The 140,794-nt window shown below is 33.5% G+C and overlaps 16 protein-coding genes, 2 long non-coding RNA genes, 2 other non-coding genes and 1 pseudogene across 25 annotated transcripts in view; 9 read left to right on the top strand and 12 right to left on the bottom strand.

Annotated features, from left to right (window-relative positions):
• The first annotated feature begins 3,054 nt into the window (after positions 1-3,054).
• On the top strand, positions 3,055-5,350 carry LOC7462848 (transcription factor bHLH76). Its single transcript, XM_002302375.3, has 4 exons — positions 3,055-4,343; positions 4,437-4,676; positions 4,793-4,924; positions 5,019-5,350. Exons 1-4 carry the CDS (start codon positions 3,720-3,722, stop codon positions 5,109-5,111), a joined length of 1,089 nt encoding a protein of 362 aa, XP_002302411.3. The 5' UTR covers positions 3,055-3,719; the 3' UTR covers positions 5,112-5,350.
• Positions 5,351-11,302: 5,952 nt separating this feature from the next.
• On the bottom strand, positions 11,303-15,822 carry LOC7472662 (uncharacterized). 3 transcript variants are annotated; one of them, XM_024596262.2, is made up of 13 exons: positions 15,414-15,822; positions 15,124-15,295; positions 14,941-15,021; positions 14,658-14,740; positions 14,458-14,573; positions 14,244-14,354; positions 13,964-14,073; positions 12,948-13,260; positions 12,796-12,873; positions 12,653-12,703; positions 12,456-12,545; positions 11,826-11,903; positions 11,303-11,570 (listed from the first exon to the last, which is right to left on the bottom strand). In XM_024596262.2, the coding sequence occupies exons 1-13, from the start codon at positions 15,421-15,423 to the stop codon at positions 11,520-11,522; spliced, it is 1,344 nt and encodes a 447-aa protein (XP_024452030.2). In that variant the 5' UTR covers positions 15,424-15,822; the 3' UTR covers positions 11,303-11,519. The 3 variants fall into 3 exon arrangements, with proteins under 3 accessions (XP_024452030.2, XP_024452031.2, XP_024452032.2); XM_024596263.2 differs by lacking the exon at positions 14,941-15,021 and having other exon boundaries at positions 15,414-15,800; XM_024596264.2 differs by lacking the exons at positions 11,303-11,570; positions 11,826-11,903 and adding an exon at positions 11,932-12,128 and having other exon boundaries at positions 15,414-15,801.
• Positions 15,823-30,223: 14,401 nt separating this feature from the next.
• Positions 30,224-32,553, top strand: LOC7472661 (cyclin-D5-2). Its single transcript, XM_002302374.4, has 6 exons — positions 30,224-30,695; positions 30,800-30,886; positions 30,971-31,265; positions 31,374-31,507; positions 31,619-31,687; positions 32,331-32,553. The coding sequence occupies exons 1-6, from the start codon at positions 30,438-30,440 to the stop codon at positions 32,466-32,468; spliced, it is 981 nt and encodes a 326-aa protein (XP_002302410.3). The 5' UTR covers positions 30,224-30,437; the 3' UTR covers positions 32,469-32,553.
• Positions 32,554-50,888: 18,335 nt separating this feature from the next.
• LOC7462847 (probable strigolactone esterase DAD2) lies at positions 50,889-52,334 on the top strand. The gene is made up of 2 exons (XM_002302373.4): positions 50,889-51,447; positions 51,611-52,334. Exons 1-2 carry the CDS (start codon positions 51,077-51,079, stop codon positions 52,038-52,040), a joined length of 801 nt encoding a protein of 266 aa, XP_002302409.1. The 5' UTR covers positions 50,889-51,076; the 3' UTR covers positions 52,041-52,334.
• A 3,505-nt stretch (positions 52,335-55,839) lies between these two features.
• Positions 55,840-55,910, bottom strand: TRNAG-GCC (transfer RNA glycine (anticodon GCC)). The gene has a single exon. It is a non-coding gene; the product is annotated as a tRNA-Gly (tRNA).
• Positions 55,911-59,432: 3,522 nt separating this feature from the next.
• On the bottom strand, positions 59,433-61,308 carry LOC7472660 (U-box domain-containing protein 4). Its single transcript, XM_002301114.4, has 2 exons — positions 60,170-61,308; positions 59,433-59,669 (listed from the first exon to the last, which is right to left on the bottom strand). The coding sequence occupies exons 1-2, from the start codon at positions 61,154-61,156 to the stop codon at positions 59,592-59,594; spliced, it is 1,065 nt and encodes a 354-aa protein (XP_002301150.2). The 5' UTR covers positions 61,157-61,308; the 3' UTR covers positions 59,433-59,591.
• LOC112326686 (uncharacterized) lies at positions 61,282-66,805 on the top strand. The gene is made up of 3 exons (XR_002980616.2): positions 61,282-61,425; positions 64,878-65,046; positions 65,839-66,805. It is a non-coding gene; the product is annotated as an uncharacterized LOC112326686 (long non-coding RNA).
• A 4,687-nt stretch (positions 66,806-71,492) lies between these two features.
• On the bottom strand, positions 71,493-73,000 carry LOC7472659 (F-box/kelch-repeat protein At5g43190). The gene has a single exon (XM_024594924.2). The coding sequence runs from the start codon at positions 72,751-72,753 to the stop codon at positions 71,629-71,631; it is 1,125 nt and encodes a 374-aa protein (XP_024450692.2). The 5' UTR covers positions 72,754-73,000; the 3' UTR covers positions 71,493-71,628.
• A 7,659-nt stretch (positions 73,001-80,659) lies between these two features.
• On the top strand, positions 80,660-84,629 carry LOC7462845 (protein NPGR1). 3 transcript variants are annotated; one of them, XM_024594821.2, is made up of 6 exons: positions 80,660-80,980; positions 81,390-81,617; positions 81,704-81,962; positions 82,317-83,530; positions 83,803-83,950; positions 84,070-84,629. In XM_024594821.2, exons 2-6 carry the CDS (start codon positions 81,423-81,425, stop codon positions 84,378-84,380), a joined length of 2,127 nt encoding a protein of 708 aa, XP_024450589.2. In that variant the 5' UTR covers positions 80,660-80,980; positions 81,390-81,422; the 3' UTR covers positions 84,381-84,629. The 3 variants fall into 3 exon arrangements, with proteins under 3 accessions (XP_024450589.2, XP_024450588.2, XP_002302407.3); XM_024594820.2 differs by having other exon boundaries at positions 80,660-81,004; XM_002302371.4 differs by having other exon boundaries at positions 80,661-80,980; positions 81,387-81,617.
• Positions 84,630-86,267: 1,638 nt separating this feature from the next.
• LOC7472657 (uncharacterized) lies at positions 86,268-88,083 on the bottom strand. Its single transcript, XM_024594824.2, has 3 exons — positions 87,834-88,083; positions 87,100-87,205; positions 86,268-86,627 (listed from the first exon to the last, which is right to left on the bottom strand). Exons 1-3 carry the CDS (start codon positions 87,947-87,949, stop codon positions 86,613-86,615), a joined length of 237 nt encoding a protein of 78 aa, XP_024450592.2. The 5' UTR covers positions 87,950-88,083; the 3' UTR covers positions 86,268-86,612.
• Positions 88,084-88,271: 188 nt separating this feature from the next.
• Positions 88,272-92,343, top strand: LOC7462844 (uncharacterized). The gene is made up of 5 exons (XM_024594823.2): positions 88,272-88,882; positions 89,021-89,162; positions 90,300-90,459; positions 91,644-91,841; positions 92,054-92,343. The coding sequence occupies exons 1-5, from the start codon at positions 88,360-88,362 to the stop codon at positions 92,057-92,059; spliced, it is 1,029 nt and encodes a 342-aa protein (XP_024450591.2). The 5' UTR covers positions 88,272-88,359; the 3' UTR covers positions 92,060-92,343.
• A 3,344-nt stretch (positions 92,344-95,687) lies between these two features.
• LOC7462843 (uncharacterized) lies at positions 95,688-96,792 on the bottom strand. Its single transcript, XM_002301111.4, has one exon. The coding sequence runs from the start codon at positions 96,684-96,686 to the stop codon at positions 95,877-95,879; it is 810 nt and encodes a 269-aa protein (XP_002301147.2). The 5' UTR covers positions 96,687-96,792; the 3' UTR covers positions 95,688-95,876.
• Positions 96,793-101,530: 4,738 nt separating this feature from the next.
• Positions 101,531-104,500, bottom strand: LOC18096277 (GPN-loop GTPase QQT1-like; annotated as a pseudogene).
• A 1,580-nt stretch (positions 104,501-106,080) lies between these two features.
• On the top strand, positions 106,081-108,333 carry LOC7462842 (LIM domain-containing protein WLIM1). The gene is made up of 5 exons (XM_002302369.4): positions 106,081-106,499; positions 107,202-107,298; positions 107,399-107,442; positions 107,553-107,642; positions 107,816-108,333. Exons 1-5 carry the CDS (start codon positions 106,365-106,367, stop codon positions 108,041-108,043), a joined length of 594 nt encoding a protein of 197 aa, XP_002302405.4. The 5' UTR covers positions 106,081-106,364; the 3' UTR covers positions 108,044-108,333.
• Positions 108,334-109,960: 1,627 nt separating this feature from the next.
• Positions 109,961-112,279, bottom strand: LOC7472655 (F-box protein At3g12350). Its single transcript, XM_002301110.4, has 2 exons — positions 111,237-112,279; positions 109,961-110,541 (listed from the first exon to the last, which is right to left on the bottom strand). Exons 1-2 carry the CDS (start codon positions 112,095-112,097, stop codon positions 110,083-110,085), a joined length of 1,320 nt encoding a protein of 439 aa, XP_002301146.1. The 5' UTR covers positions 112,098-112,279; the 3' UTR covers positions 109,961-110,082.
• Positions 112,280-118,450: 6,171 nt separating this feature from the next.
• LOC7493604 (NADH dehydrogenase [ubiquinone] iron-sulfur protein 4, mitochondrial) lies at positions 118,451-121,021 on the top strand. 2 transcript variants are annotated; one of them, XM_002302368.4, is made up of 5 exons: positions 118,451-118,697; positions 119,395-119,483; positions 119,831-119,960; positions 120,201-120,230; positions 120,759-121,021. In XM_002302368.4, the coding sequence occupies exons 1-5, from the start codon at positions 118,545-118,547 to the stop codon at positions 120,804-120,806; spliced, it is 450 nt and encodes a 149-aa protein (XP_002302404.2). In that variant the 5' UTR covers positions 118,451-118,544; the 3' UTR covers positions 120,807-121,021. The 2 variants fall into 2 exon arrangements, with proteins under 2 accessions (XP_002302404.2, XP_024450526.1); XM_024594758.2 differs by lacking the exon at positions 118,451-118,697 and adding an exon at positions 118,961-119,260.
• A 65-nt stretch (positions 121,022-121,086) lies between these two features.
• LOC7467251 (uncharacterized) lies at positions 121,087-122,671 on the bottom strand. Its single transcript, XM_002301109.4, has one exon. The coding sequence runs from the start codon at positions 122,273-122,275 to the stop codon at positions 121,184-121,186; it is 1,092 nt and encodes a 363-aa protein (XP_002301145.1). The 5' UTR covers positions 122,276-122,671; the 3' UTR covers positions 121,087-121,183.
• A 4,027-nt stretch (positions 122,672-126,698) lies between these two features.
• On the bottom strand, positions 126,699-126,772 carry TRNAT-AGU (transfer RNA threonine (anticodon AGU)). The gene has a single exon. It is a non-coding gene; the product is annotated as a tRNA-Thr (tRNA).
• Positions 126,773-133,184: 6,412 nt separating this feature from the next.
• On the top strand, positions 133,185-134,632 carry LOC18096276 (protein SOB FIVE-LIKE 5). The gene is made up of 4 exons (XM_006386415.3): positions 133,185-133,816; positions 133,916-133,987; positions 134,177-134,252; positions 134,355-134,632. Exons 1-4 carry the CDS (start codon positions 133,487-133,489, stop codon positions 134,381-134,383), a joined length of 507 nt encoding a protein of 168 aa, XP_006386477.2. The 5' UTR covers positions 133,185-133,486; the 3' UTR covers positions 134,384-134,632.
• Positions 134,633-134,813: 181 nt separating this feature from the next.
• On the bottom strand, positions 134,814-136,749 carry LOC112326574 (uncharacterized). The gene is made up of 2 exons (XR_002980286.2): positions 136,026-136,749; positions 134,814-135,438 (listed from the first exon to the last, which is right to left on the bottom strand). It is a non-coding gene; the product is annotated as an uncharacterized LOC112326574 (long non-coding RNA).
• Positions 136,750-138,534: 1,785 nt separating this feature from the next.
• Positions 138,535-140,794, bottom strand: part of LOC7472654 (WD repeat-containing protein PCN) — a 5,577-nt gene continuing 3,317 nt past the window's right edge. Inside the window, exons 9-11 of the mRNA XM_002301108.4 lie at positions 140,295-140,476; positions 139,728-139,988; positions 138,535-139,196 (exon numbers count right to left, since the gene is read on the bottom strand). Coding sequence (XP_002301144.1) covers positions 138,887-139,196; positions 139,728-139,988; positions 140,295-140,476 — 753 coding nt within the window. The 3' untranslated portion in view covers positions 138,535-138,886. The remainder of the gene's footprint in view (positions 139,197-139,727; positions 139,989-140,294; positions 140,477-140,794) is intronic.

Below are 140,794 nucleotides of genomic sequence, written 5' to 3'. Positions count from 1 at the left end.
TTCTGAATTTTTCCTTGTGTTTTTTCATGAAAAAAATATATACAATTTTAGTATTCATAATAGTATTTTTTTTTTCTGGCAATCAAGTTCATATATAATTTACTTTTAATGAAGTAATAGTTCATTATATAGCTTTTTTTTTTCTTTTGTAAATAAAACTCATTATCACTCGTAATATGATTAGTCATTTCATTTGTAATTATCCATTCCATTACAATTAAAAAATTAAAAAAATTAAATATATGGATGTAATTAATGAATCATTATATTACACAATCTATTTCATCTTATATGATCCATTATATATTGTATCAAATTAACATGTTGGTGTTGATGCATTTACATGGAATAAAACTAGGTTCGGATCCAAAAGCGAACAAGCTTGAACTCCAAATTGCACGTGTAAATTTATGTAACAACCTACTTCATGAGAATGATCCTTCTAAAACAGATGGAAGGATTGATTAGTTTGACATGCAAAAGCTAGCCAAATAAAATATACAAGTATACATAAAGACCAGATTAAGAGAGAGACGTGAGGCTCTCTAAGATCTTAACGGTAATCAAAGACAAAATAATATTGCGTAAGTGATGAAGTTGTAAAAACTTTAGATTGATTTGGGCTTTTTCATGGTTTCGTCTTAAGTTAAGGTATTCAAATCGATCGTTCCTTATTCTTGTGTAAAAATAGCTTTTCAATACTTAAGTCAGTTAATTAAATAAGAGAAGGAGAGTATGACAAAGATATCGAGAGATGCTTAAGTCAGTTAACTAAATGAGGGAAGGAGAGTATAATGAAGAGATCGAGAGTTTAAAAAAATGAATATTATAAACTCATAATATTATAAACTTGTGTTATATGACCTTTTGTGTTTATCTAATGACCTAAGGTATATATATACCTTGGTCACATGAGCTTACCATAGAGAGTGTATACTTGTAGAGGGTAATAATAGAAAATAATTATTTTTTCTCATATGTAAAATGAGTTATTGGTGTTGTGTCTTATTATGCCAATGGTGGTGATGGTTGGCACTCGCAAGTGATTGGTGAGGAATGTTGGTGCTCATTAAGGAGACAAGTTCACATAAAATAGCAATTAACAAGAGAGGTGCAAGTAAGCACAAGAGATTGCAACGTTGTATTGACTTCATGAAGGTTGTAATACTGCATTGTGGTATGAGCTAGTCGTTGAAAATTCATGTGGAGCTGGTTGAGGCAATGAATTGGAGCGAGTGTTTGGGTTGGAGAGCAATCTCTTGGGCTACAAAGCATGGGGATTTGAGAGTTAAATGGCTGTAAGCATTCATCTCACAATTTTATTTATTTATTTATTTTCTATGCATTGCATTCTATCTGTCAAACAAATTTAAGGAATGATATGTAGAGTTTTAAAAGAAATTAGAGACTGAAAGAGAATAAAAAAGAAATTGGTAGTGCATGTAACAACACACGTCAACATGTAAGTCATGCCTATTCACCTTTTAGAGGCGCATCGGGCTTACCCCCAGCTTCAATGATGGCTTTCCTTAGTTTAGTTGAATTTATCTTGATAAGCCCCAGCTTCAATGATGGCTTTCCTTAGTTTAGTTGAATTTGTCTTGATAAAATCTTTTTAACAATACAACACATATGCTGATTAGAGCTTTGATGTCTCTTAGGTGTCTATTTATTTTTTTTCATTGCCTCGATTTCCATGCTATATTTTCATTCTCCCTTCCTCTCCTCTCTTTTCTCTCTATTGTTTTTGTTTGGTTGGTGTTATTTGGGTCTAGGCCCAAACAGAAGGGTCATCTTCTGAACCCTATCGATTTGGGTTGGCCCAAATGACATGGGTATTCATTTTGTTTTCGGTAACCCATCAGGTAGTAGTTTGATCTGATGAACACAGAAATAGCTGTCCTTCTAGCCAGCAAATTGTTAATTAATGGGTGGCAACTTAATATTGATAAGGCATGAGCAGAAATGAAAGAAGAAGAAAAACACCTAATATATCGTGCAAGCCGGCTATACAGCATTAAACAGAACTTTAATGAACGAACGAAACAAGATCAGATCTCTATGGTTTTTATTCCTCCACGATGTGCTGTTATTTGTAGATTTTATTCTCTCCATCGCTGTCTCTTTAAAATTCCAATTTCTTGGGATTTTTAGGGTTTTAGTTCTTGCAAGGTTGGTGCAATGGCGGTGCTGATTTTGAAAAGCACAGCCAATACCTTTGGAATATATACATGGAACGTCTTTAGTTTAACGTAAGCACAATAAATAAAGCAACGTACATAGGAGAAACCGTCCCTGTCTGACAAGTGGAAATCATGCGTATCAATTGCCGGCATTAAGGGTGTGCTCATGGCTCTGTTAAGGTAATCTAAAGGGATTGGTATGAGGGGCAAATCTGGGGCTTCAGTTATATTTAAGGAGGTGGTGAAGGTGTGATAGCTGTTGTTTTTGGGTTTTCATAGAGATACTGTTCTTGTCCAGAATATATACAGGTGTAGAACTTTTGTTTATTTGGAGACATTGCATTGTAATCTGCTTAATTTTCTTCACTAAGCTAAAAGATATGTTGATTATTCTCATTTTCTTTTGTTTTCTTTTGGAGACGATTCTGATCATCTATTTTATTTCGTCATGATTCTCATCTATGTATTGTCAAATGCACGAGAAGAGCACTAGCACAGTAAATGTTGCATTTTAAATCAATCGTACCCATTGTTAATAATATAAACAATCTGCAGTGCAGTGAGAATAAGAAGAAAACCATGGACAAAGACAGTTGTTAAGTTGAGGTGGAACGAAAACCACGGACAACAAGGCTGAAGCCACTCATCACCCATTGTTTGGTGGTTTTGCGATTTATGGCGGTGAAAGCTGCTAGCCTGCTAAGATTTGTAAGTGTGGCACTATTCCCATTAATGTACGTCTTTCGTAAATAGCGTTATTAACTTACAAGATAGTAACTAAATTGTGTATTGAGTGGAGTTGTAAACTGATAAATTGCCATATATATATATATATATAAAACTGAGCTGATCAGGAACATTGATTAGGTTCAAGCAGCAATTGAGGAGACAAAGAACGAGTTCGACGGTTAACGTGTCGGGTTTTGCGTTTTTTTTTAGCAATGTCGCAGTCATCTCCACGATCAGGCCGTCCTTTGGCCGCGTTTTGTTTATTCTCCAACAGAATTCTTCCTCTTTATTATATTCAAGATGATAGAAGACAGCCCCACGTTCTGACATTTTCAAGTACTCAAAACGCATGCTCTCATTCTCTGTCTAACTACATTTGTTATTAGAGAGTAATTAATGACAGTTTAGTCATCTCTCAGTGATTGTCCTTAGGCCCCTTTGTCATCTTAATTTCAGTTTATCAGAAATAAGATGCTTTGAATTGCTGTTCTGATATTTTAATCTATCATTGCATGAACTTGGTCCCGTCTTAGTTGTACTTTGCCTGGTATTGGCCCCACAATGGACTCCTGAGTTCAGTTACAGAGAATTAGGACCTGCACCCAGGTAATCATTAGAAATTTAGAATTTTTATATACAAGATGAAGTCAATCCTTGCTAGTGACATTGTTTTATGGTGCATGGGTATAAATCTGTCCCTAGTTTTTTGGTTCTCTCAAGCGAAATCGAGCTTCAATTAACTAGTAGGCATCACCATAGAAACATAAGAGCCTCTTTCTTGATTTCTCCACAGCTTCCAAGTGCAAAATGAATACGCAGGCTATGGAAGCCTTTCGTGATGGAGAATTATGGAACTTCAGCAGAATGTTCTCCATGGAAGAGCCTGATTGCACCCCAGAATTACTTGGTCAGTGCTCTTTTCTTCAGGATACTGATGAAGGATTGCATTTTACAATCCCATCAGCTTTCTTCCCTGCTCCTGAATCCGACGCGAGCATGGCTGAGGACGAGAGTTTGTTTTATTCTTGGCATACTCCCAACCCCAATTTGCATTTTGATTCTCAAGAAAGTAGTAATAACAGTAATTCTAGCAGTAGTGTATTTCTTCCCTATTCCAGCCATGAATCCTACTTCTTCAATGATTCTAATCCCATTCAAGCTACGAACAATAACTCTATGTCCATGGATATTATGGATGAGGAAAATATTGGCTTGTTTATGCCACTTTTTCCTGAAATTGCAATGGCAGAAACTGCCTGTATGAATGGAGATATGAGCGGTGACAAAACAGGAGATTTAGATGATAATCTGAAGCCAGCAGCTAATGATGTTCTGGCCAAGGGATTGCAGCTCAAAAGGAAGCTTGATGTTCCAGAACCAATAGCCAACACATTGGACGACATGAAGAAAAAAGCCCGGGTTACAAGAAATGTGAGTACATGGATTCAAGGCTACAGTAATTCTTTTTATGGTGGATTTTGTCTTGCTGTACTAGTTTCTAAATTATTATGATTTATAATGCAGGTGCAAAAGACTAGGAAGGTTGGACAGTCAAAAAAAAATCAGAAGAACGCACCAGATATTAGCCATGATGAAGAAGAGAGTAATGCTGGACCAGACGGACAAAGTTCCAGCAGTTGTAGTTCAGAAGAGGACAATGCCTCTCAGGATTCTGATTCCAAGGTTTCTGGAGTTCTCAATTCCAATGGAAAAACAAGAGCTACTAGGGGAGCTGCCACAGACCCCCAGAGCCTTTATGCAAGGGTAAGATACTAATTATTCCTTTCATATATATATATATATAGACACACACACTTATACTAGCACACAAGGAGCAATCTTTTGAGCATTTTATTCATGATTTTTTAACAATCCTGCAGAAAAGAAGGGAGAGGATAAACGAGAGACTGAAAATCTTGCAGAATCTTGTCCCTAACGGAACCAAGGTTGATATCAGCACGATGCTAGAAGAGGCAGTCCATTACGTAAACTTTTTGCAGCTTCAAATCAAGGTAAAGGCTCGTATAGTCCCTTACTGCTGCCAAATAAATCATCAATCTCTATCTGAATACACATGTTAAACTCAATCTTATTAATTATTTGCAGCTTTTGAGCTCGGATGATCTATGGATGTATGCACCTCTGGCTTACAATGGAATAGATATTGGACTCAACCAGAAGCTCTCTATGTTTCTATGAGCGTGGAAGGAGCTGCTGGAAACTTTTCTTAACGTTAATTTATCAACATTATAGAAATGAGAAAAGAATATATATATCTACTATATAATAAATAAATTCCTGCTTTCAATATATCACGCGGAGTAAAAACAATCAGCGTGTTTCTATATTATAACAATCCAGCCCGATCTGCTTCTTGCGTTTGTTACTTTATTATACCAATGGCTTTCCCCGTCACATGTTTGTAGAAGCAGGCGACAGCTTTTGCTTATGGTCATTGATGGGTAATGATTCAGCTCCCATCATACAGTAGAATAGAATACCTCGTTCAAGATGAAGACTTTTCTTCTTCTTCTTTTTTATTGAAACATTGATACAGCCCATCAGAATGCATGCCTTTTTATTTTTTTACTTTTACCCGAAACAGTTCTGATAAAGTCTGAGGACATTTCTTTCTCTCCAATTTCTTTAGAGGAAATTGTGTGAACATTTCAGATTAAAATAACCTTACTGGCATTGATATCAAATGGATTGTTTCAGAAAAGAAGAAGGATTGCTTCAAGTTTGCTGTCATGGTAAATTTACACGTTATATTACATGAGATTTGGCATGATCCAAAGACTTGGGAAAGATATGTTAGCAGAGGTGGGAAGCATGGATTTAGAAACTTGACCGCTTGGAATGTATATATATTTTGTTAAAACTCTTCAACTCTCTCGTAAGTTTTCGAAAATGAAACTCATATATGGAAGTGGTTTTTAATTTTGTTTCTACAAAAATCTAATTTCTTCGTTAAAATGTTTTTGTTCTTGCTTAAACATTCCCCTGGATGGATTGTCGACGTGCTGACTCATCACACCAAATGTCAATCCAAGTCATGCAGATTGCTGACAAGTCAGATTCATCCCAGTTAACTGGTAGCATCCCATGTCGCAAGTCAGCAACCAGTGCCGAGGGGGTCAACATTTAGCTTCGATAACATGAGCATTTAATTTGTTTTTTGTTCTTCGTGAGCATTTTATTTTAGTTATGTCACTAATATTTTATATAAAAAAACGCAAGACAATAAACCTGCATAAAACAAGTGATAAACTAAGAAATATGTCAAGTCGCAAGTTAATAACCAATAATTTATAATGACAATTTAACTCAAATTTGATAGATACCACCTTGAATGAGTAGATTTCTTTTTAGATAGTTATCTTTACTTGATAAATTGCGGAAAGATACAAACACCTTACAATACGAAGGTATTTTGTAAAAGTGAAAATATTTCATTTCAGAAAAATAAACATAAGAATTAAAACTTTGAATTTTGTATTTGTCGAATATGCTTACAATAATAGTGCATATTGATTTCTTGTACACAAATAAAATATTGAGGATATTCGTTTTAATGTTATAACAAAATCAAGAAATGCTATATTATTTGAAAATATATTCCATTTACTGACATGCTTGTTAAAAAATAAATCTCAGAATACTTTAAGGCAAAACTTTCTATTAGTAGGAGACAATCAATAGTGAAATTAAATTCATTATGAATAAACATAGATATTGAAACTAGTGGATTTTTCACTCGAAAGTAAACCATTAAACCATAAGTAGATCTTTAAAAGAAAGATGAAATCAGATGAAACTATTGACAAAAAAAAGCAAGATTTGTTGTTAAATTATTCAAACAACAAGAAAGCGTGGACTATTCTAACACATATTCGTTTGTGCCAAAAATAGTTTCTATATGAACATTAATAGTCATCACAACTATTAACAAACTTGAAATATGTCAAACAGGTGTAAAAACAATTTTATTAAATTGTGACTTTGGTTAAGAAGTTTACATATGGTAACTTTAATTAAGAAGTTTACATGGAACAACACGAGGGATTTCTTGTTGATGGCCAAGAAAAGAAAGTTTGTAAACTTGTTAAATCATTATATGATTTGAAACGAGCACCTAAACAATGACGTTAAAATTTTGACAATGTTATTCTGTCAAATGAGTTAAAAATCAACGAATTTGATAAATATATTTATATGAAAAACACATATAAAAGGTATGTCATTGTATATCTATATGTAGAAGACATTCTTATTTTAGACATTAATGATTATATGATCTAAGTCTACTATGAAAATATTAACTAATAAGTTTGACATGAAATATTCGGGTGTTGCAAATGTAATAATAGAAATAAAAATTGCTAGGAAATCTGATGAATTAACATTGTCCCAATCTTATTATACTGAGAAGATTCTCGATAAATTTTCTAAAGGTGACAATAGAATTGTCGAAACACTAATGAACATAAGTGTCTATCTATCCAAAAATAAAGGTAAGGTAATAGACTAATTGAAATATTCTTGATGTATGTTATGATTTGCTCAAAACCTGATATTGCATACTTGGTTAGCAATTTGAGTATATTTGTCAATAATTTAATTTTAGATAATTGAAAAGCAATTAAAAGTGTACTCAAATATTTAAAGTGCATCTTGGACTATGGCCTACACTATACTGGTTATCCGACAACATTTGAAAGGCAGAGTGATACCAATTAGATATTTGACACCAAGGATTCGAAATTAGCGGATATGTCTTCAAATTTGATGGAGTTGTTATGTCATGGAAATCCTCTAAACAAGCATGTATTGTAAGATCCACGATGGGATCAGAGTTTATTGCTTTTGATAAAGTTGGAAAGGAAGTCAAATGATTTTGGAATTTCTTAAAGGATATTCCATATTGATCAAAATCAGTCTTAACAATTTGTGTCCTTTGCAACAATTAGTCTATAATTGAAAAGGCACAAAGTAGTATCTATAACGGTAAGTCTATACATATACATCTTAAAAATAATACCATTAAACATTTGCTCTAAAATAAAATTATTTTCATTGACTGTGTAAAGCAAAAAACATATTGTGGATCCGCTAATCAAAGATTTATTTATAGAGTTTGTACATAGTTTATCGGTTGGGGGGGGTGACCTTTAAGCCTTTAAAAATAAAATGATTTAATAATGGTAATTATGTCTAGTTGACTGGACATCCCAAGATCTAGGTTCAAATAAAAAATTAAGTCATAAAACATTCTCAATAACTGAAGATTTTTATTTCCTTCCTATTCCTATGATAAAAGTGGTGCTAGCTGCAGCGTGATAAATTGTGAATTATGCTTTTAATGGTTTTTATTGCTTGAGATACCAAGTGATGCATATCAAAATAATCTTAATGAAATATCACTTATATAAGTGAGAAATGTGGTTATTTATTTGAGAATTTTAAAAAAGAATGACCTCTCTAAAGCACTCATTAATTCAAGACTTATTCAGGGCTAAAGTGAACACAACAGTGAGAACCAAAAGAAATTTTTAGGTAGAGAACTATATAAATATTATTGTCTTAGTTTATATAAAAGGTTGAATACCTCAAGACATTTTGTTCACTAGTTAGTCGAGTAAATCTGATAATATTTAACTAAGAAAGGTTCAAAGCCAAAAGTTATTTATCTTGATATAGTAATCCACCAAATCAATATCTCTTTATGAATCTTCAAGTAGTTTTTACTCTGGTCAAATAATTTCCACGCATACAAAGAATTGTTGGAAAATTTGTTTTAAACATGGTTAATGGACACGTTTGAGATCTAATTAAAAGTCGGTTCTATTTTTTTTTTTGAAACTTTATTGAAATTTAATCTCCTCCAACATGATCTCTTTAATGTGAAGCATTAATATGATTTAAGTAAATTATGGATAGATAAATTAACCGATCTCAAAGAATCATTGGTTGACATGTTTTGGAGAAACTCAAAACCTTTTAAAAAACTCATATTCCATGTAGGAAAAAAACAAGCTTTACTAATTGTTTATATAGTGGAAATGTGGAAAGTTAAAATTGTGCTCAAATAACACCCAAACATTTAGAGAAGAGAGGTCCTAAGCAAAGTGAGTTTAGAGATTAAACCTGCATATGCATGGCCTAGCTCGGCCCATGCTCGGGCTAGATAACTTGGTCTTGAGTTTGCATTTACTGTAAAATAATTTTATAGGCTATAAAAGATTATTTTCCCCATCTTAGTTTTGGGTTTGGGTCTATTCCAATTAGAGTTATTATTTCTTGTCTATTATCTTATCCGGCTAATGAATTATGTCCCATCAATTTCTTCAGCCTTTTCTAGAATTGACTCTTCATACCTTGTACAATTTTTTAGAAAAATTTTCTAGCTCGTTAAAACCAAAATTATTGGGTTTAATTCAGGTTTTATGGTAGGTAATCAAATCTGATAATAAAAAAAAGATTACTCTCATATTTATTAGAATTAATTCTTATTAGTTTTGGTTTCAAAAATTGATTATAAAAAGGAGCTACATAAAAAGTTTTCTACACTATTTTTTATTTATTTTATACACCCTCTCTCACTTTAGTTTTTAGTCTTCTCTCCTCAGTTTTGTGCTTTATTTTTCCTCCTAATATAGAGCTTAGGTTTGATTTTGTTGAGAGATATTTGATCCTCAACAAAATCAAACCTAAGCTTATTATCTTTGATTTATTGATTTTATTTAGAAACATATTTAAACAAGATGGTGTTGTTAGAATCTTACGAAACTTATTGCAAACACCCTAATTGCACTAAATAAAGAGAAATTAAGCATGTTGTTGTCAATGATTTATCCTTGACTACAACAAAAGTTTTATTATTTTAAAATGTCTTAACAAGTAAATATTCTTCTTTGTTTTAGTTTAAACATAGATATTTTATATGATTAGTATGCATGGTAGGATTGTGATTAAATCTTATGCATGCTAATATTTTATATGTTTATAGTTTTTGATTGCCTGTTTTCCATAATATATATTATTTATAAGCTTATAATCTAAATTTATAAATTTGTATGTTCTCAAGAATTTCTTTTACTTGGACATGTAATTTAATTTAATTTAATTAGAATGCTCATGTTGTGAGAAACTAATCAATCCAGGCAGACTAATATTTTTTTGACAACAATCTTCAGGGACCAAAACTGAAACCTCTGCTCATACCGCTCCTAATACTAAAAGGGGCTCCAGGAAAAAGCCACAATATTATGTGATGGACGGAAAGAACTATAGTTACAAGGTTGCAGGTTCGGTCGGGGTGGCAAATGCCAACGAAGCTTCTTTAATTAATTAAGTGTAGGAAGAACTAATTTATGGTCTTGGACGCGGTGGTAATGTTCCCCTAGGTGCATCTTAGAAGTTGATTGAGTATCATGAACAAGATCGGGATAAGTCTGATGAACCTGAGACAGAAGGAAGAGGGAATACTGGGAATTCCAGGGGAAGTAAGAGAGGAGGAAGGCTGAGGGAGTCAAATGAAAACCAAGACAACCAGTTTGATGGCTCTGAGATTCAAGGGAGAGAAAAGGCATGAAATCCTAGAGGTAGAGGGTGGGGGAAGAGGGAGTAATCATTACAGGAAGAAGAGGGCAATGAATAAGCGCTTCTCTGGATTGTCCGGTTTCTAGGTGCTCGTGAGATGCTCTTTGCTTATACAAGTAGTAATATACAGTTTTTTTTTTTATTATTATTATTATTTTGAATCTATGGTGTGAGACTGTGAGGTATAGAATGTTTGAGAGCTTCATAGAGCTGCATAGTCTGGCTGCTGTTTACGTGGGCCTGGAACAGACACTTCCTTTTCCTTTTGGGAAGGAATTCCGTCTGGTCAACATTTTGCGGCATTTTATAGTTTGGACACTCTTTCCTCCCGGTGCCTTTTTTCTATGGTATTTGTTTAGCACAAATGGCATTTGTGTTCTCCCTCTACTTTACCTTAGTTTGTGACCAAATTGAAAAATAAACCCAACCAGGCTAACCAGGAACTATCCCTAGACAACCTAGCTAGGTCGATAGCAATCTTTTAGCAACACTTGCTTTAGCGAGGCACTCGCTATTCAATACTCAGCTTTATAATTCATGATCATTAGTAAAAGTGGACATAGAAAATCGAACTGAAAACCATGTAAAACACATTCCTCTCAATCCCCAAAAAAGAAAAACATACCTCTTAAACCCCATCCTAACCACCCACTATCTCACGTAATACGTAACTTACGGTCCATCCCGACAACTAGATGCCAAATGTTTCATGCTTGCCATTTGCAAACAAGGAATACGAGCAGGAAATGGTTCAATCTAATCAAACCATTTGCAAACAATAAAATGAATGATGGTAATCAACGGAATCACATTCAGCAGTAATTGCAAGCAAGGACTACACAGTACAATTAAAATGAATGATCTGATCTTTCAACTTGGGATAACAATAATCTGTGTATATCAATCAACAACATAGCCTTCCCCAAAATCCACTCCTTTCGTTCGTAAAAATGTCGATAACATTAACCCTACAGTCTGATTAATGATTCCAGTGGAAGCTTTTTCTCACATATCTTCATCGCCCATACCAACAGCAAAATGCCCAACGTTTCTATCCTGCGGAATCCAGGAAAGTGTACGGGTCAACAGAGAAGCAATTAATAAAGTCAAGGAAAAAAAAACATTTTTTAAAATACTTCTTGCACCCAAAAAAGAAGTGTAACCAGTAAAAGTAAAATGACAAGAAAATAAACAATTATATAGAATAAAGCGCATTGGTGCTTCAGTTTTTGAAATGTTTCTCACACCAAAAGGAGCAATCGTGACCAGAAAAGCCAGTGCAATAACTATACTGAATGTAGAAGAACCAACCTTAGATAGCATCCGCTGCTTGTTCAGAAACTGGGTCCTGGCTTTATTGAGGACTGAGTTTGGAGACCGGAACATCCTCTGTAGCAAGGAATGCAATGTATCAATATCTTGAAAGAAAAAACAGGCACAAAGAATGAGGTCATCAGCAAAAGTAAATGTTTGTCTATTTTCCAGCCATCATTTTTACACCATGATTTCCTAGGAATGCTTTGCATTTTGGACCTGCTGATCAGTGCCTCAATTCAAGAGATTTGTAAGGGGGGAATTATTTCAAGGCTCTGGAGGTGGAGATTGCTATATTTGCTGTGATAAGAAAGAGTTTAGACTTGAATATGAACAAAAAAAATACACAAATGGATTAACAACCAAACATTATTATAAAAAGGAAGTATGGTTTAAAGAATGTTCAAGTTTTAGCACAATACTAATCACATTGAAATTTCCATCTAAACAAGTTTACCTAGGCAAATATCCCAAATATAAGAAAAACAAATACTGTATTGACACTCAAGAAGATGAATAGTTTAGATGGTGTAGACATAAGACAGTCTCACATCTTTAGGACAGATAAAAAATTTCCAGATTGAAGACTGTCATAGACAGCCAAGTTGAAAAGGAGAGTTAACTGACCTTTTCACCACTTGACATTTGATGTTCAACACCAAGGATATGCTTTCTCTTTGGCGTGAACCCAAAGACATCATGAAGGAATTCATTATCCTATTTAAATAAAATTACTTGTTAACAGTGTATAAAAGCAACACTGAGAAGGAAAATATGAAAGCAAAACATCACATCAGACGTGAGGACAGGTCAAGAAAACCAACCTGCATGTGCTTAACAAACCCACCACCAAGAAAATGCTTCAAGAAGTTCAACTGTTAAAAAAACAGACACAGAGCTTGAAAATCATAAACACAAACCAAGACCATGAATAGAAAATAAAACAAATGATCAAATAGAAAGAAACCTGTATAAGCTCAGACCATGTTGATGTTTGTAGTGAATCTCCACCAATCTTCATTGAGATTTCAGGAGTGTTGCCATCCTGACAACATAAAAACTTATCAGTACAAAAGCACACAAACAGTAAGACTCGAGAGGAAAGGAACAAATTAGTACCTCCAGAAACTCCAAAACATCCTTGAACAAGTTCCTCTGGCTGTTAAGATCCTTCTTAGTGGAACCTTTTCCGCCAGCCTCGGCAGAAAGACTTCTCACTTGATTTAGGATTTTTGATTTCAGACCTAGTATACGTGTATATCCTTCACAAGACTTATTTCCTTCTAAAACTGAGCCATCAGGGGGTGTTTTATTTTCAGCAGCAAACTTTTCTATACTTCCGGTCTCAAAAATTAAAGCTAGTGCTTCACCAGCAGAGATGCGTACAGATCTATCATCCTTATCTAGCAGGGTAGAGAGATAAGAAATGGACCTGCATCAAATGCAATAAATGAAAAGTTGATTTCTTTATTGAAGTTTAGGTTCCTCGTCCTAGAAACCATGACATGGGTACAGCCAACTATCTTGACAAAACTAACTATTCACCAACTTTTTCATTATGGACTATGCAAATGTTGTGGGGATGGATAGCTTAAATGACTGTCAAATCAATTTCATTAAATGCAAGAAACCATATTAGGTTGCATTTGGCATGGGGTTAAAAATTTGGAAGGAAAATGTTACAGGAGTACGCTTTAAAGGTGAAGTGTAAAGGATTGAAAGGTTAACATGTTTGGTACGAGATGGAAACTTAAGGGATAAAAGTGGATCCCAATATAAATCAAATCAATATTTAATTTATAGAAAATTATACTTGTTGCCCAAAATGAGAAGTGTATGAGAAGAAAGGATAAATTAATATTAGATGTTAAAAAATCGAGGGAAAAACATAAAACTTTCTCCTTTCAACTTCATTTACCCCTCCTCTTATAAGGTTAACATTTAACCTCCTTTTGGGGTTAAATTTTACCCTCTTTGAATATTTCCCCTCCAACACAAATTGTGCCAAACACATGTGAAGGGGGTGAAAAGTTACCCTCGTAATCCGCCCCCCCATCATCATACCAAATGATTGCCATATAAAAGAAAACAAGTACACAAAACAAAGTGGAAAATCAAATTTATAGTTTACTTACTCTTGCCAATCTTTGGAGTTAAGGGAGCATCCATCCATGGTTGTCAAGAGAAATGCCCAAGCAGACACAACTGCTGTTACTACAACGGCAGGAGTTTTTACAGCAACTACCTAAAAGTGAAATAGGAAAATTGATTTGTAGATGAAACATAACCAATAACTACAGCATTGTACTGTTTACTTCATGGGTTGTGGTTTTCAAATCAAGTAATTAAAGGATAGAAGACGCATCATTAATATCACCGATTAGAGAAAGCAAAGAATAAGAACTGATACATTACATTAGAACCTAGTTTAGGATGAAGCAATTGCCACATGATTTGCATTGATCGTTCTGTTTCCTCAGTTTCCTTTGCACCAACAAATGTCACAACAGCCAAACACTCCAGTAACTGAAATCACAACCCCACAAAAAACAACAGAGATTCAACATCACAGCAATTAATGAAAACTGTAGAACAATTAAAATCCCAAAGATTTGCAAATAATGCATACCGATTCAGTCTTCAAGGAATCAGACTGAGATTTAAGAGCTTGGGAAATAGGAGCTACTGATTCTTCCAAAATTTCACGTGCATTATCCCCAGAACCAACAGTCAGAGCCAACAATCCTACAGCGACGACATGGTAGATCGGTAAGAATTGTAAATACAGAGAAAGGGTAAAAGACGTGACGAGATAGGTTCAAGGCTAACCAATGGCATGGCATGCCAGAGCAATCTCTTTGCTAGACCCCTTTTTAATGGAATTAAGACATTGATGCAATAAAGTAGCAAATCTGAAGAAACAAACAAAACAAAATACATGTAAGAAACTAGGAAATAATAAGTATGACTGCTAACTGCACATTACCAAAAAAAGAAGAAGAAGAAACAGAACTAGCTACAACACAAACAAACCAATCAAAATATATAATTTGAGCAGATAATTAGTAACAGTAGATCATAATTAGTTCTTCCGACAAATACAAGTGGTTACTTTTTCTCAACAAATTGGAGCTGCAAATTGGTATTGAAAGCCTCAATAATCGCTGCCAAAGCTTTCTCTCTTGTCGAACCCCTTTATACACACACAAAAAAAAAACAACAACAAAACCACCAATTTAACATACATTGATCACAAACATGAGCATAAAAAATAAAATAAAAACCCGACACTAACCTCTTCTCATACAAAGCATCTAGAGCTTGTTCTAGTAAACTATCTTTATCAACTTGAACATCGTCGCTCCCAGACACCGACATAAGATCAGAACGGCCAGTTGATGATGAACTCACGCTACTATTATCATCACTACTATCCAACATCGCAACATTTTTACGCTGATTATTACCTGCACAACACGCAATTTTAATTATTCTTCGAAATGACCAAGTTTTTTTTTAAAAAAATAAACCTAATTTGACAAATTCAACAAATATAGAAGAGCGAGAAAGAAAGATAGAACATACGCTTCCCCATCTCCGGCGGCTGTGAGGATTATTAATATTGCTAATTGAGAAAGCGTTAATAAACGAAACAAGGTATACTATGAATCTGAAAAATAATATGGGATTTTTTGTGAAAATAAAAGCTGCACATATATAATAAATTGAAACAAACTCATAAAGCCATTTGGATTTGAACTGAATAAGGATTTTGCCATTAAATTACTTGAGCTGATTATAATAAAAGAGCAAAAAAATAAATTCAGAGTATAATTATATTTTTTAAGCGGACAAGGAAAAAACAGAGGCTTCAGAAAAATTGAGAGACAGAGAGAGCGTTGAGCCAATAGAAAATCTCTCTCCACTTGAGGAGGAGGCTTTCAGGGTTCACATCGAGTGGTATGGAATATTCGTGGAGCCTGTTGTCGGTACAGCCAGTGAATTTTGTCAACTACTACACCTCTCATTGTTTCTAGTTTCTACCGTTGGATTATGATTATGTGGATCCACGTGGGGCTAGAGTGATTAAGCACGTGGTTTTGTGTGAGACAAGCGAAACTGATCCGTTTTGTATTTTTCATTTTTCTTTTCTACTTGTGGTGCCGTAATGAGTTTGAAGTGTACAGTATCGTGGGTGACTCTTTTTTTTTTCATTAGTTAGTTAACTGCTCAAGGGCTTTGTGGGGAACGTTACGATGATGTTGTTATTAGGAGACTCTTTGTTTTCGTTGATGAAAATGTGTATTGTAATTTTTTTTTAATATTTTTTTTAATATTTTTTATTATTTTTTATTATTTTAATATGATGATGTAAAAAATTTTAAAAATATTATTTTTATATATTTTTAAATAAAAATACTTTGAAAAACAACTTTTATCATACTCTTAACACACTACCTAAATCTTGTTTTTTATATGGCTCAACTTGGTGATTTATTTAGCTGCTCTCTAGTTCTAGTTAGGTTTTAAATTAAATTGCATAAAAGTTGATTCTTATAATATAAATATCTTAGTAGATTAATTTATGATTCCATTGATCTGATTAAAATTTGATTTAACTTTTCATTAATAATTTTTTTTGTAAAATAATGTCATCTTAATTTATTTTTAAAAAATATTGAAATGATATTATCTTGGATTGACATGAGTCAATATGGATTAATTTGCCTAATTCGTGATCTAGATTATGAAACTAGTCAGATCTAATGATTTTATTTTTTAAAATATTTTTTATTTAATTATAAAATAATAAAAATAGATATTCGTATAAAAAACATTAAAAAACATTAAAAAAAATGTTATTTCATTGCCAAACTTGTATTTTTATTGAATAATGCATTTAAAAAAAATACAATTTTTTTGTCAGCATTGCGGTTCATTAAGTAAAATATAGTAGCAATAAAATAATAATTGCAAAAACTATAATGACTTGAACTAAAAAAGTAAATCATGTATATTTTTAATTAAAAATCCAATCTTATTTTTTTCATTTTGATGATAAAATTTTATGAGAAGTATTGTTTTTCAAACAAAAACTTATTCAGATTGTTTTTTTTTTTTTGTGACTATAGAGCTCTTAAAATTTAGGGACTAAAATATAAAATAAATAAAGTTCAGTGTTAAAAAGTAAAACCAGTAAAAGAAAAGTGCTAAAATGAAAAAAGTAAAAACTACAGGGATCAAATTGTAGTTTTCTACATAAAAGAGAAAAAAGTGTATGGTTTTCTTCTTTGTTAAAGTTCATCCGAATCATCCCTATTGTTTTATGTTCTTTAATTGGTAAAATCAGAGGATAAAATTAAAAGAAAGATTTTAGTGAATGAAATGAAAATGTTTTTGAGGACTGAAACAAAAAAATGGCTAGAAGAAGGCCCACCGTAGCAATTCACGGTATGGATAAAACACACCGTAGCAGGAAAACATGTTCTATATTAAGAAATTAAAAAAACCATTTTATATAATAAAAAATTAGTTTTTCACAGGAAACTTGAAAAAAAATATAACCAAAATTAATTTTTTTATTCCAAAAATCAAAAAGCTAAATTACATTTCGATTTTGATTATTGAAGTTTCAATCAACTGAAAAAATGAATCGAATTTAATTTTTTGAAATAAAAAATAAGAAGAAACTGAAGCATAACAGGCTTTTCATTTGACGGTGGCATTAGACATATTATAAATTTTTTTCACATGCAAACTTACATAACTGTTTCCCATAATTTCAAAGATAAGTAAAAAAAAAAAGGAAATTGGAGATTGATTATAAATATTAATTAATCTTAACAGGTGTTCTAAAGACGAGTTTGGCTACCCTCTAATTTCTTCAACTCCACTTTTAAATTTGAGAGATAGTAATTAAAAAATTAATTATTGTTTTACATTTATATTTTTTCCCACTCTTTCTGTGATTTTTTTTAATTAACATGGATGTTCAAGTTAACTTACACGCACCTCAACTAGTCTCATGGATTCTAAAATTAACAACTATGTAAATCTCAAGTAACCGTCATATTAGCAACAACATATTCTGTAATCTTAAAATGATAAATTTGGAATCAATATCCAATTAATATACGAACATGTGTCAGATAAATATGCATGCAATTGTGAATTTTGGATAGCTGGATTAAATTAGATACGTTTTAATTAATCAATTGAAAATTTTAAATTGAAACCATAGAACCACCACCTTCTTCTCTTTGCACATCACTTTCTTTCCTGATCTCTCTTAAACCAAGTGCAAAACATGAAAAAGACGCACGAAGAAAAAGAAACGATGTTTTTCATGGTCAAAACTAGCAGCATCTCTTTCATTGTCGTTAACAGAGAGGCAAACTCATTTGCTCCTCTTTAAACCATGGCGTTAGGTGTCGAGTGATCGTCTTTAATAAAAGTATTTTTATTTTGAATTGCTTGGCAAGATTATCACAGAACTGTTTGTTTTTTATTTTAAAATTATTTTTAAAAAATTATTTTTTTTCTTACTTCAAATTAAAGTTTTTTATATTTTTCAGATTATTTTAATATATTGATGTTAAAATAATTTTTAATAAATAAAAAATATAATTTTAATATAATTTTAAATAAAAAATATTTTAAAAATCAATTCATACACTCTCAAATCTTACATGAATGCTCCCTATTCCTCTAATTTTCTTCTTTCTTGTGTTTTCTTGGAAACTTGATAGGTGGCTTGTGTTTCTACGTGGACTTGGCCTATTTTTTTGATGTAAAAAAGAAACAATGTTCAAACATTACTAGTGTGTTTTAAAAAAAATAAATCAATGACTTAAATTATAAACACAATTAGGTCCAACAAAATAATTTTATTTAATTATATAATATAATAAGTAATGGTAGTAAATGGATTAAATTTTAAATAAAAAGGTGCTAATGATAATCAGAAGATAAAAAAACATGAAAAAATTACAAAGTTGAATTCCATGACAACACACAGATATACATACATACATATATATTAGGTGTTGTGTATTTTGTTATAGTTGTATTTTCTTAAGGAAAAATAACAAAAAATAAATCTTGGTTACCAATTCAAAAATCTAATGAAATATAATTTTTAAAAATTCTTTTAAACTTCATCAACATTGTATTTTCATATTTTTTCTTATACATGATTTTTTTTAATGAAAATATCCCTTGAATTGCCGGAAGAAAATTTTATTTTTTGAAAAAAAAACAAAAAAAAAATTATAGAAACTTGAAAACCTTAAAAAAAACAAAAAAAATCAAACAAAAAAAAATTCAATGTATAAAAAAAGAAAATCAAAGAGAAAAAAAAAAAACCAAACATGTGGGCCTAGCTTGGATGATTGAGTATGCTTGAGCCTTTAAAAAACCCCAAGAGCTAGGCCTTCTAGTCTAAGCTTGCATACATAGGTTTTTTTTTTAAAAAAATAAAAATAAATGACTTATTGTCAACACCTTTATTTTTTAAAAAAAAAAATACCACACAACACGTTATTTATTAAGTTATAGCTAGCATAATAGTGTTTAAAAAATCAAGAGGAGAGGTTTTGAGGTTACAAATCTATTTTTCAACCCAACCCATTTCACCTAAACATTATAAAAACTTTTTTAAATTGCCTCAAAACACCTAAAAAAACAAATTTTGAATTGATCGCTAGGTTTGCGTATCAAGAAGCATAATTTTTTTTTTTTTTGTAGAACTTAAGACGCAACACATAAGCCCAAAATGTACTGAAGGATAAAGTTAAGACTTAAGAGATCATAGCAGGCCCATTTCCAAGAAAAAACAAACAAGAATAGACCCAACCACCCCCAAATCCTCCGAAAGCCAGCCCTCAAACTACTCCAAGCTCATAAAAAATCTTAAGCCCATCGTGCAAGTAGAAATACAGCCTTTATCTTCTCAATTCTTCACGGCAGTTTCAAGGTGCGTTGTGACTTATTATTGTTATTTGCTTAATATAAAGTCCACATGGTTTCGCGTAACACAGTATGGGATTGGTTTTCTACGTTGATAATTCGGCTTCAGTTTCAAATTAAAATCGAAAATGAGACTTAATTTGATACAATCGGTTTCTGATAACTTGACTGATCACGTTAAACTTAGCTTAGATTGAATTAATATTATCTTTTTTTTTAAAAAAAAATATATAATATTAATAAAAATAATTGACTCAAGTTGTATTACAATAATATAGATCTCTTTTAGGTCAATCCATCAACCAATTTTAACCACTATGATTATCTCCTAATTCTTAAGTTATCATCCGTACAGCTTCTATGCTATCAAATTCATTACTTGTTACCCAAAATGTAATTATATACTGCATGATATTTAAACTTTGTTTGGCTTTGTTAATTTTTAAGATTTTATCTTGTTGATTAATAGGTAGATATCACATCTTAATTTACCCAAATATATATATATATATATATATATATATATTATTTTGATTGCTTACACTATTGATTGCTTCCAATTAAAATTAAGAAGTAAATTAAATTAATATGATTTTAGTAATGCGGTGCATAATATTTTTTAAAAGATTTTTTCAATTGATTTTTTTTATATTAGCATATAAAACCATTAAAAAATAACCTGAATAAGCATTAATTTAATATTAAAAAGAACAATTAAAAAAAAAACTTAAAAAAAAGAGGTTCAATTATATAAAAAACCACTTTTGCAACTTGATGTCTAGAGACACACTTCCGGAATATATATATATTACGAATAAGAGACTTGTAATACCATTGAAATGGAAGTCGTATACATGGATCAAGAACTTGTTTGTAAGGACAACGTGTTGTTGTTAGTAGCCACTTGTCTAGTCCTCGAAAGAGGAAAGTATGAGAGAGCTTACCTTGCAGTCAAAAGCACACTTAAAAGATGGATGTATATTTCTTGATACATGTGGCAGTACAATTCACATGTCCAGTAAAAAACAAGGAATTATGATTGAATTATTTTATATTCATATCTACTCATAGTTCTATATTCATATCTACATTTTATATTCACATGTCCAGTAAAAAACAAGGATTTATGTCCAGTAAAAAGCACGGGAATTTATCTCTACTCATCAAGATCTCGTGGTTATAATCTATCTTCTTGTCAAAAGCTTCTTGTTGCTACATGGTGTGTCACCAAAACGCCAGAACTTGTTTAATCTCAGAGGCCCAGTGCTGGAAAAACTCGACATGGAGGTTGAGAGCCCATGGTTGATCATAATAAACCCTTTTACAGTTCTTGGGGTGCCATGATCAGAAGCCATTACTTAGAAGCACCCATGTGAGCACACTGCCCCTGTGGGGCTTTTCGAAGCAGAGGAGTTTGTTTCAAAGGGGATGGGGTCAAGGCAGCCAAGACATCGGGAATGAAACTCCTATCCCCTGCCTTTGCTTGTGAAATCCAAGGTATGATCAACAGGCACAGTCTTGTTGAATGAGATGGCATGGGAGTTACAGTCGAGATTATTGTCTGTGGGGTCGAACTCTACTTATGTGTCAGAAATTTTAAGAGAACTGCCACAATCATGCAGGGATTGCTGATCACCATTCTGTTCTTTTCCAGACAGCACCAGCACTTCCCGTTTCTCAAAAACTCCATAATTTGTTGACCAACCTTTGTTTTTGGTGACCAACCTTAGTTTTTGCGTCTCAGCTTTTCACCTTTCAGTATATGTTTCTTGTTTTGGAGCCAGATGTTGCAATACATGCTAATATGTCACGCGCCAATGTCTAATTGCTTTGGAGCTCCCTTAATTACTAAAGCCAGAGTCAGCATTTCGATTTTATACATGCAAAATTGCGTTCTACTCATCCCCCAAAAGGAATATCCAAGTTAAAGTTAAGAAGAATTGAGATAATAACTGTAGATGTGATATCTTAAAAAGACGAAATGATCAATATTTAGAAACGAAAGAGTAATCTCTCAAGAACATACCACAAACTCATTTGGCTCTTCATATTATACTATATTCTAAAAGACATGGAAAAGGAAAAAATATTATACATGTATTGTAGACATAAATTTATTATAATATGGATGTGTCATGAGGATGTTGTTTTTGTTGTTTTTTAGTTAAAAAAATACTACTGGAAGGTGTTGTTTTTTCTTTTTTTTATTCCAAAAGCTGACCAAATTCAAATCGCTTTCAAAAGGTTTTGGATCTAGCTTTCAGTCAAGCCCACCGATCTTGGATCTGGCTGGACAGCCGGACTTAACGCTATTGGGTCTGGTTGAGTCACCATATATTTTTAATTTTATTTTTTTACTTCTTAAAATTTTTTTGTTCTTTTATTGAATTTTTTTCATATGGTAAAAAGAAAATAAATTGACGAGACTTTTTTATATTGTATAAAAATTGGGTGATGATTTTTTTTTTCATTTGAGGTTGAGTTGGGTTACATTGCTTTTCTCTTGGTGTTGGGTCCTAAAAGTTGAGCCGTACTACCTCCAGCAGGACTCAATAGCGTTAAGGTTCGGTTGTCCATCCAAATCCAGCAGCTTTTGAACTTCTTGACTGCCAGACCCAATGTTATTGGGTTTGTCTTTGCAGTCAGACCCAATATTATTTTGGGTCTAGTTTAGCTGCTAGACTCAAAACACTTAATATATTTTCTATAGTCATCATATTATTTTTACATTAAAAAAAAATATTATTGACCTGCTATGAAGCACAGGATAATATGGTAGTTCATATATATATATAAAGAGGTTGTTTTCTACTAAACTTTCATTTGTAAACTTTTTATAAGAAACGGATGTTGTTTGTTTTGATGATGGGAGGTAAAGTGAAAAACAAATTTGTTAGCTACTTCGTATAGATTAGTAGCACCGAGTTGAAACATCTCTTAAAACTATAGGACTTTAAGCCTTTGGGCTGGGCTCCTTGTATGGTATATTAATTGGTGCCGACTTGAGTGCCTTTCGGTTCAACCCAAAGACAATGACTTTGCCATTATCATAATTAATAGCAACGAGAGAGGAAGTGGTGAGGAGAGCGGAAGTGGTGTTTCGTAATTGGATTTCAATTTGATATTTTTTTGTTTTCAAGTGGCCTAATTTTATTGTTAACTTACAAATTCATGTACATGAGTTTATGATTGATCTTGCAAATAAAAAAAAATAGTATTTGCTTGTTGTTATTATTTTGCTGGACCTTATTTTACGTTTGCTTGGGTCCTTCTCCTCTCAGGCCATGGATATCGAGTTTGAAAAACAAAGGGGCTGGTGGGGGCGATGGTTTAATCATACACACACAGACATATATCTTTCCACAGGTGACCGTCCATACCCATTGTTAACTCACCTTAGCCATATTGGTACTCACAGGGAGACCCCGCCCCTCCCTTTATGCTCGCAATCACCCAAAATTATATGGAGAAATGTGTCCTGAGAATATGGCCCTTGCCCTCTCTTTAAGTGTCAAGCACATAGCCTCTGCCTTCTCTTTAAATTGCCAAGGACATATATAATGAACCTCATGTCAGGTTCATGAGCACGCACACCATTAACCATTTTTTATTTATTTTTAACCGCAAGGCATGCCATAACAAGCCAATCGACCCCCTCTCTATTGTCAAGGAGGGAGAAATGATAAGAAATATATGACTTTTTATAAAGCTAAGTCATTAATTGTTGATGATGAGAAATATCTAACTTCCCAACAAAATTGAGTTATTAGTTGTTTAGTCATGTTTGCTAATTAGGGATAGATTGATGCTTGAGAGTAAGTTATTGGTAAAAAGGGTGGTCAGACCAGAAGTGTTGATGCAGAGTGAGGCTTAGAGATAGCCTTTGGTGGAAAGGTTTCCTTGTACATTTTGAGTGAGGTAATTATTGGCGAGAGAGGGTGGTCATCGCAGGCTAGGAGTTACGGTGCAAGAGTAAGTATTAAGGATAACAATTGGTAAAAAGATTAGCCTGAGACAGTTTGAGAGAGATTGTTATTAGCAAGAGAAGGTGGCCATTGCAAGTTAGGAGTGTTAGTGTTGGAGTCATGATTAGGGATAACCATTGACGAATGGTTAGCCTAAGACAATTGAGAAAAGTTGTTATTAGCAAGAGCAGGTGGCCGTTATAAGCTACGTGCGAGGCCTGATTGGACCAAAGTTAGGTTAACATGGAGAGGGTTTGGTTTGATCACCAACCCTTTTTCTTCTCTTGATCTCGGTGGGGCCTATCAGGCTGCCCATCTTTTCTTCTCCTTCCTTCCTCTTCCTCTTCCCCTCTTGATCTCGATTGGGCTACCCTTTTTTTCTCCTCCATCTCTATTTTCTTTCTCTTCCTCTCTTCTTCTATCTGAGCCTTGGTTCGGACTATTGGTTTAGGTTTGAGCCTGCTCCTGGCTTCCTCCCCTCATCTTCCTTTTCTTTTTCTCCTCTAGTTTAGGCCCCGGTTAAGCAATTAACAAGCAGCCTTGATTGGGTTTTGGAGGGACTCAATTGGGCCATTTTGGATTTTTCTTATTTTTTTCATCATTACTCATAATGTAGTAATTAAAGCTCTTTGAAATTGTAATTTTTATGACAACTAGAACGTACTTGTTAATTGGCTCCGAAATCATTTAAAGTATGCCAATTCATTTTCTTAATTGATGAAATGAATTATCTCCGTAGAAAAAAAAAATTACAAGAAGAGCGGCATAACATGCATGCCCTTTAAAAGGTTCCGATAGGCACCGTGGCAATTCTGATAGGGCTCACTTTACAAGGAAATTGTTACGTCTTTGAAGAACGATCTTGCTAAAGGTGCGGGAATGGACACTTTCCGGCTTAACTGGGTCAACTCCCATTCAACCTGGAATTTGAGGGGCCATCAAATAAAAGAAGCTTTACTGGCTTTCTATGTTTATCAAATAAATATGATAAAATCCTACTAAAAAACAAACAAAATTAAGATTAATGGACCTGCTTGCAAATTGATGATGGCTAGCTTAACTAGGTCCCTTGTCTGATGTCTCTCGCTTGCTGCAACAAAATTGAATTTTATTGACTGTTTTTTTAAGAATTTAAACCAGTATATATTTTAAATATATACTATAATAACATTTAAAATGATCACTTTTAATTTATTAATTATGAGGTTCGCAAAACAAAAGAAATTTGATTATAGAAACAACTGTATCAATTTTGTTGACAATTATGATTTTTTTTATATCGAATCTAACAAAAATGAGTGGTGCTTAGCATAAATGCTGTTGGATATAATGGATAAGCATTTATTTCAATTGTCTCCAATTTTAACATAACACAGAAATTAGTTACAAAACGCCATTAAGAAATTAAAAGTCAATTTTATCAAAGAAGACAGAAGAATATTTAATTATGTGTGCCAAATCTCGATGAGTCAAGTCCTATGTATATAAAATACAAATAATAGCAAAAAAAAAAATAATAGCAAACGGTGATGCTATCTACAGGTCTAGCTAGGGCGCCACCCCATTTGCAGAAAGAAATCCTGTTATGATGCGAGCCTTTGAAAAAAAAAAAAAAAAAAATACAAATAATAGCAAACGGTGATGCTATCTACAGGTCTAGCTAGGGCGCCACCCCATTTGCAGAAAGAAATCCTGTTATGATGCGAGCCTTTGAAATTATTGCCATGTATTTTATGGCAACTATCATGAAAAAGTGGAAAAGAAATGGCTGGAAATCACACACTGAGTCCATTAATTGATGTATTTTTCAATCTAGGGTAAGCTGGAGTGGCATTCAAGTCGACAGTCCGGGGATCCCAGTAATGAAATGGTGAAAAACAGAAGAAGTAAAAATGCATGATAGAATATAGGTTAGGTATAAAAAGCTAGATTTCATTTCTCCTATTTAACAGCTTCTTCGTTTCTCCAACTTAAGATCGATCATATCCTCTAGTCCCGATTCTTGCCAAGGTTGATGAACTGACGCAATTAACTCCAAATTTAGTTGGCAATTAATTCTACGTAATTGCGTTAATTCCCAAGTACTGGTGGAGTTCTGTTATAATTTATTCAGACTCGATCTCCTTTTTTTTTTTCCAAGAGAAACTTCTTTTGTTAGGGTCAGAAACTGTGTCTCGTAACCAGTAGTTGGATCATGATCCAACTAATGGGGATTGATTTTGAGCTTTTCCTTTACAAGTAGAGATCAGACAAATAGAACGAGCTACAATGTCACTCCGGGTTCCATGTAAAAAGCAGTTGGCCAAAGGACCCATGAGACAAACACACAACCTTTGTATTGTCATTCAATGCTGTAGATATGTTGCTGCTGGAAAAGAAAGTGCTTCTCAATTCGACCCCACTTATATCAGCTATTCTTCTCTGTTGATTAAAACCAAGGAAGACAACCTCTATGTGTTCCATAATCAAGGAACAAGTCAATTTATCAGAATTCCTTTATGATGATGACACCAATCTCATATCCTCTGTGATTCTACACCCGTATATGATAGGCCCTCCAAAAAGTATTGTTTTACTTGAAACATATAATGAGAAATGGGTTATATCATTTTAAAAGACACTTTTAGAAGAGAAGTGTGTTTTGTGTTTATAAGTGACCAAAACTCTCGTTTTTTAGTTGATATGAGATTAATGACATCATCATAGCCCCTAAACAAGAGGCTTGGGTAATCACACATTGTTGACGTTCTCATAGACTGCGCCACATAGAGGGCTTAGTCCCTTTAAAAAAAAAGTGTTTTTTATGCTTATAAACAATTAAAATCCTTTTCTTTTAACCGATCGACGTGTGATTGCTAGCATCATCACTTTTAATGGTCATCACTTAAAAAAATAAACCATAATAATGCCAACGTGATTACAGAAAGCACAAGGAACATTAAATTATGAATTTTGGTGTTTAAGAAATTTCGTATTCAATGTGATGGAAGGGCTGAGTTCTGAAATGAATGATGGCACACATCCAATGAAATCTGCAATGGAACGCAGTACGTGCCAGGAAATATTGCCAAGCATGTGAATGATGACAAGATCAATATTATCTGTAGCTGATGTTAGATTTCAGGTCTGCTCGATATCAAAATTGAGTTTCATGTATTGAGATTTTGTGGACCGCTTACCTGCATTCATTCAATATGCACAATGCTCATATATTCGAAAGAATATTCTGTGCCCGCCCCCATATTACAAGTTCGATGCAAAGGTTTAATTTGTTCATTACTAGATTAGTTGGGACTATGTTGTAGCATGTCATATATAATTAACCAGCCGTAAGCTTGGATCTGATTTGATTTACCTTGATTCTATCTTTCTTAAGCTTGTCCTGATGAAAGAAGATCAGTTAAGTTGAGTTTATAATGATTCGGTGTAATCTGGATATATATATATATATATATATATATATATATATAGCTGAGTAGTCAAGGCAGAGCTGGTGACAGAGTACTAAAATAAAAACTGATCAGAAAAACAAAGCAAGATTCCATGGAGACTTTCATAGGGATGCATGATATAGGACACGAACGACCAGAGACATTTAATACCATCCCAGCTCAGAGACATTTTTTAAGATGCACTGGACAATTAATTTTGATAATAATAATAAATACCTTCGAACTCGGTCTCCAAGGCCGAGAATAAAAGAGGTATGTGATAAAGTTGAAGAAATAGAGTGGAATTTTGTGAAGCTATTAAAGATTGTCAGAGGTAATTAGAGATACTATAATGAAGTCATAGTTTATATTAACGTGAGCTGCCACCGAGAATTTTTATAGTTAATTAGCTAATTAGCTTTTAGATCTTGTGCCATCTTTTAATAAATGTGGAGGACTTCACTTTAGAAAACGCTAAAATTGGGAAGAACCTAACTTGGAATCTTTCGTTGGGTTTTCATTTGGAGTTAACATAAAGAAAGGAAGTTCCATTTGTTTTCTGCTGCATCTTTTTGGCGAAAAGGAGATTAAAAGTTCGGATCTTTTCTTTTTCCCGTTCGAGGGTTTAGTCAATGTCTTCAACACAGTATGCGTGCGTCTATCCTCTCAGCTTTTAGTTTAGAATTTTTTTTTTTTAACGTAGGTGTTCGGACCAGTTTGCGTGTATCTTTATTAATCTCACGAATTTTAAAGTTAACGATCATGTAAGTCTTCAATGATTATCATATTAATAATCACAGGGTTCAAACTAGAAATTAAAAAAAAATAAACTTCTGAGTCGATTCATGAAAAATTATAAAGAGAGAAAGTGATAGAGTTTCTTTCCCATTAGCTCGAGGAAACTTCAACAACTTGACGAATAGAATAGGTAAGCGACAAGGCAGCACTCGTCGAGTACGTAAAAATTATTTCTAAAAAATCAAATTTGAATAATCTTATCATCACATTACGAACAAGGTTTAGCCGATGCACTGGACTCGTTCTAAGATTATTCAAATAGATTTCATATCTCATCAACATTAGCCGATGCCCTGAACGTCAAATAAAAATGAATAACTCTTCATTTTATTATAGTATCCAGTGTTATTTTTTTAAAAAAAATAATGGTACAATTAGTTGTGTTGAACAGTTTAATAACTTGCCATCATTTAAATTACTGGCTTTGACAATCATTTAATACGTAAGAGTTAAAAGAAAAAGATGCCGAGAAATTGATTTCTAATTAAGAATTTAAAACATCTTATTTTTTATATATATATATATAGAATCCCATGAACCCATCGATGTGTGCAGGGCAATTTTCTACATGGTGATAGTTTATATAAATCTGATTTATACTATAGTTAATTACTATATCATTTACTTGTGTTGTACTACAAATTAGATCAATTTTTTTAATGTAAAAAAAATATTTAAACATTGCTAATGTTTTTTCTAATAAAAAAATTATTTTTATTTTTTAAATATTGAAACGACGACATATTGGATCGATTCAAGTTGATCTGTCAAATCTGCAATCCGGGTCATCAGACCGTGATAACTTTATAGAAAGCAAATTAAAATAAATTATGAAGGTCAATTCATAATCAACCAAATATTGAAGGACAAGGTTTTAAAAAAAAACATATAAAAAAATATTAGAGGCAACCCGAGTTAACCTGTCAAACCCACAACTCAAGTCATGAGATCAGAATAATATTATAGAAAACAAATAAAAAAAATTATGAAATTCACATCTTCAATCAACTTAATGTTGAAGGATGAAATGAAAAAAATCAATTAAAAAAAAACTCAAGTCAACTCAGACTTACCTTTTAAACCCGCGACTTAGATCATAAGATTAGGATAATTTCATAAAAAGTAAATAAAAAAACTACAAAGCTTCATTTTCAATAAACCTAATATTGAATGTTGAGATTGAGAAATAAAAAATAAATTCATGAGACCAGAATAATTTCATAAAAAGCAAATTAAAAAAAATTATGAAACTCAATTCTCAAATAATCTAATATTGAATGATGAAACTGAAAAGAATAAAAAAAAACTAGATTGAAAAAACTAAATCCACGAGACTACAATAATTTCATAAAAAATAAATTAAAAAAAATTATGAAACTCAATTCCAAAACAACCTAATATTAAAAAATAACCCAAAAAATAAATAAATAAAACTCAGATCAACCTGTCAAATTCATGACCCAACCATGAAATCAGAATAATCTCATAAAAATTAAATAAAAAATAATTAAAAAAATAGCAAAAAAAACTTGAGTCAACTCGAATTAACCTGTTAAACTTATGATTTAGGTCATGATATCGAAATGAATTTATAAAAAAAAAATTACAAAACCCCACTTTCAACATATCTAATGTTAAAGATTGAAATCGAGAAAAAAAAAACCTTGAGATTAATATATAACCTAATAAAAAAACAAATCATAATTTTTAAAATAATCTAATATTAAAAAATAAAATTAAATAAAAAAATTAGGTTGTTAACTATTGAATTAAAAGAAAAAAAGAAAAATATATAAAATATTATTTTAATTGAATAATATTTTATGAGTGTTTTGCAACTGTTTGCATTAATTTAGCCACTGTTTTATTAATGTTAATAGTAATTTAAATACAGATGACTTTCTGACTGGTCCTCTCTGACATGAGGACCAGCTGTATCGCCATATCAGGATGATATTGCCATCTTTTTTTCTTTTCTTTTTTTTTTCTTTTTTAAAAAAGAGAGATATTGGCCCCTGTGATGCAAAATGTTTTTGATTGTCCCTCCTAACCAATGTGCAATTTCCAGGTACCAATACCCGCTGTACGGCACCCACCTGACAAGTGACCGTCCCCCACATATTCTCATCGTCGGGGTGTGAAGCATACGCTCCTACATTCACGTCATATCCAACAAAGATCCCCCACCCACCCTTCTACTTCGAGTCCAAAAACTGATCTTTATTTTTACAGTATAAAACAAAAGAAAAGAAAGCAAGCAATCTCTTAATTGGATAAATTAAAATCTAGAAAAAATACTTGTTACGAAACAATCCCGCGACTTCTTTCCATAGACAAGCCTTAAAACAGTGACCAAAAATCTTCGCTCCTCATCTCCATCTCCCTTTTCCAAACTTGTTTTTCTTCTCTTTTAGCAGTTAATAATTTCACACATGCTCTCGTAAAACATGGCGGGCGAATCTTTATCTCCCAATGATCTTCTTCGTCAAGAAGATTTTCGTGCTGAATTGTCAGTGGCAGATGAAGATGATACATACATTGATATTTCACGGACTTATGTTGGTGATCCAGATACGGAAGAAGAAGAGTATTTGGCGTTGTTGGCTAATCAAGAACCTCATCGTGGGTTCAGTGCTAACGACACTTTGGTTATTGATAGCTGGTTTAGAAATGCTCGCTTGGAAGCTATTACTTGGATTCTCAGAGTTAGTGTTTCTTTCTTTATCCCCCTTTTTTTTCCCCTTTCAAATTGTTATCAACACTTTCTTGTTCTGATTCGTTGTTTTGATGGAATATTTTTTTGATGCAGACAAGAAAAACCTTTGGTTTTCATTTTCATACCGCTTACTTGTCCATGATATATTTTGATCGGTTCATTTCAAGTCGTTCCATTGATGTAAGACTTTTGAATCGAAGGTTTCAACTACATATGCGCTTCTTCCTTTACTTGTGGTTTGTTTATGGTTTTTTGGTATTGCAGAGAAGGTATTCTTGGGTAGTTAAATTGATATCAGTAGCATGTATTTCTCTGGCCTCAAAGATGGAGGAAGTACAGGTGCCCTCTTCACCGGAGTTCCAAACAGATGGGGTTATATTTGAAAGTAAGAGTGTTAAAAGAGTAGAGCTTGGAATATTGAGCACATTGCAATGGAGAATGAACTATACAACTCCTTTTGCTTTTCTTCGCTACTTCATAATGAGATTCTCCCGGCAGGATTCTCCACCGAGGGAAACAATATCTAGGACCGTGCGATACATTTTGGCTTTAATGAAAGGTGCTTAATTTTATTAGACATCAATGCTAGTTTTGGGTTCATCCTTTAATTACTTCTTTTCAATTATTTTGTTTTACATTGATGCCAAGTATCTTACACTACATGCAGAGATACATTTGATGAGCCATCGACCTTCTGTTATAGCAGCGGCTGCCTCATTAGTGGTAATAAATAACAGCTTAACAAGAACCACATTGGAGACCCAGATGAATTCCGTTGCTTATCCAGGATTTCTTAATATTGTGAGTAATTAATTTGTTCACGTTTTCTAAACAAAAAAATAATATGTTTTCTTCATATAGTTAGATTAATCCTTTAACCTTGGACTTCTTCTTTGCCTTTTTGTGTCGCAGGAAGATGTGTTTCGATGTTACAATCTACTGCAGCAATTAGATGTGGAAAACCTTCGATCAACAGCTAATGTAAGTTCAGCTAGTAGGAATTCTTCGATAAATGGCATCAAGAGAAGACGGCTTACATTCGATGATCCTGATAAGAATTAAGGGCAGCTTGATGAAAACACTTGGATAGAGAAAAAGATTGTCTGTGATACGAGTTTTCTTAATGATCCTCCACCCTATGGATATGTAATTTGGAGTTGATTGAAAATGTCTCCTTAAGGAGCAACCAAAGAAAGGAGAAACAGAGAAAGGAAAAGTAGATAAGGCAACGCTTTGGGTTACATAGAGTAAAAGCTCATAGTGTTAGCAGGCCAATGCCACAAGGTGGGAAAAAGAATAGAGGCCAGGAGAAAGGTCTTGAAGACTGCTTGTACAACATTTGGCTCATATGCTTACTCACATGTTCATTTTTATTTTTTTTGCCAAAATTTTTTAGTTCTTTTGTTTTTTTTTTCTATCTGGGTTTATAATGTCTCTTGCAACCCTGCCTTTTGATGGGATGCTTTCTTGAGTCTTTGAAATGGCTGTGATAGCAAATTGAGGGCTTATGAGTTTGGGGGAAAGAGGTATCTCTGTTTGTGTGATTTGATGTAACAGTGCCGCATGTTAGCCATCACAAAAGTAGCGTAAAGGCGAATGTGATTGGATTTGTTTGAATGTTTGGGGGTTGCCTCTCAAAGCGAGGCCTGCTTTATTTCTCTTTGAGGCCTTGTTGGCTGTATTCAAGTTTGAGAGGGGTCATGAAACCCAAGACATTGTCTATGGGAATCAAAAGGAATTTCTATGTTTGATTATACTTTGATGGAATAGATTTTCGTGTCTGTAAACTGCATTTTCCCAAGTCATTTCATTTCCTATAATGATAATAGCGTTGGATTGTTATGGCTTTTCTGGTGAAGGTACTTTATGTTAGTTCTGTAACCATACATATCCAGCAGGGAAAAGGTTCTTTTATCCTCATTTGGTTGTTCTGATGCTTACTGAGTTTGAAACATATTCACCTTTTCCTGCAGCTGCTGTGATAATAAACCTTCTTACCATTGAAAACATGTGAAGGGAAAATAGAGCTACACAGTAACTAATTAACCATTTTTTTTCTTGGACGATCTCCATTCAAACCAAAGATACGTGCAGATTAGGTTGACGTCTCTGGAGATATCATTTCATGTGTGAAGATTTTTCTTTTCTTTTCTAAGAGGTTCAAGAGGCGTGACTGTGCAGTCAATACTGGCAAAGCAGCACTCGGGGCTCTTCCTGGCATATTAGTATCCCTCACCAGCTGCCAACTCTGCTGGTGTCGAGGCAAAAGTATCTAGATTTGAACCAATGTCAGGCTTACCGTATTCGCCTCCTAGTTTCTTGCCCTCTATGTAAAGGGCTTCTTTATTCACAATCTAGCCATCTGATGTATCAACGGTCAAAATAAGAGCATAGTCTTGCAGCAAACATGTACATTTGTTTAGGTATATTCACAGCTGCTGACACTTCAATGCTGGCGATGGCAAGGAAAGTTTCAGCTGCCAACATTCGAGTAAAAGGACCCTTTTCTTTCAAGGTCGGTTCATCTCCTTGACTTGATTGGGTGCATTCTAGCTATTTGCATAGAGTGGTGAAGAGAAGGCTTAACAATTATGGCAGTGATTATTATCAGGAGGTTGCCAGGGCTAGATCAAATCTATTTTGACCACTTGATGCGTTGGGAAGAGCCGAGAGAAAGGCTCTTGTGATGCACAGACTCTTCAACGCGTCGGATGACTAAGATTCTTCTATGTTTCAAGGAGTCAATCCCATAAATTACCAAAAAGAAAAAAAGGAATCGATCTCATATGATACAATCATTTATCAAGAATTTCAGATTTTCCAAATTAAATACAATCCTGAATCCCATTGTTCACGAGTTGGATGTATTTTATTTATTTATTATTGTGGTCAAACCAGTGTTTTTTTTTTAGATTTAAATTGATTTTTTTATATTTTTTTTCTCTTTTTAATGTCTTAATATTAAAAATATTTTTTAAATAAAAAATACGACTTTCAAAATATAATTAATATCTTTTGGGAAAATTATGCCTTGGTCCGGCTCCGGGTTAATGAAGACCCCACAATCGGATTGGAAAGTGAAATGAACCCTTATCTATTGTTAGATGCTACAGCACATAGGCCACGTAACAATTCTTTGAACATGATTTAATGTGTCTATGGACCGACATCATCCATAGGCCATGTCCTCTTTTTTTCAATAAATTTTTGAAATAGTAGTAACTATTATTTTTAAACCTAGGTTAGATAATGTGTTTTGCCGGGTTACCAAGTTATTTCGGGTTAATTTTTAATTTTTTTAATATAAAAATATTTTTTTATTAAAAAATAATGTGAACTACTATCGAGTTTTATGCCAAGTCTTATCAAGATAATTGGGTCACCGAATCAATTCAGTTTTTTATTAGATTACCCGAATTTTTGTTTTTTTCTATTTTTTTTTTGTAAATCTAGTCTAATTTCGTTTTAGTTTTCGGATTGACTTGTCAGACCAGATCAAGTTTTAAAATTATGATAGAAGAAGTTATTTTTTCAAGCGGTTTTTTAAGAAATATATTAAAATATTTTTTTTTTAATTTGTAAAATTTATTTTTAATCTTTTTAACGTAAAAACAATTATACACCAAAAATAATTTGATACTAAAAAGATTAAAAATGTTATAAAGTACAGTTAAACGGAAATATCAAACACTTGCTTGCTTAATGGACATGTACGTACGGGGACATAAAGCTGGCCCTGGCCTCCACTTTCTATCCACAGTCAACAATAACTTACGCATCTCTGGCATTGGTTAAACGCAGAACTAGAAATTGGAGGCCAGGTCATAACTGCCTCCAAATGTCTGCAGTCAGTCAGTCTTGGTATCTACATTTAATTAAAGACCATCCGGCCTTCTCTTAGGGTTTCTTTCTCTTCCCCTTCCTTTTATTTCCCCTCTTATTCAGGTTATTTTTAGTTTTTAGCACTATTTAAAAAAAATATTGTCAAAATAAGATTTCAGAACTCTAATTACAATATCATTATTATTATTATAAAAAATATCTCAATAAGATAAATTTAATAATATCAAGAAGTTGATGACCGGCTAGGTCACATTTGCTGTCCAAAAATAAAGAGTGATTCACTTGTTTTTGATAACATGTGTGGTCTATTCAGGTCATGATCTTTTTTGTGTTGTTATATTCGTCTTGTTGAGATCTTTCTAATGGTACCAATGATATCATAATTGGAGAGCTTCGGTGTGTTTTTAAGATTTTTTTTTTTATCTCTCATCTCTCTTATTTATGTCTAAGTTCTGAATAGTGACAAGTTATAAAAGTTATGTTTCTCAATTGCGATATTTATAAAATATTCTATTTAATTTAATTTTTTTTAATTATATTGCTCCGCTAATATTTTTAATTAATTGTGCTAATCGTATGAAAAAAATCTCTTGTTTAAGTAATTTACCAATTGGTACTTAATATTACTCTGCTCAGAGAGCGAGAGCGAGGATAGACTACCTTGACTTCTCTGTCTGTTGACAAGCATTTCTTAAATGAGCAGAGGATAATTTCTAATTATTTTTACAAGGGGAATGCTAGCGGCAGTCACTAAGATAGTCGCTATCGACACTGGCTTCAAAAATAAGCCATCTTGCCAATAAAGTTTACTAGTAATCGATAGGTGTTAATAACGATGATAATAAAAAAAAAATACATCAAATATTCTATAAATTGTAATTTTTTAAAATATAAAAATAAATGAAAAAACAATTAAACTAGAGGAGGCTGGGTCCAATTTTTCTAAAAAAAAATATCAATATATCTAGTAAAATAAATGAGATATCATGACTCTGGTTGTTTACATTACATTGCTTTCTTTTTATTTATTTTTTAGTTATATAACAATCAAATCCTATAAAATCATCTTTATATCCAAACCCAATTGTAATTTTCTCAGTAAAATTGCATAGAAAAGAGAAATTGGGAACGGAAGGGCAGCAAGTCAACAACTTCACTCCCAGTTAACACAATCTACACCTGTAAACTGATTTAAAGCATATGTTGTCAAAAACATATCCTCTCTTTTTGGATAAGACTCGGAAAACATATTGCAACCTTGGTCAGAAATAACAAAAAAAAACAAGTATTCATAAATTATTTTGTTTTACTTTTTATTAAATTATTTAAGTCTCAATCAAATATTTTTTTGATATTTTATTTGTACGTAGTTTGTGCTCAATTTATAAATGTTTATTCAGTTTAATAATAATGTCAAATACTTTCTTATAGTATAAATATATTTTTTACAATCTAATAATTTTTTATTTGAATAGTAGAGTGGCACTACTATGTAAACTAGTTACTGATACATTAAAAAATTTGAATTCTCTTATGGTACTTTATTGTTCATATAAGCAGTAAAACACTTTTTTTTTTAATTTAGTTTATGTTATTTTTTATTTAATCATTTTCATGACATAATTCCATGAATTAGGGTTTCAAATAGTTGTAAAAAAATAAAATTAAAAGAGAGAGGACCATAATGTAAAAGCAAATATCGTCATCAATCTTGAATTATAAAAAATTTTCATTTCAATATAAAAGTTCATTTTTTTAAGCCTCTAAATTTAAGATATGAGAGAGAAATTTACTAGAAAATAATAAAGAAGAGAGAGTTATCAATTGGCTAGATTATTTTTAAATCTCTAAATTTAAGATATGAGAGAGAAATTCATTGGAAGATAACAGAAAAGAGAAAAAATTATCAATTAATTATATTTCAACCATTAAAATAGAAGATTTTTGTATCAGTAGGTTTTTTTTCTTGAGAAAAGTTTAATGAAGGTGTTTTTCAACTTTCCAGTTACTGGAAAGATAAATCGGGGTAATGAGGTTTTTTCTTAGTTTTAATATGTGTTTTATCCATAAAAATTCGAGTATTATAAGTTGATAATTTGGTTTATGAATATTGTAAAGATGTTTAGTAGGTGTTTTGTTTATGTGAAAATAGATTATAGATTGATTTTTTTTTATTTAAGATGATATGTTATGTTGTCTACTTTAATTATTTTTTGAAAATATCAGTGGCTCCTTTTTTTTAGTCTATTTTTTATTTTTTTAAATATTTGAAATAAGAAAAGTTTAATGAATTTAAAAATGTCATTTTGGAAATAAGAATAAAGAACCGTAAAAACAGACACTCACTTTTGGAAAATCAACCTACAATTGAATTTCATTAGTTATTAAAGGGTCGTGAATAGCATTGAGATTTCTTAAAACGATATGGATAATATTACAAATTAAATTATAAAATGAGAAGAGGAACATTTAAATATGAAGAGGGCGTTTGTTTTGTTTAGAACATTACAGTAGGGCGAGGAAAAAAACTGGAAAACTGATTAAATCGAGAAAACCGGAAAAAAAATAACTGAAAAAACCGAACCGAAAAAAAAACCCGATTAAACCGATTAAATTTTTGAAAAAACCGGCCGGTTCGGTTCGGTTTCGGTTTTATAAGCAAAAAACCGAAAAAACCGAACCGAACCGAAACCGATAAAAAACCGAGCCAAAACCGGAAAAAACCGAGCCAAACTGGTTTGAACCGGTTTTTTCCCTAAAAAACCGAACCGAACCGAACCGAAACCGGTCGGTTTGACTCGGTTTCGGTTTTTTTTTTCAAAAAAAAAAATTTCAGTTTGGTTATTTTTTTTGATAAAAACCAAACCGAACCGAAAATAATCACCTCTACATTACACTACATTACAGTGAAAATATTGACAAAAATAGTGTCAGAAAATGTTTTCTTGAAACATTCTGAAAACGTTTACATGGAAATTTTTTACAATATTCGATGAGTAATGATGAAAAAAAATAATAGCATTAAAATAATATTTTAGTGTAATAATAAGATAGTTGTGATCATGGTTGCCGGGGAAAGGGGGGTGGTGTTGACTGTTGAGGATAAGGATGGTGGTTGCTGAGAAGTAATGGTAATGGTATAACGATGGAATTGAAAGGGACGAGGATGGGGTCGTGGAGTATTATATGATGATAAAGATAATTTTAATGATTGAAATTATTAAATGATATTAATATTTATAAAATATTTATAAAAATATGTTGATAAGATAATGGTAATTGAAATTGCTAGGCTGGTTAAAATTTTCAGATAATATTATAAATGAATTATTAGTAGTAAAATGTTTTACAAGTTAAAAATAATTTTTAAAATTGAACTAGCTTGATATTGATCAATTTTTTTATAAAAAAATTAAAAAAAAATATATTCTTATAAAATATTTTATACAAAATAAACTGCCTCCGAATAAACCAAAAGCATAGTTTACCCAAAATTATTTGATAGGGCAGCGAGCGCCGACTGCAGTGGTTCGAAACCGTAGCTGCTGCTGGACCTCGTGCCACTCTTGCAGCCTTGCTCTTCAACAACAATTGGTACTTATAAACATGGGCTTAGCCCTTTGGGATCCACTTGCTTCCAATGCATGGGCCACAGGAATGTAAGACGTGCGATTCCAAATTGAGGCTCGAAACTATCGAGCCTGGTCCATATATATAGTCTTGATCATCTGGACGGAAACCGAACACTAGATGCACTCTGAAAAGTGAAAAGGCTTTTCTAGGATGTACTTCATGAGCCACCCCGAGGAGCCTGGAACAGTTCCAACTTCCAATCAAAACAAGCACAACGTTAAAGCGCTTCCTCTGTTTCCCAACGCTTGACTTGAGAATCTAATGAGCCACAAAAAAAAAAAAAAAAAAAAAAAAAAAGAGGGAAAAGATTACCGAATGGTCGGTCATACAGGTGAAGCGAAGCTATTTAATGAATTGTTTAATGTTTTGTAATTTTTTTTTGTTTTAAATTAAATTTTTATATTTTTTTGATATATTAAAATCAAAAATAAATTTTAAAAATTAAAAAATATTATTTTAATATTTTTTCAAACTAAAAACAATTTAAAAAATAATCATAACAACCCAGCACCCAACAAAGATTTATTTGTGTATGTTAATTGATTAATAAAAGGTGCAATTTATAAATTTTAAGACCCGTAAAATTAATTAAAATATACACAAATTTACTCAATCGCTTACATTAATCTTAAAAAAAAAAAGTTTCAAGTTACAAACATAAAAGGTGGAAACACCCAGGTTATTGTATGTCTTGGTTGAAAACGCAAGACAGAAGTTTCCACCACTTTGACAGGCGTGGAAATAAGATAACAAGATGACAACGTAATAGAACCGACAGAACAGTTTCCAACAGAAAGAAGATGATAATTAATGGAATCCCCACCCAAAGAAATCCATGTATCTCAGTTTTATTTGGATGGACTCATTTCATTGCACGCGTGAAAGGCCAATCTAATCACACAGTTGCCTTGCAATTACATATACATATACATATACATATACATATACATATACATATATATATATATATATATATATATATATAGAGAGAGAGAGAGAGAGAGAGAGAGAGAGTAGAATAGGGTGGCAGAGACCATCTTCTCATGCAAATGGCAAGCTAGCTCTCCCATATGTTTCTTTTAGCTATTCAGTCGTTTTTCAATGTGTCTTAATCAAATGGAGCTTGTGGTATAGGGATTACGCGCATCGAAACAAAATCAATATCTCCGCACAAAGAACTTCGATCGACCATTCACAATTGTGCATAGAGTTAAACGAAAACCTACAAGAATACAAGTTCTTCAGAATCCCCGAAGACGACAATTCTCCTTTGGCCGAGGACAAACACCACAAAATGACAACAATAGTAAAACGTGTAAAGACGTCCAAGGTTTAGGGAAAACTCCGGCGTTTCACGAAACAAATTTCCAAATTTCTTGTAAAGAAACTCCATCAGCACAAAATGTCGTTTCTCAAATTCAACCCAAGACCCACTATCACAGAAAAGAAATTAGGATTTTATTGGTCGAATGCACCAAAGTCTTCTAAGAAGCTGGTAACACATTGTATATATTTAACTTATCCATCTGCATCAAATCATTGAGACTTGAAGGTAAAACACAAAATTCATTTTCTATGGTAGGAGCCCACAACTGGAGTGCCATCAAAAATCAACACGCGTGCTTAGAAAAGGGAGACTGAGACTCTTTATTTTAATATATCTTTGGAAAAGAAGAGGATGATACATAGAAGATAGTGTTCACAGGACTTGGATGTGCTGAAATGATCATGTCGAAATTCACTTAGCTTCTGAACTGTAATCCTCTCCTAGTATAAGAGGCTGGCTGTAAGTAATCCCCTTTTCCAGTGACATGAAATCCAACAAAAACCACTCTTTCGCTCTTAAACAGGTTTCCAAGTATATCCGTACGGTAGGCAATTGTGATTTGTAGAGTCAATTGGGTCTTTGATTTCGGAACATTGAGGCAATGGGCAATATAAATTCTCTTGAAGAGCGATGATGCATGGCTTCAGCTGAGGTCTATCTCTTTTTATTTTTTTTTAATATAGTATCTGGATTCATTTGCGTGTTTCTCATTAATTTTATAAATTTTAAAATTAATAATTATATTAATTACTAATAATTTTGAAATAACTTAAAAGAGTAAATTTAACCAATTGACAACCAAAGTTAGGTCTCTGACTCTTATATACATTAATGATTGTAATGGAGGCCTATAGAAACAGAGAACGCATTCTTTAATGAGGGTTTTTGACTTTCATAGAAATCAATTTTCATTCTTTCATACTTATTTTCACTTTGAATTTACATTTCATCTAGAAAGACTTAATTTTTATAATGGTAATACCTTCATAATTTTATATATTACTTTTCTAGAGTTATTTATTCTATATAGAATTGGTGTTTTTTACACTTTTCCCTCTATTGTAACCTATATTTTAAGGCATGTCAAGTGACTTGAACTCCAAAATCTTCACTGCACCACTGGACCTTAATGATTCTATAGCTGAGTCCGAATTTTATTTAAAAAATCTCAATCCTGTGATGAGTAATTTATTGACAACTTCATATATTATTTTTCTAAAAATCATTTATTTATATAGAATTGGTGGCTAATTAATAAAATACAAATAATTAATCTCTAAGCACCATCATGAAATCTTTTATAGTATCAAAAGAGTAACTAACTCATCACTCCATAGAATCCACTTTAAAAAAAAGATAAATATAAAAAGTAGAGATAATATAAAATATATGATCCATTAAAAGTGATAAAAATATTTGTTCTCAATTTTCTCTTTCATATGTATATTTATTCTTTTTTTTTAACATAAATATAGAGAATAATTAATAAAATATCACTAGTTACTCATTAAAAACTATAAATTTCTTGAGTAATTAGTAGCATCCCAATAATTACTCTATGTGAAAAAACAAATAAATAAATACAGGAGAGAGAAATTATAGTTGAAAATATTTTTGTTATTTTTATGTCCATTTATTTTATGTTATCTCTTATTTTTATATTTATATATCTTTTTTTTAGAGTGAATCATAGAAAATAATTAATAAAAAACAAGTAATTACTCTTGAATATTATAAAATCATCCCTAACTACTTGCATATCACAGTACAATATCTCATTATACCATGCATAGATAAGTTTAGCGAGAGTCTCAGTTATCCACAAACAAAAGAATTCTGTATAGACATACTGTGTGTAAAAGTTATCGGTAGAATTATGTCAGCTACTAATATTTTTTTCAACTATGACGACATCAAATATTTGTCTAAAGATTCAATAAAATGTTACTTCCGTTCGAGATCAAATTTAACCACTAAAGTAAATTAAACACGACCGGCATCATATTTCAATAACAAAAAAAAAAAAATGACATGAAATAATTTTAAAAAATCTAAAAGTCATTCTTTTATTGCTACGTCTATCATAGTTTAGAATTTCAATTTATCCTGAATTTCTTGATTTTTACATTTTTAATACCTGTAATTCTCAATTTTTATATTTGAATTATAAAATTTTATTTTTATCATGTTTTAGTTTTTATATATTAAATAGAAAGAAAAAAGTCATCGAAAAGAAAGAGAAAATAGAAAGATTTTAGTCAACCATAAAAAAAACAAATTTTAGTATCAATAAATTCATCTTAAAAATAAAATTTGGTATAAATAGTTTAGGTATTTTATCATACCATGAAAAGTAAATGGGAACCCACAATGTCTATTTATATTCGATTTATTTTTAAATTTTAAGACTAATTAGAATGTAATTCGGAGTTGAAATAAAGTTATCGAGATTCTTATATTTTTTAGGTATTTTTTAAAGAAAAAATAAATTGAAAATTAATTTTAGAATCCAAATAACTCAGATCTCAAATGTAGCGAAATTTATTGTTGTGGATGACATGTCACTTACTTAGAAGAATGTGTAACCAATTCATTTTTAAAAAAAAAACAAGCAAACAACATATTCTATGAACTAGTCCCACTTGAATTTTTTACTTTGCAAGACCACGCCTGTGGACTTGGTCTTTTAGACAAGCCCATGTGGTCTAGGCTTGACTTTATTGTTCTTTTATATATATATATATATATATATATAATAAAATTGTTTTTAAATAATATAATTATAATGATACCTTAATGATGATACTATACTTTTTTAAATAAGATTAGAAGTTTTTAATGATAATATTAGTAATTACTTTATGAATGACTTATATATAAAATTAATATGCAAAATTGGTTTTTTTTTAAACTCTCGTGAATATTAAAAGAGAATAAAATATTTAATTTTTTTATAATTTTTTATAAACTATTTATTCATTTATTTTTTTTTCCTTTTATTTAAAATTAATTTTAAAATCACGATAAGTATCCATTAAAAAATCATGATATATATATGAACAAAGAACTAAGTTTTAGCTAAAGAAACTTTTTGAAATGATTCATAGAAAAATAAAATTGCCTGTCTCGAAAGTTTTCTCAAGGAAATTCTTTTTATATCAAGGACACGTTGTTTTATATTTTGTTATGAAAATAATTTGGCCTTGATGAAATTTTAAAATCGAAAAACATTATTTGTTGGCTGAAATTGAAACCCGCGACATAACGCATTAACGCTAGCAATTAAATAGTAATTAACTAAATAAACTGATGATACACAGAAGCACTGGGGATTTACCTTTTATAAGCTCAATTCCGGAACATGCATCTTCAGGACATTTAATTGATTTTACAAACACCAAAACATTAGTTAGACATCTCTTTCTGCCCATCGCTTCCGACTCAGCCATCCCATTCTAAACTAGACAAGATCGAGAATATGAGTAGATTCTATGTAACAAAGCAGTGAAAAGAAGAATGGAAAAAGGTATTGGATAAGATAAGCCCAATGACACGTCCAACCAATTAAAGACTTCATGGAAACTGGCTTCCACGATGATGTACGATCCATAATAACTCGCTCGGCAACACTTTCCCTCTTCTCTCTCTTCGTGTCATTGTTGGCCAATATGCCTCTGCAGGGACCCAATCAGCTCCATGAGTTATCTTCAACTTTCTTACTCTGCGTCCTCACATGCACCGTTTCTATCTCATATGATGGAACGTGGGAGCCTGAGCCTGCCTCGGTGACAGAAGATAGGGTTCACGCTGTTTTGATGGTTACATTTGCCTGTTCATCTCGTGGGTCAGTTCACTTCCATGTCCCCTTCCTATATGATTAAGGTTAACACCTGAGGAACCATCTAAGTGGTGGTCCAATGGTAAAAACTTGGGATTAAGAGGTTTGCTTCCTCTGTGGTCTCAGGTTCGAGCTCTGTGGTTGCTCATATGATGGTCACTGGAGGCTTACATGATCGTTAACTTCAGGGCCCGTGGGATTAGTCGAGGTGCGCACAAGCTGGCTCGGACACCCACGTTAAACTAAAAAAAAAGGTTAACACTTGAGGTATTGGTCCAGTGATAGAAGGGACTTGTTCTCTTTCTCTGTATCCGGGTTTGAATTTTTGTGTGCATGCCTGTTATCTCCGCGGTGCCTTACATGCTCACTGGGTTTGTAGAATATTCAGTGGGCCGTGGGATTAGTTGTGGTGCGCGAAAGCTGGCCCGGAGACCCACGTAAATAAATAAATAAAAAAGGTTCTATATCCCCACCAAAACCGAAGGCAAAAACAGGGAGAATGTGCACAAGGAGATGCAAAATTTAAGCATAAAAGGATATGGAAAACGGAAATCATGACATTAATAGAAGGAATATATGTGAGATAGAAGAATTTTTGCCAAAAAAGTGCTTTCATTTTCGCAGATCCAAATCGTTATCTGTTAAATAATTACATTATATTTGACTCGATAAAGAGATAAGATTTTATGATCTGATAAAGCATCCCAGTGGCTTATACCTTAGGATCTTCATATACGTGTGGTGCTTGTGTGTGCCACGAGTTACGATCAGATCTGTCAACCGTACTATTTCTCGCGTTAATTACTTGTAGTTGCATGCTCTTTGTCTCTTTTAATTTTTTTGCACAGAAAACCCACATATGCGAGGTAGTTATCAGGAATAGTAGAACGAAAACGTGTTGGGACGCAGGCACATGTATGGTTCTTAAATATGATTAATCACGGTAGAAAACGGAGGCCATGGTAAAGTGAAACCTGCTATGTTTATGATATTGGTGCTCGGCATGGCCAATCACTGTCGAAGAAGGGGAGATTTTCAAAAGAGATGTGGGGTAGTCAATTCTGTGGCCAACGAGCTGGATGCGGCAACAGGAAAAGGATGGACCATACTATATATTTCTGGATGAAGGCTACGCCCATTGAATCGGATTCCTATCATGACCCTACAGCCTTCTAATTCAGAGGAGAGTTGGAGATTTTGTATGAACCTTTCACACTCAGCTTGCTATTAGGTACTTTGCACGAACATATGAACAATCTTTTGATCAAGAAGAAATCGATTGATTCCTGCCTTGCACTGTCCAGCATGGTAAACATTTCCAATGCCATGTAATTATGCAGCATACCCTGCTTTAGGATAGAGTTTGACATAATTGTGTCATTCTTCTGTCGTCACCACCAGCTTCAGCAATCCTTTCATATATTGTCCTTCGCTCGGCTCTCGTCTGGCAACTAGCATTGTTGATAATTTAGTTGATATTGGTGACACGCAATCTCCGTTGATATTTTTAATAGTTATCTCCCTCGTTTCATCTTTTTCCTTTAATTAAAATACAACCCTAACAAATCTGACAACGACATTCCTCTCCCCCTCTCTTGTTAAAAAAAATTTAGACAGCCCCTGATAAATCCAGCGTCGATGCACATCTCAAGTAGTTCAGCTGAATTTCAAGTATATTTGAACTTGTTTATTGAAAAGATTCTTAATTTAAACAGGTATATTTGAAGCTTGATTTAAAAAAAAAACACGAAAAAAGGTGGAATATTGAGTTTTAATGTGTTGGCTTCTTGGCACAAGGCAGATTGTATAATGTTTTGGGTGGACAAAGATTGTTGTTATAAATCCTAATTGTTTAGATTAGTTACCAATTGATGAAATGTATAATAAGTAGGAAAGATGTGTATCTAAAAAATATTATCAGTAATTAGTCAAGGATACAGAGAGTTCGATCTATCTAATTGATTAAGTTTCTTGCATTTTGTTTGATTTTCCTTGAGACTTCAAACTTTGGGCGTTAGGCCTTCATATCCGGAGAGGTGTCTTTATTTATTAGTGACTAAGAATGTGACTATTACAAGACTACTCTTTGATTATTGTCGCACGTGTGCGACGTCGCTGGCGAATATTCTACTTCATCAAATGTATCTGGCAAATATGAAATATGAGGAGACAAAGAATTCTTGTTTTTTATTTGTGAAAAGCGGGAATGAGAGTCGTCACCTAATATTTTGGTTACTAGGAACCCTAACTGGTCTCAGAGATCGGGTATGGAGACTGATTGCGCAAAGAGAAGGTACTAGCACCCTAAATATGCCCTACCTAAGTTAAGCTACATTGTTTAATTGTCTGATAAAAAAAATTAAGGTCTTGTCGTGTTATCTAAATGGTGGTCTATCTAAATATATTTTTTGAATTTTTGAAATATTGTCATAGTTCTCATCACTCTAATAAACTTGTTATTAAAGCCAAAATACATGCTAAAACATATTTTTTAATTTTTTTGTGTTTTACGTATAAAAAAGGGATATGATTTTTTTTTTTAATCTTTGAGAGACTTGGCCGTATGCATGAAAACAAAATATATTTTTTTTTTTTATAATTTTTTGCAATGTTTTGATGAAAACCGGGTATTTTAATACCGGATTTGTATCTTTACGGTATAAAAATACAAAGCAAAACGCAAAATAAATAGAAAAATACACAAGAAAATCATAAATTTTTTAGAAAGACTTTTTGAAATTTTTGAAATTTTTTATTTACTTATTTTTAACAGTGGATTACTCTTCATTGTTCATGTGAATAGTAGAGAGTGAATTAATTCACTCTCCTCTATTCACGTAACATGTGAACAGTGGAGAGTGAATTAATTCACACTCCACTGTTCACGCATAACAGTGGAAGAAGAAGAAAGGGAAGGGGAAGGAGGCTGACCGCGGTGGAAGCTTGGCTGCGACGAGGAGGTTCGGCTGGTGGCTCAGTAGGCTTCGGTGGAGGGAACGGTGGCCGGTGTCAGTTGCTGGTGAAGGAAGAAGAAAAGTTACAGAGGCGAGAGGCTCGTCGGCGCGCTCACTATATGAGGTGTTCGGGCGGTCGCTTGTGATGGAGATGGAGGTGTTCAAGCTGGTGGCTGAACGCCGTGGTGGAGAGAGAAGAAAAAGTTTTGTTGGTAACAGAAAATGAGGGAGGGAGGCTGGTTTTTGGTTGTCTTTGGACCCAAATTTCTCCACCTCTGGAGCATGAAGATAAAATCTATTTATAGGCGGTGGCAGAGGGATACTTTGTCTCTTCTGGTGCAAAATCCCAACCCTTGGTTCGACCCGAAAGCATCCCAACCATTGGCTTAAAGTAGCAATGATGCACTATCAGTTTTGTGCAGGAAAAATGGTTGGTCGGGTTGGCCACTTTAGAGCGGTACCACCGCCTATACAACCTCGATAAGCCCGAACAGCTTACACTTTCGTGTAGTCAAGTGTCAGAGAATCGTTTGAGTGAAAATTTCATTTAATTTAGCGAAGAAACGAGGCATCAAACGCCTTGGAAAGGAGGCTTCTCAGGCAGCCTCTCTGAATAAGAAGATGAACATTATTTCTGCCAACTACGCTTTAGTCCTTTAATTTATGATTTATCTCTAATTAAACCCCTGATTAACTTCAATTCAAACCCCAGATTTCAGCGTCGTTTTCAGTTTGGTCCTTGATTTTGAATTTATTTAATCAAGTCCTCAATTGGCCATTAAACTTCAATATTTATGCAATTAACCCCCTTATTTGACCAAATCAACTCTTAAAAATTGTAATTGACCCCTAAACTTTAATTTCTTCCGATTAAAGCCCAAATTGACTTAAAAATCAATTTTCTTGAAATCAAACCCTTTATAAATTCAATTAAACCTCCAATAAAATTTAATTGATTCCATAAACATCTGATTTTGGACATTTTTTCCTCAAATTGAATTTTTCTTTGTCAACAAGGCTCTCATCAATCAACGATATACTGTAAAATTTCAATCTTTGTATTTTTGAACCTCCTCAACCAAATTCTAGCCATTTTCTGGGTGCTTCGGCATCCTCCTCTCACTGCTATTATTTTTTTGGATTTCTTTTGTTTTTAGTTCGAATATATTTTTTATTTTTTGGAAGAGAAAAATTTAATTTGGGGAATAACCCAAAAATAGGTTATGACAAACATTTTGGATTGATTATTTTTTCCCTTTCTTAATAATTAAATTTTGGAATCTAGATTATTCTAAATTTAAAGGAATGATATGCTTTACGAAACAACAAATACTCCTATATATAGAGAGAAAAATACAATTCTATATGTAACTAATAATTGTTCTGGACTCCAAATCATATAAATCAGAAATAAATAAAATATTTATCCTATTTTTTCACACTGATCCTTAATGCATTTTGTTTTAATTTTTAAATTGTATTCATTGTTTTCTTTTAGGTATTATATATTCAAGAAAAAGTAAGTCTAAGTTCAACAGGAACGTTATTGTTTCATTAACTAGCAGTGTCAATGTTCATGTCATGAATGTAGATGATGATGATGATGATGAAAAGGAACCTAATATAAAAGTTCCCAACTATAGCTCAACCTCTTAAGACAGCATATCAAACATCCCTTATTTAATAAAGCTCATTTCAGGAAAATAAATAGTAGACTAGAAGAGCGACCTCTTTATATAATTTTTTTTTGTCTAATGATGTTATTTATTTATTTTCAGTTATTTTAAGTTTTACAATTATATAAAAAAGGCTTTCTTAAATTGATTTTTAGGTCTAGCTATTTTGAAGTTGCTCATTTCATCACCTCTAAGATGAAGTTGTCATTCGAAAAACTATTGTTTCAATGGTGTTAGCTTCATGACCATCTTTAATGGATGTATATAGTAGATGCATGGTGGACATAGTTTAATGTTAGATAAATAATATGTAATTGGAGTTATTAGTTTTTTTAAATTTTAAAAACTCACTCTTGTATATAATCAATTGAGGAAAAATTTTGGTGAAATGAGAGCAACGCGACATTTATTAGGAGAGCGTAGGAAAACCACAATGCAACAAGGTAATTTTAAATCAATTAATGTTATATTGTTGTAAACTTGTAATCTTTTATTTCCTTATCTAATTTTTGTTTAATAAATTTATATACCAAATTGCGTGATGTTTTATACGTTGCACATAAACAAGCAATTAAAAAGACCAAGTCGGATGACCTAGCGAAGTGGAAAAGCTATAAATTGAGGCATGTCATAAAGCATAATTATGCATTGTATCAATAATTTGTGGTTTCATAAAGTTTTACAAAGCACTCATGATAAGATACACAAAATAGAAATAAAGAAACTCATGATTTGATGAGCATGCACATCAAAGCAACAATTTTGTTTATCAGCCATGCAAATCTCCTAGAAAGAGAAAACATTTGTAAATACAAGAGCGAAAATGTTCGTTGTAAGTATTTAGATAGTTATCATTGATTTAATATTGTTTATTTGCATCAATAATATGAAATATAATTGAATTTAGGAATGCAACTTTTTTGTTTTTGTTTTTAGGAGATATATAACAAATATGATTGTAAAACTTGGGAAATAAACTTTTACCCATCCTTCTTACTATCCTCAATTATGGTCGGGCATTGTTTTAAGTGAATGGATATTATAGGAATTAAGTTTGTGATTTGCCTATGTAACGGTCCGAGAAATGATGGTGGCTCATATTGTTTTAGTTATAGGCAAATTATATTCTGGCACAAGCTATAAATCACGAGACTTTGATGAAATTGTCTAAAAAAGGGTATAAGAACAATTGACTGCTAAAATATAGAATATGAGAGCATAACTTATACACAAAAATAGAATGTATTGGGCTCAACTAAGTGTAGTTGTTGGTGTATTTTTTCCTCCTCATCCTGAACCTTCTAGTTTAGGATCTTTTCTTCCCCCTCTACCCTCACCTTCTTTAGCATCTCCGATATGATGTATCATGTATATATACTTTGTATTGTTGATTTGATTATATTGTTATTGAAATTTTAATGGTTTTTCACTTGAATTTTAATATATTGTTCATATCTACTTATGTTTTTAAAAAGGTTTGTGTATAGGACTCTATCTATCTCATCATTGTGCGTTATTTATATGATTTTGCTATTTAAATCTTCTAATCATGAAAACTCATAGGTTTAGGTTTGAGCGATTCATTTAGCGTTATTCATTGTGAAGTTTGTATAAGTTAATTTTTTAAGATGCTTTTTTGTTGTGGTTATGGGTTTAGTGTGAGCAAGCAATTGTAGGCTTGAGGATCATAATAGACAAAAAAAAAATTAAAATCTCTAACAGAATTGTCGACGAAAAGGAAATTTTATTGACATTTTCATCAGGAATTTTACTAGAAATTTCCACACCCATTCTAGAACTTTTTTGTAAGACTTATAGAATGTGTAGCAACTTGCCAACGAAATACTCTATCGGGAAAATAAACAGTGATTAAATCTTTAACGAAATAGAAAACCCGACAAGATTTTTTTAATAGTAGTATTATGTTGCCGATTCCATTGGCTTTTTAATGCTGATGGAATCTTCACTATATGCCGATAAAATATTTTGTTGATATTCTTCAATTTTCTGGTAGTGGTTAGTCATGTTTTTTACATAAGTAATTAAGAGATAAACAAATGAGATTATTTTACGGAAATAATTAAGAAAAACTAATTTGCATGCACTCATTTTTCTTCTTATAAAGGAAAAGGGTAGAAATATATATAAAAACATACCATGACCATCAGGGATGTCACCCTAATGTGTAAAGGTGTCAACTTGGATAAAAAGCTCCTTGTTAATACATACATTTTAGGTCACCCCTCAAATTAATAGGCCAAGCCCAACTGTTTAAATATTTTTATCGAGTTCTTAAACAAATATTTTATTATGTCTAATATTTAGAAATTTCTAAATTGATCCCCAATATCCATATTCATTTAAGATATTAACGTTTATAAGCAAAGATTATTTATGAGCTTGAATAAAAATTCAAAATTTTAGAAACTCAATTGATAAAAAAAAAGTTCAAGCTATATTTTATTTTTATTATTTTTAGGGGTTATAATAACCTTCTATTCTTGAAAATTTAGATATATTATTTAGATATCATAAATACTTTTTTAGTAGACTTAGAAATACACATTTATGATATATTAATAAAATTATTTCTTAAAAATAATAATTCTAATTCTAATAATATAATTTATTTTAAATCAGAAAGTAATCAAGTTAATCGATAAATATTATAATATTCAAGCTATAATTATACATAATTTTTTAAAAAAATTTCTCTTTTATTTCTCCTCTTTTTATATTGATCTCTTTTACACTATAAATATTATTAATTATGTTTTCGTACTATTAAATTTGTCGGTTAACCTAGTGGACCGATATATTCTTGTAAAAATACAAATGAGTCACCGTAGAATGACTACATTTTAGACGTTCCAAAGATCTATGGTCCACGTAGCTATATAAAGAGCGCCCCCACCCAGAGTCCACAAACTTGCACCCTCAGCACACCTGCACCTACCCACTCCTTAATATATGCACGCGCCACATAAGAGAGTACCTCCTCCCTCACTCTCTGCAACAACATTTTTCACCTTATCAAACAATTAGGGAGTCTCGCTGAAGCCAATCTCAAAACCCATTCTCGTCTACCTCTTCTCACACATGGGTAGCCACATCTTAGACGCTCTCAATGTCCGTGTCGAAGGCCAAGGTGACAAATTTCTGGTTTTTGCCCATGGATTTGGCACCGACCAGTCCGCTTGGCAACGCATTCTCCCTTTCTTCACACCATACTATCGGGTGATTCTGTTTGATCTTGTATGTGCTGGTAGTGTCAATCCTGATTATTTCAATTTTAGACGCTACACTAATCTTGAAGCCTATGTCGATGACTTGCTCAACATTCTTGACACTCTTGGCGTTGACCGGTGCTTTTATGTGGGTCACTCTGTTTCTGCAATGATCGGTATTCTGGCATCTATTAGACGTCCAGAGCTCTTCACCAAGCTTATTATGATAGGAGCATCGCCAAGGTAAAGGCTTTTGCCCTATTTTGCATTTACACACACAAAAAAACGTAGCTTTCTTTTCTATAGACATGGACTTGATATTGATGTTTGTAGTCTATGGTTTATTTAATTTAGCTGAGGAATTGGTTGATTGATCAAAGTTTTTCTTGAAAATCTATTCCATCAGATTTTTGAATGATAAAGACTACCATGGAGGATTCGAGCAAGAAGAAATCGAGTCTGTTTTTGTAGCAATGGAGGCTAATTATGAGGCTTGGGTCAAAGGTTTTGCACCATTAGCAGTAGGAGCTGATGTACCAGCTGCTGTCAGAGAATTTAGCCGAACGCTTTTCAACATGAGACCAGATATTACTTTATTTGTGTCGAGGACCGTTTTTAATAGTGATCTAAGAGGGATACTAGGCCTCGTCAAAGTACCATGTTGTGTAATTCAGACATCGAAGGATGTATCTGTCCCAGCATCAGTGGCCAAGTATTTGAAGAATCATTTGGGTGGCAAAGCTACTGTGGAAATGTTAAGAACGGAGGGGCATTTGCCTCATTTAAGCGCACCAGCTATGTTGGCACCGGTCATCAGGCGAGCTCTATCACGGTGAGTGACTTTCGTTTGTGTGTAGGGTTGGATCAATTAGGCTAGGTGCTAGCACAGTCCAGCACTAGTGTGGGGTCCTACAAAATGATAATACGGGTGGAGATGTTGACACCTGGTGAATAATTTGTGGACATTAGTCCTATGATCTTTAAGAGAAGGATAAGATTAGCCACGTGATAGTCACGTGACGACTTTTGCTTTTTTGTCTTCCTCTTTTTTTCTTTCTTGCTTTTGTCGCTTTTATATATATATAACTTGGACAAACGCAAGTCGAAAGGAACGGTACGCCATTAATGTTTGTACTTTGCGTACTCTAAATTTTCCGAAGTTGGGATTGACTTTTGCTCTTCTCGCAAGAAAAATCGCCACTTTTGTGCAGGTTTCTTTCTTGAGGGTAAGAATTCAGTGTTTTATAGCCAAGGAGCGACTCACCACTTGATGGGTCTTGGGCCAGAGAGAGAGATTCCTTGTCCTTTAGCAATTGATTTGCCTGGCTTTTGAGGCCGTCCATTGCTATGCATTTTATTCCTTTATGGGTTGCTAATGTGTGGATTTGTCCTTCCTTTTGCCAATTTCTTAATCTTTTTGTATTCGGGATATCTCGTGGTGAAGATACAAGAACTAATTCATAGATCACGTCCGTGCCTTCTTGTCTGTTTGACATGGCAAGGACAGAGTGAACACGTCAATAAAGAGAGAGAGAGAGAGAGAGAGAGCTAAAACGATTGAGCAAGACCTTTTGCCTGTGGATGATGGAGGAGGAATTTGCAGCATCTTATACTTATAACCATGAAATATTCATAATTATATTTCGCCTTTGCAACATCGTACCCCTTCACCAGTTTTGAAGATTGTTACAAAATACTTGGTGGAATCTCTTTTAAGAACAAGTGGGAACTTCATCTAATAAAAACTCGATTGAAAACTGAACGTCTATCGACTACGGAATCACAAGGAATTTTCTGATTAAAAAGAAAAGGGAAAGCGTGGAAAATGCACGCAAACAACAATTCTTTCCATTTCCCCTCTCTATAATATTTTAACACAGAGTGGTACCCAAGGAGTGGAAAAGGCATCCGGCATTTTATGCTTTCGCAAGCTTTAGCCGAACGTAATTTACACTGCGGGAAAGATGCCTGCCAACAAATAAGTTTCATCACTCTCATTGTGTCTCGTTAATTGATTATTCCTTCCATACTCGTCCTTTAAGTTTATTTATTGTGAACCAAAGGGAGTCCGCAGGCTCTGATCATTACCGTGTTGCTATAGATTTATGTCTTGTTTAGCAATGTGTTTCAAAAATGTTTTTTAAAAAAATTAAAAAAAGTTTATATTATTTTTTATTTTAAATTAATATGTTTTTAATATTTTTAAATCATTTTATATGCTGATATTAAAAATAATTTTTAAAAAATAAAAAAAATTATTTTAATGCATTTTAGAATGAAAAACATTTTGAAAAATAACCACAACCACACTTCTAAAAAAATATTAACTTTCAAGGATTCTAATAACTACCATGACGATACAATTTATTTATATTTTTTAATGTAATATTTTTTTTTAGAGTTCTTCATTTTTGTCATAATTTATTTTCCCAATTGAACTGTGAGTCATTGTCTAAACTAGTTAGTTCATGAACGATTTTTTTTTTTGTCTCATCTCCCCATCTTTTTTCAATCAATGCAAATCTTATTATACCTAAAAGATCTCATAATCTTTTTATATTCATGAAAAAAGTACTTCAAAGATCAAGATTTAAATGTAAATTGCAGAGGGCGAGTTTATAATTTCAAGATGTTAACTAAACCATTAAAAAAAATTTACCCAAGAATTTATAATTTTATTTTATTTTGAATGTAATTCAAATATATAAAGTGTATAAAAAAATTTGTATAAATATATTTTTTAATTGTCTTTAGTTTTTAACTAAAAAGCATGATATTGATAAAAAAAAATGTTTTTATAAAAAAGGAGAAAAAATACACGTGTAAGAAAATAAAGACTTGCCTAATAAAATATTTTTTTTCAAAGTTTAAATCACTGTCTTTATTAAGAATATTTATTGCGTTCTAATTCATCCTCTTTTTTTAACGGCTCCTGAGATAATTATCTTCGAGTACCAGGCCTGTCTACCATCGTGTCCCCTGAGGCAGCCCAATTTAAACATGAAATAGAATAATTGGGCCTCTTCGCAATTTTGATGAGATATTCAGTGAGGAAGTATTTTCAAATTATTCAAGGGGAATGCTAAGGGCAGCTGATCTGGCAATCGGCAGTCACTCTTGGACACTCGCTTGGATATTCAACATACTTGATTTATTTTCTAATATGATGTATATTAGAGATTTATATACTTATTAATTTTAAAATTTATAGTATTAATTGATATGCGTATAACCCAGACACTCACATTAATAAAAAAATAAAAATTAATTTATTTTATTGTCTTGTTTCACTTTACGAGTTTACTAATACTTTCATGACACATTAAATTGTTTTCATAACACATTTAAACCACATGTTTATTTCCTTTGATAACACGTTTCATTTATATTATATTTTATCTTGTGGTCAAATTAATTCATACCATTATTTTATTTATTAGATATTAAGTCACGCCACCTTTTAATTTACAATCATAGTTCATTTGTACAATTCCATTTAAATTCTACTTTTGCTTCCCAAGCATTTGTCTCATTTACTTGATATTGACAATACTTGATTCATTATTTTTAAAGTTTTGTCAGCATCAATTCTACAACCTTAGCATTGTACATGCGGTCAACTAAGTAACGTAGAATTCATAATTTTGGACCCATTTTATGGCAAATTAAATAATCATATCTTTCAAAATATTTTCCAAAAATAATTCTATAACTTTAGTCCTGTAATTAGGCTGACTAAGTAACTATTTTTAAAAATATCATGTAATGTTTTTGCCCAGTTTCTTGGGAGTGTAGATTGTTGCACAGTGAGGCTTTATAAACTAAGAGCTCTTTCGTTTTTTTTTTTTTTTAATCGTTTTCTATTGCTTTGTTACTTTAGGAAATGGCGTCCTTAACTGATGAATCACCAGCAAATACCATGGGAATGTCTAGTTTATCGTTTTCTATATGCAGAACATGTTCTTATGACATGATCTACGGTATATTTTATCGTTTTCTATATGCTGAATAATTTATTCAATAATTGTTTCTGCCTTGAGCTATAGTTCATAAGGCTTTGGTATATTTTTCCCCAAAAATGAATTTTGTTAGTCTTCATAAAAAGTAAGCTTTTTATATATATAAAAAAAAAAAACTTTTTTCTTGAAATGGGTTCCTAGCTAGGTGGTCTCACCCCCGCTTTCCTCTCCTTTTTCTTTTTTTTCCCTGACTCAGATTTATTATGGTCTTTCATTAATGAGTTCATATAATTGTTCTTCAGGCCTCAATTAGTTTCTCGGAACACATATTCCTGCGTTATGTACTTGAGATTTCTAGTTTTCATGGGCCTACAGCCTGCTGCTGCTATCCATAGCATGTTTGATCATTGATGGCATGCTTCCACATTCTGCATCGAGCATGTTGAAGTATATCATGTAGCAACTGGTCCCTTTACCAAGTGACATGTTCCCAACAGCACGAGTCCAGATTCAGAGTCTTTAAATGGTTCATGATAAAGTGTTCATCGAACTCTGGTCAAATCTAGCGATGGTTGATAAAGCAAGCAAGCATGCATCTTTCAGGTAAAAAAATAAAATGGAAAGTTCATATTTCTCAAAGGAAGTAAAAAAGGTTTTGCTCCCATAAAGAAACACTTGCACCAGCCGGGAAGCGAACCCGGGTCTGTACCGTGGCAGGGTACTATTCTACCACTAGACCACTGGTGCTGCTTTTATATCGTTGATCATCACATTATAATGTAAATATAACTTCTCACATTCAATTTTTTCAAATGCAAACCAACCAATTCAACCGCCCTCCGCAGGAGGTGCAGTCAATAGTTTTTTTATCTTAAAAAAGAACTTGTCTGTTGTGTTTTTTACTTGCAAAAAAATTTGAAGGATTTGAAAAACGTGCTCTATTTTTCACTTGGTTTTTTTTTTTCAGAATATATTGTTCTAGATAAATCATGCTAATTTTAACGCGAATGCATCATATTTGAACAAAAATCGAATATGCTTTATTGCACCAAAGGTATCATAATATTCAATATTTGGTACTCTAAAAACTCGGTATATGGCTTATGAATATCTAAAAACAAAAGAGGTTTTATTGAAAGGTATGGATCCAATGTCTAGTTTATTTGATGATATATGTCTTATATAGACATAAAAATACTCTTATAAATGGAGAGTATTTAATAATGTACTATTTAAACACAAGTTATTATTGATTAGCGAGATAAATTTCCAAAATAAAGTCAACTTAATGAATTCAAAAACATAAAATTAAATGATAAAAAAAAACACATGAATATAAATAATTAATTGAAATAAATATATGGTTAAATTTAAAGATTTTATGATAAAGTTCAAAAAATCCAACTAGCTTAGGAACAAAGCTTTTGAGTTTGATAATTGCTTAATTAACTAGTCCTAGCAATCTCATTAATTCTCCTAGTCAAGGTGATTGATAGTTTATACCTGATACTTGGTAAGTTAATGTGGCCTATGGCTAGTACCTGTCAAGGGTTCTCTATATTAGAAGTGAGGACTCTTTGATACTTAGATAAATATCTTTTTAGAGAGAAGAAATACAATAATATTCTAGAGAGAAATGATCTGAAAATATATATGTAATAGAAAATAAAGATTGTGAACATTTGTTATGAAGGTCTCATGACGTATTTATAGCCAATAAGTCTTGTTTTTTTATGGAGCGGAGGGACTAGAGTATAATTTTATCTTTATGATATTTTGAGTTGTATTATAATATTTATTCTACTCATTTTATCCAGCCATGTCCAAGCTATGATGACAAAAATCATCGGGCTCGACACTTTTAAGAAACATGTGTCAAACCCACCCCGTTGGCCTAGCAACGCACTAGGCTAAGCTACTAGGCTTGCAGCACCTGCCATACCTAGAAGGTGCCGGGGTGTGGCAGATGGTGGCAGACCCAGCGTCTGGGCCCCACATACTGTCAGACCCAAGCGCTGAGTCTAACGCCATCGACCACACCCAAGCGCTAGGTCTGGCAGCTGCTGCCAGCCTAAACATGAGTTTGGCAACGCCAAACTTGGTAACATTTGGCCAGTACATGGGGTTGTCACACTTTCAAGTATAATTGTGGTAGAGTTTGGCTAACGCTAGACTGAACAAACCTGAGACCTTGATTGAGTTTGGTTTTAGCTAAACCCAACGCATCTTCACTATGATATGTTTATGTTGACACATGCTAGTTCAATGTATCAAAAAATTCAATAAAATTATAACTGTATATTTTTCTTGATGTGATTTTTTTGTTTGACAAAGATATAGCAATAAAATTTTTAAGTTTCTTGCTAGGCAACCCAGTCCGCCTAAACGCTCCTTTACCATATCCCCAATTTGATCGATTCAAATTCAAAGATTTTCGAAGCAGATTGAATTGAACTGCATTGACATTCCAAAACGTGACCAAAGCAGGCTCTCTCGATCGTAAACAGTTAAAGATGAACAAGATGGCAACATCAAATCAATTTCCGAGTAGAGCAGCTGTCCTCGGAACCTCCCCCCCATTCTTTTTTCTTTGTTTTATTTACTCCATTTATCTGTTTTTTCTTTCGAGTTGCTTCCTTCCCCTGGCACCCGTGGCTACTGGCTACTTTTGTGGTGGCATCATCCCACCAATTTCTACACAACCGACGAAGTTTCACGTGTCATAGAATGGTCAATGCCGGTGGCTTTGTGGCTCCATATTTTGTATCGTAATCGAGTATAGTGTGAACGCTACGCTACGTGTCCTATAATTTGTTTTTTCTCCTAAAAATGGTTCGAGTAGCCTTTGACCTTCTATACCCTTGACTAGAAACCAAGTTGCTCTTCCGAGTTTACCTCATTTATATACTTATTCCAAGTCTTTTAATTATATATTTAGGGATTTGGGTCCTCTAGTTTAACCATGTTAATGGTTCAACTTTTTTAAATAAATTTACAGACCAAGATTAAGAAGGAAAAGAATTGTTCTATTTCACTTGACAAGTCAGATTAATTTAAACTCATATGTCACTTTACTCAACTAGTTCATAATTTATATATTATGACAAAGGAAAACCTCTCTGATTGAGCAACAGAGATGGATCCCTTGAATGTGAACTACAAATTGAATTTCTGGTTGGGGCTTGGTGATGATGACCCCCGCATTTGTTAAGTGACCTGTCCAATTAAAAGTATTAAGAACTGCATCAGTTGACGCGACAAACTCCACTCTCTGACTGCATCTCTTGCTTTCAACTAAACCAAATAGCTCTCGGAGCCATCTTACATAACCTGCGGGATGCACAAATAATCATGATCGACTCCAATAATCCCTATTTCTTTCCTGCTCTAATGTATGCCCGTTGTCGAAAAATTGAACCTCAGACCCGCACTCCTACTTTGATTTTTTTTTTTAATTTTAATTTTATGTTGGGTTTCTTTTTTATTTTTTTATCCTTAAATATTTTTTATTTATAATTAATCTTCATAATTTATTTTACTTAAATATTCTAGTGATTTTGTTAGTGATTTGTTTTACAAATATTTATTTTTGTTATTGTTTTTTTTAATAATCTAAATTATCTTTAAATTTACCAAGTCGATCGAATTATATCTAAATTAATTTTTATACTATTTTCACTAAAAACGTGTTAGTAAAGTTTTTTTTAAAAAAATTATTAACCCACAAGTGCAGTGGAGCGCAATCCAGCTAGCTTAGTTACATTCTAAATTGGGTTCTAGTTACCTCTAATACTGACCACTAAAGTATAATTAGTATGCTTAATGGATTGGAAAAGTGCCCCGTTCCAAAAAGCAGCCTCACACAGGAAAGATTTAAAAGAAAAAAATTGTGATTATCAGAAAAAGCAAAACCCAGATGTGAGTGCTAGCCCTCCAGCCGGCAAACCTGGGTCCCAGAAAAAAAAACGCGGCCCTACCGCCATCATAACTAGCAAACATTTGATTCTATTTGGCAATAAAAGAGGGGTTGTAATACCCAAAATCAACGGCTTTAATTTGAACAAAAATGCTTGAAGACTCTTCCTTTGTCCACGAGTTCCTCGTGGTCGTGGGAATTGTTCAGCGGGAAACATCAGCGACTCTTCGACAGCTCTTGTAAGTTGTAACTCTCCCTTTCGATGTGTTGTTAATTTATATACCACATATCATTCATTATTATTTTAATGGAAAGAAATATACAATAATAAATTGGGTAAGAGACAAAGGACCGACCAAAACACAGTTTTAAAATCCGCAAAAGCAAAACCCAAAGGATGGCAGGAATTTTACAAGCTCCCAGCTACAAAGATATTTACAGATTGTTTTTCTTTCTTAAAAGCTATGCACTGTATAAATGTATGATTACACATGGGCATGTGGTAGGGACATTCATACTGACACATCTGACGTTTTAGCAGCGGCGTTACCGGATCTTAGTTGCCGTAGAAGCTCTATCAATGCCTCCGCCTGTCCGCAATCATCCCGCACAAAACGACACACCAAAACCCATTAGACACAATAATGCAAAATTGAAAAATAAAGACAACGAGCTACGGAACGTATACTAGCGGTGTACCAAATATCTTAGGATTTACTAAAAGGAATAATAAATGTAATATATTTGAAAATATCCATTTAATAGCTGGTGTCATGTAGGAATAGAATTCGGTGATTATATTGTTCCAAAAACTCATTTTAAGTTCGATATTTTTAGATAAATACCTCTATTTATTTACGGGCAGCAGTTCAGAAAATAAAAAACCAATTTCTTCTACTTTTTTTTTTTTTTACAATATAATTTGTTTTTTTTTTTTACCAAAAAGAGAGGTGAAGTTAAATAATTGACTGACGTGGCCAAATAATGATCTCTCGGCTTCAAAAGATAGCCACCAAAACGACATTGATTTTCAAAATGAGCCTGCCACGTCAGTTGCACCGGCAGACATGGACTTAACTATGACGCTCACCTTCTGCTTGGCGCGATTAGTGCCGGATTGTGACAAAGCCACCAAGGGAGGAATCGCTCCTTCTCGAGCAACCATAGAGCAATACACCATGTTATCTTCACAAATCTGCAACAGTATCGAAACCGCAATCTCCTTTTGCCTCTGGGACCCAACTTCAACAATCTCTACCAGAACTGGAATCCCTGCTTCTTCAACAACTGCGGTTTTCGCTTCAGGAACCGTAACCAACATGCTCAAAACAAACGCTGACTTGTCCACCATGTTTGACCCGAAATCAGCCATTAGCTCCACTAGTGGCTTCATGATCCCAGCTTGGACGGCCCTGATTTTATTCTCCTTAACCGAGCACAGCAAATATAAAGCAGTTGCTGAATCTTTTTTCCCGCGAAATCCTCCGGTTTCGAGCAGGCATACCAGAAGAGGAATCGCTCCTGACCGGCCGATTGCGACTTTATTCTCTTCCATTTGTGATAAACGAAGCAAAGCACACGCAGCGTTCTCTTTCGCCGTCGATGTCCCTGTTTTAAGAGCCCTAACTAATGGCTTAATCGCGCCTGATGAAGCTATCAATCCTTTATTCTCATCACAGAGTGATAGATTCAAAATAGCAGTGACACCGTACTCTTGAAGCTGAGAATCAGACGATGAAATTAGCGAAATTAAAGGCTTAATTGCACCAGCTTTAGCGATTTTGAGGCGATTCTCTGGTTTGTTCTTGGCGAGGAGTCTGATCTCCATGGCAGCTTGTTTTTGCTCGTCAATCGAACAGGACTCAAGATCCGATACCAGTTGGCGTATCAGATCATCGGAATTATCCGCTGCACAGGATAGTAATAATCTTCGACTCTGAGACGCCGAAGCAGGGAACTCTCCGGATTTGTCGCTGTTACAGTCACTGAAAGCTAAGGAATCGTCGTTAACACTCAAATCACTAATGCTCCTCCCCATATACTTGAAATTAGCAGAATTCTTCTTCTCCATATCCATAATTCTAGCAAAAAAATTCGGGATGGATTAGGATTGGGTCAGAGATGAGGATATTCTAGTTGGGTTAGTGTGGCTGGGTTTTGTTCGGGATGCTGGAGAGAGCCAGGCCAGTCAAGAGAGAAGGGAAGGTAATAAGAGAGGAGAACGGACAAGCGGGCGTGGGTGATTGGAAGCAGCGCTGACACGTGCATATTATTGAACACACCAAATCCGAGGCGGGTCCGAGCACGTGCGAAAGGTCAATCTTTAAACGCGAGCATGGATGGAAGGTTCGCTATTCGATAAAGCTCTTTGTTTTTTTTTTTTTTAATATATATAAATAATAATAATAAAGCTTTTGGAACTTAATTTTTTTTTTAATTTGGGTTTTGTGTTTTGGTTCTCTTTTCTTTTTATTTTTTGGACAATTTAGGTAATTAATATAAAAATTAAAAAAAAACAAGGAATTAACATAACAACAATAAATTTTGATGAAATAACATATATTTAGAAGTCAATAAATGTGACATTTAATTAATGTTGTAGTTCAAAAACAAGAAATATAATTGATGTTGTGTTTCTGAACTACAATAATTAATTGATGTCATGTTGCAAAACTGCAACATTAATTAAATATCGCGGTTCTGAACCACGATATTAATTAAATTCTACCAGCCATCTTAGTCATTTCACGAAAATTCCACCAACAAATTTCATCTAATTTTAAATCTAATAAAAAATGGTTCTTATTAGATTTATTATTTAGTTTGTTCATCTTACATTTAATTTAGTTAATGACTTTAAAGAATAAGAAATTTTCTAATTTTAACAAAATTTGGCTAGAGTTTCTTCTATTTAGAAACTATACCTAAAATTTTGTCCCGTTAAAAAATACCTGCAAAGAACCATAATAATCAGACACAATAAATTCTCACATTTTATAATTACGAGTAGTCTTGGGGATGCAAATGAATAAACTTGTATACATGTAAAAGGAATCTTAAATGCTTCAATAAAACAACATTCTAGTAATTGAAATTCCAAAATATATCAACATAACTCATCTATTTATCTATGTCTATGTCGTCTACTAAATGATTTGGGCTCATCAATAGCACGACTATATCCTGCTCTTGCTCTTGCTTGAATGACCTCGTTCTCTGTCATGACACCATCAAGAGTTAACCTCTCTCCAAATGTATCAAGTCCATTGCAGAAAACATTGAACCACTAAGACATATAAGTGTATCATTTGTTTTATTTATTAATATTATGAAAAACATATGCGACCTCTCAATACCTCCGTAGCAACAAACCAATCTAATATTAATAGAAAATTGATGTTTAATTAAAAAATCAATAAATAAAACTCAACGTTTAACATATATTAATTCTAAAAAGATTTGATTAGCTAGAAACCATATTAAAAAAATATCAACGGGACAACTGATGTTCATATGTTCATCTTGCTTGTAAAAATAGATGGAGCAACTTCCAATCTTTCATCCTTTTAAGATGTCTACATGACCCGTGGAATATATTTATCTTAAATATTAAACAATAATATTTTGGTGAAGTTAAGTTTTCTCTTACACACATTGTAATTGAAAAAATATCGAGTCCAATAATTAGATTCGATAATCAATTAAAAGTGCATTGTGCCACTGTTTAACTACATTAACCAATTTATTTTTACTATTAAATGCTTTTTCAACCACCGAATTAGACCCTCATGGGAAACGTCTATGACTAAGTGCCCAAACATGAAAAACAACAAAAAATAGACACAAAAGCATCTCTAAATTCAGGAATAATAGGTATTATTTAATCATCACATTATTATCAATCTTATTATCAACATTTACTGTCATATTTGGGTCCAATGTCTTATCATCTTCATTATCACTAGGCCCAGAATAGTTAAATCTATATTGATCAACAAATAGATTGTTAAACATATATCATCAATCATTTATAACAAATCATCCGACAATAAAACTATTTTTTCATTTATTAACTGATATTCAACCAGAAGTTGAGACACATAAAGATTTTGATCGACTACTCACATACAATACCATTATATTCAATTAACTTTGGATGAAAGAATCAATCATTGTATTAAAACTGCCATAAAATACAATTGATACATGATAATACAGATGTTCATCAATTTGACACCTCCAAGTTATTTCAACATCAATATTCATTATAGTTCCACCCAAGTCAATAACAAATAGTTTCTTTCATTTTTATATATGATATGCCTAAATTACCATCTAACAACAAACTGTTCCTGTCATTATATGTGATACTACTATTCACATGGGAAACAATAATATTATTGTAATGACATGATATAAATATGTTATAAGATATTTTATAAAAAAATAAACAAATCAAATTATGGTCAATTGGACATAATTTTAACTAAATTACATTGCCCTTACTGTAATTGCCAAAATTTATAGCAAATTCAAACAAATTTTTAAAATTTAATCCAAAAACATACTTGACCAAAATTAAACATAATTCATGATGTCAAATCTAATTGATATTTTCATAAAGCAAACCTAAATTCATAACAAATTAAAACAATTAAGAAAAATATCAAATTTAGAAATTTATCCACAATTCAATGCAACATGTAATTCGTCATAATTCTACCACATACATGCTCTATTACATGAAATCATTAAGTGCAGTTGATAACATTATTAGTTGATTCTAACAATCCACATAAAATTACTATTTCGACAACTTATCCAAAACTCAATGCAACATATAATTAATTAAAATAATTAATTCATAATTAATTTAATTTATTTTCATGTTCAACTATGTCAAATCAATTCTAATAAATGATATTTATAGCTAATTTATCATTAATTCAACAAATCCTAAATTCAACCTACACCCTAAATAATTATTTCATTTCATCTAAACCAAACATAAATTCATAATAATGTAGCATGTTTACCTTGTTTGCAAGACTAGAAAAACATTGGGGGTGTTGAGGGCAAAGGTGGCAGCGACAGATTTTGAAAGGAAAACGTTATAGGATGCTTAAAAACTAAGATAGATTCGATTATTGGGTGTTTTAAGGGGGAAAAAACAAGTGATTGGTGGGGTTTTTTTAGAAAGATATGGGTTGGGGATGTTGGTTTTGCGAGAGAGAGAGAGAGATGCTGCGTTTGCCATGTTCTTTCATTTAAGGAGGCTTTAAATTTCACGACATGTCACGTTTCTGAAGCATGACATGTTAAATTATTACGCTTCTAAAATGCAATATGTTTAATTATCACTATTTTAAAACGCGACAATTATCTTATTGTGCTTGAGAATAGTGACATGTAGTAAAGATGGTGTTTTAGAGGTGTTATATGATAAAAGTGTGCTATTTTACTAAAATATTTTTAAATAGTGTTATTCTCCTAAATTTTTTAAACTATTATATTAATTTAGAAAACAAATCTCATTTTTTTCAATCTTTGAAGTGATGGGGACACGCCGTTTAGCATGATTGTACATTTGTTAATTGGGTATATTTTGGTTTTTTTAAGTAATTTTTTATTTTGTATTGTTGTGAATAGCTTTTTAATTAAAAATATATTAAAATAATATTTTTTAATTTTTTTATTTTATTTTTGATCTATCATATCAAAATTATTAAAAAATATATAAATTTAATATTTTTGATATGAAAAATATTCTGAAAAGATGAATCGCTGATGCCAAACAGGGACATGGGTGCCACGTTAGGGAATATTTGGGAAAATTCTTTTGTTAATTGCTCGTGCCTTCATCGAACATGGAGCATCCATATAGGTAAGGCCAGGGCATGCCAACGACAAACTCCTTTGGGTTCGTCTAAAAAAATGGAGGTCTTGCCGGCTGTTTGGATCGTGAAGGTAAATGGTGAATTATTTGTTTTAATATGTTCTTGAATACATGAGCCAGCGAAACACGAGAAAGTTAGGAACCTTGCCTAAATGATTAGCCATGGACACTTGGACTGAACCAATGAACCACTTTCCAATTTTCAAATTTAGATAATTTCAATATGCTCCACTATGGCATCTTTGATAATCGGAAAGTAATGAAGATTGTTTGTATATAAAAATGGTACCTGCATGTTTGCATGCATCTTTCACAAGCAACCAAATATTCTTGAGATCGTGGCGGAGGAACCACCGCATCTTTCCAGGGCGGGCTTAGGCCCTGCGGTTTCCTTTTGCTAAATTCTTAACTGACCCATCTTCAAACTTATAAGTAAATTTAGGAAAATTGGGTCAGGGGCCCGTTTCCTGGGCGGGTCCAATGACCATATTGGGATTTCTTTTTAGATTTTACCGATTTTATTACTTTTAGGTGTAAATATTTTTATTACCTCATTCAATCCAAGTTTAAGTTTAGGATTCTCTGTTGGCAAGCGGACAGCCGACAAGGAACTCATTTGCACAAAATTGATGACATTGGTTAGAAAATTATGACACTACTTTCCATTACAAAATTCTATAGCCATCATTTCATCTTGATATTCGATATTCTAGGCGTTGCTAGATAATTGTCCTGTTATTTATGATGAGTTGGACATAAATTATTTTAATGTAGTAGATTAATTTTAAATTTTTTTTAATTTTACCTTTTTATTTAATTTAAATCATGTAGAAATTTACACAATAACTTATTTAACTTGGTAGGTTAATTTAAAAACAAAACATGGTTCGGCTTCAGGCTCTTACCTCAAACAGTCAAATGTGGCCAAGAAAGGGGACCTGTCTTCGTGAGACGTAGGAGCATGTTACAAACACAAGAATGCTGAAGTTGATGTTAAACTGAACACAGAATAATGATCAAATGTAACTTTTACTATATCGTGTTTCTAATAATGCTCTCTTTCATTTTACTGACTGTAATAACTCTCAAGCGTCACAGATTTTCTGCCATCCGCAATAGCTATTGCTTCAATTAAACTGCCTGATTACAACTCTGGCAAGTTACTAAATTTCCATACTAAATGGGACGTTGGCAAAATCCCATGAAATGCTTATTGCTTATATTATTAAGCTGTCTGTTCTTTCTATCACAGTTCGAGGTGCAATATTTACACAACATGCTAGTTTCACTGGAGCTGTGGGTCTGAACAAGTCTCCTGCTGGTGATTTTTCGGCAGCCATTAGTGCTTCCAGCATGGCCTTTGGTGGGAAGGCAGCCTATGTTACAGCTTCTGGTGAATTTACCGAGTAAAACACTGGTGTGAGCTTGACAAAGCCAGAATCCAATGCTTCAGTCATTCTGCAAGTCTCAATTTTTATCCTCATTAACAGCAAATACAACATTTTGAAATATTCTTCGTGTGGAGACCTGAAGATGCACAAATCAGAAGTCAATTTTTTTCCTGGGAAGACATTAATTTTGTTTCCCAACTTTTGACCGATTAAGAGAAATGATTTTCTCGGTTCTCTGTATGCTTCATGCTTACGAAATGGCTTTCACTTTCTAATTTTATTTTTCACTATTCTTACAAGGTATATTTTATACCTTGGGAGTTGAGATTTGTAACACCAAGAAGCATCAGTACTGAATAGTCTGTTTAAGGATGTAATGGAAACATCACAAACCATGGCGATAATATTTGCAAGCTTGAAACACGGCAACATTGATGAAGTGTTCTCTTTTCTTTTAGTAGGGTTGGCAAAGGAGACTCAGTAAGGTTTCCTGTTTACATAACCTGAATCAGCTGAATGGAGGAGCTGTGGTGGGAGAGATGAGTCGTAGGTTCTTTACTAATGAGAACACGTTAACAGTTGGATGTTCATGTTTTGTTGATTCGCAGACCGTGATGAAGGCAAAGCTCAACAACCATGGCAATTTGGGAGCTCTTCTACAGCATGAGCTCAAGCCCAAATCCTTCCTGACAATTTCAGGTGCGTTTGACTTAAAGCCTTGCAGTAGACTCCCAAGTTTGGGTTGGCACTATCTCTTAAGCCTTGATCGGACATTTTTAATTTGTTGTAGGAATGATGCAATCAATTTCTTTTGTATAACTCTAATTTTTCTCTGGTGAACTACATATTTTGATACAGGAAAAATCAGCTGCAGATTTTTCTAAAGTGTTATACGTGTTTTTAGGTTACAGATAGTCCAAACCATGTGAAAGTTGGACTAAGGAGTTTATAATTAATTACATATATTTGTGTTTTTATATTTTCATGCATTCATTGCCATAAGCGTTGGCTAAACCTAGCTACCATGTTATCTGTAGAAAAATGCTACTTTTGGTTTAGATGATGGCATGAACTTCTCAGTCCCATGTGCCACATATTGCCGTATGGCTAGTAAATGTAAAACTTTATGCGAGATGCTAGTATATGTTTTATAGTGAATCCGTTGGTTAATATTGTTTTTATTCATATAAATATATTTAATTTATTAATAAAAATATATTTATTTTTAATATTTATTAAATATTTTATTAATGAATCTATAGTAAATATAAAGTTATTGGGACAAAAATTTCCTGTAAAAAAAATTATAAAATTATTATAATTATAAGATTCATATTGCATTAAAACATTGTTTCTAAATGTTCCTGATCAATGCTCCATTAAAACTGAATATTAATTAAAGTTGTTGAGATTGGTGAATATTATGTTCTTTCATTTATATAAAAAAAACAGTTAATGTTCTTATAAGCTGAAGTATGAGAGATGCCTAAAACTAATATGTAGGTGTTTATCGGATGATATGTACACTGAATTAACCCACATGAGAATTCTATATAGAGAGATTATCTGTATCTATGGAAAGGCTCATGTGATAGTTGTGTAAGTGATTCTTATACTTGAGATCAACAAGTTATCTTATATAAAGAATGTTATATTTTGATCCTACTAGATGCTGTCCCAATCAAGGATAACAAATTGGAAGATATTGAATATAACATGAACTTGAAGGTATTTAAGTATTCAAGAAATGATTCATCATCCTACGTAAATTAGAGAAAATATTATATATGTTCTCAAACAGTATTGATTGTAAATCCTTGTACAAAGTTGAATGAGATTTGAAAAGAGTCTCAAACCTTATTCAAATAATCAATTACTATGGTGTTAAGAACAAACATAATTTGACAGAATAGACACAATTCATGATATAATGTTAAATCAAAATATTATTGATGAAAGGATAATAATTACATCGAGAAACTACTCACTAAAAGGTTAAGTCAAACCACTTATGAATTTCCTAATACTTGAGAGATTATGACAGGTTGTTAGAAATTATACTTGATCTTCAAATATAAATTAATTAATTGTTGAATTGACAATAAGTTATTATTTTTAATTTTTTAATCCTATTTTATTTAGAATTATGATTTATATTTTAGCCAACTTATTAGAAAACCTAATTGGTCACACACATAAAAACCATTAGTCAGAAACTAAAATGGGATGATTAATCAAGTATGACTTGATTGTAAATAAATTTTAGAAATTGAGAATTAGAATATAATTAAAACTGTGAATTATAATTCTAGACCTATGAACAATAAGTAAAGATCTGATTGAATAAATTTATAAAACTAGCTTAAAATAATATATGTGATATTATTTAAGAGGCAAATTAATATTTTACTTTTATAGCGTTTTTTAGGTTTTCTTATAAAAATAAAGTTATGTCTCTTATTTTCTAAGATGAGTGGAGTACAATACATAAATACCTAAAACACAAAAGAAAAAAAGATAGCATTCAAAGGTAAAACAATTCCTCTCTCTGAAAAGGGTTTAAAAGATTTTTTTATTGGTGGTTAGTGTTGATTATCGTTAGGGATTGGACACTTGGATAACTTGTGGTTTGCGACAACCCAGTTTTAAAGTAATTATTTAAAGCTGAAAAGAACATCTGATCTTCAAATAATTGTCCTATAAACACTAGATTTATTTAACATGATTATCAAGACTCTAAAAAAATATTAAATTTACAGTTTTCTCTCTGTGTATAAATTTTTAAAAACCTAACTCTGAGGGGTGTAGCTCAACTTATCAGACCCTGAGTATGCTCTCTAAAGATCACCAGTTCGAGTACCATAAACCTCAGAGCCACTGGAGACTTACATGGTCGCTAACTTCAGGGTCTCGGGGGATTAGTCGAGGTACACGTGAGTTGACCCGAACATTCACAGTTACAAAAAAAAAAAAAAAAACCTAATAAGTGCTGATTTTAAGTGAATTAAGTATGCTTGAACCTTCAACATAATGGAAATTGACGAGGGACTGTTGCAATCAGCGTTCGGATTGGGCATTCATAAAGCCAGTAAATTATTGTAAGACCTCCACAGTGCAGAAAACTGACAAATTCAGCAGCGGATTTAGGAGGCCGTCTTATCTACACCGAGAAAACGCACCAATATAATATCGTGTTTTGATTTCTAGCCTTTTTAGAAGTATAGTAGAAATTATTATTTTATTTAAAAATATATTAATATAATATTTTTTTATTTTTAACATCAATATATCAAAACAATAAAAAATACTAAAAAATATTAATTTAAAATTAAAAAAAAAAAAAAACATTATTGGATGACAATACTAAACGGTCCCTTCAAGTTCTTTCCTCTACTTGCTTCTAATGATTCCTGGATAATCGTCGCTAGCGATCTATTATAAAATTAGGCATGGTGGAATAAGTACTTCCAAATATAAATGTAGCGATTGACAAAGATTATATATATATATATAGTTCGTGTGCCGTCATAATCATTAGAATAATATATATAATTCTAATGATTATGACAGCACACGAACTATTTATATTATAGTTTCAACAACTTTTTGATTTTTTTTAGTTTAATTTTTTTTTGGGTATTTTTATATTATTTTGATATTAAAAAATAAAAAAAATATTATTTTAATATATTTCTAAATAAAAAATATTTTTTAAAAATAAACTCTTCTGTAATTTTAAACAAAAACTTACCTGTAGTGGTTATAAAAAAAAAATCATAGTAGACTATACGGTGTTAGACAGGTTTTAAACCTTAGTAGTCTTCGAATATAGATAGGTGCATCCGTCTAGACACCAGCGAGACTTTGTGAAAGTGATGATTGAAAATGAAGCAAGAATAAAACAAAGCATCTTTGAACTTTCTTAATATCTAGATGTATTCATCTTGAGAATTTTCCAAGGCAGGACTATCACTAACAAAACATTGAAACAATTATCAATAACAATAAATATACTAGTGATATTACTATTTATTATAATAGTATAAATTTTCATAAAAAAACAATAAATTAAGCTTTGAATGTAATATATTGTATTTTGCATATTGTATGGGGTTATATTTATCATTCTATTTTTTTGCTCTATAAAATTACTATTTTAGCCTTGGAATACAAAACTCATATGCTTTTGCCTCATGGGTGTTTTTGTCCTTTGGTGTTCTATGAGGGAAAAAAAAAAAAAAACTCTATTTGATATTGGTTTTGTTGTATATTTTGAGGTTTTTTAGGGGCATTATTGTAATTAATATATATTAAATATTATTTAAGAAAAAAACTATTGACACATGCCAGCACGTGGGCGGCCCTACGCTATTTGAACAGTGCGTATAAGTTTATTCGGTCACAAAAAATAACCTTCGGAAAAGAGCTTTTGAAAGATCTTAACGCTGTCTTTACATGTTGGTATAACGCATGTATTAACATTGCTATTGATTTAGCGTCGGAGTCCATTTCATTTTTTTCCTTCTTCTTTCTGTACCTCGAAATTTCATTAATATATATTGATGATTTCATGGCATAAATTCCACCTTGAAATGTTGAGTTGAGGTGTCCAATCTATATCCATATCCATGTAGAAAATTCCTTTTTATTGAAGAATAGCCATTTAGAAAAAGACTGACTTCTTAGGAATTACTATATATATATATTAGCCACCGAGTTCGTTAAAACCTGTGTGGGATAAAAGTTGGTATAATCAATGGACAAAAGCTTTGCTTAGCGAGCTGGTACTAACATTGCACGTTTACACTTACACTAGACAGTAGTTAAAGTCGGCTATGGCATTGCTCCTCCACTCGTCTCTGTATTTCTGGCATTGTTCATCTGCTGCCCATATTTGAAGTACTGGTGTTTTCTTAGTGCACACGGCAAGGCCAGCAGGAAACTATCAACTGCTAGTTTTGTCATCAAAGCGGAATGTGAGCCTTTCTGCTCCAACTAAATATTCACTTGACGTTGCTGATATTGCCTATTTTTCTGCAATATATGTATCCATAACAGCCATCCATTTTACGGCAACACAAAACTCAGATTCCTGAATAGAAACAGAATCAAATCCTAACAGAACAAATTTCAATGCCACGAACTTTATGTTCAAACAAGCAGAATCTGATAAGTTACAATTTACAAAAGAAAGTACCATTCCAGGAAAAATAAAATAAATAAACACCCTCACACATAGACCAAGAAACACTAACAAATGCCTTAAACTGTAGCATACAACTCTGGAACAAAAGAAAACCACCTGAAGCCACAGCTCCACTTCTCAGGCAACGAAGGACATTTAGGGAGCCAATGCCAAGTCCTCCGTGACACCTTGCAATACAATATCTCTGGCCAAGTATAGCAGCAGATACAGATCATCCCCTGATGCCAAAAGCAATAAACACGCTCATAGTTGTGGTAACAAACTGAAACAAACTTCTTACACATCATTTCAGGCAAACTTTCAACTTCAATCCAATTCCTTCCATCACCCAATTCCCACAATTTCATGCTCCTTGAAATCCCATTTCTCCCAACCCCACCAATCAAATACAGCTTATTTTCACCATCACTCACCAACCTAACAAATGTTAGGTCCCCTGGCAATTCATTGTCTAATCGCTCCCACCTACCACTCTCCAAATCGAAGCACACTATAGAAAATGGCTCGGAGGTGGTAAAATACAATGACCCATTAAAGAACACACCTTCTTGACGATAATTATCGCCTAAAATTGGCTCAAAGCGATCAAACTTTTGCCAAGAATGAACTTTGGAATCATAAACAAAAACAGAATTGGAAGAGAACTTAGAGCATAGCACAAAAATCTTGTACCCAAATGGCATTGACACGAAGGCAAGTGACTCAAAAGCAAAAGGGTAACTTGGGAATTCAACAATCCTTGAAGATTTAGCCAAGAAGTTGCACACAAGAAAAGAATTTGAACTAGGAAGAGAGAAACAAAAGAGCCCGTTAGATGATGAAAGAAGAGAACAAGATGGGGAGCCATTAGAACCCGTAACGGGTAGCAAAAAAGACAGTGATAAAGCTAAGTGGCGCCAGGAGCCAATGATAGAATCATATAAAGGGAACTGCTGGTAAAACTGAGGGTGAGAAAGCAAGAGAAAAGAAGAGAAAGCAGTGCCACGAGTCGTGTGTTTGGACATGAAAGAGGGAGAAAACATAAGAGACTTGAAACGCTTGCAAGTTGATCTCAAATTCAATAAAGTTTTTAAAGGCAGGCAAGATAGAACATGCTCCAGTAACTCCTCCGGTAGACGGCTCCAGATTGCCGGATCCATTTCGGGTGATCTTGATGGAGACTGTAGACTCTTTGGCTTCATGGGTTGGAGATCTTTGCCGGAGGCGAAGCCAATCCCACTTTGTTTTGTCTTTTTGAACTGAAACGGGGGCTAAACACACGTACGTAAAGGCACAGAGTGTTTAAAAGTTGCATTCTAGATGTGGGTGGCGTGTTCAATTAATGTCTTTGGCACGCAGGAGCGAGAGGGTGGTGACAAGAAAGAGAGATTGACTTTAAAAGTTAGTCTGATCAATTGTAAGCACCGGTCAAACAAGTGATCGGCTGAACCAACAAGTGGGTGTTTGGTTTTGGGCTTCTAGCAGCAAGTAGGCTTTTTTATTTTTTATTTTATACTAATTTGTCCTCGGTACTCAATAGAATACAACTGGGGAAAATCATCACTGACAATGTTAGATCGTCCAGTTCAAAACTTTTTTTTTAAAATCAACCATTTCCTATCTCAGATTTCCCCTTATTTTTTTAAATAATATGATGTTTCCGTCAACAATTATTGTTGGTAATTGATAAAAAGAACCAAGTAGTTCACTTTTAATGATCTCAAGAATCAAACCGAGATGAAAGTAATAATAAACGATAAATCATGACAAAATTCACAATAGAAGGACTGATACGTACACTAATTTACCCTATTATATTATAATGCTACATTTAAGAAAGCGGGTTAAATGATGTTTTATATTTTTTTTTTAAATATTTTTTTTATGTTTTTAAATTATTTTGATGTGTTAATATTAAAAATATATTTTTTTAAAAAATATTATTTTCATATATTGTTCATTTCAACTGTAATAGAAACATTTTCATTCCTTTGACAAATTGGTCCTTAATTTTTTTTTTCATCTTTTAACTCTCAATAATGTAAGTTGTCCATGATCTCGACATTCCTCCACACAAATGCTTTTCGACTTAAACCTCTTTAATTGTGTTAACTCTTGAAGGATTTAAACTAAATCAATAATAGTTAAATCTTAAACCATAATTTAAATTGGATATGCATCTTTTTTTAGGTTTATTTAACATGCACTTAAAGGGCGGGCGAGTCCAAATTCTTTGATATAAAAGAATATGAAACCACATTTTATTGGTTCTTGGTAGATTTAAAAAAGATTTTGTAGCTTTTACTACCTTTTCTTACATATTTAAAAACTCACTGCACAAATGATATATGTCGCAATTATTCAAGTTATGGCGCCATTCTTGGAGTCGTTGTGGATTCCAAATTTAGCAAATGACTGGCTGATTCTCCGAGTAGGTCCTTACCGTCGATATATTTGGGTTTACCCCGTGGGGCTAATCCGAGAACTCAGAGTTCGTCTTCACTCTTTGAAAGGAAAGCTGTTGTCTTTGGGTGGTAGGATTTATCCTATCAGGCCTTCCACTATACTATCTTTCTCTTGAAAGGCATCGAAAGGTGTTGCAAATTTTTTTTAATAAAAAAAAGTCTCCCAACAGCGGCAGTTTATATGTAACAGGGTGCTTGATGAGGAAAATTTGCAAAGAATCCTCTTTCGAAGCTAAGGGATTGGGCTCTCTTGTTGGTAAGAACAAGGCACTTCTATTCAAGTGATTTAAAGGCGTGGTGGCAGCGAGATTTCGAGGTGGAAGGAGTTTTTCTTGCCGAAATATAAGCCTCCTACTCGAAATGGAATCTCAACGTTTTCAGGTCAGTTATCTCCATACTGGAAAGGCATGTACAACACAATTAATACTACATTTCCTTACAAAATTATGTTAGGTTCGGCTTGGATGACGGGAGAAGGATCCTGTTGAAGGTTAGTTTTCCAAGTCTTTAACTCTTTATTGTTGAAAAATTTATTTAAAACATGGTTTTTCCCGAGTCTAAAATCATCTATAAAACTAATCAATTTTTCCAGAACCCAAGCAGTTTTTTTAGATAAAACAATATTCAAGTTTAATTTTGATTTTATAGAATTAAAAATACTAGCCACCATTATCTTAACACAAACAGCTCCATCAAACCACGCCACAATAGCCACCACCATTCAAGCAGCCCTGATCAGCAGCAATACACCATCAGTAGACCACCACCAGAATCCAGCCCCTAACCGTCGAAAACTGTCAATACCCACACGATCCCGTCACCACACTTCTCAATCCTTCTCCACTCAATATCTCAGCTATTTATTTGAGCTCATTCAACAATGAGTCCAAAACCATGACACTCCTTAACTGGGCCTTCTTTAGTCACTCAAAATGGCTACCCATTTTCCCTTGGAAGCAGAGGTCAGAGGTTAGAGAAGAGTGGAGACTTGCTTTTTGTGGCTTTTACATGAAGAGATAAATGGGTTGTATTGATGAGAAAGCTTGCGAATTGATGGTGTGGATCTTGGGTGATCATTGCAACAGCTTCTCTCCTTCACACCAACCTAAACAAATAGCCACATCAAACCAATTCAGCTTAAAGCCTGTTTATGATTGTTTATAATTGTGATAGCAATTATAATTTAAAGTGCAAACACAGGTAAAGTTTTAGCCACATCAAAACAATTCAGTTTAGGGCTGTTGTTTCCTGTGATATTCAATCATTTTTGGTTAGCAAGAAACCTGAATACTCGAAACCTGTAGACAAAGACATTGTACCTGAAAGCAAGTGCTGCCTTGAAATCATGACTCAATATGCTGTAAAACTCCAGAAATTATTCGCAGCTGATGTTAGGACCCATCTTAATATTGATAAGATAAATTGACGTAAATATACAAACTAAATGTCAGGACCCATCTTAATATAACATTTATCTTAATATTTAGTTTGTAAAACCCCAGAGTTGTGTGTGTAAAATATATATTGATAAGAACGGTTGACTTAATATTTGAATGTAAATTTCTGTTTTTTTTTAATATTATTCCTAACCGAGCACCCTTTGGATGATTTTCTTTTTATGGAAGTAGATAATTCCCAAGAATGTAATTGGGACGTGCATTAATCACTAACAAAAGAAGAATTGCTTATCTTGGAATGATATCCAAGCCTTGACTCAACTCTGACTTTCAATAGAAATTTATAAGTAGATTTCATTATATGTGAAATTATTAAGAATTTGTTTTTTTAATAAATATTTAATGTTTTTGAACAAACTAGCATGAAAAAATGAAAAAATTTATTTTGAGATTGAGTTAATAAATGGGCTAAAAGTCAAGTATTCAGGTCAGGTCGAATATGAAAAGAGCATACCAAGTCCAATAAGAAGAGCCCAAAGTGTCAGGATTTAAAAGAGTGGGCCTTGTAAGAATGCGGGAAAGCGAACCATTACTTGTCTTTAGCACCAAATGGGAAGCTGCATCAGTTTCCAACAGGAATACGGAAAAAGAGAAGTTCTGTATTCGACCAGGAAACGGCTTCAAGTCGAAAACTAAATCAACAAGAATCAGTGATAAATAAGGAAAGCAAAGGGGCTTTAAATATTCTCTCCGTTCTTTGCACCACGCTATGTAAATTCTCTCACCCACAAACCATGGCGGTGTTTAAGGAATTTAGAGTCACAATGCAGTTTAGGGTAAACCAAAAGGTTGAGATTAGAACCCAAGAAAGTGGTTTTCATGGTTCATGGATGAGAGCCACAGTTATTGATTCAAGCAAGCAATCTTATCACGTCCAATACGACAATTTGCTTCAACTGGAAGATGGTGCTGAAAAACTAGTGGAAGTTGTTACCTTGACACCCACTAATACTGTTTCTTCTTCCCGGTTAAGGCCATTGCCACCAATGGTCAGTTTTGGGGTCTTTGATTTGTCTTATGGGCTGTGTGTGGATGTTTACGATAAGGGATCTTGGTTGGAAGGTGTGATCTTTGATCATGAAGATGGTTCTAATGAGAGGATTGTTCTTTTGCTAGAATCCGGGGGAGAGAGAAAGATAAAGATTGAGTCTTTAAGGATTGGTCAAGAATGGGATGTGTTTACTGGGGTTTGGAAGCTTAAGGGAACATGGCCATTAATTGGGTTATTCGAGGGGTGTGAGAAAGATCAATCGGTTCTTTACGGGACTCGTATGATTGTTGATTCAATTCCTAGGGAAAATCCATTGATTGATCATGAGGGTGGTGGGATGGTAATGAATGCAGTTGATTCCGATGATGTGGTTTTGGCAAACTCTGATAAGGACTCATGCAATAGGGTTGATATGGTGACTGATTGTAAGAGAATGGACGTTGTGGATTCTGATGGGGTTTTCAAAGATGGTTCTCAGGTTGTTATTACTAGTAAGAATCCGGCTAATGGGGACTGTATGTCGATCGGTGATTCTAATGGTGAAGGATTATTGGGTGCTAATGGGAAAAGGCTTGGAAAGAGAGGGAGAAAGTCAGCGCAGAAAGGCTTTGGGTGGGTTCCTGCTGGTCCTGACCTGTTACCTGCAGCTGAGTTCTGTCCTGGTGCCATCACAAGATATGCTTCTCATGGCAATCAACGGCCAACGGAACCTCTTTTGATAGATGTTAGGAAGCACCTTGCATATGTTGGCTGGAAAATTGAGTGCAAGAAATATGGCAGCGCATACAAATTTCGGTATACCTCACCAGATGGTAGCAAGACTTACTTTTCTCTCCGTCTGCTTTGTCTGGATATGAGGGATCCCACAATTGAGAACTCTTCTCTAATTTCCCAAGACTTGATCAACGATGTTAAGAAGTCCTCTGGCATAGACTGTCCTAGAAAGAGTAAGAGAACGGATGAGTTCTCGCAGTTTCCATCTAGAGCTGATTCTCAGGGAAGAAATGATGATGTTGGGTTATTAGGTGATTCTGAGCTGAGGCACCAGCAGGATCAAAATGCCAGTCTTCCGAGGCCAAGGAGAGAAAAGACAATTGAAACTCTAAAGAAGCTTAGAGATTATCAGAAAAGTCATCAAGAACAAAATGCCAGCCCTCTAAAGCAAAGGAGAGGAAAGGTAATTGAAACTCTAGAGAAACCAAGGGATGGTCAGAAACGACAATCAAGCAGAACAGCAATGCAGGGAGTGACTCCAAGGTCCTCAAAGTGCAAACCTCGTTGTGCCTTATCTTGGATGATCGACAACAATTTGGTGTCGCCGGGGGAAAAAGTGAGTTATCGTGGAAGCAAGGGCCCCGGTGAATTGACAAGAGGGAGGATAACTCGTGAGGGGATTGAATGCAACTGTTGCCAGAAGATTTTTACTCTCACTGGCTTTGAATCTCATGCTGGAAGCACCAATCACAGACCAGCTGCTAATATAATATTGGAAGATGGCAGGAGCTTGTTAGATTGCCAAAGAAAGAAGAAACCCCGGATTAAGATGCAAAGGGTCACGAGAGAGGCTAAGTGGAAAGGGAGACAAAATCAACATCAAGGTGAGACTGACTACATTTGTTCTGTTTGTCATGATGGAGGCGATTTAATTGTATGCGATCATTGCCCATCTACATTCCACAAAAATTGCGTTGGTTTGGAGGATATTCCAGAAGGGGAATGGTTCTGCCCACCTTGCTGTTGTGGTATCTGTGGTGAAAACAAATTCAAGTACAATGTTCAGGAACCTAAAGATTCTCGTCTTCTCAGTTGCGATCAATGTGAGCGTAAATATCACATTGGATGCTTAAGAAACAAAGGAGTAGTTAAGTTGAAAAGGAAAGATCCCAAGGATAGTTGGTTTTGCAGCAACAAGTGTGAAGATATATTCATAGGCCTTCAAACGCTGTTGGGAAAATCAGTTGTAGTAGGTCCAGATAATCTCACTTGGACATTGTGGAAGTTTATGGATTCTGATAGCTGTGATGTTGAGGCCCCGACAGGAAAGCACAGCAAACTTGATCTTGCTGTTGAGGTGATTCATGAATGCTTTGAACCAGCGACTGAAACTTACACAGGAAGAGACATTGCCGAAGATGTTATTTTTAGCAGAGAATGTAACCTAAATCGCTTGAACTTTAGGGGATTCTACACAGTGCTTCTTGAAAGAAACGATGAGCTAATAGCTGTGGCTAATGTGAGGGTTTTCGGAGATAAGGTGGCAGAGATTCCTCTTGTTGGTACCAGGTTTCTGTTCCGTAGGCTTGGAATGTGTAAGATATTGATGGATGAGCTCGAAAAGCAACTCATGAATTTGGGAGTGGAGAGGTTAATGCTGCCTGCTGTTCCTAGTGTGCTATACACCTGGATAAATGGTTTTGGGTTCTCAAAGCTGACAGATGCCGAGAAGATGCAATATTTAGACCACACTTTTCTGGATTTTCCAGGCACCATCAAGTGCCAGAAAGTGTTATTGTAGACCCCTTCAGAATGAATGAAAGCCTGGTTGATCAGGTTATTGTCACGCCTATGAACATATCTTCATTTTATTTTATTTTTGGAGTAGAATGCTCACTCATTTTTTTTTAAATACCAGATAGTTTATAACTTATAAGAAACCTAGATGGTAGATTATACTTCTATCTGTATGTTCTGATTTCTATTTGAGTTGGATGCCCGGATGCATCAACCTGTTATATTAAATCATGCTTGCAAAAAGAAAGATCAGCGTGCAAGCTCATTCCATTTAGCAGCAACTTTTTCCTTTCCCTTTCCCCCGTGATACCTTTCTTTTCCTGTGTTTCAAGAAGTCACCAAAACAGAGCAAAAGACTAACAATTATCTTCTTGCCATCTCAGTGAGTAAATGAAAAAAACAAGAAAAAACAGTGAGTAAATGAATCAATTATGATTGATCAAACAAAGGTCTTGTATCTGCTTTGCCATCTCAGCTCCCCAGATGCACGTAAATTTTCATTGTTTTCCACTTTTCCTCGAGTCATGTACACACTTTTTAACTCAGAATTCAGTATATAAGGCCACCGAAGACTGTATTAACTAAAAAAAAAAAAAACAGAGAGAGCGAGAGAGTCACTAAGAAAGAATGAAAAGAACTACAATCTGGTGTTTTCTCTTCTGTCATCGACGACTGCATTTATCAAGTATTTGAAAACTAATCACTATGAACATCAAGATTTCCGCCATTTTCCCCTGTTTCACAGTGTAATACAAAATGCAGCTGAGAATCTTCAACGCAGTAGCTTAATCTATGTAAACCCCGTTAGATGAATTCGAATCCATGCTTCGAAGAGAGACACTGTAAGAAAATCAATCAATTACTAGATGGTGAAACCAACGGGCAGAACTCATATCAATGAACGGAAATCTTCGCAAGTGGTTTGGGTGTAAAATTATCACCCACCAATGCTTCAAAATAAAACAATAAAAAAAAAAACGCATGAGAAAGAAAAGAACAGTACAAACATGCATTCATTAACCCGCCAATCATGGTGCATGACATTCGGGCGTTGGCTGCCAATTTATAAAGAAGAATATCTATGTAATTCAATATTAAAATTATTATGGTCTTGAATTAAAAATTCAGATTTTTTTATTTTTTAAAAATAATTTAATAATTATATTACTTTTTAAAAAATAAAAAATGATGCTGTCCCAAATAAATAAAAAATGGTAAATTAGTCATTTGTAAAGAATATCCTACCCTTTAAAAAAAACTTTAAAAATTAAAGCCATGTGGTTGCTAATATATGGTCACTGAAAGTTTATATGGTTATTAATTTTAGGACATGTGAAATCAATTGAGGTGCACGCACGGATATTTATATTAATAATAATAATAAAACACTTTAAAAATACCATCTAGGTGGTGGTCAAGTGGTAAAAGCTTGGGATCAAGAGGTTTGCTCCCTTTGTGGTCTCAGGTTCGAGTCTTGTGGTTGTTCATATGATGACCACTGGAGGCTTACATGATCGTTAACTTCAGGGCCCGTGGGATTAGTCGAGGTGCGCGCAAGCTGGCCCGGACACCCACGTTAAACTAAAAAAAAAAAAAATAATAATAATAAAACACTTTAAAAATTAAAGAAAAAAAAGTAAAAGGATAATTTATATGTGGCTATAGACATATTTGACTGAGCACGGACTTCAGTGAATTCAGTATTTTACTTAATAGATCTAATGGCCCATTCTTACACTGGCAAATCCCTGTGTCAGCTACTTCAACCTTTGCATAATAATAATAAAGAAAAAAACAAAACAAATAGCTAGTCCTTGCCTTCTCATTATCATCACTATCAGATCTCTAAATCCAACTCCCCATGTTATTTCTTCTTCCATTATCTCAAAAAAAAAAAAAAACGCTTCCTTTTACTAGAGAAAATAGCAATGAAGGTGTAGCTTTCACGGGCTTGAAAATGAATGCTGCAAGTAAACAAACGTCGCTGGATTAATTCTGTTGATTGGTAAGTTCAAATCTCTGCCCTCTTGTATGTCTCGCCCCTTTCTTATCCCGCCTGTGTATTTTGTTGTTATTTATTCCCTTTTTTTTTTTTTATATGCACTTGTCTCATTCTTGCTCGTCTCTTTCAATACTTCCTCTTTGCCCCTTCCTTTTCCTTTCCTTTTCCTTTTGGGTTTCTGTTGTGATGCTTTGTTTTTAGGGACACTGTTATTAAATGGGTCATCGTCGTTTCCTATGGCTATGCGTTGTTGTTTGAGAGAGGCGTGCTGTTACCTGCCATAAATGGCATTGTTATAGCCTCAATAGTGTGTTACGTTTTCGAAATATAGGCTAATATTTTATGAATTGCTATCATTACATGCGAAGAATTGGCTGAGGACTGACATTTTTTTATTCTACTTCACCAGAAGAATTCCGAATTTCGCTGTTGGATTCTGGTCAAGATGTTGTGTGCATGCTCAGGAGAGCAATTCAAATTTGATGAACCACAGCAGTCACCGGAGTCTCTGGCAACGAGGGATTTCTCGGCGAGTGGGCTTTCGTCGAGGACAACAGGAGACTGGGAGTCTAAACTTGAGGATATTCAGGTGGATGAAGCTGAATCTACTCTCAAAGAGGCTCTCTCACTGAATTATGAGGTGTGTGTATTATAACTTTTAACACTAACCTCGACCAATAATACGAAATTGTTCTTTGAATATTTTCATCTTTGAATGTGATACAGGAAGCTAGGGCATTGTTAGGGAGACTTGAATATCAGAGAGGGAATCTTGGGGCAGCCCTTCAGGTATTCCAGGGTATTGACATTAAGGTTTTAACCCCCAAAATGATCAAGGCTATTGTTGAAAGAATTCACTATAGAAAGCCACGGTCCAAAGGTGAAATTGGGCCTCCAAGTGTGATGTCTATGCATTCAGTGAGTCTACTTGTTGAAGCAATCTTGCTTAAAGCAAAATCACTCGAGGAACTTGGGCATCACATAGGTATAATTTTTATTTTTATTTTCATTCTTAATCTTTTTAGCTTGCTACTGCTATATCTCGAATGGGGAAATTGGATGGGCTTTTGTAGAATTCGAAATTCAAACGATATTAATGGACTTTAGTTTTCTCGAAAATGCATTCTGTCCCCGCTCATTACTATTCCATCTTCTTTTGACCAAAGATGTCTAGTTATGCAATTTGAATTATGGGATGCTTTTTCTTTATAAAACTTGGTTTTTGGCATAAAACATGTCTTGAACCCACATAGGACTTCACTGGCTTGATATTGATGGATCTTTTTTGAATTTGCAATTCAAAATCTCAAATGTTTCTGATGCTTGTTCCATGCATTAGAGGCTGCAAAGGAATGCAGAATTATTTTGAACATAGTTGAATCAGCTCTACCTAATGGCATGCCTGAAGGCATTGGTGAAGACTGCAAACTGGAGGAGATGTTTCACAAAGCATTAGAGTTGCTACCCGCTCTGTGGACAAAGGCAGGCTTGCTTGACGAAGCTATCGCTTCTTACCGTAAGGCTCTTGTCAGGCCATGGAATTTGGACCCACAGAATTTGGCTGGTGTGCAAAAGGAATTAGCTTCTATGTTACTTTATAGTGCTGTTGAAGCAAGGCATCCCCTTCCAGCTAGCCCCCAGAGTAACATAGAGGAAGCAATCCTGTTGTTGTTAGTACTCATGAGTAAGGTGGCTCGTGGGGAAATAAAGTGGGATGAAGAAATCATGGACCATCTGACTTATGCACTCTCAATTGTGGGGCAGTTTGAGTTATTAGCTGAGCATGTGGAGCAGGCCCTTCCAGGTGTCTATACCCGAGCTGAGAGATGGTATCTTCTTGCACTTTGTTACAGTGCTGCAGGTCAGAACGAAGCAGCCTTGAACCTGTTAAAGAAAGTTTCTGGTTGTTCAGAATCAAAGAACAAACCTCATATCCCTTCCTTTTTGTTGGGAGCGAAGTTGTGTTCCCAAGACCCAATGCATGCTCAAGAAGGTATCAATTTTGCTCGTAAGGTGCTTGATTTGGCTGATCATCAGAATCAACATTTCATTGGTCAGGCACACAAGTGCCTTGGTATTTGCTATGGGAATGCGGCAAGAGTTTCCTTGTCTGATTCTGAAAGATTTCTCTTACATAAAGAGTCTGTGAACTCTCTCAATAATGCAGCATTAAATAGGAATGAGGATCCAGAAGTGATGTATAGCCTTGGGCTGGAAAACATGCTGCAAAGGAACCTGGGTGCTGCTTTTGACAATGCAATTGTGTGTTCTGAGATGATGGCTGGAAACACAGTGAAAGGTTGGAAGTTATTGGCCCTTGTCGTTTCTGCAGAGCAACGGTTCAGAGATGCTCAAACTGTTGTGGAGTTTGCTTTGGACGCGGCTGAGAGGATAGAGCAATTTGAACTTCTTAGATTGAAGGCTGTCCTACAAATTGCTCAGGAACAGCCCAAGCAAGCAATAGAAACATATAGAATATTGCTGTCTCTTATCCAAGCACAACGGGATATCCAAGCCAAGAACCCTGAGCAAGCACATATCTTGAAGTCTGAGGTGTCTTCTTATATGCCTTGTCATCTCTCTTGTATGAAGTCATTAATCAGGTTAAAGATTAACTTGGAGGAATTTAAGAAACATAAATGTCTCAAATTTAGCATCGTATACCAAGTTTTGGATAAACATAGTTTGTACCACAAATCAAAACTTGGAAGATTTATCTCATGTCATTTTGACATCAACTTCACTAGTTCCAAAGACGCTAGAATCTTAGGTAACTAAGTATTCAACTCTGGAGGAAAATGTGCTGAATGATATCCTCCTTGCAGGTACTTGCAGAAAGAAACTTGGAACTGGCAGCATGGCAAGATTTGGCAGACATTTACACAAAAATTGGCTCATGGGGCGATGCCAAAATTTGTGTGGACAAAGCAAAGTTGATGGAGCTTCACTCTCCTAGAAGTTGGCACTCGACAGGTTGTTTACTGCCTCTGTAAATTAGTCCGATAAAGGACAACTTTCTGTACCCGTCTGCCAACAGTAAGAATGTCTTTAGGCATGGTAGCTTAAAAAAATGAATTCTCATGATTTTGCAGGAATGTTTTTTGAATCTCAATCACTGCACAAAGAAGCCCTCGTTTCTTTTTCGGTTTCATTGTCAGTGGAACCAGATTATGTTCCAAGTATTGTTGCAACTGCAGAAGTATTGATGAAGCTGGGTACCCAGTCACTTCCCATTGCGAGAAGCTTTTTAATGCATGCGTTGAGATTGGACCCCACAAATCACGAAGCATGGTTAAATCTTGGTTTGATTTCAAAAATGGAAGGCTCTCTAAAACAAGCGGCAGAATTTTTTCAAGCGGCACATGAACTCATGTTGTCAGCTCCCATTCAGAGCTCTATGTGATGGCGATTCAAAAATTTATTTTATGCAGAGGTATCTGGACAAGGGCACCATGGCCACACGACTATCGCCTAGTGCTCATTCCACTCGTAGTTTAGTTATCAACCCATCTGATTAAATTGTATAGGAATCCTGCTGTATCCTTGAGGTTGAGGGGCTATGTTTATAGCGAAGTGTATTTAACAATGACTTCTCCAAGTGGACCTGAGGAATGAGGATAATGGCTAAAAATTGCCCCTGAATTTGATCAAATTAACCTCTTACAATAAATTGGGCTAAGTCAACCCTTGGTGCTTCTACAAGGATGGCGGGCAATTTGGCGATTTTTAACTGGGGATAAATCAGTCAGAAAATTTTAAAACTCGCCTTAGGTTTTCATCTTACCTGTTGCACAAATAGTTCTTTGGTTGCTCCGCTTTCTTTGCATTTTTTTTTCCATTAAGAAAACCGCGGATTAATACGCGAGAGAAAATTAAAAAGTTCTCTCTTAAATAAAACTAAATTCAAGGACATTATCGTATTCATAGTAAAATAGAAGCACTAGATTGTGGCGATGACAGCTGAGTTAGGTGTTCCGATTAAAGAGAATCAGCATTCCTTATCATTTAGGGGCTGTCAGGTATGTGATCTGTGTTTTTTCTTGATTTCTGAGGGAGTTGGATTCTTTATTGTTAGGGGATGTGTATGGCCTGTCAGGTATGCTTTTTTCAGTTGTAATTTGTGGCTTCCTGATTTCTAAGAGTTACATCTTGATTACTAGGGGATGAATGTTGTGTATGAATGCATGCATCTACATTGTTTTCTAGGTTGATGCTTCATATATTGGCATAAGACTCGGACCATGTAAAAGACTCGTCATTTCTCAGAGGAAGAACAATTGCCCATCATCGATGATGGTAGGAGGAACCCCAGTACCGTTGCGTATTTCTGATCCCCAATGCCTATGGAGATCATCCAGTTAGGAGCTGGTGAGATTTCTCTAAGTTTCAACGAGATTTGTGTTGAGAGATGAGAATGATCAAATGTTCAAAACTGAGAGCCGTGTTAATTCATTTCGCAGCATGTCGGCCATAAGGTCCAAGAAAGCATCAGGAAGGATAGTTACTTACCCTGCTGGATTGAATTCTAGGGCCGTCGTTGAATTGGACATCTGCAGGCCTGTACTGACTGGGAGAGCTATTGATCTTTGGGAGAAGGCGTTATGTTAGGTGATCGGTAGAAATTTAAAAGAACGTACAGGTTGGTTGTGTCATGCTATGTAAACAATTAATGACAAACTAACCGCGCAAACTAGTAAATACTAGACAGTGGTGGGTTAAATTTTTTATAAGTGAAAAAAAAAAATTTAGACGATAATAAGCGAACTCAGATTAATTCGATTAACAGACGTCTTGAAATATAAGATTTATATAACTGTAAAAAAAAATTAAAAAACTCAAGGTCTATAAATTTAATATTAAAAAGATAAAATTAAAAAAAAAACTAGAATAAACATGAATTATCTCGACTAAACCGCAATCATTATATAAGATTAGAAAAAAAAACTAGATTAAAAAAAAAACATGAAGAAAAGGCCCAAGTTAAATAAAAAAATGCTAAAAAAAACATAAATTAATTTAGGTTAACTTGACTAACTCACACTCGAAAAAAATTAAAAAAATTACAAAGGGGTTAATAGTTTAATGTCAAATGATGGAATCATTAAAGAAATCAATTTCATAAAAAAAATGTTGAGAAAAAAAACTCAAGTAAGTTAACTCAACTAATCCATCACCCGTGATAAAAGATCGAGTTGAACTAAAAACAAAGCATGTGGAACAAATAACAAAACTAAGAATCAATATCCAGAACTATAACATTGTCAGAAAGCAAAAATGTAATCAATAGAAATAATTGGTAACTGAGAAGATTTCATAAAACTGCAGGTTCCAGTGTGCAGTTATAGATTAAGGATTTCCTAGACACAAGCGAACATCAAAATCAGAAATGCTAAAACCTAAGGCTTTTAACAAGTCTATATTACACCATCTATTCTGAGAATTGTCTTCATAAACTGACCATAACTGATATTTGTATAAATAAATGATGCATGCCACGAAAACAAAATTCCGTCTACACAAGTAAAAGTCCAAACTTATAAGAACTCATTCACAAAAATCTCCCTTCAATCCTAACAAGTTAGATCTGACTTACTTACAATAAGAACTGCAGCTGCATTAAGGACAGGTATCAACTTCAACTCATCTGCCACTGCATCAATATCACCAACCAAGAAGAGGGTCAGGCTTTCATGTTATTTTTGTTCTCTTGATAAAATGATATCAAATGGGTTCAGAGCCCATATCAAGATTCCATATCAAAGTGCAAGTGCATTTTGGCAATGAATTAGAAGACAGTGGCATTTTAAGAGGTAACATTAGATTCCTAAATGGCCCTCTTAAGGGTTTTTGAAATTTAGCTCCTGTTTGTGAGTGCAGCTCAAAAAGAGGTTTCTGAAAATTCAAATATTTTATTTTGCTTGTGTTTTCGAATTGTTTTAATGTGTTGATGTCAAAAATAAATTTTAAAAAATAAAAAAATATATTATTTTGATGCATTTCTAAGAAAAAACACTTTGAAAAGCAATCAGAACCACATTCTCAAACACCCCTTTAATTGCTATTGCACTACTGCCATTTATTACAACCAACCAAGAAAACAAAAGGCATTTCAAGCTTAAAACCTTTAGAACTGGTTCGCCTTTGTTAGAGTTTGCAGATTGCTTTGCCATCCCCTGTAGCTGTGCGCAGGCAGCTCTTCCTGCTGCAGACTTTTCGAATTGCTCTTGCCTGCAAGTAAGATAATAATCTAAATGTTATAAACAAGAAAAGAAACCCTTCCACGATCATTTAAAATACTTAGGGTTTCATTTCTCAGTGAGATTATCATCATTGTTTTTCAGCTTGCCTTTCAGCTGTCTCGATCATCATAACATCCTAGCCAAAAACTCCTACTCTCATGTGCCAACAAGCAATTGAAAGCAAAAATAGCCTAGGGTAGTCCGTAATTTATGCCAACAGCACTTCTTTTTTTATTTTTGGCAAAAAAAACCCCTCGGTCCTCGAATCCGTAAGAAAATTCACAATCCTAAAACACAACCACCCATTGTATCAAAACCACCTGACATAGAGTTAAGTTCAGAATTTGAAAACAGGGAACGGTAGCAATTATAGCACTATAAGCATTACGTCACAGGAAAACTCTGAATTAGAATTAATAGCCCCTTGCAAATAGAAAATCAATTAAAGCATATAAATTAAAATTACATAGAAAATCCTAAATAATGGACTCCAAATAAAAAAAGGGCCAGCCAAATTTTATAAAACTCATTCATTGAAACAAGAGAAAAAGAATGGAGTCCACGATCCAATGAATAATACCAAACAGTATCTATTCAATAGGATCAGTTGAGATTACCGTTTCTGGGCAGCTTCGGCCGCTTTAGCACGAGCTTCTGCGGAGGCCAGTCTCTCTTCTTCTCTTCTCTGTTGCTTTCTTCCCCCGTCAAAGCAAGCGAAGCACGATAGCCCCATTTCTCTCCCCTCTACCCCTCAGACTCTCTCTCTCTCTCTCTGCCGAACCCAATCTATTGTTACAGTTTTGAATTTCGATCACGTGTATATTTATTTTTGCTGCTGCATTTGCTTTTTATATGGCGGATGAGCTTTCACGGTCAACCGCGTGCCGCGTTATTAACAAGTATCTCCTTGTCTTTGCATATATTTGTCAGGTGCATTTACACGTGTGGGAAACGGACTTTCCACGCCATTGCCTTAACTAAGCCCAAAGGCCAAAACCCAGCGTTAGCCCATTTATTTCATACCAAAAAGGTGCGTTTTTATGGCCATCCAAAATAACTAAACAAATAAGCAGAGGCAAGAGAGCCGGAGGAATCGAAATTCGGAATCGAAAGAGAGCGGAATCGAGACGATTATTGAAAGCAATGAGCAGCGATTTTCTACCGTTAGAGACTCTCTCTCCAATAGAAACCCTAGAAATCGAGAACGGTCTCTCACTAGTTCCGCGCGTGAAGCTCAATTTCACAGTCCACCCTTCACTTCCGTCATCAGCTACAAAACCAATCGATGAATGGAAGCTAAAGCGATCACTCATCGAGTTTGCAAAGACCTCTCTATCTATCACCATCCCTGAAGATGACCTCGAGATCAGACGGTTCAAGGATGTCAAGAAGCGAAAGCGCGATGATCCTGTAGCTCATGGTAGCCTCAGCATTCGTGACCTAGGGTTTTTAAATAGTAAAAAGAGAAATGAAGAGGAAAGTGAGGATTTGAAGATTTTGGGGAAGAAGTTTCGAGATTGGAGAGATACTGTTGTGGAAAAAATGGATCAAATGGAGGTGAATTTACAAGGGGAGAAGTATAGGCTTAGTGTGGCTGTACCGGAGTCTGATGATTTTGAAGGAATGAAGAAATTGTGGGAGGAATTTTATGCTTTTGCAAATAAAGGTCCGTGAATCTTGAACATATATATATGGTGTTTGCTGTTCTCTTGAAGCTGTGAGCTTTACAACTTTTAGTGCCATATCTTCGGAAACCATCTTGTGTTTGTGAGTTAATAATGTGTGGTAGTGTTTGTTTTGGTAGGGTATGTAAGAGGAGGGAAACAGGAGCCGGATACGATTGTAATGAAAGGAGTTCCTTCGCGGTGGGTTGCGGAGCCTAGGGTTTCGTCAAAGCCTTCGATGTTAGTTACGCACACAGTTTTTTCTACATTTGGGAAGATAAGGTAGTGTGATTTTCAATTGTGCAGTTTTATGATGATTTACTCTAGGCTTAATGTAGTCTTTGTTTGTAATACCTGGTGCTTTAGCATTGTTGTAGATTGGTAAAAGACTGAAAACTTGCTGCTGTAGTTTAGTATTAGATAGCTAATACTGGTTTCTGAATTCAAGTTTTGATTTTCTGAGAGTTGGTCAGGAGAACTGCTTTGTTAAGTAGCAATGTTGGAGTTGGATTTAGCTGTCCTGGTTTGGGAAATTTAGGTGAATGAAGAAATGATTCCTTATTTGGTAATTCTCATGTTGCTAGCAGGACATATCCATCTTCTGTCTGATATCTAATGATCACTCACAATAGTCTCAGGCAAGCCATGTACTTTTATTTGCATTGAGATTGTTGGGTTCTCTCTTAAACGAGCCCTTCACATATTTTCAAAATAGGTCATAATGAAGAAGGTCTGGTAAACACCATTCTTTATAGGTTGATTTCGCAGTCAATCGCCCTGTAACTCGATCACAGTTTTGGGACCGTAACAGATATCTAATGACAAGAACTGGATGGTATTAGCTTACTTTCAAACTGAACTATGGAACTTGTTTTAGTTGTCGAGGTTGCAGGATGGGTAAATGGTTGAAGGGAATGGTGTGATTCATTACGAATGTGAGGTTAACTTATACAACAACCTTGTTTACTGCACCAGAATTTGGTGCCAACATAGGTTCTATTACTCACCATGTTACTGCTAAATCTGAATAATAGGAGAGGAGTAGCTATAAATGTCAGGGTAGAAATGAAAAGTTCTGCCACATTACTTTCTTTTCATAGTGTATCCAGGATGCATGGTTTGGTTGAAATATGGTTTTGAGGTTGTATCTCATGTGGATGGTTGACTTCATTTTTTACAATCAAAACTTGGAGAAAGAGTATTGTTGGAAGTTTATAAAACATCTACTTTGTATTTTATACTTGTTGAGCTTGTTAATAATTAAATTTGGATGATTGTTTCGTAAGATATTGCCTAGTTTATATTTTATACTTGTTGAGCTTGTTAATGATTGAATTTGGATGATTGTTTCGGTAAGATATTGCCTGATTGGAAAGTAAAGCATTATATTCTTACTGCTTCTTTGAACTCATGCAATAGGAATCTTAATGTTACTGAGGATGATGATCAAGATAAGGATGCAGATGAGAATGGTGGGGACATAATTTCAGGCCTCCACTGCAAGATTGTGGTTCAGTTTGAGAAACATAGGGACTTCTATAATGCTCTTAAGGTCTTATGTGGGCGCTCATTACAGAAGGTAGGAACTTGATCATCTCTGTGCTGTTCTTTTGAAGTCATATTTATTTGATCTTCTCTCTGACTTTAATATGCTCTGGTTCGCACCATACCTGTCACAACCCTAAAAGCAGGCACGTGACCGACACAAATGTCAAGGATAACTTGACTTTCACAAGCCTAAAAAAACACACACTTGAACAATAAACTCGTTCTAAATAGATTTAAACATGTTATGTATAAGCTCAAAACCACACTGAATCTTTCACACAAAGGCCCTGAACCAATTGTAATCATGGAGCTCTAATATCAAGTTTGCATGGGCCCTGAACCAATTCACAATATTTTTCCAAACTAGGGACCAAACTGTATTTTGTCATTGTCTTCTTGAAGATTCTGTGGACTTGACAGTAGCCTAACCCTTCTTTCTCTTTCTTCAATTTTCTTCCTATAACTTAACTAATCTCAAACCTAAATCAAACCTTAAAACACATGATACCCCTATTTTAATCAACCCCAACAAACTAAAGACATTTATTATCAAATCATCACATTTAAATACAAATCCATATGCTCCTCCATCCAAATTATCCAAACTAAAGACATTCATAACCCACTCTTATTCAACTTTAAAACCCATTATGTCAAGAATCCACTATAAATTACAAAACTCAGCAAGCCGATTAGGTAAAGATGAAACCCAAAGTTGCCGTAAAAGTGGAATGAAGGTGGAAAAGGATACTTTACCAATCTTTACAGTCAAATAATGATTATATGATGCAGAAAAATTAAGCTTGTGATGAAGGGAGTGAGTGTCAGATGTGTGGGAATGAAGTGAAGTCCTTTTGCATGGGTGGAGAAAATGACACCTAGAAGCTCTATCAAATATGAAGAGTCATTTGGACCTGTGTAGTGTCTCACTTAATTTGATCATCTAAAAAAAAGCCCAAATGACCAAAAGAAATAGAGAATTTTCTAAAACCAGTTTTTTTTCTCCTAGTTACAATACTTGTGATATTACAATTTTTTTAGAGCAAATTCTTGCACTTCAAGCTCCATCGGTGGACTTGTGGCATATATATTGCAATTGCAAAGCCACCAATACCAGTTGGAACTATACTTGCTAGATTTTGGAAAAGTGAACATTAAATCATATAATTTGAGATGTTCCTATTGGCAAGTAACATGTCACACTTTTTTGTTCAGCAAGGATCACGATTGAAGGCTGATTATGAGGTCACCTGGGCCAAGGATGGCTTCTTCCGGAATTCAAGAAGTCAAGCACGAGAAAATAGTAGGGTGCCAGCAGCGGGAAGGGGGCAGCACTACAGAAATGAAGCTCCCAGGCACGAGCCTCACTTGTCTCAATTTACTGCTGATGACACACGCCGGAAGAGGTTCAAGGTCAGAACACATCCAACTCTGTTTTTGGCTATGTTATTGTTTCTCCAGAGTAAAATAAGCTAAGAAAGTAAAAGAAATCCGGTTTAAGACGTTCCCTTTCATATTAGAACATTTTGCGTCACTGGCAAATATGCTAAAATTGACTTTTGATCATTGTATATTGCAATCAAAGTCAACATATCTACTCTAGTGACTTGCTTTATCTCGTGCAGGAATAGGAATGGTGACACCCACGTTGAGAAATATCTACAGACTGAGTTGAGAACATGAGGGGTGATTCCTACTGGTTAACAACCAAGAATTTAATGTTTTGTTCCCTTCTCGAACATATTATTTGTACCATAACCTCCTAGAAGATTGACGATGATTGGCCCAGTCTGTTGTACGAATAGGTCACACTTGTAAGTGGCATGCACATTGCTGTGAGTTTGCCTACGGACCTATATTAGTTTTTGTATTACCTCAGATTAAAGTTCCAATTAATTCAAATAAAATTTGATAATATTGATCTTAAAGTAAATTAATTAGACATTGACTGGTTCTTATGCCTGCCTACACGGGGGTGGGGTTCAAATATTCTTTAAACCCAGCAAAAAATAGTTCAAGTTTTAAAAAATTATTTGACAGATACAAATATTTTGAATTTTTTAATCAAGATAACTTTTTTTATATTGATAACTTTTTTATTTATTTTAATGAGTGGTAGTTTTTTAACTTGAATTATTATTTCTGTTGAAAATCAAATATTTTATGAAATCGTAAATTATTAACATGTCCATATTTTATTTGTGATTGAAAGTAGAAATATCATAGATATGATAAAATCAAGTTAATAATTTATTTTAAAAAATTAAAAATAAATAAATATTTTCATGAAAAATTTATTATTAATATTATTATTTTTATATCAAATACATAATAATTGAAAAGGAATATTAAAATTCAAATACAAATTTATAATAGTATTTACAAATCATATTTAAATTAAAAAAATATCACTTTAATATAATTTATAATAGTAAATTATAAATTAGTTGTTCTATTTTTGAAAAAGAATCACATAACCCTTTAGTTTTAAAAATAATTTATTGATCTTTTGACCATATTTACATTAATATTTTTTGTTATAGGTTTTTTTCTTGTTAATATTTTCATATTATATTTTTTCCCTTTTTTATTTCTTAAAGCAAAAAAGTTAAAAAAATATTGAAAAAAGAACATGAAATATGTACAAAACCATAGAGATTAATTTAAGATTTATTCAATTCCATGGGATAGACTATTTTGCATCACATGAAATGAGCGCACATTTCAAGGCTATCACGTGCAATTTTTTTTTATAAACGTTGGTGTTCGGACCAGCTTGCGCGCATCTTGACTAATCTCACAAGCCTTGAGTTAACGGTCATGTAAGTTTTCAGTAACCCTAAAGTCACGTGTAATTTATACAAGGGTGATATTTTATTTTATAAATATTTTTGTTATGTTTTCTTAATATTGGATGCTTATTTTTATTAGGTTTAAATTAGCTTTTAATTTTGATGTTTGTACTTTTTATATGCATTCCAAAACATTCTGTTTTATTGAAGCCTGCAAGCCAAGCTCTGCCCTCTAGAAGAAGTGGTTTCTTGCAACTCACAGGAGTTCATGATCGAGAATCAACTTTACAACTAGGATAGCATTGCCTTGTACTCCAAAATCTTGAATAAATCTTTCATTGTCAATATGATTACATGAATATGAAAACAAAGTTATTAAACTCCGTCCGGGTCAATTATTACGGCAACCTTTTTTTATAATATATATATAAAAGAATTGAAACATTATATTGAACTAATATGTGTTTAGGTCAAGATGCCAATAATCAAACATCACTACTTGAGTTAGATGGGTCATTACTGGTTTCGAGATTGCGTGGTCTTTGGGTATCCGAAAACTTATTCTTGCGTCAGACTCCACCCTTGCAATAGATTTAATAGCAAAGACTATGGTGAAAGTAGATCGAAGCTAGGGATTTAATTGCTAGAAGTTAAAGTTCAACATGTCTATCGAGAAGCTAATTCAGCAGCAGCAGACTACTTAGCAAATTTTGAGCTAATAAAAAATCTATTTAATCAGGATAATTCGATAATTAATGACACTCCGATAAGTTTGTGCTTTATATAGTCTATTTTTCCAAGCTTAATATGATTCTACCGTGTCTTTGTGGACTTGAGTTATGATCCCCTTGCACATAAATGAGTTTTCCATCCCACGTGTACGGTCAGTAATTTAAGTTTAATTTAATCATGGACTCTATATATGGAAGAAGATTGCAATTAATTATTTGATTAATAAATAGTTAATCTGACCCTTATGCATCGGGTCAACTGTTCTTGCAATAACCTGTAATGTCACCTAGTCTGTCAATCCCTCCAAATCAGGCAAATCTCTGCTGTAAGATACTCTCAGAATTCGAAGACCGTTATTTCTTTCCCAAAAACATGCTGAAGGATATTCGTACAACGGCTTAAAATCAGGTCTTGTGCTTTGGAGACAATCAATGGAGGTTCTGGGTGCTTCAACTGATCACCCAAGGAATCAAGAGGTAAAGAAAATTGAACAGTTCTGCTGGACATTGTTTCACCATGCAAATGAGAGTTTGCACGAGAATTATATATGCCGATAACATTAAATTTGTTTATTCTAATTAAAGATTTAGTCGGGAAATTAAGATAAAAATATTATTTATTAGAAAAAATAAATATTTATGTTAGTTTGAAATAGATTTTTAAAATTTTAGTTAGTTTAAATCAATAAAATTAAATTTTATTTTGTCAAATCGAGCATTAATTCAATGTCCAAATTTATTATTAAATTCTCTATAAATTTAATTAAAATAAAACATTAAACTCAATCTAAAACCAATTTAATATGATAGGATTAAATTTGAAAAAAAAATCAAGTGAGAAAAAAACAATAATAAAAAATAAATTATGAGTAATTATAGCAATCTATAGTAGATTATGTTTTCCACCTATGTTATATTTTAATATTTTTTTTAATATTTTTTCATATTGTATCCCGTCCTGTTGATGATTTTAAACATTATTTTCGTTTCATAATTTTAGAATTAAGTTAAACAAAACTGAGAGCCTAACTCTTTGCCAACAGACCAATCCTCAAGTTTTATGGTCCTTTGAGTAAGTGTCGATCTATTAGTTGATGCGTTGGCGATTACATGTATATATAAAGTACTGATTTTTGCTTATACGATGATGCAACATAAAGTAAAAGAACGAGTTTATTAAATACATAAAACCTTAAAAATAATATTTACAGAAACAATTTAAATTTCTTAATATTTTTGAAGATTGATAATTGAATTCTAAATGATAAATTAAGGGTTTAAAAAGTCTATTTTAACTAATCATTGATTAAATAAAAAATTATAAATTATAAAATCCAAAATTAATACTGAAAAAGAAAAAATATATATTTTTTGATAAGAAATTCTGAAAATTGATCTTCAGAGTGTATTTTGATATCGAAAACGGTCTCAAATAACCTTCAATTTAATCTCAAATAACCTTCAATTCTGAAAATTTACCGAGAGCCTCTGAATAAGCTTTTTGAATTATTATGACTTGCAATATTAATAGAATACCGAATAAAAAAATTATAGTCAGTTGAAATTTACCATTTCAGCAATATTCTCAGCTTTTTGCCTATAAAATTAGTCTATAAACCCTTCAACCACATTCCCCACTTCAAATGAATATCAAACGTTTGCTTTGGATTTATAGTGCTGGTGATTGTGTATGAAAGTACGGTATCTGGAATTTAAAAAACTCAAAAAAATAACAATTTTAAGCAATAATTAAATCAACTTAATCCGTAATATATACTAGTGTAATTAATTTACATTTGTGAAAATTCCAAGGATGGTTTGAATTTCCAAACACATCCGTACATTGGAACCAAAAACTTTTAACAAATGAAGCAAAATCTTAACCCCAGAAGGCAAAGAAAAAAAAAAAGGAACCGAAACCACCTTCAGAAGCTTTTTCGTTGCTCATGTCGTTGAGGCAATTTATCTGTGATAGCGCCAGTACTCTTTCTCTTTGGAGAAGATACCCCATGATTAATCACCATCTTGGGCTCGCTTAATCTTCTAACATCTTCTTTCTTCTTTGATGGCTTTTTTGTACTCAATGTAGGGACTATATACCATCCCAGAGAGGTCCATAATATAGCAACTGATCGCCCAAAGAAAACCAACAATAACAAGATCAAGACTATAGCAACTGGCATATAATAATAGGGTCTTCTCCATCTATTCAACTTGATGCTCCATGTAAAACATTTCTTCTCAGTCTTTTTGTCAGTTTCCAATCTTGGTTGCTCGGCTTGTTTCGTCTCTGCGGGTGCCTGTGTTGGCAACTTATACACAACTTCAGTACTGTTATGATTGATGGGCTTATCTTTGACATCATCAACTCTGCTGGCCCTGGGTTTGTCTTGCTTTTGATCTTTAGCCTTCACTATAACAGGAATACAATCATTTGAACTTGAATAGACGAAACGAACCACAGATACATCTTCAGGCCCAATCTGAGTGTATATCTTCTGCCTTTTCTCTTCGAGTTCCGCGAGAAGTGCAGAGAATTTGTCAAGGCCACGGGAAGAATATGGGTTCTTGTTATTCTTGCTGCTCTTTCTTGATTTTCTTGGCGTTGCACAAGGGCTCGATCTTTTTGGTGTTGCAGAAGGGCTGGATCTCTTTGGTGTCGAAGAAGGGCTGTTCCATGGTTCATCCTCTAGCTCTTGATTCTGAAAACTGCCACAAATGAATGAATTCAACATCTGATCATAAATTACGAGTCTTGCTCTGGTAAACGAGGTGAGTTTTAGATTGAGAGGTAAGTTTTGGATTGGCTATACTTTATGTGGATTACAGGACACAGAGAGTTCATATATATATATATGAAGGGATGCTAAAGAGAGGACCGGATCCAAGCTGATAGCTAGCCATTAGTCAAATAAAAAGGTTTGACGAAAACAAAAACCTATAGAAGTTTCCTTGTTAATTTCATTTCGTGTCGTTTGACTTGGCGAGAGGCGGTAACGCTGGTGCTTACAATTAACTCCTTCCGAATTCAGCATAGAAAAAAAAATTAAATTAATTGACACAGATGGAATTATTCGAAATGAAAAAAAAAAATCAACCCTGTCGTGGAACTGGCTTAGGCTTTATCCACAATTGCTTATCTCAGTCTGATTATTATACATTTTACAACTTTAAAATCTTCACACCTGCTGTGTTACAGTCATTGTTGCTAGCATCATCATCTTGAAGCTCCATGTGGGCTAGAGAGAAGTTTCAATTCAACTTTGCTGTAGTTTTAAAATCTTCACACCTCACGGGTTCTGGCCAGCTGATTATCTTACACGAACAGGTTTAGTTATACAAATTTTAATGATCAGAAGATCTGAGATGAAATTCAATATGCAGGTAGCTGCTAATTAACCAACCTGTGTTGTATTGTAATAATAATTGTTTTTTAATGTATTTTTCACTTAGAAATATATTGAAATAATATTTTTTTTATTTTTAAAAATTTATTTTTAACCTCAGCACATCAAAAAAATCTGAAAATATTAAAAAAATATTAATTTAAAGTAAAAAAAATAAAAAATTTTAATTTTTTTAATAATATTTTTAAAACAGAAAAATAAATTGTTATAAAACTTAATTCGGAAATTCGCTAGAGAATTTCAAGGTCAGATCCCCCATCTCATGATGACATGTCATGATCTGAAAACTAACAAATTAAGATGGATTTCTTGAGAAACAAGCATATGGTTTATACAACATGTCAAATAAGAATTATTGTGCTTCTGTAGATATCATAAATGTCAATATTATAATAGTCACCGAGTTGGACTCAGCTTCTTCATAAGTGTGTGTACGTACGGTTTATAAATAAATAATCTTTGAAATTTTCAAACTTTTAAGTCCGTGTTAGTGATAAGTACGTGGGAATGTAAGCAACCCTTGATAAACAAAAGCAACCAGGAGGGAAGGGTAAACAAGCGACGCTTATTACTTTACTGTTTGTTTTTATGTTTTAAAATTAATTTTTTATTTTAAATTAATTTTTTTATTTTTTTAAATTATTTTAACTTTATGATATCAAAAATATATTATTTAGATAAATTTCTAAAAAAATAATTTTAATAATTATTATAACTATATCAAACATGATCTATAAGTCGATTAATTCTTATAGCTTGATTTATTTTATGGGATTATTCAAGCCCGGCCTCCCGGGGATGTGCTCCATGTAATTTGCTTGAAATCTCATTTAGTGTAATTTTAATCACACTCTTAATGTTGATTAAGATACACAATTATGGCTGATCTCAGGTTTCCCACACTAAAACGAAAAGAAATTAAAAAAAGAATCGATCTGATAAAAAGTTGCCTTCATGGACATGATCAGGTTGCAGAAGTGCTAAGGAAAGGATCTGAAACTTTTTATTTATGTTTAGTTAAAAATATATATATTTGTTTTAATCACTCTCATATAATATTTGCTGCGTTGGTGTGATCAGGAGCGTCAAAATGCCGTAGAATTAACAAATATCATACATGATCCTCGTGAACAATATGCAGCTAGCTAGGCTCGTAATCCTGGATACGGAGGCAAGTTAATTAGTCAACTACTAGAAAGTGTTTCGCTGCCTTCAAAATTTTTTAAAAAATATATATAAAACAAATGTTCAGCGACAATAGTTTTTTTAAACAACAAGCAACATCTAGACTCGACTCGAGTCATTAGTTTAATTTAATTTAATAAATTTAGTTAATTTAATAATATAAATTAAAAAAATACTAATAATAAAAAAATAATATTGATTCATTATAAATAATAAGTTATTAATATAATACTTCGAGCAAAAACAACAAAAAATTTGTTGAAGATTTATCGTCACTATGTCATGAACACCGTTTCATCATAAAAAAAAGCTTTGAAATAATCTAGAAAACAAACCAGATAAAATATCATATAGAAAACATTTCATTCTTATATTTAATTAATTAATTTAATTTAATAAAAAACAGAATTTCTTTTAAAAAATTTAAATTTAACAAATAAAAATAACAAATAAAAAAATCCAATATAATCGAAGATGAACGGCTGTCGAAAAGCCGGTCACAAGACGGAAATGACTTTCCCAAGGAAAACAAGGAAGTAGTTAGCTCCAATGACAATTTTCAACCCAACATGTGCTTCCTTTCCTTTCCTTTCGTCGAAACAGAGACCAACGAATTATGAAATTATTTGGTATTTTATCTCCTAACTTTCTAATCTTTAAGTCCATATATGATCTTGCCCTCGCATTCAATGGAGGTGTCGCTGTGCACTGTACTCTTGACTCTTGCAAGATAGCAAATCTAAATCACGTCCATTGAACGCGCTGTAAGTTTACTCCTAGCTAGTTCCTTCAAAATCTCAAGTCATAGGGAAACTCCTGCATAGACAGTCACTCTCTCTCTAGAAAATAAAAAATAAAAGAGGAGAGGGTACCCCTTCTCACAAAACATCATTCACATTAACAATGTTTTTTTTCTTTTTTTTTTCTTTTTTTTTTTAATTTCAATTACAGCCCTGTACTTGAGAATCTAGCTAGAATCAGGGATGTTGTTCTGATTCATTTCCAAAAAATACAGATTTCACATTCCCTCCTTTGCTTGTATTACAAGGCAGAAACTTCTTCTTCCAGAGATATGATGTATCGCCTGATCTGTACCAAAATAAATAGAAATGATCTCTTCTAGATGGTAATTAACAGCAATGCAGACTGCGTTGACCTTTGTAGAAATGTTCACATGCATAGCCATTTAGTTAATGTATTCTCTGTACACTTTTCTGCAAGTTTGAAAAAAAGAGAGTCTCTTCATATATTTTTCTTTGCTGGTTCTTTCATGAGCACCGTCAACTGATTTTGATAGCTACTTCAGGAACAAGATTGGTTTGCTTAAATAGTTCGTATAAACATACCAAAAAATTATATATTATACAAACATATAAAAATCAGATACGTGAAGGCTACGTTAATTTTTTTATAAGAAAATTATTTTACAAGTAATAAGAATTCAGCACTAAAAACCAATAAAATGAGTTGAATATATGAAAGTATAAAATAAAATATAGGTATCATGTTATTTATATTCTTTTTTATTATTACTAACGTGAGTGTCCGAGTCAGCTTGCGCGCACCTCAACTAATCTTACGGATTCTAAAGTTAACGACCATGTAAGTCTCTAGTGGCTCTAAGGTTTGTAGGACTCGAACTGGTGACATCTATGGAGTAAACCTAGGATCTGACTAGTTGAACTACACTTATCAGGGTTTATTTATATTCTTTTACAATTATAAATAGATGTCTAACGATTAAATTATCTGGAAAATGAGTATAATAATCATAAAATTAATATCAATCATTTTTTCTCTTTCATATTAAATTAGAACTTCTCACCTTTCTTAAATTTGTTATTTATGAAAACAATAAATAATTTTTCAATTTACAAAAAATGATGTCAAGATATAAAAAAAATTATGTTGCTTATGTTTTAACTTTAAATGACTCTTACATAAATATGATCATATCATTAATCATAATATTGAATTAATTAGTTTTATTATTATAAAAATTTATGACTTAAAAATAATTAATTCATTATCTATGAAGTACGGTAAATGTTTGATTTAAAAAAACCATAAGAATTAAAAATATACATGTTTTTTTTCTCAAAAAAAAAAAGTTGCAAGTTTAACACCTCACCGTATCCCCTGCACTGCATATTCTATAGTATCCTCTACTTATTCGAAATTGAATTTATTATTTATTATTTTTTTTGCTACACCCCATGCATCATATACATATGATCCAGATGTATCAATGTTCGACACAAGAAATTTTATATTATTCTAAAAATAATTAGAGACAATTACTCAATAAAAAAAATGATAACAGGAAGAAAGAAAGAAATATAAAAAAAATTGGATCATATATATATTTTCTTTCATATTTATATTTATATCTTTGAAATAAATTCATAAAATAACTAATAATTTTTAATTCAGAAATAATATAAAATTCCTCGCTGATGCATAGAGTTTTTTTTTTTTTTTTTTTCCTCTTCCGCTCCTTTTTAATACCCTGATCTGTTTGGTTACAACGATGCCTACATTTTAAGTGAGCTGTAACTTGGTCCCTCTAGTCTATCAAAATAAATCGACTAATCCCTATAATATAAAAAAATAACTAAACAGTTACTTGACCAGCGTTGACCAAGCTTGATTTATCATATTTAGTTTTGAATAAATGTTCTATTTTCTTATGAATCTTTCTATATTGCCATCTTAAGATCATGAAATAAATGAAAATATGAAATTGTATATAAACTGTAAGAATTAGATATTTAATTTCTGGAACCATGAGAATTCATTAATTAATTTGATGGATTGTGTGCCGGAGGCTATTGAAAGTTGATGCTAACAATTTGAGCCCCCCCTATAGTGTGATTAGGTCTGCCTACGCCTTTGTCATCAAGCTTTGTAAAACAAATCCACCTCGATTCTTCTTGTGAAAGAACAGGAAAGTTGCAAGTGAGATTGAGAGGGATGAGAAAACGAGAGGAAAAAAAAGAAGAAAGATTACCGGTTGCTTAATTATGCTTTTAAGTTCACGTGGTTTCATCGGAGAGCGAGTGTCAGGGCAGTTGCTAAGGGCGACTGCCCCTTATGCAGATCATTTCGCAATGCCAAGATGCTGTTCGTCTTTGGAAATATAGCAATTTTTCATATCAACATTGAATAGGTCGACCAACGGGGCTCCCCTGGTAGCAAATTACTCCTTCAAAGGGAAGGGGAGGTTGTGGGCTAAATTCCGCGTGCAGGAGTGAGCCTCAATCCATAATCACTGAGAAAAGCTCAGCTTCCAGTCTTTCATTATATACATCATACATGAATGCAAGTGGAGGGAGGACGATGCGAACTTCCTCGATCTGTGTTCTATGTATCATCTACCAGTAAACTACAGAATTGGATCAACAGACTAGGTTTCCAGTCAGCATAATCAAGTTTTTCATCACCCTTCATGTACTTCTCTTGCACTGCTGCAGCTGTGGACTGTTTGGCCAAGGAAAAAGCTAATTCTATGTCAATAACTAACCAATTACTGAGGCCATAATGAAAACTAATCTATTATTGAGACAACCGGATCTTAATTTCTGACAAAATATGAAAATTTCCTAAGAACTGTTAAAATAGATAAGCACAATTATATGCATAATGAACATGCATGAGATCTACTGGAGCACACAATTGCATGAGCTTCAGTAAGTAGAAACAAGGTAGGATCACTCATGCTTAATAAAGAGAACAATTAAAAAAGAATAATACCTTAAGTCACATGACTGCATCGAAACACAATAAACATTAACAACAGTAAGGATAACGGTCGTAATCCCGACCAACAGGGCGAACTGCAATCTTGCTGAATTCAACTGCACTGTCTTCGATGCCAGCAAAGAAGTAACCATTGGTCTTGTCTATCAACTTCACAAGATTCCCTACACTCTCTTTGTCCGTTAAAGGAATGTCTAACTAAAAACACATCCATAAACGTTTTATACAGACTTTGAGAAAGAAGCGGGAAGAAATTCACTAGCCTGAATGTCTAAAGTTGTAAGAACGACAACGCTGAAGTCTTTTACTATGTCTCCTTTGCAAGCTTTCTGCAAAAAGAAGTTTTAACAGCTTTCAAATAAAAAATATTCTACAACTGAATGGGTAATTACACCAATATGTTTATCAGAATTGATATCATTCTCCAGTCAATGATACATCAGTTTAATTATGGACCTTCAAACAACCCAACATAGACTGATGACGATCTCACATTAAGAACCATCGTTTCTGCAAAGCACCGTTTTACATCTTTTACCATATGACCACTTGTTGAATCAAACTTTGCGATGGGTATGATCTTATATTTGAAATTAATGTCATCAACAGAATCACATCCTATTTCCCACAATGTTGTACATGGATAAAAGAGCAAAAGGGTAGAATTGATAAAGGTAAAACTCAAGCATTCAACATACCATGCATGGAGTATAGAACAAAGATTGGTTTGAAGAATTCAGGAATGGATTCTATGAATAAAGACCAGTGCTTAGCAGCACGAGGATCCTGATCGAGATGGTGCTGCAAATATGATAAGTATATATTGCGCGTCTGTATAGAAATCAAGGTTAAAAGCTGCACACATCGAAAGACATTTATGATAAGTACTTAAAATATTTCGTCAAGATAACATAATCCTCAAAACAGGAAAGAAAGGAAAGGAACCAAACCTAGCTTTGCCATAGCTCTCAATTAGATCGATCTTAGACAAGACATTGATGCGTGGGAGTTCCAGATGAAGCACTGTGGATAGTGACAAAAGCAATGCACCAACATATTTTCCAGGATCACTGCAAAGATGGGCATCAACTAAGTGCAAGGCAGTCAACTGCATAAATTGAGAAATTCAATCATAATATCAAGATCACATAGTAATTAACAGGTTAAAATCATATAGAAGCCTTAAGGAAGCAAAGCATACCCTAAGATTCAACTTCTTAATGAGTTTCATGATAACATTCTTGACATTTGAATGGAAAATCGAAAAGAAGGTAGTGATCTGCAAGATGACTCAGAGTGTTTGAGAATTATAATTCCAGTATCAACTAGTGGGTTTTAAGTCTTCAAAACAGAACAACCTAGTACAACCTTTCAATAGAGGTTCCAAATTAGATAGCAACCAGCCGATATTCTTCTCCAAATAATCCATGCAATAAACAAGACCTAAAGAAACACCAGATAATATTTTTGCATTAAGCAACTAAGTAATAGCAGAGAGCAACGATAAAGAGTGATATGAAATAGTAGGCAGGCAGGTAGGATGACCTCCATTGGGACCAAGGGAATATGCTCGTTCATTACATCAATTAGTTTGATAAGATCTTCAATGTTAGTAGCAAAATCATACCTACATGCTTGTAAAGGACAATCTTTCGCAATGACCAAACAAATATTGCCAAATGGGTTTTGAAAGAAAGAAAGCTTACGGCAATGCATCGTTTGCAGGATCCAAATTGATAACCGTATCGTTCCTGAATGAAGCCGTTAACATGAAGAAATTACTATTATCAGCATTTTCGTTGATCTTGTAAATCACCTTCCGATTAGGCTTATGAATTGGAGGATGTTGCGTTGCAGTAGGTGGTTTTTCCCGGTTCTGGTGGGCCAAACACCACCATTCCGTAATATAAGTAGGAGCATTCCGAAAATCGAACCTGGGGCCTCTCACACACAAAACGAGAAGCATTCGAAAAGACCAAATGCCCTGCTACGATCTTTGACCGAACAATATTTACAAATACGTTTTCTACGATGCAAAATGGATAGGGCTATGCGGAACCATATATATGATCGTTGATAATTGTGTGTTTTTCACTATATCTGCATTTTCCCGGTGACTATGATTCAATGAATCCAGGGTAGCTTGTTTACAAATTAGTAATTACAACTACGGATAGTAAAATTTTTAAAAGACATGCTGCATGTGGTCCCCAAACCAACTTGGACCAGGTTTAAACTTCAATTTTAGATCAGAGTGATCCACCTGATTATTTAGGGCACACGGTTCTAGCTTGGGGAAATATGATTTAAACATGACATGCTAATCCTTGGCATATCTGCTGGTACAAATCCTTGCTTTTTCTAGACTGATGCAAGTGCTGCAGATTATTCAAGGGATGCCGCTAGTGTTTGCTACTCTAAGAGGCAAGCTTTGTTGCTTTTTTCTTTCCATCTGTACCGAAGAAAACAAAAATATTTGATAAGTATTTCACATGGGAATTATTTTGGGAGGACCAAGCTTAGCTGGACCATCATAATTCATGAATCATGAGGGCACACCCAAGGAGTCTATTCTAAAATTCTCAAAAAGAAAAGGAGAAACAGGTCTATTCCAAATAGAAAACTGGGCCACAGTTTAGGTCTTTAGCCCACTTTACCCGCCTGGCAGTACAGTTCAGGCTTCTCTCGTTTTGGCTTGGTAGGACTACAAGTTTGAAGCAGAATTTTGGGAAGACGCAATGTTGTCATCAATGGATGTGGGGATCAATGTTCGTCATCATTGAGTAGCATAGAGAGTCCCAATAAAGAGAGTAAATCCATCATTTTAGACTCTTTTGTTTTCCCTGTGTGGGGTTTGTAGTGCCTTTTCCAGTATTTGCACATTGTCGAAATCTAAGGATGAACCCATAACAACCTACATTTGTGATTTAACCACCTCTATACACGGTTATGGTGGAGAGATTTGTACAAACTGTACAGGATCTTTTCTTTAATCTTACCTTATCAGTAAGCTCAAACATCCTCAATGCTTACATTTGAAGAGAACATCGAACCTTTTATTAAGACATCCTTTGCCTTCTAGCTATTTCCCCATCATATTCTTTTTCGAGTTGAGGATCTTGTTTCAACAAGAGTGCAAAGCCATTCGCACTCTTCTGTTTTTCGCTGTTTGGTCAAATGTCAAAAGCACTGGAAAATCATGCAAATTAGGCTCCTGAATTCTGTGATCAATTTGAAATTCAGTATACGTGGCATATACAGTTGCTCAACCTTACAGAAATCTAACTAAGCTTCCCTGCAGGATCAGTCCAAGACTCCAGCTCTCATGGTGCCCGCCTTCTTCTTTCAAAGTTTAGCCATAGAACTAACCCTAATCCCGTGGCCCATATTTGTATGAAACCAGAGATATTTTTGTAGGATAATATTAGCAGGGCAGATGTCCAACTATAACATTTATGGATTCATCTAACAAATAATAAAAGTAATCGAAGCAGGAGGGTACTTGGTATCCATATACAACGTGCCTGGTTGAATTTGCATATAACATTTTCCATTATGTAGCCAGCCAGGTATATCGTCGAACAAATTTATGACAACCCACTTACAGCCATGCCTAATCATACCAGTTCCTATTGTTTTCAGTTTGTAGCAAACAGTAAAGGAACTTTTCGATAAGACATTGCACCAAAGCAAGGTAAATGTCTCTCATGAAAATCCAACCACATTACCAAACTAAAGCTAAAATTTTCTATTTTTATATGTATAGTATTTATAAAAGTTGGGATTACAGGGGAAAAATAGAAGATAAAATATATATTGACAACCCTAGTTAGGCGCTTCAAAGTTGGACAACATGATTGCCATTTGCCACTAACTTCAATTGTACAACTCTGCTTTGGTCTCCGCAATAACCTGCTGCACACATTTGTCCATCATTTCTCTTCCTTATCTTCCCCTCATTACTTTTCTCATTAGTCCTCCACAGAAACAAAGCAAGCAAAGGAAGGCGATAGGAGCATAGGAGATTACAGTTGCATTTTCTAAGCTGAGAATTTTGAGGCCATGGCATTTGCAGGAACAACCCAGAAATGTATGGCATGTGACAAGACTGTCTATCTTGTGGACAGGTTAGCTGCTGATAACCGTGTGTACCACAAGGCTTGCTTCCGATGCCATCATTGCAGAGGAACCCTCAAGGTATGCTCTATATATATGCAAGAGTTTTAACAAGAGATAAAAAAACTCGGTAGATCCATATATTTTAGCACATGTTAAAGTTGAATTCCTAGACGTTTTCTAGTAAATACAGATTGAGCTCCATGTATTCCCAATATTGCTTAGCTTCCTGGTTCAAATTTTGTCCTCTTAGTCTTAGCTATATAACTTTCATAATAGCATATGCCTGGATTTGTCACGTTTCATGGATGATTGGATTCTCAAGTTAATTTCGAATTCAGTATTATGAGCAGAACGATATCACCTTTTGGATACTGAAACCCTCCAGAAACTAACAGTGCCATGAAATACATCAGTCAATAAGATACAAATTTCAATAATTCCGGCACTGAAGCAAACATTTCAGGTGGAGGAGCTCCCTTAGGGTACATTGTGTTGATATTCCGTAGTGACATGATTTTTTTCATCTCCTTCTTCTGATGACATTCTCACTGGTCTATTCACTGTTAAACGAAGACTAGCTCCTTCCAGCTTTAAGTCGTAGAACAATCCTGATTGATCGAATTTATGATCCTAACTAACCAATTTAAATTGGTTGGGAGCCCATGAAATGTAATAACGTCCCGCATCAGCTTCTTAATGCAATCTTGGACTTTTTCAGCAATATGTATTGAGCTAGAGATAATAAAAGATAATTTATCAAGTTTCAGCTCTTATTTGCAGCTTGGAAACTACAATTCCTTTGAAGGGGTACTCTACTGCAGGCCACATTTTGATCAACTCTTCAAAAGAACTGGAAGTCTTGACAAAAGCTTTGAGGGTAAAAATAAAGAAAAACTAATATGAAGCCAGTGTTGCACAAGTCATTCATTTTCTTTTCGAATTCCAACTGATTTACTTGCATTCAATTTCCTTTCCAGGGACACCAAAAATTGTAAAACCAGAGAAACCTGTTGATGGGGAGGTAAAAAAAAATTTCCCCTGTATTCCTGGCATTTAGATGCTTTCTTATGTCTTTCAATTGAGTCTTTAACCCCTCTCTTTTGTTCTATAACCATGATTTGTTTTGAACAGAAACCTATATCAACTAAAGTCTCGACCATGTTCGCTGGAACCAGAGACAAGTGTTTCGGCTGCAAGAACACTGTCTATCCAACTGAGAAGGTAAAGACTGCAACATTTCAAAAACATCCAACACACTAAGAGCAGACACTGCTCGTTTCCATGTTCTATGTTTTTTTTAATCATCATATACTAAATTTCAAAAAGATACTGAGCTGTAAAGGATCTTGACACCTATCATTGATTTGAAACTATTAATATTTCTCTGTTAAAAGGTTTCGGTGAATGGAACTCCTTACCACAAAAGCTGCTTCAAATGCATTCATGGAGGATGTACAATTAGCCCATCCAACTACATTGCACATGAAGGTCGCCTCTACTGCAAACACCACCACAACCAACTTATCAAGGAAAAGGGTAATCTGAGCCAACTTGAGGGTGATGTTGAGAAGGATTCCATGAATGACAAAACTAATGGAAGAGAAGTTTCTGCTGAATCATAAAATGCTGAACGAGTGTATTTTCCTGCCTTACGATGTTGCTGTCACCCTCATGGTTTATTTACACTTCCTGCAGTTCAAATGGCTTTATGCTACGAGTTAGATTGAAATCATGATATTTATCACCGAAATGTGTGGGCTTTTGTTTGTTGTATTTGGATTTTGTTCTGCTACTATGGATGCTCGCGTGAGATGAGAAGACCTATTTGATTCTAGCATGTGATCATATGATGAGCTAAACTCGTGTATTTTGGGAATGCTTATTATGATCTACTGTGCCCGTCTTCAGTTCACGAAGTAAGTAAAATAATATTAAAAATAGTGGTATTTCACTTTCATCGAAACTTCCACTTATCTTACACCTCTCAAGTTATTTCACAAAATCGAACTAGAGTCAAGTTCAACAGGGTCTTTTTTCTCCGCTGATTCCGCCAAACCCATTTTCTTGGTTGTGATTTCACTGGATAGTAGACAAACATTGAAAATCTTATTAATCCATTAATGTGTATCACTAATTAGATAACGAGGCATTTGGCTACCTTAAAAAAGTCATAGTTACTCCCGCCGTTTACAGCGCTTGGTTGAATTTTTTCACTTTGACATTCAGAGCATTGGACATAAATCACATTGCGTGAGCATCTCCAAGAACCATCGCAATACTTTGTTTTAATTAAATAGTTGGATTCTCTTTGTCCGTACAAGTTCTGAGTCGACTATTCAACGCCTGGAGAAGACCCTCGTAGGGGTCATTCCTAGTCCATCCCTCGGCCAACACGCGATGACCCACTCTCTTCACAGGAACATCTCGAGCAATCCACCAACAGCCAATGGGTTTGGGACTGAAACCCCCGAGACCAACCCTTAAAGCCAATCCTTTTCCTGAAGTTACAAATTCATTTTACCAACTTTCCTTGCCTACATTGTTTCATCTACCACAAGTTGATGTAGTTATGAGTACACCAGGGTATGGGAGGCACTCGATTCTCTGGATTTTCAAGAGCCGACGGGGATGCACCAGACACCACGCAACGTGCAGTGCTCTTCTAGCTGATGGATCCTATCTCAGACTAAGTCATTTCCAAGATAAGTGGGCTGTTAAAAAATAACTCTTCTTGAGACTCTTGCTGATGTCTCTAAACTCTCTAATATTGCCGTCAGTCGCCATATTACGGTTCAAGAATGTTTTACCCTCTGGAGTCTTTCAATTATTGCTGGTTTTTTTCCCTTTTAAATGCAAGATTCCTAAGGCAGGCTGGACTCGACTGAACACCTGCAATTATGCAGGTCTCATCACTTTAAATTAGGGGTCACAGCCACACAAGCAAGGACAAACTAACATCAAAGACAACGGTATCAAGCTTTTGATCTAGCAAAGACGGATTTGACTATGCAACCTAAACCCTTCAGCTAGGAGCACTTCTCCGGCGTTGTTAGCTTCTTTACCTGCGCTTTTATTCTCGAGGCAGCATCTTCCTATTTTGTTCGTACACTACGTCAGCCTTCTACAGCACTATCAATACCATGAAAATTCGTGATTGTTAACATCTGCAGCACCAGTAATAAATGTAATATGTTCCGAAATTAAGAAACTCCAGCGAAATGGCAAGGCCATGCACCCATCTGGCTCCTCAATCCTCACAGCAGACCTCCCATTCCAATGATAGGATTGGGAAACAACGCTTTGGCTTCAAACAGAGCTCACGTTCCAAATACGTGAAAAGAAAACTGAGGAATTGCCAGGCTTCAAATAGAGCTTCTTCAACATGTTTCGATTGAATTAAGCCATCAGGGAAGCAATCTTACTGGAAAAGGGATTGAATTTCGGCATCATTCAGCAGTCTAAATCCTAATAAAACCCTACCAATTAATGTGTAATTGGGCATTTTGGAAAGGAGGGAACCAAAGGAAACAAATCAACCCTGAATAAATGTGGTCATTACAATAAATTAATTTTCCACAACAGAGTACAGGTCCAATGAGCATTATGGCATATGGCTATAAATCTACTCGTGAGCAGAAGATCTGTACAAGGATATCAATCACTACAAGTCTACGGGGATATCAAGAAGACAACCATTTTTGGCAATGTGCTTCAGGTCCACAATAAAATGGTCCCGAAGAAAGCCATATCCAAACGTCCCATTCCTGTACTGCCAAACTCTTCCTTCAACTCGCCAAGGATTCACAGAAGCTCCTTCCACTCCCAGGATTACTAAATCATAACTTGAGTTAATATACATAATGCGAGAGACCACATCATTTTCTAAAGGGAATTTCCAATCCAAGTTTGCAGCTTCAGGTGGCTGAATATGAATCCGAGAATCATATATATATTCTTCCTCAGTTGGAAAAGGGGACTCTACAAAAGTAGGATCTGACGTCCAAAACACTGGTGTAGAACTAGAGCGACGCTCAGACAAGTCGCCAACTCTTCGGCAGGAGATGCCAAATTCATCATATGCCACAAGATAAAATTCCAACTTCATGTCCTCACAGATTCCCTGCAACAAGAAGCAGGAAAGAACGTGAGGAGGGGAGAGAATATGAGAAATGCCTTTATGTCTCCATTATCTTCCAAGCGATATGCCAGTAAACAAATTGAAAGGATGCCGAGACAGGAGACAATTGGTCACACCAAAATCACAGCAATTCTTAAAAGAGTTAAAAATTGGCTAACCACCGACACCAAATTGAATTAAGTTTCCCAGTCAAAGAGCAATTCCCTCGAATTTGATTCCAGAATCAAAGTTTATGTGATGGCAAGTTTTTTACTTGACATGGCTACGGATGATAGATTGGTGCTTTTGTTGAAACATGGCATTGTTATTCCTTGCATTGGACCCACATTCACAATGCACATCAACAAACTGACCAATTTCTTGAAAGATGATTCAATACTCTCGTACAGTCCTCCCTCGCATTCATGTGGGACAGTTACTAGTCACCACATGAATGTTGGAGGAGAGAACAGTGTCACTGTAAGTGCTCAAAAATTTGTTCCAATCTCTCAATGTAAGAACGAGAAGCAAAACAATGAACGTTAAACTAGCCAACATGGAAATACATCAGAGTCCAATGCCTTATGCTCAAATTCTGTGTAAAATGAACAATAAAAGGCTGCTCAGGACAAAACTAACTAACATGAACTAATCCTCAAGCTTCAAAAAAACAGAGTAGAAACAGAAGAATCACCCACCTTCCACAGACCCTGCAAAGGCCGATCAAGCGTGGGTGATGAATCAACAATCTTCAAAAAATGCTCAGTCTCCCACCTCTTCTTCCCCTGCTTCTCCTTTTCTCGCCTCCTCTGCCTCCTTATCGCTCTATCCGCGCCTGGACTCATCCTGTTTGCATAATACTGATAAATCTCAAATGTTTCCGGTAAACTCCCTGTTGATCCACTTTCAACACTAACAATATCTTCTCCGTTATCCTCTCCTTTCAAATTCCCGGAACTCAAACTCCTTCTGTAAGCAAAATTCACATTCTCCTCCACGCTAAAATGTGAGTCCCCGATAAAATTCACGTTAACGGGAACTACATCCATATCTAAATACCCCAATTCACCAAATAATTTATTCTTGTTTTGCCCCTCTGGATCCAAATAATTCACAATTTCACCCTCGGGCGAAATACTTATCCACAAGAATGGAGACTTTATGACGCTATAGGCGTTTTGAGACGGAGAGACTCTCCAACCGGAGAGAAACGAAGAGCCCCACTCGAAGAAAACTAACGACGGCGGCTTCACCGTTTCTTTCTGTTGACTTTGACCGCAACGACGCCAGAAACCGATCAGATTTTCCCATTTGTTAAGCGTTTTGTAGAGCAATTTATAGGAGATTTGACCGTTACCCCATTTATTGATTTGGGTCTTTGAGCCCCACCTCCTGTCGCAAAGTGAGTGCCAGAGTTTGCTGTCGCTTTGACAGAGAGGGGCGTACCGTTTTGAAGTGGAGGCGAAATTGGCGATTTCTGTTGGGCTTAGGAACGAGAGGATGCAGAATTGGACGTCTTCAGGAAAATCAGAGAAGGAATTGAGGTTTGGTTCTGCCATGTGAGATTTGATTTTCTCGGGAAAATTGGAGAATTTTCTAGGAAAGATGGGAAGGTTGCGTTTGGATTAAAGTTGGGATTTTGTGGGGGGACTCGGGGCAAATAAGGAAGGAAGAGGAAAATATTAGGACTCGGCACTCGGCAGATGCTTGGAGAGCAGGGAATTATTCTGGTGAGTTAATTGACCTAATGGCCCTTGCAAGGGAGGAAATTTAGAGAGCGAGCAGGCAGGCACTTGATATTTCTTCCGGTCTTCTTCAAACACGCCAAGTCATTATCTGAAATTGTGAATTTATCCAAACCCATGAAAGGCCAAGACTTGTGCTTAGCAAGTCATTGAAGCATGGTAAAATTAAGTATGAGAGCTTAGCTTAGTCTTAACGAAAATTATTAATTGAAAAAAAGGTGATAATTAAAGATAAAATTTTATTTAAAAATTTAAATATATTTTTTGAATGCATATAGTTTTTTTTCTTTATTATCAAGGTAACACATCATATAAGTTTAAACACTTTTTCCATATCCTAATTTTTTAAAAAATTTAAAAAAAAAAACTAGGATTATCAAATCCCGGTAATAATAAAATTACTACTTTATGAGGTTGTTTGTTAATGATATTTAATCTGTTTTTTAAAAGAAAAAATTAATTTTTTTATTTTAAATTTTTTTTAATATTTTTAAAATATTTTAATTCAATGTTAAAAATAAATTTTAAAAATTAAAAAAATATTATTTTAATATATTTTTAAGTAAAAAACACTTTAAAAAAAAATTTCTATCACACTCTCAAACACCCTTATAAAAATAATTAACTTAATAGAGAATTGAGAATTTAATTTCAAAATAATAAATTCAATGTATATGGAATGTGTAGAGATTAGAATATGATTCTGAATGGTGAATTTTAACACAGAAAATAGATGAAAAAAATAAATCCCAACTGTATAAATTGATTTATTCAAACTTCACAAATAATTAAAAAAACAATTCAAGAGAAATGACAGCAAGTAGAGATCAATCCAACCATCAACTGCTTTAATGATCAATTCAAATGATAAATTGATGATTAACGTATTAGCCAGAGCTGTTAAGAATAATCCCTCCAAGTATATCTTTGTTCATTGTTTTTTAAATTACTCGAACAGACAAAGTTGTTTACAAGCTATAAACGTTTCGTGATACTTTGTCGATAAATTTAAGGTGGTTAAGTACGCAAATTTGAGGGGATTTAGGGGTTGTTTGGTGTATATGACAACTCAATTACGAGACTTTTTGACTGTTTTTGCAAACAAATAAAATGTTTATACACTTATTTTATTGATTGTTACTCGTTATTTCAATGAGAATTCAAAACAACATTGTTATGTTGAAAAAAGAAGGCCTGTTATTTTGATTACCTTACTTGAGCAACAAGAACCCGAGAAGAAAATTATTATTAAAAGAAAAAAAAAAAAGCTTTAATGAGACATGATTAGGCTAGGTTCTAGATACAAGTTCAGACAAGCCATCATTATACATGCATCTAAATAGTAGAGAATTACTGTTTTCTCACATAAAATGTATTGTAAATTACAACAGTGTAAATTTGTTTTTTTTTTTTTCAACTTTCCTATTTTTTTCTTTTTTTTTGCATTTTTTTTTCTTTTTTTTAAAAAATTATTTTTGTTGATTTTACTTAAAAATTTCGGTTTGTAATTTTGTTTTTTAAAATACTGTAGATTGTTGCGGTGTTTTTTCACGTAGTTTTTCTTTTTTATTTTTTTATTTTTTGAAATTATATTTGTCAATTTTTTTTAATATTGAGCTGATTGAGAATTTAGTTTTGTAATTTTTAAAAAAAAAAACATTATTAATTGCTACAGTGTTTCTCCACATGGTTTTTTTTGTAATTTTCTCTGAAATTATCTTTTTTTATTTTATTTTTTAATATTGAGCTGGTTAAAAATTACAGTTACAATATGTGAGGAAAGCACTGTAACTTTCCTCGAAAATTACTGTTGATTGCTACAATGTTTTTTTCCACATGGTTTTTTTCTATTTTTGTTATGTTTTTCCCTAAAATTGTCTTTGTCAATTTTATTTTTTAAATATTAAACTGGTTGAGAATTGCAATTACAAGTAAATACAAGTTTTTCCTCACAAAACACTATGGATTGATACAGTTTTTCCTCACATGGTTTTTTTTTCAGTTTCTTTTGTGTTTTCTTTTTTGGTAATATTTTTTTTCAAAATTATCTTCGTCGATTTTATTTTTTTTAATATTGAGTTGGTTAGAATTTAACTTTGTAATAAAGCTTAATCATGTGGGGAAAGCACTGTAGCTTTCCTCACAAAACATTGTGGATTGCTACAGTGTCTCTCTGCATATTTTTTTTCTTATAATTTTTTCCAAATTATCTTTGTCAATTTTATTTTTTTAATATTGAGTTGTTTGAGAATTACAATTACAAGTCATTACAGATAAGGTTAAATCATGTGGGGAAGCACTGTAGCTTTCATCACAAAACACTGTGAATTGCTACAGTGTTTCCAACATGATTTTTTTTTCCTTTTTTTTGGTGTTTTTTTTTTTTTCTAAAATTGTCTCTGTCGATTTTTTTTTTAATATTGAGCTGATTAAGAATTTAGCTTTGTAATTTTGTTTTCTTTAAAACACTGTGAATTGTTGCAGTGTTTTTCCATATGATTTTTTTCAAAATTATCTTTGTCGATTTTGTTTTTTTTTAATATTGAGTTGGTTAAGAATTATAATTACAATAAAGCCAAATCATATGAGAAAAGCGTTGTAGTTTTTCTCACAAAACACCGTGGATTGCTACAATATTTCTCTAAATGGTTTTTTATTTTATTTTATTGGGGAAAGCACTATAGTTTTCCTCACAAAACATTGTCAATTGCTACAACGTTTTTCCTCATGGGTTTTTTTCCTTTCAAAATTATCTTTGTTGGTTTTTTTTTAATATTAAGTTGGTAGAGAATTTAGCTTTGTAATTTTTTTTGCTTTTTATTAACAGAAAAGCTAAATCATGTGGCGAAAGCACTGTATCTTTCCTCACAAAACACTGTAGATTGCTACAAATCATTTTGTTCAGTCTCTAAGTTTTTTATCACCAACACAACTTTTTTTTTCCATCATGAAATATTTGCTCCATCATACCTTTAGTTTCTATTACTTATCTAGCGTTGGTTCACACTTATAGCACTATCAAGTATATTTGTTTTATAAATTCGCGGCAGCGCGCGGGCATGTCAACTCGTTTATAGAAAATTTAATCGATCTCACTAGGTCAAAGGTACCAAAGAGCTAACTAGGGATGCTAAATTGGATACCACATATCCAAATTGCTATATTGATGCGAAGATGTGCAAGACTAGATTCACTTTTCATTGAAGTCTTTTTTTTTTAATAAAAAAAAAATTAGAAAAAAATATTTAATTATATTCTTTCTATTCAAAAACACGTATAACACTTTAAACTTTGAAGGCTTAATTGAATAAAATTAATTTTTTTTTTTAAGTTCATAATCTCCATATAAAATCAATAGATGTCGACACAAATATCCACTTAATTGTCAGCAAACCAATCCAATAATATATACTGTGACGAGTCAAGATAAATAAATCCAATCAAGCATAAGAAGAGAGGGAGAAGAAGAAGAAATAAACAAAAAAAAGGAGGAAAAAAGGCCTACTCAAATGAGAAGAGGAAAAGGGAATAAGAGAAGAGGGAAGGATTAAAAGAAAGGGAAAAGGGCCCAACTAGGCCAAAATAAGCCCAACTAGGCTTGAAGAAAATAGAAGAAGAAGTAAAGGAGGAGAGAAATAAAGAAAGGAAAAAAAAAAAGCCTAATCGGGCAGCTGGTTAGGCCAATAGACTAACAGGACAGTTGGTTGGGCTAGATGACCTAACCAAACATGAAAGGAAAGAGGAAAGAGAAAACAAGGAATATAAGGAAAGAAAAAGGAAAACAAGCCATAGAGCTCCACCGTAGATTTCTTGTGAACACACACCGTACAAAAGGATTTTCCTTGTATAGACAATGCCAATGCTTCCAACAAAGATCATCATCGAAGATCGAGATCCATCGCACATGCCATTAGAAGATGATAGGTTTGTTAACGCACTAGTGTGTTATACATGCATCAAAAAAATTATTTTTTTTATTTTTAATCTACTTTTTGATTCTTTAATGACTCTTTAATTCAATTCATAACTCGGTCCAATCAAGGCCAATAAAAAAAATAATAACCTTGACCTAAATAAACTTACCAAAAAATATAAGGTAAAAAAAAGAGAAAAATAATGAAAGAAAAAAGACAACCAACCTAAATTGATAGGCACACTTATTCATTATCATATTAGACATGACATGAGATTCAAGGCATGCCCGGTTTACTAGTATCATCCTAGATTCTTCATTTTACAAGTTATCAATATTGGTACATGTCTAAATTTTCATCTTACAAGTTATTAATATGAGTCCCACTTAAATTCTTTAAGTTATTACCGCGATGCTTACTTGAAAGTCTTGTCTCACAAGTTAACATGATGGATGTCTATATAATTAACTCGTATCAATAAACTAATTTCATTATCATTCACGATGAATTAAATATTCTCTATAAATACTCTTACGAGTAAGTTTGCGATCTTATGATTTACAATGTAAATACATTAGGTATATAAATACTTGAGAATCACCGAGTATTAACACAATATATCCACACACATTCTCTTACATTTTTATTCTTCTTCTTTTATACAATATTTTCCCCTTACACTTTTCTAACTAAGGCATTGTAGGGTCTTTTATATTGTCTATATGACTTATTTTGTAGATTATTAACTCAAGCCTAGCTCAAAAAAATAATAGATTCAATCTCATTAAACAATTATGGAAAGACCTGATTCATTTGAAGTTTTTCCTACTTAGTTCAATCCAAAATAAGAATCATTAAAAATAACTCCTCAAAAGCCTTATGACCAAAAAAACTGAATCTTCAAACCTTTCTTCTAGTTAACTGTTAAGATGAAGAAAAAAATATATAATATGTAGTCAAGTGTTGAATTTAAAACTCAAAATAAATAAAAACAATTATCATTAAATTATAAAAATAAAGTTTAGAACTGTAATATAAAAACTTAAATCAAATATGGAAAAAAAACTTCAAGGACCAAATTGAAGTTTTCCTTGCCATTTGAATAGTAAAAATAAAAAAACAATTGTGTGTTTATGTTCATTTTGATCCTTGCTCTTACAATATTTTTAACTATATCCTAAAATTCTATTTTGTAATATTGATATTTAATTTAACATTGGAATATTTTATGACACATCAGATACACTAAATTGACACATCGTACATGTTAGAGTATGCAAATCAAAACAATTTTTAAAACATAGAACAATGAAAATATAATTTTGAAGGAAGAAATTGATAATAATTTAAGTTCAATGAGCATAGTGTAAAAAATAAAAATTTTAAATACCTAAAAGGAAAAAATTGACTATAAACAATTAAACAATGACTCGAACAATAAATTCAGTGAGAGTAAAGAATGTTATATTATATAATTTGACATAACTTATATATAAAAAAAAAATTTCCTTTGAATTATAGTATAAAAGTTTTATTTCATAAATAACTTATAATAAAATTGATTTAAATTAGAAGTGTGGTTAATGAAAATTATTCAAAATATGTTTTTAAGCAAGATGGTACTATCTAGAATCCACGAGTCAAAAGTTATTTTTTTAAAACAAAATTTTGATCTAATTTAATAACAACTTTTTTTCATGTCAATCAAAAGTTATTTATAAAAAAAAACCCTTGTAACTTTACTTGGAGTTAAAAAAAAATTAAATTAATTTAATTATAACAATCATACAAAACAAAACCATAATTTTATTTCTAATATCATTATGAATAGTTCTCCGTTATAACTATATTTCAAGATAATTGGGCTTGTATATTATTCAAGATGGAGAAATTTTGAGAATATACTTAAATAATTAAACATTTAATAGTGGAAAATTAAAATATTTATTCACAGGTTAATATTTAATAAAAATGCTAAAAACTTAAAATTGAAAAGGCGAGCTCACACCTTAATTTTTGAAAGTGAATGTCAAATTGGAATTTTTAGAAAAATATTAGGTGAAATGTATAATAACAAAGCTGTGGTAGGTGAAATGTATAACAACAAAATTTACAGGTATGAAAATATAATTTACTCACTTTTCTGAATAAAAATAATGGTATGAATAAAATTCAAGCCGGACGTGGCAGCTTGGAGACGCGCCAGCAGAGAAAGCGCGAAACTTCTAAAATAATTTTATTTTATGAGCCTCTCATCAACATTCCACAAAAATATAACAGGCCAGTCTGTAGAAGGCATTTGTGCTCTTTTAGCATTGAAGAAATCTGATCAAGCAAGCTCCAAGAAATGGCGAGTTCTCGTGTTCTAAATCTTACTAGGGCTCATCGATTGGCCCTTTTATCTTCACGAAGATGGTTATCTTCATCCGCCTTGGTTGAGGTCAATCCCGGGGAGGTCGGCATGATCTCTGGCATTCCGGAGCAACACCTTCGTAGAAGGGTGAGTTTATGTTTTGTTTACTATTTTGCTCTCCTTGTGTATTTGGATTATTTGTTTTTCATTGACATTTGTATTTCTGATTTAGTTATTTGTTGGCTGTGGAGAATACATAAAGAAAGCAATCGAATTCATGTAGAGGAAAAAAAAAAAACTACTCAATGAATCGAATTCACGAATCTCTGCTATTGGGAACTTGCAATTGGAAGAAAGGAAGACGATTATAGCTGTTGATATCAGTGGTGTTGTCATCTCTGTGAGTTAATATTCAATACGATGCGGTTTATCCAAGATAGCTAAATTCAAGTGACGTGTCGTTTAACATAGCGGATTAGTTGGCATATGCGTGTCTGCAGTTCCAAGTTCATTGCGATACTGAGCAGTGGACGACTTGTCTTCTTCTCTAAACCCTCTTCCTTACAAATACAATATAGAAGAAGAGACTGTTTTGTCAAACAGAATTTCTTCTCAGCTTCCGCAAGAAGTTGAATCACTAAACCCTAATTAGCTCCTAGTTAACAATCGCAAAGAGGAACTTAAATTTTTAAGAATTTAAGATGAATGAAGTGAATATACAATGACTATCACTATTGCTATGTGCTTGTATTTTTTTTTTTCATTATTGAAATTGGGTTTCCCTTCCTCTTGACCCTCATAGAATTTGAGCTCATTGGCTTGCTATGGGGTTGATGAATTTCAGGTAATAATCTATTCACCTGCTCGAACGGCAACGCAACAGGGCTCAGGGAAAGTTGGGAGATGGAAAATTAATTTCCTGTCTACACAAAAGTATGCATACTTTGTCAATTACTCAGTTTCCTGCTTTACATATCTTTCTTCTACTAAATAAATTATAGGGATGAAGTTCTTGGATTCTGACTTCTTGATCTCTTTTAGTCCCTCATATAAAGAGCCGTTTGAGATACGTCGTGGTGAATTCTTTTCACTGACAACCCCATATTTTTAGCTGTAAATTTGATAATTCTAGGATGCGAGTAAATTATCTTTAAGTATTTTCTAGATGTATTGGCAAACATTTTACCCGTGCAATTAATGATTTGTTTGCGGCCAATTATTGTAAGCATCATACGGTATGTGCATCTTATAATATTAACTAGTTATCATATTTTATCCAGGTGGGAAAATCCTTTGATGGGCTGGACTTCTACGGGAGATCCATATGCCAATGTAGGTGAGGCAGGGATCAGTTTTGACAGTGAAGAAGCTGCAAAGGCATTTGCTGAGAAACATGGTTGGGAATATGAGGTAATTTCCTCTTTAGCCTGTACTTCTGCTGTGCATTTATAATTTTTCTAATTTTTTCATTGTGCATTCACTATTAGTGATTTCGTTCTGTATGGAGGTTCCTAATAAATATGTTAAAATCACAATGGTACCGCATTTTACATTATCTTGATTCCTATATGATTATTGTATCTTAACGACAATGTTTTCAGTTTATTGATTCCATTCGGCCTATCTCTGAAACATTTGAATCATGTGCAGGTCAAGAAACGTCACACCCCTCTTCTAAAGGTTTGTCCCCCCCCCCCCCCCCATTTCCGTATTCCCTAGGATGAATAGTTGCTTTCTATAGAAAACCAGGGGTGGTTTCGGTAGCTTACTGCAAAATCTTTTCCTATTTATGTAAATTTTAAGACCCCTCTACTGAGAAATCTAACTTAGTCGTATAATTTATCAAAGGATGGAGAGGGATATTTCACAGCAGCCATTGAACTTGTTTTGAAAGTTGCATGTAATATATTACCACAGCCCTGTTTTATCCTTTACCTAACCCCCCTCCTCTTATTTTCTACAATTTATATGTATAACACCTCAATTCCTAAACACAATAAATACTAAAAAATAAAGGCTATCATACAGCCTCCAGAGCTGGTGGATATATATAAATATCAATCATCCTTTTCTAGATTTGACAACTTGACATCCAGTTGACTTTCTTGCGTGTTAGGATATTTAAGATGATAGTCCAGGATTAACCAGTTGTAAACCCTTTTTCACTATTTCTCTCCATTTATGATTGTTTTCTTTACCCCATTTCAGCCTAAATCGTACGCTGACAATTTCAAGTGGAAGGGCCCGGCAAATTAAGAGCGAAATTACAACAGTTCTTCATATTGACACTTGAAAAGATGTACGCATATCCTAATTATTATCATGTCTAATATCTGTGTATATGTATCATATATGTTAATGTCTCTGCGAATTAAAACTATCGAACTTTCTGTTTGGAAGATACAATTCTTATGCTTGTGTTGTAAGTATCTTCTTTGCTTAGATGAGATTCTGGCAATGATATTTAACCACCACTTGTCCTAGAAGAGACAAACCGAAGGGGAAAAGAAGATCTTATATACACTTTAGACATTCATTGAAGAGCTGACCAAATCTACTTATATTTGACGTCTTATGTGTGTACATCTACCATTAGTGCGCTGTCTAGTAAGCTACTGTATACAACAAAACATTCAAGCATTGGTTTTGGACTGAAAATCCTTTCTGCCACGAGTGTGGAACCTCCAACTAAAGAGGTAATCCCTGGACGCGCAGGATAATCTGATAACATCACAGAAAGTAATGATCACATTCTTTGTCCCCTTGTTGCACCATTCTATCCTCACCCAGCATGAAAACCCATTTGAAGATGCTGGCACTCTTAAATCAGAAAGGTGAAGCTCCACCTCCCCACATATCCTCTTGCATGACCTGCCTGCAAAACTTCCATCGCCAGTCATCATCGAGTCAAGCCAGGAACATTCTGGCTGACCCACCATTTCTTTGTAAGCAGAATTTGCTAGCCTCACTTTGTTGTTGGAATCAGATATCACTGTTGGCAAGACCTCAGACTCAACTTCTTCCTCGACTTCCTCTGGCTTCTTTGGAACTCTCACCAGTGGGATGAAGCTTGGGTCTTCACTGATGCAGGCTATACTTATGCTTGAGCCTACCAGTCGAAGCGGTTGAGGTGCTATAACATTGTTGGTGGGAGGTACCTGTAATTGTTGCAGGAGATCCTTCTCTTCCGGAAATTCAGCCACGGTGTTTAAATCTATTACCTTGTCTCTATTTGGTTCCATGCAACTAAGCTCAGGAACTGCTGCTTGGTTTGCAACAACAGTAACTGTTGTAGGACTCTGAAGAAGTGGAAGTGTTACTAGATTTGATGACATAGTAACTGAATTTTCCAAGCCGCTATTGACCCCAACCAGGTTTGGAACAGGAAGCTGGGGAATTCCATGAACAAAACCCTGCAAGGAGAGATGTTTGGCTGGGGATGTTACATGACTAGGAGAAGAAAGGCCCAGCAAATGGGTTCTTGGCCTTTTGATGTTAGGTGGTGATACGACAGCTCTACCTCTCTTCCTGGTTCTGGTAGGCCTGGCCTGCATTTGTGGCCAAAGGGTCCTTAAATAAGGAGATTCTCGGATTTTCTGAGACATGGATGAACTCTCATCCATTGAACTCGCAGAACCCTCAGGCCTTGGAGCTATTGGCCTATACCTAGACATAATTTCAGCTGTTTTTGCTGTGTTGGAGCAAGGGCTCAGGGTCTTGATCATGGTGGCTAGTTTCACGTTGTGCTTCACTTACGGTTACCGCGGCTTCTCAAGCGAGAGGAGCCAAGAAGCCTGGGTGATTTAGAAGAAAATGCAGAATGATTTTCTTATTAGCAGAGATGCGTAGAGTTTAGAGGGAGGGGGGGTACTCTGTTTACAGAGGGATTGATGGGTTTTGGGCAGTTTTAAGGGTGGGTTTTGGCCAATGAAGCGAAGAGGCAGCATGAATCGAAGAGGCAGGGAAGTTGACACTTGGAAATTGGACTGTGGGTACGTGTTTGAGAAGTTCAGAGAAAGGGACATGTGGGATTAGGGTATGTTAGTGGGCTCCATGCATGCTTACACATATCATGGATAGACAATGGCTGTTGACAACTGAGCACCGAAGTCAGTTTTAAGACTTCTGGGTTTTCCCTCTCACACACCAATTAGAGCCCTTCTCATTATAACGCGTGTGGAGTTGGCTGCCATGCGTGGATACACCTATCAGGATTGGTTTGGCCATTTTTGTTTTTGGTGTCGGTTTTACCAATGAGGCATCTTATATGGGTCGGTTATTTTTGGCTGCCATACATGTGTCAGCGCATTACAATTTTGTACTGCATGCAAAGGGATGGTTAAATTCTGATGGCAGGACGAGTGAAATGGCCGTTTTACATAAATAATATTTCTTTATTTTTTAAATTTAAATTTAAATTTTAATATATTAATTTCAAAAAAAAATGCAAATAAAAATCACACATGGCTTTTGAGCAAGAATGCTGCTAAAACAACTATCTAGATAGTGGTCCTGTGATAAGAGTTTGGGATCAAGAGATTCGCTTTCTCTGTGGTCTCAGGTTCGAGTTCTATGGTTGCTTATATGATAGCCACTGAAGACTTACATGGTCGTTAACTTCAGGGCCCGTGGGATTAGTCGAGGTGCACGCAAGCTGACCTAGACACCCATATTAAACGAAAAAAAAAAACTGCTAAAACGTTTTGTTTGCCCTTGGAAAGTGTGCTGCTTTTCCTGTTAACCCCGTAGCGATTACCTTTTCTGTATGCCAGTAGATATTTAAAAATAAAATATTAAAAAAATATATTTTTTTATTTTTTAAAATTTATTTTGATAATGCTACATTAAAATAATACAAAAATATTAAAAAATAAATATTTTAAAAATAATATAATTTTTAACGAACACGCAGCATTATCAAATAAATTCTTCGTAAAGTTAGTCGTGGCCGCTGGGCCCCAGTAGAATCCAGCTCCCCAGGTGAGAGAAATGTTATAAAATGTTTCGAACGAGAATAAAAATTGGAGAATGATGTCGAGGACCGTTCGCCTATGCATGGTAGGGGTGGGTGTCTGTAGCTGTGTGGAAGTGATGAAAACAAATACAACAATAATCAAGAGTTCCTTTTATCAACACTACGATTGTCCAGAAGGATTGACAGGAAGACATCGTAAGAGGGACCAGGCTTGTCTTCCATGTTAAAATATAGTTTAAACTAGTTTATCGGTCGTGCTCTCTATAGTTTGAAAAAATATATATATCTAAATTAGTAAAAAGTTTTGATGTTATTATCAAACTTGGTATGATGATTTAAACTTGAAAATACTTAGAAAATCTAATAAATTATATAAGAATTGTCTGGTATGATTTTATTCATTATGTAAATCCAAAAAATAAAAATTAATATAATATTAAAAAATAAAATTAAATAAAAATTTCATATTAAATGATAGAATTGAAAAAAAAAAACAAAATAGCAAAGATAAGGGGAAAGCTTTTATTATATGATAAAAAAAATACAAAATTGATTTACTATTTATTTAATATTAAAGGATAAAATTAAACAAAACCTCATGTTAAAGGATGAAATTTAAAAAAAAAACAAAAGATAAAAAAATAGCTAAAAAATTAAAGAAAATATAATTTTTATATTAACAGATGAAATTTTTTTTTAAAAAAATAAAAAACTCAAATGACCAATAAAAAAAACCTATAAACATGTTAAAAGAAGTCCAAGCATGTGGTCCTAAAGGAGGTCCGCACACCTAAGCCTTTATTTATTTATTTTACAAGGGCTCTTTTTTTTTTTGAAGAAAAAAACATGTAATATGTTATCTATCTATCGTCCAAGGGATTTAATTACTTCCATTGAGTTTAAGCCGTGTGCGCTTCAACCAATAAGTTACAACACGAATTCATTAACCTAATGTTTAAAATAATATATCAAGTGGTTTAGCTATTCATATGAATTAATGAGTGTTAAAATCAGAAGTATTTATAAAATAAGATTTTTTAGTGATTGAATAATAAATTGGTCAAGTATCTTTTTAAATAGCTTATTTCTTTAATGTTAAGGTCAATTTTATTGATAAATACCTTTTGATACTTGCAAAAAAATCCTTTTGTAAAGTGTTTAAGAACCCTCCAATAATAAAGTCACAAACTTTGTATAGAAAAAGAGTGATAAATATACTTAAATAGCTTTAAATTCTAAAATTAAGGTTGTTTTTGTATTAAATTTGTATCTTTTTAATGTAAGAAAAACTTGCCCTTTACCTAGCAATATAAAGAGTATTTATAGTCCTTAATCCTTGTTTTTTTCTTAATTGGATGAGCTGAAGAATAATTTTACCATGATAATATTTATGAGAAATAAAATATTTCTTACATAAAAATTAATAGAAAAAGAAAAAGAAAAAGAACTTAGCACATGTTTTCGGACTTAAAAAGTAGATCAAGATACATTATTTAAAGGTCAGGCTCGGGTTATGCGACTAAGCCCACAAAAAGATGTTGGGGTGCCTAGTCCAACTCTTTTCACCCGAGCCTTTGAAAGTGGGCCAAAAATTTTCGTACCTATCACTGTTATGAGTTTGGTGTCAAAAGGGAGAAATCTTTAATCCGTTAGTAGCTCTAAATCTTTTTATTTGATTGATAATTAATTTGAATAATAATATGTCATTAAAAGAAAAACAATTGTTCTGATAGTTTTGGTTTTCCAGCAACCTATCTCTTAAGCGCGTAATAATATAAGCTAGAATTGAAATGGTGAGGACAAAAATTGGTGAGATAATATTTGAGATTGAATTATTTGATTTGGTAAAGCAAAGTAAAGGATGTTCTAACAACTCAAGGACTTGATATTGTTCTTCGAGAGAGTAAACTTGCACAAATCCAAGGCAACGATGGGAACTCAATTTAGGAGAAAACAGTGAGTAAAACTTGATCGACTTTGGTTCTAGCTAGAGGTCAAATACAATGTACTAGGCAACTTGAGGTATATGGAAAAGGCTGAAGAGTATTTATACTTACAAGTCATTGACAAATCATGGCTTGTTTTTGAAGTAGGATCTGTATTCGATCCTCGAGAGTGGATGAAGGAAGGAGTGCACAACTATGTTTCAAGATTTAGTAGGTTGATGTCATAAATAGTTAATGTCGATATATATATATATATATTTTAAGAATTTAAATTGATTTTTTTTTTTACAAATATCTATTTTAATTATGATAAAACTTGATAAATAAAATTTGTTTTTGAAAACTATCCAATGACACTGCAAAGGAAGAAGAAGAAGAAGAAAGTTCCATCTAGCATAGCTAGTTGCAGAAGATGATGAGATGTACATTATAGCTTCGGTAGAATTTCATCCAATCACAAGATAGACCATCTTGGCCTTCTTCGGAGGGGCCATGTTCTGCTTGCCAGCAAGCAGCTCACGCCTCCTGTTGTCCTGCTGCTCAGAGCGGATGTCTTGCAGTGTAGAGAGTTGACTATGCAGGCATTTATATGGGGTTCATAACAGTATTGGGTTTTGTTGCCGTCATCTTCACTCTCCTTCCAATTTGAGGCCAGACTTTAGGAGCTTTCCTGCTGCGCTCTTCTTCGGGATGGGCCTGTCAGGTGTGGCGCCTATTTTTCATAAGCTGATGCATTACAAGAAACAACCTGAGGGCTGAGGCCCTCCAAACCACAGGTTTTGAGATCCTGATGGGAATCTTGCATGGAATTCGGAGAATTGATATGCGTACGCCACAAGAATTCCTGAGCGATGGAAGCCAGGCAAGGTCGGCGTTGCCGGGCATAGTCACCAGCCTTTTCACTTGTTGATGGTTGAGGTGCCTTTATACACGCTATCAAGCTGTGGGCTCATCTACATCAGATGGCGGGACTTGAATGATTGTTAGAAATTAAGGAGCAAAATGGCTTTAAGTATTATAAGGTTGAAATAATTGGAAAGAAAGCTACTGCTCATTTGTTAGTTAAATTGCAAGTGCTGATCGACATCCTTAAACTAATATTTTCGATATCCTACTGCTTGAGAGCTGATATGGCGCTTAATTAAGGGGGTACCGAAATTAAGGAGCAAAATGGCGCTTAATTAAGGGGGTACCGAATTAAATCCAAAAAGTTAAAAATCACTTTGCTGCTTTCATTGAGAGTTGAACTCAAGACCTCCCGCTTACTAAACGGGTGCTCTAACCAACTGAGCTATGAAAGCTTTCTGATAGGATTTTCTAATATATATTATACATATGTTATTCTTTGTGTTTTGAAATGGACCAAGCTTAGTGGGGCAGTGGTCTGGCAACGTCCATTTTTAAATATATGTGAGCTTTCTTATGCACTCGCAGTTAGAATATGTCCTTTGTGGTAAAATGAGCGTTTCTATTTTATTTTATTTTATTTTTTATTGTGTTCCTCCCGCTCTATATTTCTTAAAGTTTTTATTAATAAACAACGCTACCCTTTTATTTTATTTTGAATGAATCACGGATATATACAGATTATTTGTAGTTTAAGAAGCAATAAATATATAAAGTGAGTTTTTAATTAAATAATTAAACTATTATATTATTCCTTAAAATAGATATTGTTTAGTGAATAATATCAAGAAACATAATAGATACATTTCAACAAGAAAAGATAGGTTGTGGGACCAAAATTTATTTTTTTCGAATAAAATTAATTTGTCCGTACGTATACATTGAAAAAAATGGTGAAATTTGAATTTAACAGTTACGAAAATGTTTCCTTTAGGCATGTAGTATAAAATCGAATGACTCCATTCCATATCTTGATCAGTCTTCCATCTAGAAACATCGTTTCAAGAAACTAAACCCTCTTCTCTTCACTATAGATGTCTTATAATATTCAAGATGTTCACATTTTAAGTGGGATCATAGATGTTTTTTTATATAGTATTTTTTATTTGTAAATATATTAAAATAATAATATTTTTTTATTTTTAAAAATTTATTTTTAATATTAATATATTTAAACTATCTAAAAACATTAAAAAATTTAACTTAAAAAAAACATTAATCTTAATATGGAGTAGAAAACTAGATAAAAGACGTTGATGTGCAACTGTTGGGATAGAGATAAGGTATTGTTTGTTTTTGCGTTTCAAAAGCGTTTTGATGTATTTTTAATATTAATGCATTTTGATGTGCTGATATCAAAAATGATTTTTAAAAAATAAAAAAATATATTATTTTGATGTATTTTCAAATAAAAAACATTTTAAAAAATAATCACAACCATACTTCTAAACGAGTTTATACCTGCAAATTGAGATCCTGTCATTTTTCAATTTGAATGAAGACTTCAAAACGTATACAGTATCCTGCTTTTGAATGCTTGATGTGGCTGTGACCATAACTCCAATCATGTAATAAATTCACTGCATCCACCCGAATTAGTTTCTCAACATGTTCGGGTAACACTGATATATATATATATATATATATATATATATATATATATATATATATATATATATATATATATATATATATATATATGTATATAGAAAAGTTAGAATATTACAATCTAAAAGATATTTTAGAAAATAAAGAGTTTGATGAATAGCTGGCAAACCTCATCCAGGACTCATGGGTCGCATTCCTCAAATGCGACTTCCTAAGAAAATGATCAGAGCAACAAGACTATCATCAGGCTGGCATCCTTGTACGCGTGAGGACATCTTTGGCGTACTTCTTGGAGACACATTCTTGTCAAATTCTTAATTAACGCCTCGAGATCCTAATTGACACCCTTACAGATCAACCGCTGAACAAAACACACGAATGAATATGATTATGGATATGCAAGCGTTTGGAGATTTCCGGTGGAATTTGTGGACTTTGAATTCTTATTTTCTCTCCAATCATTTTGAGGGCAGATAAATAAATAAATAAAATGTGACAAAGTGATGCAGACTAACAAAGTAAAATGGTCGGAGGAGTTTACTATTAGCATGTACAGGGGACGACTTTCTTGTAACAATTGGTTTAAATTTTCTGTGAAGGACAAAAGGTATTAATGGATGGAGATTTGACTTTCGTTTTTATGGATGGAGTTAGCAATGAAAAGGAAAGGAAGTAGACAGACGCTTATCATCTGGGAAGGGAGGGAGAGTCTGAATGTGAAAAATGGTGGTGTTTCCACGACACAATAATGCGTAGCAAGTTTTGACCGTGCCGTTGTTGGGGACCATCTCGACAAATCTCAAGCCGCAACCAGAAGCCTAAACTTCAATGGTTTCATATATCACACGAATCTACAGTGAGATACTGTCGTGTAAGCAAAGATTTCAGGCATAAAACCATTATAATTGAAGCCTATCAAATATCCCAAGGTCTACCAATATATATATATATATAAAGCTCAATTCATTTGCTCAATAAAATTAGTCGAAACAAATGATGACTTCTTTTCTTTTCTTTTTTGTTAATTGGGTCATTTTTAGTCATTTTCCTCTAATTAGATTTCAGACATACCATTAAAAAGAACACGGTCTCTCACATTTTATTATTTATAGCAATGTAGTTCAGTTTTGTCCTTAAAGTTTTGTTATAATTGTCCTAATTTTCTTTCATTTCTCTTGGACTGCATGTTACCATATGTCTAAGGTATCTAAGGTTGTTCCAGGATTAAATAAAATATCAATTTTGTATAACAAGATTTTTAGTGATTGTGAATTAAAATAACAATGATTAAAATTGATATTAAGCAAAATTAATAGACTTCTTTCTTTCATGGTAAATTGTAAATTGTTCAGGGGCGTGTAAATATACAATTTAGATACTCAATTTTTTATTATTATATGTTTGGTTCCTTTTATTTTTAGATTCTTCATTTAAGTTTAAGATTTTTTATTTATTTATATTTCATTCCTTAGATCTTCAAAGAAGAGAGGGAAAGTTGCTGAAAATTTTAAGAAAATAAAAAGCTTTCAGAAGACTAGATTTTAACTATCAATAATTTTAATTTTAGTGTTTATGGATTTGGCTTTGAAAAATCAGCTCAATAGAGCTAGTTTTCACCTTTAATAATGCCAAAAAAAAATACATAAAAATTTGAGAAGTTTTTTTTTTTTCACTAGAGCCAACTTTAGAGACCTAAAGGGGTGGCAGATAGACCTGACATATTGTCCGTCCTTTAAGAAAAAAAGATAAAACAATTATACTTGGTTTTCACGTGGGCAGAATATGAATTTATTCTGGATGAACCCGTCAAGTTTCATGATGAACGAAATACACGTCGACTATGGCTCGACAGAGTTTGGCTGTGAAACCAGGTTTGAAGCTCATCTCAATTATTGGCGGGGTAAAAAGGAGAGAGCCTTGGTTCTTTTCAATAGTAAAAAATAACAACTAAATCAAAATGAAAAACAGGAAATATTTTAAACCGACGGAGTCCATACACATGAATTACGGATCATGGACTGGCAAAGGGCCACAAACTAACAAAGGGCATGTGCACCTTAGGGCGTGGGACAATTTTGAATCAGACGAAGATCTTAGCTTGGCCCCATGATTGATCTTTTCAACTGGTCACATTTCCCGATCATTGTATCAAAAATCAGCCTTTGATGTATTATTTAAAGGTCCCTGATTTTGATACCTGTAATTAATAATTAAGCACCTCCTGTAGATAATCTTCTTCAGAAAAAAATATTACAGGCGTCGGTCTTGACTTTTGGGCAAAGGATTGGTTGATACAATGGATCTTGAGGATTTTTTACTCATGGTTTGATCCATTTATATTCTAAGGTTTATATAATATTTTTTTTCATCCATTTCATGTCTCTTGGCATTCTTTTATTTTGTGGCCGCGTCAAGGTAAATCCCTAGTAAAAACCGTAATAAGGTGAGAAAATTTAGACCCCAAAACTAGCCCATCAGGTGATTCCAAAGAAAATCTCAACAGAAATGCAAATTAGAAGGCTATTTTTCTATTTTATATATATGTTGAATCGTACGAATTAATTTAGACATTATTTAGTGGTACTGATTAAAAAAAAAAGAATCGCAAAATTATTGGTAAGGCCCCATAAACAGCTAAACTTGAATGTACCAGGGGGGATTTTCTACCTGAAAACGAGATATAGTTTTTTGTCATTAAGCAAACAACACCATATATTTGGTGGAACCATAGAAAGCTAGGCGTGCATCATTCGCTGTTTTTCCATCTCTACACGGGCAAATTCATCATTGATCTCATGCAAGAATTCACGTGGAAGCTTGAAAAGGGGAGGGTTTTAGACACTTGACATCAACAAATCAAATAGAATTAGAGTTTTGGGATTAATGCTTCTCTAGTGAAAGAACAAATCTTGTGGCCAGGCCAAGCCAAGCACAAGGTCGGCCCTAAATCTATACACCTAACAAGACCCAAGCCTTCTAATTAACAAGAGAAGCGAACAACAAAAGGTCAAACTCTTAGCTCCTATTTAGTATTGTGTTTTAAAAGGAGGTTAGGTCAAATTAAAAATTTAAAAAAATAAAATTTTAATTATTTAAATCATTTTTATTAGTTATATTAAAAATAATTTTAAAAAATTATATTATTTTAATATATTTTTTAATTAAAAAAATAACTGCTACTTCCAAACAAGCATTGCGTTGGTTTGGTTCGGTGATGACTCAGCAAGTGATTAAAGGCGACTACCAGGCGTAATTAGACACTTGAGTCATTAGGTAGAGACACAGCCAGCCAGCCAGAAGACATATGACTCCGCACCGTCCGCTAGTGTTGAATTTGAATAGCAGGTGCCTTCAGAAAGCTTGCACGCGCCAAATGCATCCCCATATAATTTTTTTTTTTTTTTATAATTGTATCCCAATATCATAGAAAAAGTCTATCTTAATATATATATATAAACATTAATCAAATCAATAGAGCCTCAAGTTTTATTACCGTCTTCAATAGGTTTTTATGTTAATGATTTTTTTTTAATTCTAGTAAATCTATTAATAAAATATCCAAAAGGCCCCCTTATAACCCACATTAATGACAAAATAAAACCTAAGATTAGAATAAAAATAAAATAAAATAAGTCTCTACAACTAATTACAAAACAAAAGCTATAAGACAAAAAAAATACAAATAAAAAGAAAAATGGATTGTATAAAATTTGGTCCTGGAATTATTGCCAAAAAACTCAAATCCGTTACGTGTTCCATTTTGTTTTTTATTACGAAACTTTCATCCATATATAAAAAAAAAAAAGGCAAAAAAATAACGCATGAGTCAAAACCAACCATAATATTGATCCCTTTTTATTTTTTTAAACCTTTTCATTTCATTTTTTTTTATTTAAGTTTGGTGAGGATTCTAGAAATTTCTAATCAACTTTTTTTTTTTACTATAATTTTTGGGTTTGATTTTCAATTTTTTTAGGTTTGTTTTACTGGCTTAGTGATTAGTTTTAAGTTTTTTTAAGATTTTATTCAAATTATGTGTACTTTTTTTTATCATTAATATAGGCTACATATATATTTTGAATATGTTTTTAATAGATTTAACAAATATTGATAGTGTTTGGTTACTATATCGGGACAGAAAAGACGAACACGATAGATACAAAATTAATGTATTTCATTGAAAAAACAAAAATAAAAATATAAAAATAAATTTATCACTAAGAAAATTTTAAAGTAATTTTTGTACATTTAAAATATCAAGTATTGGGAGACATGTCTATAAAAACAATTTTTTTTTATTTTTTTCTCTAAATAATTTTGTAAAAAACTTTTAATTTCAAAATTATTCAAATAATACATTTAAAAATAAAAATGATTATCCATAGTTTTAAAACCTGACTCGGACATCGACCTGAGACAAGGCTCGAGTCTTAGGTCGAGAAGGTTAACCTGGGTTGACACCAATTTTTTTCTAAAAATGATAAAAATAACATCATTTTAACCAAATTTAATTTTTCAAAAAAAAAAATCAATGGGGTTTTTACTCTAGTTTTGACTGAGTTTTTGATCAGGTCAGATCGGAGAAATCTTTCATCTATTTTTTTTTTAAGTTGGACTGACCAGAGCACCAGGCCAGCCAACTCCTAAGTGGACCCTCCAAACCGGTCTAGATTTTATAACCTAGTTATTATTCTATTATTAATTTCAACATTCAATATAGAAAATATCTAATTATTTTTAAAATATATAATTTTAACATAAAAATAAAATAAATTTTTTATATTTTATTTTACTTGTTCATTATCAACCAAATAAGATAAGAAGAAAATCAATTTATTTTGTACAGCATTAACACATATAAGTTTGTATTCATTTCATGTTATGTCTTGTCTTCCCTATCTTAATTATATTTATTTTGTCTATCCCGAGATAATAACTAACCGTTATTTTAAAGAGTCGAGTTAATACTGATTTTCTTACTAGAAAGAGATTAGACACTATCCTATCCTATTATTTAAGGATATGTTGGTCAAATTACTTTCAAATTATCAAACAAATAAAAAAAAAAAGGAAAAAAAAAAAGAAAAGGAAAGGAAAATGGTACTCAGATAATACCTAATTATTGACCCCATTCAGGGTCCCCATAGGGTCACTAGTAGAGTAAGCTGGACATTTATCGTTTCCCTTGTCACAAATGTTTACCAGTTGGTGCAGTCTCCTACATGCTGGCAATTCTGGTTGCTCCGCATACAGATAAAATAAGAGGGGTGCGAAAGGATAGGGCAAAAGACAAAAATAGTCTAGGATTTGAATGTGATTCATTTGGTTTTTTCGTAGCTCTATTCCACTCTCTCTTCTATTTATATTGAGAAGAACCGTCAAGTAAGAGAGCAGAATTGCGTTGTCATTCTCTTTCTCTCTATCACTGTAACTGTAATTAGTAATAAGTAGCCTTTGTAAGAAAGCCATTTGAGGTTGGCTTCAAAAAGAGAAGACTGAAGATGAATGTATCAGCTTCTGAATATAGTGGTGGTGGCTGTGAATCTGGTTGGACATCATACCTGAACCAATCGTCTAATTCAAAACATCAATATCAGGGTTTTGGTGGGTTTGTTGATGGAGATTATGCAAGAGTAGAGGAAGACCAAGAGGAGGATTTGTCTATGGTTTCTGATGCATCCTCTGGGCCTCCTCAGTATTGTGAAGATGATGAATACGGCTGTGATAAATTGGCCAAGAAGAGCAAAAGCAAAAAGAAGAGCAAGGAATATGGTCGAAGCAAACAGCATTCATATCTTGACGACACTGCTAGCTCTCCTGCGTTGGGCAAGGCAAGTTGTTCAAAAGAAATGATATAATCTTCATCTTCCATATATTGATGGAAAAACATTTTTATATATTGAAAAAATGGCTACTGGAAATATATGCAGAAAGTGAACAATGAAGGCACAACGGAACATGTCCTGGAATTCTCCCAAGGTTTCTCTGCAACACATTTTAAGGTATTTGTCAGTGTTAGGCGTTTTTTTCCAGATTTTTTCCGCATTTCTTCTTATCGATCTCTCCACCTCTTGATAAAAGGAGGCAGTTACCCCCTTAGTTTTCTCCTGCACATATCGTTTGCCCGTATGCTTGACAAGACATATCGTTTGCACATATTGACCACTAAATATGACCAAATGCCATTTCAGGGGAAATCCTCACTCAAGAAGCACCTTGGATTCTTTCAATCCTCCCATTCTGAAAAGGCAGCTTCAAAAGAACCAGGTTAGACTTTGTTCGGTGTCTGGTTGGTAATCTTTATTCCAAAACTATAAGCTTTAAGGATTCATTAGTACTTCTATTGTCTGAAATTTGTGATGATTGCAGGTGATTGTCAGGCAAGAAAATGGAAATGACAAATTGTAATGATTAGCATCTTTTGTCTCTGCCACTGCAGTTGCTCTAGACTCTGGAGAGAGAAATGGAAGGAGTGTATAAGGGGGGGGGGGGGGGGGGGAAAGTCATTGGATCTCAAATAGATTTTGTTCCTTTGTTTTTATTTTTGTTTTTTCCAGTTCTACTCCTTTTTTTATTTCTTCTTGTCAAAGCAGTGGGAAACAACATGCGTACATAAAAAAAATAAACTAGTTATCTGCTTTAAGGCACCCCTTTTTCTTCTTCTTCTTTTGTCACCATTGCGGCGATCACACAAGGAAACTAGTAGGTCTCCTGTGGAGTCTTGCCTTCTCTACTTTTACTGGTGCAGAATCAAATTTATCAACTTGCTCGGAGTGATATAAGATAAAAAATAGCAGAAAGCAATATGTCTAATTTGGAGGCTCAAGCTTTAGTTGTTGTCAATATCTAGTTGCATTGTTAAAAGAAGTCAATTAACGAGGGCTACTCAGGAATTCAGGCAAGAAAAGTGGAAAAAACAAGAGAAGCTTGGTAAAAAAAAAGAGGTTGCGGTCCTCTGAAGAACAGAGTGTCTCACCATTTGGCATTGATGAGCGAGGCATGTAAGATAATTTCAATATGAAAAGCGTATAAACGCAGCCAAAAACGAACAGGATATATATTTCCTATCCTGAGCAATTGTACAGAAATCTCAAGAATAAAAAGTTTCCTAATTTATACCAAAACTTCGGGTTATTTTGTATGGATAAAAAACAGATTTTTCATTATCCTATTTTGACTAGATTAGAAATTCTTTATGTATAATATAACTTTTACACCTATATCTATCATGAACAGTGCTTTGGCCAATATTTAGAGTTCAACATACTCTAAACCTTAATTATAATTTAATTTAAAATCTACATTACATGTCATAAAGACCGCGTTAAAAATGTTTTCCAACAAGGTATCCATTTGCAACCCACCCAACCACCCATATGCAGAGATTGAGGAGAAAGGGCCTTGACAAAGCATAATAAGTGACCTATTTTTTCCCTCTTCTGTAACTGCTAGCCTGGATTAAAAAGAGGTAAGAGTTAGTAAAATTTGGCAATTGATGCCCTTCTGGACTCGAGCCAGACAATTTTTCCAGATGGAAGGAACCAAAAGGTAAGCCACAATTTCCACAAAAAAGGACCAAAAGAAGAGCACCCCACCACCCCTGATAGCAACCTGCTAAGAATGTGATCCATACATAATATTGGTTGCAATTATTGAATTTTTTTTTGTGGTTTCCTTCTAAATCTCTACTGAAGGGGCTCCTATGCTCAGAATTAGCAACTCATGTCTCGGAAAAAGACTCGGATTTTAGGAAAGGGACAAAACCCTCACTGGTGTCCTGTCAAACCTCCTATAATGCAGTTTCTACTTCATAAAAAATAAGTTGATGTATTGGGATTAATGCCATACCAACTATAGTATTATTGTATGGTCAAATAACTGAAGAAATAAGGATAGATAATTGGAGACAGATACCAATATTTTAGCTTAATAGATAATTATCCTCAGCAGTCAGATCCTGTTGCCGCAGGTAATTGTGATGAAGAAGAAATAAGAAAGAGTACAGGGATCTTTCAGATGGAATTTAGACCCTACACTCACCATAGAAGTATACAAGCTATTGTGATAAATCAACAGATGTTGGCCAGGCAACTTCTTGGACGCACTTGTCAAGCTCTCATGAAAATAAAAATCAAAAGAAAATATCAAAATCTCCAATAACTGAAATAGTAAACCCAGAGCATCCTTTTGAAGTGGTGAACCTGGTTCTTCTTGATATGGAGAAACGAAGGGGCCTTCGACTTCAAATCCCTCACTAAATCATCACACACAGGTCATCCAGTATGTTACTGAGATCAGAGATGCTTAGAAAAAAGATCTGGCAGTTACAATTGGAACTAGATATATATTTTTTTGTTCTCCACCCAAAGAAGATTGGGTTAAATTAAACATCGATGGTGCTAAGTGCTAACAAGGGCAACCCAGGACTTCTTAGAGCGGGTGGTTAGATTTGAGATTGCATGGGGCGTTTTGTGGCTTCACAAAGAAGAGTTTGGGTTAAATTAAATAGGGCTAGAGATAGTTTGGAAGAGGTGGGTTAAATTAAATATTGGTGAGAAGAGACGGTGGGGTTAGAAAAAGAGAATGAAAGAAACAGGGGGAGGTTTCGTAAAAAGGTTGGTGCTTTAAAGTGAATTTTTGAAATATTATTTTTAATGTTAATTTCAAGAGAATTACCGTAGCTCGTCAAATAGTCTTTTATTTTTTTATTTTTTTATTTTTTATCAATTGAATTTTATTTAGAATTCAAATTAATACTTTTAAAAAAATTTCAATTCTAAGAGTTTCGCACAAGCTATATGTTTTTTTTAAAAAAAAAATTTATTTATTATGTCCCTTTACAATATAGGTTTTTATACCTGATTTAAGAGAATTAAGAACTTAACAAATTATGATTAATTTTGAAAATATAATGTAGCTTATAACTAGTTATTTAATCCATATTTTACCATGAGTCGATTATTTTTTCTTAATACAAAAAATAAAGAAGTAAGCTTTTTCGACACTTTTTTTTATTTAAAAAATATCAAATATAACTCAAAAAGTTTATGTACACACATAATTAAATAAATCAAGAATCATATCCGTCAACAAATAAAAAAAAACATTAACTATAACTAAATATGTATTTGAAAAAATCAAGAGGCTACAATTTATTCACCTGATTATGTTCAATAACCTTATTTAATAAAATTATTTTTTTACTTAATCAAATGATAATAAAAATAGACACACGTATAAAATTCATTAAACAAAATCAAATGAAAAAAAATATCTTTCAATATTGCACTTATTAGAAGCAATATCCAAAAATTAAATACATACAAAATACTTTAAAAACAACCACTATTTAAAAAAATACTAAATACAAAAATAAAAATAAATCCGAGAGAATAGTACTAATTTAAATATAAATTTAAAATTTATTTAAAAAATACATGTAAGAAAATGCAATATTTTTTTAAAAGCCAAAATTACCAAAACAATAAAAAAAAACCACTATAATAGCTAGAAAATTAGGAATAAACATTTTTTATTTAAAAATATATTTTTCAACCTATTTTTTTTATTAAAAAAACATAAAAAACATTATAGATACCTTGACAAATTGAAGTCATCCAATAGAAATAACTGAAGTTATTTGTTACAGCCGCGTGAGCTTTAGCATTCAAGCAAGGACTTAACTACTGAAAAAATTGAAGTCGTCCAATAGAAATAACTGAAGTTAAAAGGAGACTACTGCAATTTGAACTCCACGAAGAATTTGTGGAAATTTGATAAAGTTACCTCCTTTCCAAAATAACCAGTCTCCCCAATTTACAACTGCCTCATCGATATGACACGCTCTGCCTATCAACTCACAAAGCTATTATGGGACAACATATGAATAAATTAACTGGTTCAACAAGCGTGGGTTGTGAGGAGTTTTATTGCAGAAAGGAGGGAGAAGAAAGGAAAGGAAGAGAGAGAAAATGTGAAAGATTTTTTTTTTTTTTTTACATGTATTATCATAAGGAGGTAACTAGAGTTCTGGTTTCAGCACCGAGTGGATATAACATACGGTGACTTCCACCGGAGATGAGAGAGAAAAAAAATAAGAAAATGACCAATATTTTACTGAAGGCGACTCTGTAGATAGAAGTTAAACTGGAACAACGGCTATCACCCTGATGGGGTATGAACAAATACTAAAAATTTGGCCAAGTTGCCATCCACCCCTGCCACTGCTACATGCATTACTCCCTGATGATTTTTAATGTTTTAAAAACATTATTAAAATAATTTTAAATTTTTTTATTTTTTTATTTCAAATTAATATTTTTTTAATGTTTTTAAATATTTTAATATATTATATCAAAAATAATTTTTAAAAAATAAAAAAAATATTTTAATACATTTTAAAACAAAAAAACACTTTAAAAAACAATCATACACATTTAAAATTTAAAGGTCTCTAACTTTACATGCAAAACCAACGAGGTTCGATGCAATCCAGAATAAAGAAACAGTTCGTAGACAATACATAAAACAAGTAGGCAGGCAGACTCGGTAAGCGAAGTCCATTTTTCCATTTCATTTTGAGCAAGATTTACAACTTTGATTCTTCAGAGCTGACTGCAGCGGTCAGCTCCAGTCAAAAAATCACTACTGAATTGAATCTATAAACTGACACATCAAACACGTATTGGACAAGGCTAAAATATGGTGAAGACAGGATTGCTATTTTAACGTGTTAACAGCAATTATTTTAGGAATACAATGCACAGCACGCCTTGGAAACCCGTAATCCCCACCCCACCCCACTCACCAGTAAGATAACAAAATTGTGATGTCAATAATATGGATCGAATTGCCATGTCTTCATTCCCTATCATGCCTGTAAAGAACCCTTGACTTAGCAGTCATGTCCCAAATATATGTCTGTGGACAGGTTGGGCATCAAAAGTTTTAACCACATCCATCCATGGTTTGTCCAGGATCAAGATAGAATTTTCAGAAAGGTGGCTAAAAAATAAAACAGGATCTCTGAAAGCAAGAAGTTCAAAATTTTTTCTATGTTTAGCCTCTGGTTGATATTCTTTCAATTTACGTTTCAGTCCCCCATTCAAGGTAGTAGCCTGTAACTTCTTCAGTGAAGAATGCTGACTGTTTACCAAATCACCATCTTCCTCTCGATCAACTGGCATCCCAAAGTCAATTAAGCACATTGCCCTACATCAGACAAAATCTCAAACATTATATTTAACATTGAAATAGATAGCAAAGAATGCTTCCATATACACTTCTAAAGACCATCCAAGGATTGAAGTTCAATCAATCACAAATCACGAGTTCCGCGCCGGCTGTTTTACCCCTTAAACACACTCAAATCCATTTATCTTAGCCCTAATTACATACTAGATGGGAACCGCCACTATGTTAATTCGTTCCCTCCATTACATCCTGTTTATATCCCAAGATGGGGAATGAACAGGGACCAAAAAGGAGGGGGGGTCATAAATGCTTTCTCTCTAGCATTCTTCTACCAAACTTCAAAAATCTTCTATGAAACCAGTGTTTCATAAATAGTTGAGATTTACCCCTCTCAAATACAATGTTTGGAAAACCTTCCTTAGAAAACCAAGTATTGGAATGAATAGATGAGAATGAAGCCCATTCACTCCTAAAAATATAATTGGGGGACTACAGATGGACAAATTTACACACTATAAATGATAACAAATAAGGAGATAGGAGCAGCACCTGGCACTGTAAATGATAACAGACGGAGGACTTGACAGAGGCAAAAAAGAGAGACCGATGACCTCCCCGGGAAATTCTTGGTATCTCTTTGGTAGAACAAATGAATGCCGCATTGACCATTCTCCTAGCTGTTTTGCCTCCACATCGAATGCATAGACTTGATTTGATGAGGTTGTGATTACAAGCACGTTGTTATTTTGAGGTGGGAAACCACCAGCTGTTACAGAGGCACCATCCAATCTAGCTATGAACCAGTGTTGCCTGTTTTATAGGAGCAAAATATAGTTAGTCCTGTGGAAGAAAACAGGGAGACTTGTAATCTACAAGGCATGAGACTCGTCAGGTGACTTAAATCCAATTAGAATAGCCAATCAAACAAATTAGGTTCCTGGACCATCAGAAACCATGGACCACATTCTAAACAGCTTTCTTGAACATCAAGGGTCTCAAGTAAATTATAGGTAACAATGGGTGGCTCATACTTGGGCTGTTAAACATGCGTTAAACATGCAATTAAGAATGGCTCAAGATGCAAGTAAAGTAGTATCAAGAAGCTAGATTCCAAACCTTTGGGTCTCCAGATTAAATACATATGTGTCTCCAAAGCAGTTGATGGCAGCTAACCATTGCCCATCACAACTAGTAAACATTTTTGTTATGGGAGGCTCACTAGGGGGTAATTCCTCATCAAATTCCTCACGACATGGTGTGAAGGTATGTACTAGCTCTGAGCTGCCCACATCCACCACCTGCAGCATCAACAAAAGCAAGTAGGAGTATTAAAAAAGGCCAATAACAATATCATTTGTTCAAGCTTCATCCACCTCAAAAACTTGATCTAATAAGAAAGAAGGGCAATAAATAAATTTGCAAAAGAAACAGGCATAAGTTTTCACCAGCACCGTGATTTCAAAAAAAGTTTTTGAAAATTTATTTTTTACCAGCTAAAACCACTTCCCTTTAGCCAAACAAAAATTTGAAAGGCCCAATAAAAGCATGGTTTCAAGAGTGTAGGATAATCGACCTAATGAATTACTTGGTGAGAAGCGGGATTGCTCATAATTGGA

Source organism: Populus trichocarpa, chromosome 2 (genome assembly GCF_000002775.5).
Source record: "Populus trichocarpa isolate Nisqually-1 chromosome 2, P.trichocarpa_v4.1, whole genome shotgun sequence".
Lineage (NCBI taxonomy): Eukaryota > Viridiplantae > Streptophyta > Magnoliopsida > Malpighiales > Salicaceae > Populus > Populus trichocarpa.
The sequence above is the reverse complement of the archived record's forward strand: the minus strand, read 5'-3'. Positions and strand labels throughout refer to the sequence as shown.

What these genes read in the sequence shown, in the direction of transcription:
- LOC7472661 (XM_002302374.4), top strand. Translation starts at nt 30,438, where the DNA reads ATGGCGGGCGAATCTTTATCTCCCAATGATCTTCTTCGTCAAGAAGAT. An exon ending in CTATTACTTGGATTCTCAGA is followed by an intron (nt 30,696 to 30,799) that starts GTTAGTGTTTCT and finishes TTTTTGATGCAG; the next exon opens with ACAAGAAAAACCTTTGGTTT. An exon ending in ACCTTCGATCAACAGCTAAT is followed by an intron (nt 31,688 to 32,330) that starts GTAAGTTCAGCT and finishes TTGAATGTTTGG; the next exon opens with GGGTTGCCTCTCAAAGCGAG.
- LOC7472657 (XM_024594824.2), bottom strand. Translation starts at nt 87,949, where the DNA reads ATGGGGCTATCGTGCTTCGCTTGCTTTGACGGGGGAAGAAAGCAACAG. An exon ending in GCCGAAGCTGCCCAGAAACG is followed by an intron (nt 87,206 to 87,833) that starts GTAATCTCAACT and finishes TCTTACTTGCAG; the next exon opens with GCAAGAGCAATTCGAAAAGT.
- LOC18096276 (XM_006386415.3), top strand. Translation starts at nt 133,487, where the DNA reads ATGAATGTATCAGCTTCTGAATATAGTGGTGGTGGCTGTGAATCTGGT. An exon ending in GCTCTCCTGCGTTGGGCAAG is followed by an intron (nt 133,817 to 133,915) that starts GCAAGTTGTTCA and finishes AAATATATGCAG; the next exon opens with AAAGTGAACAATGAAGGCAC. An exon ending in TCTCTGCAACACATTTTAAG is followed by an intron (nt 133,988 to 134,176) that starts GTATTTGTCAGT and finishes ATGCCATTTCAG; the next exon opens with GGGAAATCCTCACTCAAGAA.
- LOC7462843 (XM_002301111.4), bottom strand. Translation starts at nt 96,686, where the DNA reads ATGTTGAATTCATTCATTTGTGGCAGTTTTCAGAATCAAGAGCTAGAG.
- LOC7467251 (XM_002301109.4), bottom strand. Translation starts at nt 122,275, where the DNA reads ATGATCAAGACCCTGAGCCCTTGCTCCAACACAGCAAAAACAGCTGAA.
- LOC7462845 (XM_024594821.2), top strand. Translation starts at nt 81,423, where the DNA reads ATGTTGTGTGCATGCTCAGGAGAGCAATTCAAATTTGATGAACCACAG. An exon ending in CTCTCTCACTGAATTATGAG is followed by an intron (nt 81,618 to 81,703) that starts GTGTGTGTATTA and finishes AATGTGATACAG; the next exon opens with GAAGCTAGGGCATTGTTAGG. An exon ending in CACATATCTTGAAGTCTGAG is followed by an intron (nt 83,531 to 83,802) that starts GTGTCTTCTTAT and finishes TCCTCCTTGCAG; the next exon opens with GTACTTGCAGAAAGAAACTT.
- LOC7462844 (XM_024594823.2), top strand. Translation starts at nt 88,360, where the DNA reads ATGAGCAGCGATTTTCTACCGTTAGAGACTCTCTCTCCAATAGAAACC. An exon ending in TTATGCTTTTGCAAATAAAG is followed by an intron (nt 88,883 to 89,020) that starts GTCCGTGAATCT and finishes TTGTTTTGGTAG; the next exon opens with GGTATGTAAGAGGAGGGAAA. An exon ending in TCTACATTTGGGAAGATAAG is followed by an intron (nt 89,163 to 90,299) that starts GTAGTGTGATTT and finishes CTCATGCAATAG; the next exon opens with GAATCTTAATGTTACTGAGG.
- LOC7472662 (XM_024596262.2), bottom strand. An exon ending in ATTCCTTGAAGACTGAATCG is followed by an intron (nt 14,355 to 14,457) that starts GTATGCATTATT and finishes TTGTGATTTCAG; the next exon opens with TTACTGGAGTGTTTGGCTGT. An exon ending in AACTCCAAAGATTGGCAAGA is followed by an intron (nt 13,261 to 13,963) that starts GTAAGTAAACTA and finishes CATTTGATGCAG; the next exon opens with GTCCATTTCTTATCTCTCTA.
- LOC7462842 (XM_002302369.4), top strand. Translation starts at nt 106,365, where the DNA reads ATGGCATTTGCAGGAACAACCCAGAAATGTATGGCATGTGACAAGACT. An exon ending in ATTGCAGAGGAACCCTCAAG is followed by an intron (nt 106,500 to 107,201) that starts GTATGCTCTATA and finishes TCTTATTTGCAG; the next exon opens with CTTGGAAACTACAATTCCTT. An exon ending in AGAAACCTGTTGATGGGGAG is followed by an intron (nt 107,443 to 107,552) that starts GTAAAAAAAAAT and finishes TGTTTTGAACAG; the next exon opens with AAACCTATATCAACTAAAGT.
- LOC7462848 (XM_002302375.3), top strand. Translation starts at nt 3,720, where the DNA reads ATGAATACGCAGGCTATGGAAGCCTTTCGTGATGGAGAATTATGGAAC. An exon ending in AAGCCCGGGTTACAAGAAAT is followed by an intron (nt 4,344 to 4,436) that starts GTGAGTACATGG and finishes TTTATAATGCAG; the next exon opens with GTGCAAAAGACTAGGAAGGT. An exon ending in TTTTGCAGCTTCAAATCAAG is followed by an intron (nt 4,925 to 5,018) that starts GTAAAGGCTCGT and finishes AATTATTTGCAG; the next exon opens with CTTTTGAGCTCGGATGATCT.
- LOC7472655 (XM_002301110.4), bottom strand. Translation starts at nt 112,097, where the DNA reads ATGGCAGAACCAAACCTCAATTCCTTCTCTGATTTTCCTGAAGACGTC. An exon ending in CTTTGCAGGGTCTGTGGAAG is followed by an intron (nt 110,542 to 111,236) that starts GTGGGTGATTCT and finishes TTCTTGTTGCAG; the next exon opens with GGAATCTGTGAGGACATGAA.
- LOC7493604 (XM_002302368.4), top strand. Translation starts at nt 118,545, where the DNA reads ATGGCGAGTTCTCGTGTTCTAAATCTTACTAGGGCTCATCGATTGGCC. An exon ending in AGCAACACCTTCGTAGAAGG is followed by an intron (nt 118,698 to 119,394) that starts GTGAGTTTATGT and finishes GATGAATTTCAG; the next exon opens with GTAATAATCTATTCACCTGC. An exon ending in GTCACACCCCTCTTCTAAAG is followed by an intron (nt 120,231 to 120,758) that starts GTTTGTCCCCCC and finishes ACCCCATTTCAG; the next exon opens with CCTAAATCGTACGCTGACAA.
- LOC7472659 (XM_024594924.2), bottom strand. Translation starts at nt 72,753, where the DNA reads ATGAAGCCAAAGAGTCTACAGTCTCCATCAAGATCACCCGAAATGGAT.
- LOC7462847 (XM_002302373.4), top strand. Translation starts at nt 51,077, where the DNA reads ATGGGTAGCCACATCTTAGACGCTCTCAATGTCCGTGTCGAAGGCCAA. An exon ending in ATGATAGGAGCATCGCCAAG is followed by an intron (nt 51,448 to 51,610) that starts GTAAAGGCTTTT and finishes CTATTCCATCAG; the next exon opens with ATTTTTGAATGATAAAGACT.
- LOC7472660 (XM_002301114.4), bottom strand. Translation starts at nt 61,156, where the DNA reads ATGGATATGGAGAAGAAGAATTCTGCTAATTTCAAGTATATGGGGAGG. An exon ending in CTAATCGCGCCAAGCAGAAG is followed by an intron (nt 59,670 to 60,169) that starts GTGAGCGTCATA and finishes GATTGCGGACAG; the next exon opens with GCGGAGGCATTGATAGAGCT.